The 112225-nt window shown below is 44.2% G+C and overlaps 2 protein-coding genes across 2 annotated transcripts; both read right to left on the bottom strand.

Moving 5' to 3' along the window:
• Window positions 1-14468: 14468 nt before the first annotated feature.
• LOC131291322 (G-protein coupled receptor moody) lies at window positions 14469-66604 on the bottom strand. Its single transcript, XM_058320519.1, has 7 exons — window positions 66218-66604; window positions 58901-59080; window positions 56651-56742; window positions 42765-42890; window positions 33209-33439; window positions 18179-18313; window positions 14469-16056 (listed from the first exon to the last, which is right to left on the bottom strand). Exons 1-7 carry the CDS (start codon window positions 66602-66604, stop codon window positions 14469-14471), a joined length of 2739 nt encoding a protein of 912 aa, XP_058176502.1.
• Window positions 66605-81707: 15103 nt separating this feature from the next.
• Window positions 81708-93025, bottom strand: LOC131291316 (Ca(2+)/calmodulin-responsive adenylate cyclase). The gene is made up of 13 exons (XM_058320513.1): window positions 92811-93025; window positions 91997-92350; window positions 91108-91920; window positions 90748-91041; window positions 87605-87871; window positions 87339-87536; window positions 86557-86807; window positions 86139-86493; window positions 84902-86029; window positions 83151-84826; window positions 82875-82923; window positions 82241-82835; window positions 81708-82174 (listed from the first exon to the last, which is right to left on the bottom strand). Exons 1-13 carry the CDS (start codon window positions 93009-93011, stop codon window positions 81933-81935), a joined length of 6423 nt encoding a protein of 2140 aa, XP_058176496.1. The 5' UTR covers window positions 93012-93025; the 3' UTR covers window positions 81708-81932.
• Between the last annotated feature and the right edge of the window lie 19200 nt (window positions 93026-112225).

Below are 112225 nucleotides of genomic sequence, written 5' to 3'. Positions count from 1 at the left end.
AAATTCAAACATGTAACAATGTTATTTTGCTTCAATACCAATGACTGCTTTGCGCAGAAGTACTTAGTAATTTGAAGTCTGTTGTCTTGTTGTTGATTCTTTTTGGAAACTTCCAATCACAAACAGTCTCGTAAAGGCAGTAGTAACCTAGTTCTTAAAGCAAGGTTAATTTATATCTTGTTCTCTACAGTACCTCAATATCCTTCCGTCGTCATACGATGTATTACTTTTGGCTGATTTGTAACACAAAATAGCCTCCGACTATACGCTCCACGAAATGTGGTTGTGCGGAGTGAGAGGATCTTATTAGTTTTCACCAAATGCCTGTTTGTGACAATTTGAAAACGCTAGCCACCAGGGGAAATAATAGGAGCTGTTGAAAATTAGTTCATTATTAAACAATCTCAATCAGCGGCTCGCACTCCCAAATCGAGGGTAGGCAAATGAAGTGCGTACGGTCTCTGCAAGTGCGCGCCGTTTCGGTCGAACGATTCTAGATTGCGCGAATTGTGCGAATCAGTAGGCCCGCAAAAGCTCAAGCACCCCGGCAAGCTCTCTGCAGCGCACTCCAAATGGTAAACATATCGACCGGCCTCCCGGGAGCGCCTGTAGCCCCGGTAATTGCATCTTAATTTGGAACCGGGTATTTGCCTGGTAGTGGGCGTTACCCCCGGGGGGGTGGAACATGTGAGTTGTTCTGGTTTGTGTATATGTATCTCCGAGGCGACGCGAAATCGAGCAATCTACATAGGCAACGCGGGTGCAGAACGTGTGCGTACGACGTGTGCGGAAGCAGCGGAGCAGGAATAAGCGTGCCTCGGCTGATCGGATATGATAACGGGTTTCCGGTGTGAGGGGTTTTCCGCAAAATGGCGTATCACGAACGGCTAGAAACGCGCGGGGGCGTGGGGAGAATTTGCATTAAATCCAATCCAGCGGCAGCGGTCGGTCGTGCAGGACGGGATGGTTAAACTTCGCATCCAATTAGTGTCCAGGGGCTGCGAGGCACGCCAGGTAGGCAGACGCACGTTGTAAGGAACAAACAGCATCCAGATTAAAAGAGGCAAGCGAGAACGAAAGGGTGAAGGGGTTTGGAGGGAGAGAGAGCGAGACCGAACAAGAGCATCGTTGAGCTGCACGGTAAGGACATTCCGGAATCGGTTGAGTGGTTTTGCAAGGCAATGTTAATACGATTTAGCCCGGGTAATGTCAACACCTATCAGTTTCTGCATCATTGACAGCGTGATCTTCGCCTGGAGTGATATCCGGGGGCCCGTTTGCTAATCTAACTTGCTAGGAACCTGCATGATCCGGGAGTGCGGTCAGAACTCATGCCTGTGTTTATACGGTGCAGGTGCATCTATTGATCCTGATGTGTTTTGAACCCGGACCGGACGCTGATTACAGAGGCACCTAGATCACACCCGGATTGTTTCGTGTTTCTCCACAAAACTATGCGTTTATCACCTGTTTATTCTCTATTTCACATTATTTGTTAAACATACTTTTAAGTATGATTATTTAGAAATGTGCACTTCTTGAAACATACGATTAAATTGAGTTATAGTTAATCGACCTCAGGTTCTATACGTCCAGAAGACAATGGAGAATCATGGCAAGACAACTCTACAGAAAAGTTTAGGAGCACTGATCTAGAATTACCTTTAAAGCGAAAGTAAGACAATATCTAGAACGTCTGGAGAAAGTAAACAAGGGTGTTGGCATTATGTTAGGTTGTGAAATTCCTCGCTGCTGAAGTTCTGGGACTCCGGGAATCAAACCAGTCCAGCATCGTTACTTCAGCTTTGCAGTGGTGTTAGCATTTTGTCTTTTCGTTGGCTCATGTTGTGCTGTCGATCCTTGGAAGTGTAATTGAAAAACGCAAATGACTCGCCGCTCGAGACCGGCCGTTTGCCCGCCGAAGGGTCTGGAGATAATCGGAATCAAATTAATCTGATGGCTTTGATGACCCCCCACTCCCAGACGAACCCCTCTCTTACGAACACACTCCTCCGTGGGGAATCCCTACAGCAAATGTTTCTCCACTCAGCGAAACACTCACCTTGCGCTGTGTTCCATTTCCCAACGGGACCGGAACCGTACCGTCCATTGCCCGCCCTAATGGGCGCCGTTATCAAAGGCGCATAATTATGGCAAATTGAATCAACGATACTCCGAGTGAATTTGGTGTGTGTGTGTGTGTGTGTGCGGGCAGGTGCGGTCCTTTGCACTAAGATGTTAATGAATTTTGTCACAACGCGCCATCGAAACGGTGTGCGATCGTACAAATGGAGTGTTTTATTAGTTAAAAGCGTCGAAGCGGCGCGCAGTACATCCACCGGGTCCATGTTTTAAGGTTTAAGGACAATCCCGGATACACTTCTCCGTGCTTCAGTCCCCTTCTCTTCTCTTGCCTGTGTGCACTTTTCTTTTTAATGATTCTTTAATTATCGCTGACAGCTTTCGGCGGATAATGGCAGAAGGTAAGTTAACCTTGAAGTGTTCTTCTCTTCTGCTTTACCTTTTAGGAACCGGAAATTCAACCTCGACCAGTAAGGCAGTAACAATTGTGATCCGTCTGCGGACGCTGCGTGTGAGTGTTGCGTGAAGAGTTACTCTTTTAATTACGTAGCATTCATCGATTTATGAGGACGAACTGGTAGCACTATCGGGCATCGGATCGTGACCCTTGGGATATCGCTTCGGACGTAATCGCTGCTCATTTGCAAAGCAATACTTTGGCTGCCATCAATTCGGTGGACTCCACGCTGGTGTGCGTGACGGAGCCGTCGCTCCTTTCGGGGTTCGATTATGTGTTCGACCGTATCAGGGTGCGTGAAAGTGAAAGCCGTCCCGGGGACGGAACACCGACCGAAGGGAAAGTGTATCGATGGACGACGGCCCGGCAGGTACACACCACTAGCGGCAATAGGGGAACAGACGACGTGTTTACGACGCATCGACGCGAGCGCCGTGTTGAATAATTGATTGCCGTGTGTGGAGGTGATTTTGTAACCCCTGGTAACCCCTTTTTTGGCCGAAACGCGTTTGAAATCGTTTGCATTGTGTTCACGCGAACGTTATTTGCGTACTGCTGTACGTTTTTTTTTTCTACTCCCGTCAGCTCTTCGTTGCAAACGAGATGCCAAACGGTCGCCATGATTGAAGTACGATCCGAAACCACTCAAAGCGATACTTCTGTTTAGAGTGGTTGACCGAAGTTGAAAATCCTCGTTTCGGAAGTGTTTTTCAACTAGAGCATACAGGAGTTTTAGTAATTTTGCAACCGTCCCCTGTTTGGATCTTCTTAGGAGTGTTTAGCTAATTTCGTTTAATAAGTACTTCGATCATGTTTTTTTAATAAGCTTTTTAATATGTTTTAATTTTTTGCGTCACCTGTCTGGTTCTTCAAACGAATGTTTAGCTAATTTCGTTTAATAAGTACTTCGATCATGTTTTTTAATGAGCTTTTTAATATGTTTTAATTGCATAACAATATGTTCTTAAAACAAGCAGGGTAAAGTTTGTTCTACCCTTTTTTATTTATTTTTTTGTATGGCATCAGATCATATTAAAATTACATTACTGAGCTGGTTTAAACGTATTACATGCTCTCGGTATTTTCCAATGTTTTGGAAGAATTTGTCTAACGTCGCATTAAAGAAACTGTGATGGCGGAAGCACGAGCAATCGAAAACTGTCGCAAGGAAGGAAGGATGAAGACAAACATTGGTTTTCACCAAGCACATCATCTGCTAACATTTCCTTCCCAAAACTAGCTGTAAACCTCTGACATGTGAGTCTACTTTACTCTAGGTTTCATCTCGCATGGATAGACTCGCCGTACTTCCGAAGTGTGTAAACGTAGCTTAATTGGAAATCGAAGCAAGCTGCGTTCGCACGAATTGCAAACCTGCAGCGGGTTGCGGCGAGGAGAGGGTCGATTTGTCACTTCCGGCAAAGCTGATGCCGGCGACAAAAGTACGTGAGAATCGAAACAAATCCCAAGTGCTGTGCGAACATGAAACCCCGGTCGGATTAGTGAAATCATAATGAATGCAAACTTTTCCCCGGCGCGGATCCGATTGGATTAAGTGCGCTCCAGGGGCGGGTGGGGGTTTGGAAGGGGGGGGGGGGGGGGGAGGGATGAGTTGAGCAAAGAGAAGTCACAGCGGTCTAAATTAAAACATCGGTCGAAGTGACTTTCTTCCCCCGGCATTCCCCCGGCAAGGGAAGCAGCGAACCAAACCAGCGGGAAAACATCGAGGAACGAGAAAGGAAAAGAAAAGAAAAAAAAAAACAATTGGAACTGGGAAAAAGTCCCAGTCCGCCCCAAAAGGTGTATAATGTCACGAGCACGCAAACAGTCACGGAACCCGAATGGAACCTGTCCGCTTTCCCATCGCTTCCGGCACCGGTTCTTCGCACATGCAGGAAGGGTAGGGGGGGGGGGGGGGGGGTGGAGAACCAGGAGGGGAGAAAGAAAGTAGATTGATTCTGAAAAGATTAAAACACCCGTGATCCGGATGCTTCCGACGGTCAATGGCCGACTTTTCCGTGCTTCGGTGGAGCAGAAGTAAGTTACCACGAAACTGTCGCAAAAAAAACATACACTCATACACACACACACACATGTATCGGCGGTGAGGGCATGCCCCGAAGGATCACGGTTACGCATCACCGATTGCAGAATGGAGAGTTTTCCCTTTCCCTTTCCTCGCTTACCCGGTGTCGAACCGAATCGATAGCCACGAACGCACGGTAGGATAACGTAGAAGAAACGAACGGACATTTTTTGCTTTCGGAAAATGTTTGTCAGTTTTTTATGCTTTTCCGTTCCGGAACTGATTGAAAATTGTCGAAAACTGGGTCTACAACTGATACATAATTCAATATTTGGTCTAAAACAAACTGCTTTCTGTTCAATCATGTTGGTTAATTTGGTACGTGGCCCAAATATTACATTTTATATGAATTGTTATCGTGTTTTTTTGTTCTTCGTTTTGTTTACCTTGATTTGAAGTGATTCTTTTTTAAACTTTATTTCTTTGCCACTTTCACGTTGTTCATGTGTTTTTTGCATTTAAAAGTTGAACTTTCTAGTTTCTGATGTACGATTAAAATAGATTATCATCTAGTTGTTTTTCACGTTTAATTTTGCAACAAATTTGACACCCAGTTCTGTCGCAACCAATTTGGCTTCCAATCCATAAATTATTCTCTCTAGCTTGAAAAACAGATAATAGTCAAGATATCGAAAATAAAGTGTTAAAATGAGTGTGTGGATTTTCGAATAAATAATTTCATTTTCATGTAGCGTACTTCTTTTTAACAAAAACAGTTATTTCAAGTATGAAATTCTTTTAACTTTCATGTGTCATTAATTTCAACCGAAAAGGATAATCACAAGACGACTTGTTTTATCATTTTTTTCGCATTGAAATTGCATCATTTTAGCTATGCATCGAAATGACCACCACCATCTTCCACCGTGCGGATGCTGCGCGTACCCCGCAATCAATGTCGCTGTCGCCGAAAAACAACCCGCAATAGTGAAATTTCGAGAAACCGTCCGCAAACTGACTCCGTTCGTTTTGCGTGGGCGGATTTTGCCATTATCGGACAGGCTTAAGTGGCGCTCGCGTGCTTTTAACCAGCCGTGCGTTTCCGGCAGATCACTCACAATGGAGTTCGAGGTATTTTTGCCAGCGAATGGAGCTTGTTTTGTGGACCTTCCTTTCGGCTGTACCACCGTTCGTCCGGAAGGAAACATCTTTGTCGGGTGTGTGTCTGTGTGTGTTTTGGCCAGGTCTACCATTTATTGGGAATTGGGGAAAAATTTGGAGTGACCGCAAAAAAACATCCACCGGTGCGATACACTCCCGGGTTTGCGGCCATACTAGTGTTTTTCAGCCGGACCCCTCCAGGAGCCAGATTTAGAACCCATTGGCAAGGAGATGAGAAAACATGTGCCATTAATTGCATTTTTATCTGGCGTACGTGCTCTGCCTTCTAAAAAGCGCTTCCAATGGCGGTTGGTTCAATCGGTTGGTGGCCTTTTTCATTGTTCTGTTATTGAAAAAAAAAGGTACGTACCGATTCAACAGTATCATGGTACAGCCTAAACAGGTAGGCCGGTGTCTCGTACCCGATTGTGTTGGCCATTAGTTTTATTCCTAAATCCTCCGGGAAGCGCCGGTGTTTGCTTGGAACGTACGAATAATTGTCTCACAGAAAAGATGCAACAGGTTTTGTTTTGCCGAATAAAACGTACCACACAGATGCTATATTGAATAAATGGAATACAAAAATAGCATCTGCCCGGAAACTGTTTGGGAGTAAGAACTATAACTACTTTCCAGTAAAGTAAAGTACAAAGTAAAGTTCAAAGTACATTGCACACTTACCTTCAATGTCCAATTATACCGCAGGAGAGTCATCAACAGTGTATTCCAAAACGAAAATCATAAAGAGTTACCTAAAATAAACGTAGGGAAGAAGTTGATAGTTTAAAATGATAAAAAATGACTCATAACTACGAGTAAGCTATAGAAACGTTTATAATTTGTGTAAAAATAATGAATAAAATGTGATAAAATTAAATCACAGACATTAAGACAACAGATTCCATTCGGAACAGAAAACACAATCCACTCAGTTTTATTTTATTCCATTCACATAGTTGCTTGTTGGTTGGATGTTTTTTTTTGTAGCATTTGTGTGTGTAATTCACTACATTTGTTCAATATTGGTTCTGTATACAGTAGCTGCTCGAATGTCATTCCAATATATAGTTTGTGCTTTCGCAGTTAGCTAGTGTATCAATGTGTATGTGTGTGTGTGTGTGTTTGTTATCGTCATTCGAGCGTAAAAGTGTAAATTTATGTGTCTCTTGTCTCCTTACCTTTAACTGTCCATACTTCACTTCACGTCGTTTTAGTCCTTCCATTCGCTTTGCTTTGTTACTTCCTAGTTTTTTCCTCCTGTACAGGACATTGACTACATGTGCGGTTGGGTTTTTATTTGTTTTATTGTTAGGTGTACGTATATTATATAACCCTAATCTTTATGTCCATCTGCTGGATCGCTTCCGTTTTCACTGCACAAATGTTTGTTTCTTTTGGCAAAAGTTTACGAACAGCCTCGGATTCAGCTGGTGGCGTTACAAAAACCAAATCGATAGAGTTCACAGGGATTCCGGAATCAGTTTTTTTTGTGCTGCACCGGTCCCACTTTTGCCCTTTTAACATTCCTAAACTTCCTCCTTTCCCAGAATCCACCACTTTAAGCGATTTGAAACACGCTGAAATCACATACTTACGCTGCTTGAAATATAGGTTTGAGCTGCTGGCTTTCGAAATTCGGTAACATGTTTCTAAGTAAGCCCCTTCCCCGAGGTCCTTCTTGTCCTCGCACGGGGGGTAACGTGTGTTTTGTATGTATGTGTGTGTGTGTGTGTGTGTGTGTGTGTGTGTGTGTGTGTGTGTGTGTGTGTGTGTGGCGATCAATCAAAGCGAAAGTTAATTACGTGCTTCGGTTGAAACAGTTATTGGTTGATAGCTTTGTCGAATTCCGTAACGTCAAACGGTTCACATCGTTCGCTACGTGGTGTCTTAAATATAAATCTATATATTTCTACTTAATCGTTTGTTCTAATGTTCTCTTGATCTTTTCTCTTCCTCTTTCTCTTTCTTGCTCACTTACTCTCGCTTACACTCTATTTCTCTCTTTCGTTAAACATTTGGTACACAATTTAACCGATTAAATTATTCATTTTTCGTCCGTCCGCTTGCCGTGTGTCTGAAGCAAACAGCTTTTGATTTCGTTTATCGAGCCCGCAAACTTGTAAAAACTTACGCCGAAGGAAACTCTCACAGTAGAGGATTAAACTATGACGCCACAATGCACACCGAGGCGCTGTACGGTGTATACTTTCAATTGCAGCAATTTGCGCCCTATCGCTTTCTACACTAGATTTGTATGTTTTGTTTTAGTTGTGAAATCATGTGTCTTTTCCGTTCAATTGTGGTTTAATATAATTTCCTAAGTATATCGCAAAAAGTCATTCAAGGTGACTTTTAAGTTTAGTTTTGATCACAATGTTGGTTCGTTTTGCTTTTGCGTGTGCGCTTGTCACGTTCGCTTCGTTTTATATTTATTCTCGCTAGCTTTTGAAACCCCGGCCACTCCCGCCCTTACCATCCATTGCCAGGAATCTATCGAAGAACGGTTGTTTTCTGTTTTAATTCATTATTGTTCACATACGAAGCACAGTACCTCGGAGACTGGTCCTTTGGATTGACGTTTTATAAAACCAATTTCATAAATCTGTCTTCTCAAGAAACTTAAGAAAGAAATACTACTTCTTAACAAATTTCAATTGAAAAGAGTGGAAGTATAAAACAACTTTGGCTCCGACGAAATGATCAGCATTATAAACGTAACCATATTCCATTGGTATTGGAAAATAAAGGAAAAACAAAGAGATACAATAAGGAAACAAAGTGCGCGAATCGTTATGGCCTTTTGATTTGTTTCGAAACCACTTATCTTCTTTAAATACAAATAGACGCTGTGTGACAAACCTTTATGAATCGACTGCCCTTCCGGCAGGGTTTTTCACACGATCCAGATGGTAGTTGTTAATCTTTGCTTATGCATTAAACCACTGTTGAAATATTATTTTATTCATTTTTTAACGAGCGAACCGGAGCAGCTTGTTTATGTTTTTGACAGACCAAATGGAGGCGCCTGGTGGGGGACCTTCGGATGGAGGCGCCTGGTGGCGGACCGTCGGATGGAGGCGCCTGGTGGCTCAAACTTTCCGCCAGACACCCAGAGTTAACAGCTAACACGCACACACACACACAACAGCTGTTCTGTGGTAATATTTTTCGTTATTGTTATACAAATTTGCTACTGCGGGATGTCATCACATCCACATGAAACCATCGATGCCGCGCTCCCCAAAAAGGCGACGAACTTTGTGGAAGTGGCGTTCGCCAGAGTTAAACGCCCTCCTAATGCCTTTCCCTGTTAGCATCGTGTATGGAATTGTGCCTTTTTTGTTTGCTAACAAGAATCCTTTTTTCATTATCCAATTTTCCGCTCTTCCAGCTCTTAAATCAATCTGTCGAAAGGGTGGGTGGGGGGGGGGGGGGGGGGGCGAGGTGGAGGGTGGGTAGCAACATTTACAATCCACCACATTTGGACGACACGACACAGTACGAACGTGATCGTTCTTCATTTTTCTTCATCACACTCTGTCAACCTTTTGTCACTCGACCTCGTGGATTGGGGGGAAGGTGGAAAACAGAACAACAACTGTCAAACACCAACAACAATCGTTTGGGCGAGGGGCACGTTGTAGCGATAGCGTTTAACGGTATGTTAAACTTCTGCAATGCGTTCGAACAATGACAATATTATTTCTACTACCTTCAGGTCCGGGGCGTAAGTGTAAGATTTATATTAATACGGACTATTATCTCTCCTTTCAGGCCCACTCGCACACACACACATACACACACACATTCTCTTCGGCCCGGTTGGTCTCAAAATGACAAGAGCTCACCCACCCGATTATTTAGTTTGGTTATAAAAAACATCCTACTGTTTAGCTACTTTATTATAGTGATGAAGTTTTTTCACGAAGACGGTCGAAATTTGGTTTGCCTTTTGGCGATAAATATGTTCTGCAGTGTATTCAACAGTGTTTATCTTCCCGGTTTTCTCCCCTTTTTATTAAATTGTGCTTAGAGCCATGTTCTAGAAACTACTTGCTACTAACTGGGGGTGTTCTATTAGGTTTTTTCTTTAAATTGTTATTTTTAATCTAGCTCGTATATTGTCTGCCTGTGTGAGATTTTATTTGTGTGTGTGTGTGAGTTTGTATTCTTGTTTTGTTCATGTTTGATATCAAGCAGCAAAACATCGTTAGTGCAACACTCGGGAAAGCCTCGGAAGGTTCGATTGAGGTCCTTCCAAACCCAAACTCCAAAGCCCCCGTGGCATGCATTGTGTACATCACCCCCTTACTAAATGTTGTGCAGCACTGCAGGAGCTTCACTGCACGCGCAGCATGCGGATGCACAATTTCTCGGTCGTTCACATTCATTCTTTAGCAAAACGAACAAAACAGATGGTAAAATAAAATATAACATAGATGTTCAAGGCGTACCCCCACAACCACAGTGTTAGCGTGTTGGTTTTTGTTGTGTTTCGCTACTGCTTTCTCCGCTCCGCCTACACAAAGCACACAAACATACAAACAGCACATTGATACACCGGTGAAGTATTCACACATTTTGATGGGGATTCTTTCGAGCCTCCGACTTTGTTTGACAGTGTGCTGTTTTCCGCATTGTCACTGGAAAATCCTGCTCCCCGCATTGTGTGCACTTTGTATGCAATCGTTTACACTGGAACGCTGTTTCCAAACATTTACATTGAGCTTGCCCTGCTGTTACATTGTCTCAGCAACCCAGGAAAAAAGTTTAAAACGGATTGGGTTTGCGAGTGCACTGAATACAGATTAGAACCTTCAAGGGAAGAAGTAAACAAACGCTCGGTGTGAACTTTTCCGTAAGAGAAGTTCGTGTTGATTTGCCGTGATTCATCCAATAAAATCTATTTTAAACTTAAAAAACTTCCCAACGGTGAGTATTTTGGGCAGTTCTCTTGGGTAGAGATAAGAAAACTGTTTACAAAATACATTTTCATAACGTATTGTACATAGAAAAGGGAGGAAAATAAATGCTCCTAATGTAAACACTCAATGTTTATGCATTTTCTATTTTATCGTTATCAGGTTTGCTGATTTTTCCTTGTTTTTTAACGGTCTGTGGTTCATTTGGCAATTCGCTTTCGCTTCCTGTGTTGGGTTATTTCGTTGGTTCGGTTCGTTTTAAAGGTTTGTATGTTTCTTTTATTTGTTTTGGCTTCTCAAACAGAGGTGTTGGTTGTGAAAATGGGACTGACTTAATTTCAATCGTTGCATTTATCGAAAAGCTACGGCTGCGGGTTCCGCTACCCCTTTTCTGTCCATTTTCCAGCCAAGGTTAAACGGTCAATAGTTCCGCTAGCTAGTTCTTTATGACCTTTTGGTTTTCCTCTTCTCGCCTCACCGCCCTGATTCGGAAGGGCAAAAGTTTATTCTCTCTGTAATAGTAACCACCTTCTCCCGTGGCTTCTTCCCCTACACTTCTCCAACCGGTTCGGTTTGTGGCACTTTTTCCAACCCCACCGTCTTTCCGGGACGCTCCGATTTCGAGTAATTAAGCAAACGATTAGTGCGTGCGGTGCATGCGGTGCCCGGTTTGCCGTCGGTGCCGCTTGGAAATGGCTGCAAAGCGACGTGCCGATGGAGCCGGAAAAACTTCCACCTCTCCCCGTCACTTCCCGGTTCGAGCGGACTCGAGCTGTCACCACAAACGGCTTATAATAATCGGTACCAGCAGCCGAGCTGAATGTGAATTTTGCGGGTAAGGGGAGGGCGGGCGAACGAATAATGATTGAGGTTACATTCCCCGGCCTCTTTTGCCCTTCTTGCATTCTCACCCAACTCACCCTCTTCTTGCGCATTTTTCACTCCAACGGACAGTGGTTTTGGGAACATTTGCTTTTTGGTTTGCATTCCTTGACATTTACGATTTACAACATTTCTGGTTTTAAAAAAGAATGTTGGCTTGGTCCGCCAGGCGCTGACATTGAACCCATAGTCTTGCAAAGTGTAGTAGTTCAAAAACAAGATGTAAAAACAACAACAAATCTCCAAAATTTGAGTCCATTGAAGACCAATTTAAACTATATTTTACATCTTTATACTTTTCAAGTATTCAGAAGAAAAATATAGTACCATCGTTTACAGTTTACTCACATCGTTTATGTAAAATCTGTTTAAAATACCAGCCAGAAGTGATTACCAATCATACATAAAATGATTTAGTTAGAAGCATAAAATGCAGCTCAAATTAATGAACTGTACGAGTGAACATTGTTTTTATGTTACCTAGTTTTTGTATCAGGGATAAATTGATTGGTAAGAACTGCTTCAAAGCGTTCTGTTACAAATGGCCCATTTGTTGTTTCACAAACTTGTTCAGTTTGCTTGTATTTTTTAATACATGCGTGTTGTTTTGGCATTGCAATGTGGAGTTCTAAAACTTATTTTAAGAAATAAATCGTTTTCACTTTTCACTGCAATTTTTCATTTTTCTCCAGTGAGTGACTCCCGTGCCGACTACTGTGCAGCCGGTAGGTATGATGATGCAATTATTATCGCCCAATCGAGTGCATGGAGTGCAGCACAAGGCAACTTGTACGTCCTGCTCCGGGGTTGACTTTTCCAGCCCGGCACGTGCCGTATCCACAATCAAACGTACCGCATATTAAGAGAGTTGATTTTGTTAATGTGTATTTGTGTGTGTGTTTTTGTATGTTTGCTTCAGGGCTTTCAAAGGTACCCGCACTGAATTCCGACGTTCTCGTTGTCATCTGTTTTGTTCCTGTTTGCTCCGTTTGTCGCCTCAATCGGGGAGTTGTTGTTTCCGGAGGGTATTGGATAATGGAAGGGGGGGCTTTTGCACGAGATAATGATATTGCCTCCTTCACTCAAGTCCCGCTCCAACCCCTCGACGTCCGCGGTTCGGTATATTGTGATCTGCATCGTATCGTCAAACATCGGCGACAAACTTTCCTTTATGGTATGCCTGTTGCAAGCGAATGGCATGGGTGTTGTGCCGGGAAAGCGGGCTGTTAATTTCCCGTGTGAACCACCCCTCCCCCAACAATGGGGTACACACACACATCCACACTCCCCTACACCCATTTATGATACGATCATCATTAAATGGCTTACCGATTGTGAGCGTATATAATGATGCATGTTAGTTGGCCCGCCCGCCCCCTGCAAGCTTCCTCCATCGCTTGTTCTTCCCTCTTCCTCCTCTTACCCTTCCCCTACACACCCTACGGATGGGAGGCTTGGGAATTAAAATGTCCAACGGGTCCATCACGCGACAGCCGGGCGCTGTTCGGTATTATTGTCTTGGTGCTGAAAGGTCCCCAGGATGTGTCGCTTCCGGTTTCCCATTGTCCTTCCGGAATGTCCCAACAGGGCTCCTCCGGGGGGAGGGGGAAGGGAGCGCTCGCTTTGTTTGGAAAGCAGCGGTAAAATTAAAACTAGGATCGCCCTTGGCACACCCATTTCGTCGCCGACAGGGTTGAGCAGTTGATAGTAGCGTTGGGAGCCTCAGATGTCCGACTATTAACTGTAACCTGCTCCACCTTAACGCCTACAACCCCACCAGCATTGAGCTAGACATTGGGGATCTTCGCAGAACTTGGTTTGAATGTGAAATTCCTTGGAAAAAGATGAAAATGGAACGTTTGAACGTCCTCATATGCCCTAAGAGGGTGTTATGACAGGACCGGTGCAGACTAAAGACTGTGGTTCTACACCTGAAACAACTGGCAGGATGAGAGTTGTGGCGGAACCATCTTAAATAGCAAATTGCCCAACCTGAACATAAATACAATAGACAAGAGGTCGCGGTCGACGTGCTACCGAGATAGGATTCAGGCTGGGAACCTCGACAAATCCCCGAGAAGAGTTAGCAAAAGCAAGTCAGCGCCTTTTTGTAGGTTTCCTCCTAGAATTAAAGCTAGCAATTTGTTGTACGCAGATACAGGTTGGCCATATGCCAACTTGAACATGTTGAATCAGAATTGCTAGGATGCTATCAGCAATTCTTTATCATTTGGCAAGGTCTCATGTCCAGAAAGTACGGTTACCAGAAGTTGGGTATTGGTATGGTTACTTCAGAGAAGTGGCGTGGCGTAAGGCATAAGTGACACAAAGGACTTTGAGTGTTGTGTGTGTTTGTGTTGGTGTGCGCCTGTATGTAGGATATGCTATCAACTGTAATCCTTAGTAAGTCAGGTTAAAAAAACAGGAAGGTTGTACTAAGGGTTTGTTTGAGTTCCCGCTTACTTGCACTTTACATCAGTTTGGACTACTATGGTGAAGTTACAGGGATTCACCTCGGGACGAACTGTATGGTCAATGGGGATTACCTACGAAGCATTTGGATTCAGTTCATACAGGGTTAGAATGATACCTCCTTATTCTTGGAAGTTCATAGCTTGGCTCTTGTTTTAGTCCTCAAATCCAATAGACCTAGCCTGATATGATCCTCCAAGCCCACAAGAGTTTGAAACCAGTGACTGGTGATTGGTATTAACCTACAGTTCAACAACCAAGCGATCTTCTGAAGTCACCACCACCTTACTCTTTTGATGTTGGGTATTGTGTGAAACCATCAAGCTTAGGTTAGTACCTGAGTGCTTGACTCACGGCAAGCTTAAACCAGCAAGTCTCGGGTCCGTCTCGGGTCGGCAGCTTCCTCGGAGATGGTCCGCGAGACACATTCGTGCCCGACGTGGCCTGCATCCCCGCCGGCTAACCCTCAGACCTGATCCTGGAACGTGATCCGGTCGCGGGATCTCGTCGAACCGCTTCGCGTGGAGCCGCTGGTCGAGTAGGTGCGATGGAAGCGCCGCTCCAGCTCGATTGAGCGGCGTGGTCCGAAGGCGGCCTGTTGCCGCTCACCAACGCCCATCTCACCCGCGTATCCTGCCGACGCCGGTGGACCACTCAGCTGGCTACTGCGCCGATGCATTGGTGAGCGGGCCCGCGAATGGGGCGATAGACTTCCACCTCGGGAAGCGGGTGTAGGAAGCTGCGCTACGGTGCCGGCGGCCTGCATAGGCTGCAGGGGTAGCTGCGCGCTCCCTCCCTGGTGCGAAGGTTGTGGCGAACCGTCACCTGCACCACCGGACGCCGCCGCCGCAGCTTCCCGAACCGCCGCCGACTCGAAGTACTCGTCGAAGTTGGTGGAGAACTTGAGCTTGGAGTTCTGGCGCACCAGGTACTGCTCGTAGGACTTTTCGCGCTGTATCATCTCCTGGATGTCCATGCTGCGCTCCCGCTCGAGCTGGTCGATGATCTCGAGGTCGCGCGACAGCGTGCTGAACGAGCCCTTGCGCGACGAGTACTCGCTCTCGCTGATGGACGCAATCGAGGGCGTCGCCTTGAGAATGCCGACCGGTTTGCGTGCCGACGGTTGCGAGACGGAGCTGAATATCTCCGACACGTCGTCGTCGGCCAGCAGCTCGTCGGTGGCCTCGCGATCCTCCGTCCCGGCGCTCCCACGTCGTCCCCTGCTGGCACTCGAGGCGCTCGTCGCGTGACTCTGCGCTGACAGGTGGGACGCCTGTGTTTGTGCGGAGCTGCGCCGCCGGTAGGTGGCGCTCGAGCCGCTGAGGTGTCGGTGGGCCGGTGCCACACTGAGCGGATCGTTGACGTAGTGAGCGGCCGACTCCGGCAGCACGCAGTACGTGCTCGACGTCACATCGGAGCTGTTGCCGACGAGCGAGCTGACGTCATCGCCGGCATCGTCGTCGGGCATCGAGGGTGGCTGCGGCTGCGAGCGGCTGTAGCGGCGGTAGAGGGGCGCGGTGCTGCTCACCCGGCTCGCCGTCGAGCGAATCGACGAGTTGTGGGCGGCGGCGTTGACCCCCGACGATGGCGTTCGACCCGACTGCACCGAAGGCGTCCGGTGGAAGTTGCTTTCCTCGATACGCAGCGGAGGGGGCAGCTGGCGGCGGGGCCGGCCAGCCATCGAAGACTGGCGCGAGATGGTCGTCTCGACGGTGCGCGCACTGTTGCTGGCCGGCGACTTGGAGTCATCGTGCATCATGGAGGTTGTGGCGGTCGTGTCCGCCTGAAGGTGCAAGCGGTCGGCGCTTAGGATGGGCCCCCGTCCGGAGCGACCAGAGGTCGAGCGGCGGTGCGATGAGCCGGTGGTGTCAGCGGTACTGATGGCGCCGGCAGCTGGTCCGATCGATGGCATCGGGGTCGCCAGCGGCAGTGCCTTCTTTGACGCTTGCCCGGGCGGAGTACTGCCTGGGTCGTCGAGGGACTGCTCCGAGCGGGTGCCGGTGTTGCGGCGCGACGACAGGCGCAAGTACCCTCTCAGTCGTTCCTTTGTAGGTCTGTGCAAAAGGGAGCGATAACAACCTCGGTCATCATTAGTAATTAGTTCATCGGATCGGAGTTGGATCGATCTGAACTGAGCGATTCAGAAAGTTCCTAACGCCAACTGTCATTTCGGGTTAGAAAAGGAGAAATAGGTGACATAAGATTTAGACGACATAGACCTATCCACCCCTAGGAGTTCATATGCGATCAGAGTAGGGTTAGAATCATCACCTGGTCCGAGTCCGAGTGGGTTCAACTGGATTCCGATCCGGACTTTAATCGGGCTCTGAATCAGTTCTGAATCAATCCAGAAAATTAGACCCCAACGGGTTCGACATTTGCCGGAGTCGGAGCGGATTGAACAATCACTTGCACCTCACCGATGCTAATGCCTTTGTGTTTGGCATGAAATAAAAATATGCTTAAATATTCAATTGAACGATCGTCAATGATGTGTCAGTACAAACAAATTTTCAAAAGTAAATTACACACAGATTCTCATACTTTTCCCTATGTGGAATTCAAAACTTCTCGTACTGCACTCAACACTATTCATGCGGATGAAATCGAATCGCCGTGTTTGTTGTTTGAATGCGATATTGCTTTCCGCGAAAATGAAGTTGAACCACCAGTTGACATGGCGACTGTTGCGAGGGCCGGCGTAGTGTTGTTTGTTTTCACATCAGATAAATATTGTTTGCGTGGAATTCCAAGCTTCCCAGGTGCATGTGGGGAATGGCATGAATAAAACATAAAACTCTTCCATGCCATAACCTGCAACGTCCCTGGTGAAGATATTTAAATTTGCTTTAAATGTATACATTCTCTCGCTGTTTGTTGCGTTTCGCATAGTTTGAAGCAATCTTCTGTTATAAAAATGTGCTGGTTCTCCCTCTGATAAATAAAATAAGTAGCTATGCTGCTTTATTTTGTGATCTGTTTGTATCTGCTGTTGGTACTTGTCTAAATAGGTATTAGAATAAGAATTTCATTCGTCGTACTGTATATTTTTCAAATAGTCCACAAAATATTTTTGATTTCTGAGTGATTTTTGATGAATTGAACATTACTGTGAACCAGCGCGAGTAAAATGTTAGCTTATTTATTACCAACTACTAGGCGCCTCCATCAAGAATTGAAAAGCCGATGGGACTGGTGAGATGGTGGTAGGGTGGGGTTTATTGTTCAGTAATTGGTTGGTATTGGTTAAAGAACAATTGAGTTTTATTTGGTCAGAACAGTTTTGCAAAATGAACTTGTTCTCGGAATAATTAAATTAACGAGGCCGAAAAAAATATCAAATGACAACCACAAAAGAATTACATTATGTTTTTTAAAATATCACCTTTCTCTTCCGTACCCTCGTGCCAATATTTGTATAATATGGTAACATTTAAAAAAACCTGACAATATTCTGAGTTAACGAATATTTGGAAAATTTAAACCTTTCAGAACTTAAGTTTGGCGTTCATTTTTGCCAAACGTAGACGCATTTAAAATGTATATATTTAACTTATTTAGTAGTACAATTTCTGCTCTTTAAGCTAATGTAGCTCTTAGTTCTGGTTGTCAAGTTTAGCTTACCTCAACTCCAAGCGTAATATGAAGCCTTTACAATGAAAGAGGGTCAGAGTTGGACGTCGAGTTTTATCTCGCGCTGTCCAGTGTGGAGTCAACGAGCACGTCCAACTAATAACAGGTGACCCCTCCGAAGGGGACGATATCAGAATTATCATTCATCATCATCATCAGCACCATCGACAGAGGTTCGTGGAAAGAGTGGTATGCCCTCGACTCCCGAGGAAATTGGTCGATGAAGATATTGGTTTTCAGGTTGTGTCAGCATCTTCTGGATGGGCATTGCTCTTCCCTCTGTAGTGCAGCTGAGACGTTATGCATAGCTGTAGGCATAGGAGAAAGGCGGACAGCACACACACACACACACACACACCACAGAAAAGAAACGAATCGTGCCGAACGTCCAGCCAGCCGTTGTTCGAACGACGGAATTGGGGATGACAATGACGTTCCGATCCAATTCACTCCGGCACTCCAATTTGCATCATTCAAGTTGTTTATGGTTTCATCACCTCCTCCCCCCCCCCCCTCCCCTTTGTGGACGAAAAGGATACTTACTTCGAGAGCACCCAGGAGGCGTAGATCCAGGGTACGATGATGGTCGGCAGGAAGGCGATCCAGACAAACATCAGGAAGGTGATGTCGTAGTGTGCCTGATTCTCGTACGTCTCCGCCACCGTCATCCGGGCCAGTCTGGAATGGAAAAAGAGCAGGAAAAAGGAGGAAGAAAGCATGAGCAAAATGTGTGTTGCTTTTCACTCGTTAACGGAAAACTTCCGAAGTGTGAGTCCGAAGTGGGCAATGCTGGGTTTGAAGATATCCTTGATCTTAACAGGCTTCCCGTCCTCATTGCAATCGCTTTAATGAGTCCGGCAGCGTCCGGCCGGCTCGTCGTGTAAAACAATTCCTAATCAACCGACCACCCGTTGTTAATATGCGCAACGCCTTTCATCGGCCTGGAACCATCGTTTCGATCTCTTCCGTAGGTTCTCTGGTTCGTGTACTACCATTTTTTTTGAGTCCTGGGCATGGTTTGCGACTAAAACCCTAAAGACCGCATGTGGACAAGGGCCCCAAACACGAAAGATGTATAGAACAGCAAAGAATGCGAGCGGGTAAGCTCACGTAATTGAATGAAAATACTCCAAACTCCGATGGTGCAGCATACCTGGTTGCTGCCGGGCTGGATGCGGTTATGGTGGTGTTCTAAATACTTCCAACATGGACTCGTGGCTTTCGAAAGCTGGTGGATGTACAAAACCAACATCCTATCGAGAATTTTACGGCGCAAACCCGTTCGCACGAGAAAGAAACGCACGATGATAGGTTTGATGGCGTGCAACAGTCGTGCAGTTCTAGTGCATGCTTCGCTCACCATGGGATTAAGGGTTGTACTATTGTCTATTCACAGAGAATCTTTTGTCAGTTATGAGTTTTCCTTTTGCAGTAGGTTGGATGATTTCCGGGAAAAAAACTCGACACTGAAGGATGAAATAAGAGCAGAGCACTTAGCAAGCAGGAAGCTCTTCGTTGTTTTGCTCCTGGATTAATGTGGTTAGGTGTAACAGTTGCCAATTTTAACCGGAATCCGAAGTAACTTGAGGCAAAACACACACTAGATTACCGGCTGTTAATGTGAGTTGCCCGAGTGGTGGAAGAGAATTCTACATGTTTTTATTTCCCCTTCCAAGAAGATCGAAAGTTTTGCAATTAGCAGCTCGTGTTTAAGCCTGTGTTCAACAGGAAGTTACGAATGGGTGTAAAGCTGTTCCCGGATTAGGTTTCAGTTGGAAATCATTATTATTTTCTGTTTTAAAATCTCTTCCCAGAGGGGTTTTAAAAACAATATCAACTAAAGGAATCAAGTACTTTAAAGCCTTTTGAAATGGGTAATTTTAATTTTACTTCAGCAAAGCCCGTTACATTTTTTGTTAGTTAAAGTTAAAAGTGAAAGAACTTACTGTTTTTAAAAAGCTTTCCGTAGCGTTAAGAAGAATAATATATCTAAAACTTGTTAACTGTATTTTTGCATTTAAAACAAGCTTTTACTGCTTCGAAAAGAAGAGATAATGTCTACTTAACAACTTCAGCATCTCCTTCCATAATGTTTTAACACACTAACAAGAAGCGTTTGCAACAAGTATATAAAACATTGACAAACAATTTTGCCTGGATGGCTGTTTTGTCAAAACTTCTATAAAAATGGCGTCCACACCAACACCGACAGAAATTTGTACGTATTTTCCTGTTTTTAGTGTTGTTGTTAATAGTTGTAAGGAAAATCAGCAAGAAATAATAATAAGTTTTTCTAAATGCTACAATGTTATTACTTACGGAATTCACATAACCGACTGTGGCATTATATTCTGTTCTATTTCTGTCCAGAAAGTACTGTTTTTGACAGCTCGCGCATGTTCTTGATTGACCTCATCTTTTTTTTTTCTTTTAAATTAGTAAACGAACCATCTTTAGAATGGCATTCGAACGAAGTGGAGTGTTCTTAGAACCACCTGCCAGCTCGAAAGGTTCGCGTTTGCATATTTCTGGAGCCATAATCAGTTTCAGTTGAAAGCGGAAAATTCGAGGAAAAATTCGTGCAAAGGGAAGGTCTTTGCAGTTTGGCCTTTTCGGCAAGATTCTTGTGAAATTGGCTGATTTACTCATTTTGACACCGAGGTTCGCACGTGCGCTAACGCCCCTGCACCCCCCTCCCCGCGACATAAGTCGGTTAGATTAGGTTTCGGCGAGTCATTTTTCACTTAAATGCACTTCACCTTCACCGTCGGTGTGTGCGAAACAGCATTAGCGCGGATTCGAGATTGAAATGGCAGAGTAATCGCTCGTATAGGCCCGCATCGGAAAGCGGGTGGGAGGGGTGGCTTGTCACGCGATCATTTGTCATGACATTGCGGGTGGCGGGGGGGGGGGAAGGGGGTTAGCGGGGAAAAATATTTATTCCGACAACTGCAGCTTTCCAAGGCCCGCAGATGTTACCACCGTAGGTTTTTCTTCGTAGGCCTCGAGAAAAGTCGCGCCCAAGTGTGTGTTTGTGTGCGTATATGTGTGTGTATATGTGCGGGGGCGTTTGTGTGACAAAGTAGGCAAACAACGTGCGGTTTCGGCAAAGTTCTAGCCGTATAATTTATGCACCATGTTCCGTGTTTCGCGCCGGGCCGCGTATGTACGCACGATTATTTGTGAGTTTTCCATAAATTAAACTTTCCATCTCGCGCGAATCTGGGGTGCCGATGTAGGTAGAGGGGAGGGGGGGGGGGGGGGGGGGGGGGGCGAGAGGGTGGATGGAAATCAGCTCCGTGGAAATGATTCAGAGATTAGGGTTTGTTCGCGAGCCTCGGCAAGCGCCAGTATTTACGTATGCGTCAATTTGCGTCAAAAGCACAAACTCCATGTCGCCCCCCTCACCTCCCCCCCCATGCCATAGGCAAGTAATGGAAATTTATGGACATTTCTTCGCGCTTGACACTGGCCCTGCTTTCCCGGTCCTCGGTGCCACCTGTCGATTGTCGGAAAAGTTCGCAGTTTCCTTTTTCCAGTCAATTGTTCTAAAAGCTCGCGCGCGGTTCGGCTCTATATTCAATCACTTTTCACTCTGTATTCACGTTACCCTTTCACTCGTTGGTTAGGTTGTTGTAGTATTTGTGGTCGTTTCGGATAAAATACGTCGGATGGAGAGGTGGTTTTCCCTCCAGTTGGCTCTTTTCACTTTACAGTTTAATCGCTGAACGTACTTAACACGTTAACTGACAAGCGATTTAGCATACTTTTTTAGTATAATATTTTTTGATCCATTCGTTTATAATGTATATTAAATCAACGTTTTTCAAAGACCTGGTGTCCCAAAAATGAGTTTTTGATAATTACTTTAAACTAATTACAGCTGGCTATCAAAAACAATTGCAGTCAATCTCAAGGTAGTTTAAATAGCTAAAAGATAGCTTAATATAGGAAAACCCACAACAGCATAGGCAACATTGAAAGCTATATTTATTTATCTGTTACTATACTTGGTGAAGAAAAATATGATCATTTTGCAAATTTAATATTCTATGTTAGTCATAAAGTCAATGTCTCGTTAGTCATTGTCTCGAAGTTGCAACTTTTTTTCCAGAACAACACAATATTTATCTATTCGCCCATTTTCAATTTTCTTTACGCTCTTTTGATGTTTTTTTAATTGTATTTCTCATTATTTTGTTCACTGCTGTTTAATCCTTTAAACGTAAAAAGAGATAAAATTGGCTTGAATGGTGATGATTTTTCGTTTTCTCTGTTGCCATTTCCCATCTGTATTTCATTATGTTCTCGGGCAGTTTTCAAAACCCAACGGAAAAACGCTTTTAGTTTTGATGACAAATTGTTCCTACTTCACACACACGATTTAAAAAAACCGAAACGAAATTGAAACCCGTCACCGAATTCAACCTTTTGGAATATCGGTGCGTGATGCGTCTCGGGATGGGACCCATTTTAAAGGGGTTTTGCTTCTTTTCACGGAGCCAATCAACGTAATGGTTGATGCTGGAAGGATGTTTTTCTACCAAACCGATGAATGGAAGTTTCCTGCTCCTTCGCTTGAGATAGTTACTTCTCGGAAGTATTTTTAATGGCCTTGGGGGACGCGGGGGCGCGATTGCCCCTCGATGGTTTGTGCACTTTGATGCCGCTTGATTCACTTGCCATGCGTGTCCCGAGCGAGGATGAAAATTGGCCTACGGCAGGAGAAAATAGACCCGCAAAAAAAAACAACGCAGATAAACGCTGGAAAATCGAAGGCAGGAAACGAATGCGAAATAGCTCAGGGCTTACTTACAGCATTGATGTGTATGTGTGTGTGTGTGTGGGTGTGTGTGTGTGTTTGGTATTGTGAAAAATATTTCGCCTCCGGCCAGCGAGGCACCCCACGCTTCCGAAACCCGTTTCGCTGGAAAAAGCGCCCTCAGAAAGTTCACGGAGAATGGAAAAACATACGCCGCAAACTTTTCACCAAAGACGAAAATATTGAAAAGTTATCTTACCGACGAGTTGAGAGTCCACCCACTCCACTGTGATGTCATGTTTTTCTTTCCCGTTAATGCAGTTTGCTTTCGGTTTGTTAACCGCAAGGCGACTGCACGCTTTGCAGCTGGAAAAACGGGTGTGTCCTTCGTGAGAGCATTGGATTGGAGCATTTTCCGAAGCCCTGTTCTTCGGTGGTTTCGGGATTTTCATTGGCATTTCGCCGGGTGAGCGTACGGGAGTCGTGTGGGATCAAATTTCAAGAGCGCCATTCCGTGCGGGAAAATCCCGGCGAATCGCAGCAACCGAAAATTTTCCCACCACCAGCGGTTTCCGGTGCGCGGAACCGGCTGAATCCGTTCGATGTAAAAATAAACGTCACCAAACGCGTCGCACGGCATCGGCAGAAGTACGGAAAAGAGATCAGTAATTGAGTCACGCTTTTCGTACCGTTTGTTCGTATTGATTTTTTGCTTTAAAGCCCGTACTCGTGCGTCGGAAGCAACAAGTTTTCCGAGCTTTATTTTTCTACCCACCAACGTTGTTGCTTGTTGCGGTCTGTAACAAATAGAAGATTTCATACGAGTTATGGAAACGTCTAATATTTCTTTGTTCATTATTTCACACTTTGTGCTAAATGAAATTATTTTTAATGGTTTATTTAAACCTTTGAGCGTGAGTTGAAAAATAATATTCTCTTGTCGTTCAACAAAGAGTGAATAGAATGTAATGAATGAGAATTTAGAACACGTAAGATTTAGACATAAACAAAGATTTGACATAAGTAAGACATTAGAACATGAAGTACGATAATTGCGAATAAACTACTAAACATAAAATCATAAATGTACCAGCGAGTAAAAATAACTGTAAGGAAGAAAGTTCAACGAACTGAAAGTTGATATTTACGATGCGAAAGACCAAAATATGTAGGAAGTTAATCTATGGATCATTTTTCTTGGAAAATTTATTTGATTGAAGAGCTCGTCAGTAGTTAAAGATATTTTAAAACTAAATAAAATGTAACCCAAATTAAAACACAACAGCACTCAACAGTTTTTTCCACCTGCGTTTGTCAGTTGAGTATTATCCATAATAGAACAACAAACTAACAATTGGAAAAGACAGCGAAGTAACCAATTTGTGTCATTTGTCTTTCGCAACGATTTGATTCAATTGAACGAGATGATTACAGCAGTATAAATAAAACTCAAATCCGACGAGTGAACATAACGAAACCGATTTTAATGAGACCTTTCTTTGAAAATTCGTGCGTGTGTTTGTTTGTTAAAAAGTTTTGTCGACGCTGTTACGACTCACCCATCTTCGCATGCGATTGTTTAATGTTGCTTTACGTGCGCCGAAACATTCCGAACAGTGTTGCTCCAAAACATGGGTACGGAAATGGGCAGAGAGATGGAATTGTTTTCTGTCCACGTTTGGACACGACTGCAAATGCTGGAAATGGGTGGTTTTTATTGGGTGTGAAATTCAAGACAAATAAATTTCCCCCGGACGCTCGAAGCGTGTACAGTGTTTTTCCCTTCCGGCCGGTTTGTGGTTTACAATTGGATCAAATCCAAACAAAACCCACGACACGCCCGCGTGAAGCGCCCAGGTTAAACCCGACGTGGGAGAAATGCAAGCATTGCCGGCCCGGAAAGGACGCAGGGGGGCAAAAAATAAAGGCACGGCATATTTTCCAAGGGTTAGCAACCGTTGCCCAGGCTTAGCCCAAACCACTTTTCCTATATTTTGTTTCTTTTTCAACCGCATTTCGTATCGGATTTGTATTCCATTCCCCGGCAAACCCTCGCGGGCACACTTTGGGAAGGTTCGGAAGGGATGCACAGTGAGGAAGCATTTGGAAGAAAAGATGTGCTTCAAAGATGGAATGGTAATTAGCTTTGATCCTAAAGTTGACTGAAAAAAGGGGATAGTTCTTGATTTCATCCGCCAAGTTATGCGATTTGATCCACTGTGTTGCACGAGGTGAGAATATTAGAATTAAAAATAATTTAGGAAAACATTATATCCTTCAGCTTTTCCAAATGTGCGTATAACAACTAACACTAAGCCATTGTATATTCCGAACGAAAAGATAAAAAAGATTTTTTAAATAATAGAAAAAAAATGGTTAAGTACTGATAATTCGAGTACATTAAATACATTAAGTGGTAAACTTGTTTTACACGATTACTATTTTCATGGTTTAAAATGATATCTAAAGGAAACACAAAAAATCTGGGGCAAATCAGCTAAAAACAAACACACACACACACAAACTAAAATAGCCTCTCGTTTGCTTCACGCTACACCACTGTGCGATGGAGACAAACAATGCCGAATACGCAATGCCGTTGCTTTAGCCCGTGAAAAGTGAGTTTTCGGTTTCTTGGAAAACTAATAAAAAGAGATACCGCACACCTCCCCCACTCCTCCTCTCGCCCCCACCCATTAGTGAAAGTTCAAAACCAAAGCAATTGTGGAGTGGGTGTGCCTTCGGTGATTGCCGAGCCCTCCATGGGAAAATATCCTCCGTCGGCCAGGTTTTTCCAACGGGAGTTGAGAAGCATCTTTCTTACGCGCCTCGATATTCCGATCGTAACATTGTGTTTATTTTGATGCCCCCCCCCCCCCCACCACGTCACCCCCCGCTGTTGAAGAGCGAGCGGGAAAGTTTTCCAATTTATCGTCCCGACAGGATCGCGGAAAAACCTGCCCGCCGAACGCGATCGGGAACTCGCTAACTCATCACTTACCGTTCAAGCGGAGTCAATCAAAGCGAAGACAAAGCAATTCGGGTTGGCAATTGTTGGCCGGGCATTGAACGTACCGAGGCACGGACAACGGAAATGATAATTGCCTATTGGCAGCCCTCGCGAGGGAAACAGGGTTCGGTTTAATGGCAGTACGAGCTGCTCATGACGTGCGCCCATCATAATTCTTCGAATCTAGCTGACAACGCAATTTTCGGCGAGCATTACGGAGGAGGGTGTGGGAGGACGATAATTAACAGGTCAACGACAACGGCGTGCGTGTGTGTGTGAGCGCATAAGGAAGCTGTTTGTCTTTTTTTCCGACATTTTACAAAATGTATTTGTTCACCAACAAATAAATATACCACTTGCTGCCTTGCTGAATGTCACTTTGACACAACGTTTTGTAGATAAGGCATTCTTCATTAAATTTCTCTCAGTTTTTCACAATATTTAGCACTTCAGGATTTGCTACCGCGTGGAAATAGTTCACTGGTCCACTTCATGTGTTTTGCTCAATATTTTAGAGAACTTTAGAGAGAGGATACCTTTTTTTCCCACAACTTTATATTGTTTGTAGACTGTGTAGCTGCTTTTCTGGAAACAATCGTGATGCTGTTGTTATTATATAGTTTCATTTCCGTTATGTGTATCATTCTCCCGAATTTGACAAATTGATATGTAAGCTATACAAAGCTAAGCATCCTTATCATAGTGTTAGAAGATCTTTATAAAACAGCATGGTTCCCGTTTTGATGTCGTAAAACCGATTCTTTTCTTTAAAGAAATTTTAAAACGAACAGCGCAAGAGAAAACCAATCGTTGTATTCGATGAATAATAAGCCAATACTTCTCGAACTGAGATGAAACGGTATAAAAAAGTTGGAAAAACAAATTTTCAAGTATCATTTAACACTATAATAAAACTACCAGTTCCCATTTCATTTAATTTTTTTTCTATTATACTACCTAAGAAAAAATCAATAACATTATTCACAAAACATACCAACTTGTTAGAAACGATTCTGCAGAATAGCATTCCAAGGTGCGGTTTGCAAGAACCGGATAGGAAATGCCATCATACTTGACCGAATTGTTATTTTATGCGGCTAGAAATGAAGTATTGTGCAAGTATAGATTGAATTCCTTAAGGTAAAGAATGTGAAAAGTGGGTCTTAAACTATCAACAGCATCTTGGGAATGGATGATTCGAAGAAGAACGAACTGCTAGTGAAAAGTGTATGCCACAGTGGGAGTTGGAGAAACATGGTATGGATTTTTCTGACTCTCAGCTTTTCCTTATATGATATGTTGCTATTACTCAAATGTGCCCTTGCTGCTTTTCGGCTAATCCGAATTGCTTTCGAATTCATGGAAAATCTGGTCCAGATGGGGGAAAAAAACATGTACACAGTACATGAAAGGCTGGTAAACATGAATCAGGAAAGGAATGAGATTTCATCTCCTGAAACCGCGTGGTTATCATCGCCCCGGGGGGGTTTCTTGGCATCTTCTGCCGTATGAGCGTCACGCTGGGTTGTTTTTTTCCCAACGACGTAATGAGTTTCTTTTGACTCTCCACATGCGACGGCGTCTCAAGTAGAGTTGTTCCTGCTTGGACGACTCACATGACAGTGTGGTTTGAACGAAACGCCACTCTCGACTTGGTGTTCTGGCGAGGAGTTCATCCGAAGGCCGGAAATCCTTACGTCGACGCATGTGGGAACACTCTTTAAAGAACGAATTCGAGTATCCTCTCCCCGCTTCGCTTGGAGATAATTCAAACTGCCCCCAGGTAGAAGAGGCGACCGAAAATATATATCTCTTCCAGCGCGGGGTACGTATATATTAACTCCACCTTCGCTAAGAGCCGAAACCGCAGAAAACGCTCATAAAAGTATCTTTCTGCCAGGCAACCGACCCAACCAACCAGGGATTTGCAAGAAAAAGGCATACGCCACATAAAAAAGTATGACGACTGCTTCTAAGCCCGAATTCCAAGCGGTGGTCTTTCATTTCCCGACGTCGGCACACAGGGAACGCCGAGGAGGGGGAAATTTTTCGTGGATAAATGGATTACGGTTTTTTCGTCGGTCGCTCCGGAGGTTTGGCCGGAGGGATCGCTTTCAAGACTCCCTGCAGCCGCACAGCTAATCAGAAGCGTACTGATTAGCAGCGATAAGGAATGAACCATGGCGAAGGGAAGAAAAAAACAACACAGACACATCCGACAGCCATGTTGTCTTTTTTTTTTGGTTCTCGACTCCAAACAGACGAAGGAGCGCGCTGGAGTTAGAAAGTCCGCAACCTGGCGTTAGTCCCTTTTGCACCGCTGAGTTTCCCATTAACTTTTTCCAACACACACACCCAATCCAGTGACCCGAAACTAACTCGCACGGAGACCATTAATTACACCCGCGAGATTGCTGAGTGTTGCGGTTCCGATAACCCCGGAACGTTTCGGGATTTCGGGGCCAAAACGCAACATTCGGCGCGGGTCGTCTAAATGTTCGCGCCTTCGGTGGAAGGATTATGGTTTTTGGGTGGTAGGTAGGTAGCACGGTGGAGTTGGAGCATCAACACGATAAACATGGTTTCATGGTGGCATGAAACAAACTGATAAGGGAGACTGAGGTAGGTTAGTGAGACGCTAAAACGCTGTTGCGAAAAAAGGGTTAAAATAGTGGAAAAATTGGGATAGGTCAGGTAAAAAGGCAAGCTTCTGTATGGTTAGCAACCATCTATCGCAAGAGAAGATTTACCCGAGGGTTGGAAGAGAAATGTAACAACCAACACGGTTTTCTTCACAATCGCAAATGAAGCACAAAACAGAAAAAACAAACAATCGAAAGAATAGGAAATGTTTGCCAGATTACAAACGAATAAATAAACGAAAAAAACCATTTAAATAAACACGCCACAACGGAATATGGAAGCTGGAAGGGACGAAAAATATACTTGACGGCACTGTTTGCTAAACATAAAAACTTGGGATGCAGAAAATAAACAAACGAAAGATGTAGAATCGTTTACAATCAATGTTTAAAAACGAATTTAATATTAAGCAGCTGCTTGGGGCCTCTAGAACGCTTAATCCGGCTTTGATATTAAGTTAAAAAATAAATAACGAACTAGAAAAAAGAAATAGAGAACACTAAAAGATAAAATATAAGAAAAGAAACCAGCATCGAATGGTTTGATTCGAAAAGAAGACTCGAACGAACAAACCTATAAAGACGGTAAATCTGAATAAACTAGAAGCAATTCCACCATTGAAAACAATATGTTGAAGCTACGTATCATTAATTACTGTACAGCTAGCATTCAGATGGAACATGACAATCTTTCAATGCACTTTCTTAGAAGTAGCTGCTTCGATTTCTGATGAGATGTTCCTGATATGAGAGCCATGCATTGTGAATATGAAAACACCTGAGGCAGTGTATTAATAAACTACGTTACACTTCAATAAATCGCTTTAGTAATTCATTTCAATTACTATTTATAGAGACATTGTTTTAATCGATAGGAAAAATGGATGGCGTTGGGGTGTACACTAGCCAATCGATTGTTTAGTTGTTGTGCAATGAAGCTATATGCCCGCCGGGCATGGTTTCATTAATGCCAATCAAGCCATACAAAGGTTCAATCAACATTCCAACGTCAGTTAGCCTCTCGATCAAACGTGCAACGTGAAAGTGCAATGTGCATGCACCGGACAATTATCCGATTCCTCGGATCGCCGTAACAAATCAGGTGCTTCTCGACAGCACGAAGCAAACCCGGTCTCAATTGCAGTTACAGCAGTTCAGCAGCAAAACAAAGAAACGAAAGAGGTACTAGCATGGTGCGGAATAAGTATAAGAGCTCAACGAGGGCAAAGCGCATTCGACATCGTCGAAGAAAGCATCGCATTCGATGCTTATTGCCCGGCATCGTCTTGGAAGGTGCTCAAACGCCCACGCCACCTTCGAACGAGCGTCTTGGAGAACGGTACCTTAGGCAGGGTGCACCATCGTCTTTATTATACGTGTCCATTCTGCCTTCTCGCTGCTGTTACGGTGCTAATGAGTGCTGCGAATCTGATATCTTCAGCGCCGACAGATGTTGGCAGTTAGGTGTAGTGATGTTGTTAGCGAAGCGGTATCCTTTCCCTTCATACGCCCACCTGTATCATCGCCATTGTTCGACTCTTATTTAGTGGTGGGCGAGCGAACGGGGGCGGGGATTCTTTCTTCCAACTTTTCTTTTCTGGGAGGGTGAGAGGTAACAAAACGAGGATTACATTTATCAACAGTTTATAAAGCTTGAAACCTGCGGCAAACGAGCGCAAATTATTCAAACAAGCACGACGGATGCAAACAAACTCCGAACGGTAATTATTTGCAGTCCATCTGAAACAAATTACTTCGCTGGAAGCAAACTGTTGCGAATGCAGCTTGTTTTTGATATGTGTTATTTATATTCGCTCTGTTAAAGCGAATATAGTTTAAAGCTTCATAACGATAGAGTGAAACATTGTAACAAATTCGCACAAAGACAAACAAAACTGTAAAAGAAATAACGATAGTTTATGCAACACAAAGTAGTAGATAAAATTCGCATGTTTTTCAAACTGATTGAATAAAGGATAGATATTCAAAACCTACCCAAAACAGTTGGCTAATTATTTCTATGTTGTTCGAAATGTTTCAGTAACAGAAGAGAATCTACCTATGAAATTTTGTAATGTTTTATACGTTTTTTTATATTTCTTTTTTTCAATTCACTTTTCTATTTCTAATGGTTTGAGGAACCCACAGTTCTTTTATCTTGTTCTCTTCACTGTGCTCATGTGGTGTTACACTGTGCTGTAAACTAGTTTTGTATTGGTAGTCTCTCATGCGTTTGTACTTCTAGCTAAGCTTACTCGGTTTTTATTATAACTTTTACAACAAACGGTTTTTTATCTACATTTTTGAGTAAATTTGAATATTTATATATTGAATTTGAAATATAAAACGATTTTTCACATCCTTTTTTTAACTTTTTATTTCATTCTCCTATGGAAGGTGTCAGTGCTTGAACAACAATCACACATCCTTCCCGATGCAAATCACCGGGGATTCATAACCACACACACACACACACACACACACACACATACGCGAACCTTAAGAGACACCTTCGTAGAGCTATTTACATCCAAATCCAAACAAATCCTGCCTGGAGGGATACGAGTTCTTTTTTTACCTTTTTTACCTATTCGAAAGTGGGAAATGGAGAGAAAAATGCCAACGCAGAACAACCCGCAGCTGAGCTCGAAATCAAATATTTGGAAACAAATCAAAAATGGAAATTGAATCCAACCGAAACAGGACAACCCTCGGCCCGACAAGGCTTAATGGGGGGAAAAATAGGAAAAGGAAAACAAAAACAACAACAACAAAACCGATGGGACAAACCGATGGGACTGGCAGAGTGGATGATGATGTTGTCTTTTTGGACATCCTTTTTTTTTTTGGGTCCACCCCGAAAAGGATCCCACGGACTTCGAAAAACCGGCGAGGTTCCTTTGTTTGTATCGTTGCGATAAACGCACCTGGCGGGTGGAAAACCCACGGAAAAAGTGGGCACAGATTGCTGCTCCGTGAGCGTGACAGTGTTCGGAAAAGATTAGCGATAGGAAGATAAACGTACCGGTCACGGTTCGAAGATACAAATATTTCAATATACAGATTATTCCTTCCATCGGAGCAACAGCAGGAGGGAACAAAGGATTGGCGCCTTTGATTGATCCGATTGCTTCACCGGTTCGGGGCTCAAAAGCATGATATCGGCATGCGGTTGCCCTTGGAAGGTATCGGTACGGGTTCCCAGGAATGCTACACCGGGCTTTCCACGTCTCACAACTCCATCTACGTCTTTGAATGTTCGGTCGAAGCGCGGGCTTCAACTAGAATTCCTGCGAAACACATTAGTCCGCAGAGGTAAGCCGTTGATTGACAGCGCATGACATTTGCTCGCTTAACATTACAGCTGCATGTGTACCTGTCACACTGTGGTAAGTGTTTTAACATATTAACATCTCTCATTGGATTATTTACAACATAACGGACGCAGTGTTGTGTGAGTAAACCGATCAAGAGTTGATTCCTTAACGATTCCTTCTTTATGATGTGCTCAGATTTTCACGATTTGTCAAAATGACGCTAATTCCAAGAGTTCACACGAATATTTTTCAGACAATTTTGTATTATTTAGCAATTTCCATTAGCGAGACAATTGTCAACAATTTGCCTCAATTATTTACTGTTGCTTGGAGATGTATGATTTAAAAAAGTTCCTTCGAACGACAACTTAATGTCACGGGAAAGAATATTCAAGAAGAAGAAAATAAACATGCAAAACATCCAAATAGTGCTTGCTCATATTTCCAATCGTTAAATAATTTAATTTTATTTCGTAATTTTATCCGATTCCACAAACTTTAAAAGCGTACAAGATGAAATGAAAAGAACTAAGTACTCGATTCAAAATGAAATTCAAAAAGGATTTAAAACAATACATACTAGTTTAAAATAGACTTGAAAGGTTTGTTTAAAAAATCGGAACTGTAAGCTTTGCATCTCATCTCGCCATTTTTATGATTTGGTGTTAGTTTTTAAGTGTTTCTTGTGCTTGAAATCTCCTTATTGCCTGTTCAGTTCTGTTTCCATTTCGAAGGAACAGATTTAACTCTCAATAATCGCCAACCTAACCTTGCCAAGCAAGTGGCGAGGGGTTCGTCGGAACTAATCGGACTCCTGCTCGCTTTTAACGAGCAGTAAATTGCTCCGAGTCGGCTCGAGCGCCCTCCCTGCGTGGGGGACCATTTATCAATAGTTGCTTAGCCAACTCAAGGGTTAATCAGTGGCGTTCACCCCTAAACTAATTACGGTAGCAGTGCTCCTCCCGCCCTCGCCCTCGTCAGACAGTCGAACGCGCAACCGGACCCAGTCCCAGTTCCGCTAATTGGAGCTCGCTCGCGCTCGGCGAAATGATGGATGAACGATCCGGGAGCGACCCATCAGGTTGTAGGACGGTTTGGTGGAGGGGTGGGGAGGGGGGGGGGGGTGGAGGGGGGTTTGGAAAAAGAGAAGATAAAATTGGCAAGCACGTTGCAAAGCGTGCGAGAGCGTGAAGCGTTTCCGAACCCACCTCCACACACTCGCCCGGGAAGTATACAATTGAATTGTGCCCAACTTCGGCGTCGGCCATCTTCCGAAGCGCTCGGTGAAAGAAACCATCCAGCCTCCCGACTCCTCCCCCCGATGCTGTGACGGGCACTTTTTTTTGTATTTTCTTTCCATCCACCATCCGACGCCGGTCGTTGTTTACTTATGAGAATCGTCTCCGGAACACGCAGAAGTGAACAATGACCTGAGAGTGAGAGGTGGTGGAGGCACACCCGCAGGGCGTTAGCGTTGAGATCGGGCGGGTGATTCATAATGAATATTTTACATCCCACAAGATCCATCCCCCCCTCGTCGCTCACACCACCGGAGTGCAGCCAACTTCCGGTCTCTTACTTCGCAGGAGGACGATTTCAATTTCGGCGCCATTCCTTGCCATCGCTCGTCGCAAGCGGAATGAGGCTCGGCTGGCTCATTGGTCATTTTTAATGGATGCTCATGGAGGCTGCCCACCTCCCCCCCCCCATGCTATCTTGTCATTCGATTGTTGCGCCAGGCCGTGGTTGTCCCCATTCCGATTGTTCTTTTTCTTCCCCATTCCGATTGTACCTGCAAGGGTGAGTCTCGGGGGCAATGGGAGGCAGGGAGGAGACACCTACCTGAGAATCATTAGCGGGCAGACGCACAGCACCTGCGACGATGCCATCGCCCCCAGATGGCGCTGCGTTCGCTTTTCGCGGTTCACGTCCGCCTCGGCGTCGTACAGGTCGTAGGTGCGGGAGCTGCCGCCGAGCGTGGCGGAGGCGGCGGCGGACGTTGTTGAGGCGGGGTTGGTGGAGCCACCGATGGAACTGGCCCCGCCACCCGCCTGACATCCGGTGGACAGCCGTCTGCAATACAAAGGGAACAAAAAACAAGATGAAAAATGTGTAGGAATAAGTAATAAAATACCGAAAGCAGTAATTCTCAAACAGTACGCTTGTCAACGCCCATCGTTAGCCGGTATTGTGAAAAGAACCAATGAACCAATGACAAGCTTATGTAAGCATTAGTTTTATCCACCTGTTTTTTTTTTAACTTAAACTCATTAACCAAACGCTTGAAGTAGGTTTATGGGACTGTGAATATCTTCTTGCTTTATTTTAAGTATAAAAGTACTCGCATATCAGTCCCATCCTGTAGCATACTCTGTTTACCGTGCACGTCGAAACATTGATATTCGGGTTTTCATTCCATACAGATGTTTCCAATTTAACAAGGTCTACTTCGTTAAAAAAGGCCAGAATTACAACAATTTGTTGTTTATTTTGATTACTTTATATTACAAAATTGTTGAAGTTTCAATAACTATGACTTATCTTTAATTTGCAGCAAAGACATCATATATAGGACTGTTATGCGGGTACTTTCAATATGGAACGCAGTCAATTTGGTATTTTTTCATATTTGTATGCAGTAAATGGCCACTTTGAGATATTTTTTTCGGAAAATATATTGCAAATGAACGAGTGACCGGGACCGGGCTTTGGGAATCGCTGGAAGCTAGACGAAAACGCGACCGGGGACATTTCGCTGTCACTAATCGGGAGCTAATGGTGGGGCAATGGGGGAGATTTGGTGCGCCCGGTCTGACACTCCCAAGCATAAAGCATCGCTGGATGCTCGTACGCTCGGTACATTTGTCATAATTTGTGCGAGAATGGAACGGTGGTTGATAATTTCTTCCCAAGAAACACCAGTGGGATCCGAATTTCGGAAGAACGGGACATGGAATGTCTTTTCCTTCACTCCTATTTGATCTTTGCCTTTTTTGCTATATTGTTTTCCTCGCCTCTTCCAGTCTTCGCACACACTGGGCTACTTGCTGGCTGTGTCACACGTGCGTATCACCATTGTTTACGACCACGAGGCCACCAGCCCTCCCAGTGGTCACCCGAAGGCACTCTCCCTCACGCCGGAGGCACGTGGCAACTGCTCAAACTCCTCGAGGGAGCCTCAAGGTCCTTCGTGTGCTTGCGGTTGCTAGCAATAAACTTCAAAATTGCTTGCCAAACCGAAGCTCACTGTCACTTCGTGGAAGTCAGCTCTTGGTGGAGTGTCAACCAGAGGCGTTCTCGGTACAGCTCCAGACAAAGATTTATATTTGCCAGTGAACATTGCACAAGACAGAACGATGCAATAGAATGAGCAAAAGAAATAATTAATTCTATAAAACATAAATAAAATCAACAGCAAGATGCTCATAGCCGTTTTCTGGATAAAAAGCTTTTATATGTTCCGGAAATGAGATGACAAGTGGGCAAAAGTCTAGCTAACAAATGTTTTGTTCTTACTTTCCACCTTCTTTCGTTCCTTACTTTCCACCTTTGTTTTGTTCTTGCATTTTTACTTTTTTCTTTGTTTTGTTCTTACTTTACACCTTTTTTCGTTTGTACGAAAAGAGATGGAACAATACCAATGATTGTAAAAAAGTTTTGATTAAACATGAAATTGAAAGTTTCACGATGGAGCCGCCTAGTACTTGATATAAATGTTTATTTAATTTCATTGACTTATAGCCATAGATGGTTCAATAGTTCCTCAAAATGATGGAAGTAAAAATGAAAGATGTTTTACTAAATTTCATTGTAATAAGCGAGGAACAAAATCACAGTTTTATTCGAAGAAAAATAAAAGAGATCCGCACAGCTTGGAGTACTGATTTACCCATCACAAACGGGGATAGATAGAGTCGGTAAAAGAGGTGCGAAAGGTCGAAAACAAAATGTCCAATCATTGTTTATGGTGTCCCAAATTCCTGCTCCGTTGCTTCCCGGCTCGCCTTTACGAGGAGCTGCATTTTTTCCACGCCGATAAGCATCTGTAACAGCTCCGGCGATGCAACCGGCGAGCCAATTCCGTTGAAATCTGCTTCGTAACCATCCGATGCCAGAGCTAGTCGTGGTGGGATAGAAGCAAAAAGCCAAACTCTACGCTGAGCTTGTTCGGTTCCTAGCGCGTCGCTATGCCGCGGAAAGATCTGCCGGTAGTAACGCAAGATGCCGGCTAGAACCTCACCTGGCTGTCAGCGCTGATAACCTCCGGGAGGTAATCTTGCAAAATGTAAGCGGTTTATTTTTTCGACAACGGTGGGCTTTTAGCCACCGTTACCAAAAGAGAGACAACATAAACTGGTTGGCGGCGGAATAAAATAGTTTCCCATCGACAGCTGGCCATCTAGATGGCAAACACCCGATTAACGGCAGATGGCGCCGGCGTCCGGTGGCCGGGTGCGCGCGGCGGAAGGGGATGGGAATGCCATCTGGTCGAAGAAGATTGCCTCCGGCAGTTCCAGCAGGGATGAATTCCCTTTTCTTGGCGTAGTAGATCTGCAACTGTTATTAAACGATAACGTCGACCCGTAAAGAGGAATAATAAAAGATTGAGGCTGCCAGTGGCAACCGGCTGAGGGCGTGGGACGGTCCGGTTCTTCCTCGTTCCGGAAAAAAAACATCTCCAGCGGGCGGGATCCTTTTCGGTTTGATTGATTGACCGGGTGTGTCGGTTACGTACGTAGGTTAAAGTTCGATGGTCCAGGAAAAAGCAAACTATCTAGGCAATCGGTGCAAACCGCACACAACCGGGTAATTCCCAAGTCCCAAGTAGCAGTTACTCAAGTAAAAAAGCGACGTTGGACTTTTCGTTCCATTTGCCAACTATCGTAATTTGTCGACATTATGAATCAAGAAGATGTAGCCCAGGTGATTTGGGGGTTTTCCCTCCATATATGTGAGCTGCAGAATAAACTATCCGGTTCGGTATGAAGCGAACCAGCAAAGCAACGTTGTAAGCAACCGAAGAACAGTTTGTAGACAAAGTTAGAACGCCACAAAGCTATAACCCTTAACTGTTGACAACGTTCTAAAAACAATTCACAATTGTATTTTCATGTTCATGATATAAGATTCGAATTCTAACCAATGAAAAATAGCTTTGATGTGGATAAAACTGGGTTGAAGAGTTCGATAAGACTTTCAAAATTTTACTCAAATGTTCTTCTCGAAATACAAATGGAATATGTGGATAGAGTTTAATAAAACATCTCAAATGTCATGAATTATTCGTTCAACAATCTTATAAGCATTCTATGAGGTGAAATTACTCTATAAATAACCAATAACGAAACGATTATATTCGCCAAAAAAATGCCATAACTGTTTTCAGTCTTTACATAAATGGAAAATGGAGTGAAACTATTTTTTTGCTACCGATTTTATCTCAACGGTTTAATCACAATTTTTACTTCAAATACAGAGAAAAGAAATCCTTTGAGTTTGACTTTCTTTATAATTTCATATCTGCTTTTGGTTTGGCTGCAAATTAGATAATTTTGTACTTTGCAGTTTACATCTAAACACATAAGTTTACATCAAATTGTGCATTTGTTTTTCTCTTTTTACTTTTTCGTAGCTTCATAGCTACCTTATAAGTTTGTCTTTAAATAAGGCAAAATTGCATGTGACACATCTTTTTTCATATTCATATAACACAGTAGGTGTGTTTATTTTTTGGAATAACTTTTAATTCCATTGCGTAGATCACTTCGTTCGGGTGATCTGTTTTCTTCAAATGATATTGCGCACTCAAGGGTGAAAACACCAACATTTGAGGCGGACAGTGCCTTGTCCAATGTTTTACGATACTTTCCCGGCGCAACTGCAAGCACTGGCACTTTCCCACATCCGATTCCGGCATCGTTTCGATTTAACCGCGCGCGCGAGACTGCACTAAAAAACACGCATAAAAGTGGCAAGCGTCCTGCGTTCGGTCGCCGCCAAGGAATCACCGAGCACTTAAAGTTTTCACTGTCAACACACAAGGCGCTCAAGGACAGCATTCGAGCGGATGAGCTGGCGGGATGGGTGTGTGTGTGCGTGGCCCTTCCGGGAGTCGAGGATTAAGTCGATTTACCGAGAAAAGTACACTATGTTCTATTCTCGGTCTATCGTTGGTGTGTGTGTGTGTGTGTGTGTGTGGATGTGCTTGTGCGTCTGGTTTCTCTTCCGCCGGTAGTTTATTCGCGAACTTCTCGCTCCCCACCCTTCCCGCCATCGTTCATCACCGCGTGTCACGGGAACGGGAAAGCGATGACCCGGAAAACACTGTGTTTCACTGCCATCCGGCAAACGCTGCACTGGCACGATTCGGGATAAAGTTGGCCCCGCACCCACCCGCAACCCTTCGTCGTTCACCGTTTGCACGATTAAGTGTTAATAAAGTAGACAAACGAATGCAAAACATTTGCAACCCAACCAACTCAAAGACTGTGACTCCTCGGAAAAGTCACATTCGCCTGGGGGGCTCGGAAAAGTCACGAATGAGTGGGGGGGCAGGACAGTATGTTCATTTAATTTCGCAATGCTTATCCGCAAACCCCCGGGGAGCACCCCGCACAAAAGATTGTACCATAAATAACTGGAAAACACGTAAATTTGAACATTACTTTCGAGTGACAGCGGAAAAGTGAATAGTGCAGGGGTAGGTGGGGCATTGTTGCATTCTGAGAGTAAATTGAAATAGGGTTTTCTCAGCAGTTTCTATAACAACTTCAACAATAGAGAATATTGTAGACAAAACAATCGAATATAATTTTTACGCAGTTAAATGTTGAGAAATGTATTAAAATTTAATTTTCAAATATGTTATTCATGTTAAAAGAATAAACGTGGCTGTCGAAAGACATTTTCGAAAAGAGAAAATATACTTAATAAAACATTGTCTAACGGAGATCTTAAAAAATCAACTGAAAATAAAAGAAAAAGGGAAATCACAGTAGTTTTCCAAATCAGTGCTGACGGTAATCGTTGCACCAAATCCTGAAATTGGTTAATAACATAGGATAACTGGATAAATAAGATAAAATAAAATAATAAGTTAATAAGATGGAATAAAAGGAGAACTGAAATTAATTTTAGAATGTCTTAGGTATAAATCTTTTCGTTAAAACTTATTCAACAAATCAATGGGTTGTGGAACTGTATGACGGTGCAAAAGCCTGAAGCGGTTCAGTTTAACATATTGAACCATATTGCCCCACATTCCCTTAAGGGGCGTAATCGTTTGGAATTGGGAACTCCTTTGGATGCTTAGATGAAGCCATGATACTTCTGGGAAAATTTTAATGGATACAATCAGACATCGGGCTGCAAAATTCAACCATAGTTTTCCACCAGACATCCCCCCTCTCCCCCTCCCTTCTCCCGTCAAACAGGCTTATGTGTGAATAACCAAGGAAGCGGTTTTCTTGTGCTCGGAGCTTTAATCTCTGTTGTGGGGCATTTTTCTGTGGGACTCCATAACCACCTCCGGGGTATGATGCCGCATTTCCACCCGGTTTTCCGGCAGTGGAGGGTGGTTTCTTGCAAAGCGCTCGCCGTCTTGTTTTTGATATGATTAATCTTCCGGCGAAGGCTAGCTGCCGCAACAATTGGGTTTTTGTTTCGGAGCCGGCACACAAACGCGACCGTGAAAGCAAAGCGGGCGGGAAAACAATGCCACAAACACACGCCCCGTGTTGTGTAAGGAGAGTATAAGGAGTGGAAGAAAAATAACAATAACAGGGACCGTCCGGTTTTTCCTCCCAAGCCCGAAAGGGGGCCCAAACTTCGCTTTTGTCGCTCGGTATGAATGTTTTCCTGCAGCTTTCCTCGCCCGGACGCTGGCTGCGGGAAAGCGTTCAGCGCGTAGCATGTTTTCTGTGGCCATCGTGCTGGAAATATTACGGGGGAAAGGGTACGTTTCGTATTTCCGTGGCACTAGTTGGCATCCAAACGGGGCCTTCCAGTTCCGCCAAACCTGAAACAACGGGAGAACGGGGTGGTGAACGGACGAGTTTTCCCTCCCCCCGAATACCCACTGGTTGGCTACAACTTTCACGGGCCTAATTTAGGGCCGATTGTGTTTGCCGAAGTGAAGTCGACCCGGCTCCGCAAGAAACCACACTCACTCGCAAAAACGGAGGGCAAAACCCTTTTGGCAGAGGCTTTTCTTTCATTTTCTTTAAACGCCAGAGTTTGCCATTGGGGGATGATATTAAGGTTTAAGCGATGGGTTTCAGGTTCCGGGAACCATTGCGTTCCCCATTTGGCAGTCGCACGTTGTCTAGGGTTATCCAGGGAAAGACTCGGTACACCTCGCGTGACGAGGTTAGGTCCACTTAGACAATCATTTGTTTTTGCTCACTCAGGAAACGAAAAAGATAGGTTAGGAAGAACGGAAGTCTTATTTTTAAACGAAACAATACAGACAAAGTTATGAAGTAAGGGTAGTCAGTATCTGTAGAACATTTAAGCACTACGAGAGCAATATTTCATCTACTGTCAATCGTTTATTTACTTTTAAACACTTTGCTTTAACGATTAGTAACGAATTTAAATGTTTTTGCAATTCTTTTGTGGCAATATGCTGCAAAATAATTTAATTTGATTATAGTCCATAGTTTAAAAAATTATAAAACAAATGATGTTATTATGTTTGCAAGATTATAAATTGTTAAACAATTTGTTTTTAGCAGCTTTATTGTTGCCATTTTTTACTTTTAATACTTGATAGTATTTTGTTCCGTTCCATTTTGTTCATTTTGAAACTTACAAAAGTGGTATGTTCATTTTGAATAGTTAATTGTATGTGAAGCTGTTGTTTGACATCCCATTGTCAAAAAAACACGCAAAATTTAAGTGATCAAACAATTATAAAAAAAAAAACAAATAGATGGTAATGCTTAAACGTTACACACGGAGGGTAAATATATACACATCGGTTCGGGTTGCTGAGAAATGTGAGATTTTTTTTTCCGATCCGTGCGTGTTAGCCTTGCTAGCTGATTGTTTGCCCTTTTGTTCACTTGTTTGACATTTCACGTAACCCCGCACAAAGCCGTCATGGCGCCTCGTTCACTTCTCGCAATCGGTCCTCGTTGAGGAACGGATGAGACCGAACCCGCTTAACCGCGCTGCTAGAGCTGTCGAAACTAGCTGTCGAAAGTAATCCCAAGACCGAAGGGCGAAAAGGGTCCCGAGCTGAGAATGCGGTCTAATGAGGCAGAGGCGGGTTTTGGGGCAGACGGAAGGCCGTAACGCCGTACCGGAAGAACCACGGTTCTCGGCGGTCGATGTTCAATGTCCCTTGCGAGGACCATCTCGCTGGTTCCATACACGCTTTTCATCCAGCATTTCGGAGCGTCTCCCCTTGTGTATCTTTCCAACGCGGATGCCAATGTGCTGGCCTCTTCAGTGGTAACAAATAATGCAAAGTGAACACGCCGTGACCGTTGAACACATTGTGCTGAAACGGGGCTCGAACGAATGACCTTTTGACCGGTTGCGGCAAAACGTTCTCGGGTTCTCGGTCGGCAGGGATTTCTTGTCCGAAGGCCGAAAAGTCGCGCACAGCGAAGCAGTGCTCGTGGTTGTAACACGGATTTCCATTCTCGTCGAAGCCCAGCCTTTGTACGCCTTTTAGAGGAAAAGCGTGGAAATGTTTCTGCCCTACGAAAGTGGTTTATACTTTTCGAGGCAAAAGCGTGAAAAATACTTGCCCGCACGGAATGAAACGAACGGGTAACGGAAACGGGACGGAACGGAAACCGACGGAACCGAAAACCAGGGCAATGGGCCATAAAAGAACCACGCCAGACCGACATATGATAGTAACTCATTGTTTCGGTGATAATTTTTCCACCCTTCGACCACCTACGGAGGGTGTGGTGCGATGTTAACGATCACGAATCGATTTTTGGAACCACCCCTACCCCAAAACCCTCCGGGGCCGCGTTCTAACCTTATCGCCGTCATAAAGCCACTATCTCGAAGATGACTGTTTGACACCCGTTTCACTCGGTTGCATCGGGCGAGACGGGGGGATTGGGTTGGGAAGGCGATGATAAGGGAAACCGGACGTCGAAGCAGGATGGCCGAGCGAGCACAATCGTTGCCGCCGGGTTGTTTTCAGTTGAACGGATTTTAATTTAATTTGTATTTCATAATGGCCGCCAGCTTAGGAACAAGTCTTTATCGCACGTTTATCCACCGGTGACAGTTTAAGAGTTTCAACAAGCAAGCCAAACTCATTCATTATACGGTTAGAAGAATTGTAGATTACAAAACTAGTTTAATACCTCAGCGTTAAGGGCAGGGCTCCAACCTGTTGATAGTGTACCGGGCTGTACCTTGTTTTGCAACAGTTGTTTAACGAATCAGAGTAATTCTGATACTATTGCAATTGCAAAGTAGTATTTTTCCTTCGTTATTATTTCAGATGGAAGACTGGGCGCCTCCATCGATAAGGGGAGTAACTTACTAGGCGCCTCCATCGCTAAGAGGAGTAACCTACCAGGTGCCTCCATCGTTAAGCGGAGTAACTTACCAGGCGCCTCCATCGAGAAGCAATCCTGCTTCGCTGTATGGCAATAACATCAATCTCGTCATTTCTTATAATTTTAAACAAATCTTGGGGACTTGTTTAGTAATAATAATTATCTACAATATTAATTTAGAAGCACTAGTACATTATAGAAATATTGGAAAACAGAAACGTCCAACTTATTTCGACAAAAACGGTAATCTTTTAATGTTTAATATATTTAAAGTAATGTAATGTACTTGAAATGTACTGAAAGCTGAACAACCAAACTAATAGTTTTATACGCTTAGAAAGTATTTGAGGATTGTCAAAAAACGACTAAACGAGATATAAAAAAACATCTTGAGTATTAGAATAGAATTTGTATTCGTGAAACGGTTGAGGAAAGTATAACGAGGAATTAAGTGTAAACTGATTAAATTTTCCAAGGCAATGATAAAGAAAATACATTTCATTTTCTCTTTTGGGCAACCAAACATTTGGCCAGTGTTCAGCACGTTTTGCAACGTTGAAATTTGTGTTGCGAAATCTAATGGTGCCCTAATCGAACAAGAGAGTGAATAGCACACGCAAAACGTGTGCGTGTGTGTGTGTGTTGGAGCAAAGGCGGCTCGAGTGCGCGGTCGTCGATAATCGATAAATTATTCCAAACGACCAAAGACGCCTTGTGACAAACGACACTCCCGGGAGCTCATTCATCCGGTTCCGGCGGGAGGAGTAGATAAGCAGGGCAGTGGCGGTCAGAGGGGGTGGTCAAGTGTGTGCGTGAGTGGGGGCTGGGAGTAGGGGAGAGGGGGGCCCTTTCGGGGTACTTACATTTGTCGGCTGCGTGCCTCCGCCCGTGCTTCGAACATCATTATCGAGAGGGGCCCGTCCGGTGGGCGCAGCTCGCGCGACGTGCGGATGTAGAGATAGCCCAACAGGGACATCGGGGCGCAGTACCTGTGGGAAAAGCGTGCCCGAAAATAAGGCACAACGGAGGAAATGGGAAAAAAGAGAGAAAGAGAGAGAAAATAGAGTGAGAAAAGCAAACAAAACAGCAGGTATTAGCGAGAAAGCGCTGGAAACCGGTCCGTAAAGGCAGCGTAGGTGTGCGAAGGTGCCGAAGGTCACGCAGTGGTGGTGAAGCACTCGGTAAACCACAATTTCCGCCCGAACAAAATGCAACGTGCCTGCATCCGTAGCAAACGGGGCGGAAAATAAAAAAAAAAACCAAACGATGATTACGCACGCTATCGGTTGCACAAGCAAAACAAAAAAACAACCAACGAACGAAACGAACGGTGTAAAAACCATACCGGCGATACGCGGACCATCGGAGAGGTGGGAGTTGACTGCTGTTTGAACTTTGCTCATTAAAATTAAAATCGAAGTGCTTGAAAGGTTTCGCTGCCGCAAACATCGGCGCCCTTTTTTCCCGATGGGAGAACGCACGGAGAACGTGTTGAAACGGGGCAAAATCAGCCATATTCCGTACTCCACTGGCATCGTTAAAGCACTCGCTCGGCAACCAACCGGAACTCCCGGTAGGGGAAACTGCTCCATGAATATGTAGAACGAATTGTGTTTAATTGGGTGTTTTCTAAGTTTTATCTAATCACTTTCTCTTAAACGGATAAATACTGTCTTAATTTAAGCAAGCACCTGCTTGTTTTTAGTTTTATCACATTCTATGATACTCCTTTATTATTTCACTTTGATTTGCTATGTTTCAAACATTTAAAACCATTTCCTTTGTGTTTAATAAAATTAGTTTGAAGTTGGAAAATTTTACCTTGAAATTCCCATCTAAATTATAAATGTTCCCTGTAGTAGAACATTAAAAGAGTTTCTCAAACACGTTTCACATTCTAGATTGTCTTTCAAATTAATGCTACCATATTAATGTTGTTAATATTGTTTTCTCATACCTTTGTCGAGAGAGATATGGATATGTTGCCTTACTTTCATTGTTTGATTTAATTATTTGTGCAATTAAGTATGGTATATTGATATTTTTTTTCATTTATACATTTTCTTATCAAAACGTGCGAAATAAAAAGAATGTCCTTGTTTGAGTGTTAAGAACACTTTGTTGAGTTCATTTTGTAGCGCTTCGGGAGACGAAAAACTGTGCTTTTTAACAAAATATTCGTGTTTCTAGAGGTCCATACAAGACCACTCTCCCATACGCTCTAGTTTTCCCAGCAGCGGCACCGACTCTAGACCTCCGAACGTGCTGAATGTTTCACTTTTCAAGCTCCAATCGTGGAGATGAACTAAAAAGCGCACATTATGCTGCGTCGAACGCAGCACGTGTCGGGCGCACTCAGGACAAACACGGGGTGATGAAAGAAACACACGGAGGATGGCGTTTTTTGAAAAGCGCTCCAAGGACAATACTTCAAACAGCTTTCAGGATCGCTCACTCGAGAGTGGTTACCGCGAGCAGCCAGCTTAATGTCTGAGCTTTTGCATTCCGTTGTCGCTCATTAGGTTTAAACAGTTCAGTGAAATTAAACATCGAGTAAGGAGTATGAAAGTATTGTCAGTATCGCGTTACATGACGATACAAGTAAATCCCGAAATCCAACCCAATCAACCTAGATTAATTTCCTCAGCTATGGAGAAGGAGCAAATGAATTGTTAATCCTGGAGTATGGCACGTTAGTTGAAGGCGAGTAATTCCCTCGTTTCAACATCCTTTGATGCTCAACGGTGCTATAAAGATAGTTTTACATTTTCTTGTCGAAACCAAGTATAAGATTATCGAATTACCGCGTGCATAAAACCACCCTTTTTGAGCCACAACTATTAATCAGTCCACTCCATTAGTCATCCACATATTATATACGGGAATAAGTTAGAAGTTAGTTAGTTGGTTTAGTAAGTACATTTAAAATTTTCAACTTTGTACAGCACTAACAAAGCAGAATAAATTAATCTTTCATTGTTCACAAAAGGTAGTAACAGGGAAAAATAAAAGCTAGTTTTCAATTCAAAACAGAGTAAATAAATTCAAAATCAAGTAAATTATAACTTTACTCCAATGATAGCGACGCGGAGCATTACAAAGCAAAAGCAAACACTCTGCAAGTAGCAACGTTTACATCATTTCTTTTAAATCGACATAATTTTAACAATATGAATTAACATCTTGTATGGATGAACTTTAAAAACAAGTATTGAATCAAAATCCTGCTTTCAAACAAATAGAGGTAATAAATACTAAAGGTTGCTCCATAAAGATGATCTTATACGCACAAAACGACGGTATCCAAAACGAATTTGCTAAAGTTTTTGAAGAGATGTTTTAGTGTTTTACTTTATCTTGAATGAAAAATAGCCCTGTTAATTTGATATAAATGTTTTACAACCCATATATTATATTAAACGAGAATAATAAAGTTTTCATAATTTATCCTGCATTTCACTTTGAGCTTAACTTTGGTGGTCTATTGCTAAAAGCATTTGATTTGGCTCAAAATTTCTGTGAGAATTCTGCGACTTATAAACAAAAACAACTTTTCTTGAATGAAAAAATCAAACTTGTTTCATTGGCAACCAATTCTGGTGTTTTTCCTCATAAATATCAAATACTCAACTGTGAATTAGGCTTCGCATGTTCATGTAGCACACACACACACACACATAGATAGACATGCAGACGATTATCCGATTATTCCTTAGTTTGAAAACACTTTCTGCTGGAAATTTCCCGAAAGCACCTTCTATCGTGGAATGGTTGCTCGGGGCAAGTGTTTTCCCGTCCCCCCTCCACCCCCACACCCCCGTATCCCACGGCAACCACACGAGACCAGACCACACGGTAATAAAATGTATCAAATTGCACCAGTTCCAGTTCGGGAGGCGAAGACAGCGCTCTCCGATGCTTGAGAGTGCCATCGCAAAACGGTCCGAAGTTAAGACGCCGGCATTGAAAACCGTCTAACGTTGAGTTTTTCGGGGCGGTAAAAAGTGTCGTTCCGAGCGAAACTGGTCGAAACCCGGTTGGACGACGGATGCCGGTTGCTAATTAAATCTCGTGTCCCTTTCTCCGGGCCACTTTAAGGGCTAGCACGTTGTACGTGCTCGTAGTGAGATTCGTAGTGAGATTCGAGCTCGACCTTTGGCAAAGCGTTACAGGACATTACACAATTCTTCGCCACCGTATCAGCCGGTTTCCAGGAGAACGCCTTGGACGAGGAGGGACGAGTTACGAGGCAGCATAAGGAAAAGGGTGGTTTGCTTCCTTGCCAACTGCGTCTCGGCTGTTTGGAGATCTCGTTCCGCCATCGCAGGTATATATTCAGTCTTTATTCCTCGCTTTTCGAACTGCACTCTACGTTTGCTGCTTTCGCTTAATCTCGTTCTTACATTTTTTCTAACTCAGCAAACAATTAGCACGGGCAGCGTTTCAATTAGTGTGAATTGCACCGGTGCCATCTCCGGAGTGTAGAATGCAAGCTACAAACACCCCCACCAGCACTACGGAGAGGAGTTACTATCTGTTTTCTGCCTCTTTTCCCTATGTGCACCAGGCAAAACCATTTGCTTTACACTGATTCGTTGTACACGGACATTCGGGGAGGGCACGAAGCGCCCTTAAGCTCAAACGACTAGCAGACACACCCACACATACAGACATGACGGCTGCGTGCTTAGTTTGAAGTGGTTTTCAACTCTAGATGGCCCACTCCGGAGGACACAGACGAAGAACTAAATGCAAGCCGTGTTCCACGAACGAGCTGGTTTCCGTGGAAGCCACGCGCGGTGGACATGAAGGAGGGGGGGTGCTGAGAGGCAGGGATGAGGAATGATGAAGATGGAATGTAAAAATTTGGCCCAAATTAGAATGTGCCATCCCAACAACGAGCTTACACACGCGAGCGACTGATTGCTCTCCCGAGCGCAAAACGGCGCGTCGCTTGACGGTGGAGTGGACCAGCAAAACACACAACCTCGCCCGCACAGTGGGCACTTGAGCGGAGCGAAATGCGTACAAAGTCTACTTTTGTTCACGCCATGGAATCGAATTTAAATTTCAACCGGTTCACTTTTTTAAAGTTCACCCCCGGTTGTTAAAGGGGGTTTTAAACGATTACCACTTTCACTTGACAGCATCTGTCAAACACTCATTTCACTAATGTGAAACAAAACTTCACCTGCCTAAACACGAAATAAATAAGCAATTTTAGTGACGCAACTAAGATTTCACTCAACGTAGCCAGGCTAGAAATTTATTTTACAACAAAGAAATTTATTTGACAACTTGCTCCACTGACAGCTTTAGAAGAAGTCAACAGTATAAAGCCATTTAAAATGATCGATGAAAGCAATAAACAGCGTATTATAGATCATTTACAGTACAGTTGTGAGTAGTGTAAGCGTGAGATGAGTTTGGAAAATTTCAGTCAACTGAAAATCTTTTTGACGTTTAGTGAAAAGTCTGCATTTTGTGCTTGTTTCATGTGTATTTATTCTTAGGTGGTTGAAACGTACTTGAAGCGTCAAAAAATCAGTTTGGCTACCTTTGCACAGCAAAAAGAACATCGACCAATGCTGGAGAGGTGATGTTCTTCTTCTAAAAAGCTGACCGTGGTTGTGATACCAATTAAATGTTAAATATTAAATGTTAAAGAGACTTTAGAATGGAAACGAACATAAAAACTGTAGAAAAGAAGGTCAACAATATTAAATAAGGCTTTGCAAGTTTGGTCAGACAACTCCATAACATGGGAAATCATTGACGTCTCGCCCTATTTGCAATTATTAGCAGAACAATGATTTGCTTGCAAAAAGGGAGTCGGGAATTACATCTTTGGCTAGTCCTGCAACCTTTGATACTCGTACGAGTAAAATACGATCTTTATTACAGATTCAACAGGTACATTACCTCAATGAATTGTCATTTTTAACAAATAGTTTACAAAAATAATCTTTAGTTATCAAATAGAACTTAATTTATCCAAATATGTGATGCCCAAAGTACCACTGTGCGCTCGGGGAGAAGAATTCGAGTGATGTACATTTGCATAGTGGAGATCGGTGTGTCCCGCCACTCAGCTAGTACATGTACACTCACCAAAAACCACCGCAACATTCCATACCTGCAGGTGCAGACAGCACCTCTCGTGCGATCATCGATTAAAGGGTCGTGCGAACACAACAGTGACTCCCTAAACAACGAGCCACAATGCCACGAGCGCCCGCAGTTGTGTGGAGTGTTGTGGTGTTTTTTGGTTGTTATCAACGAATTTCCAAAACCCCTCGTATGTCAGAGTACCATATTGTGTGTCCCGCGTTGGACCTTTGTAGATGGTAGATTAAATTAATACCCTCGTGGCCAGCGGGAGGTTCCGACTGGAGCGACTGAAACGACGTTCCGAACTCGTGGGCCGAAGCTGCCGGACGGGGTTTGTTGATTTATGGACACTTGACAACACACAGACACACACACCGGGCACTCCGGAGGCTCGGATAGGGCCGATTACGCAGCGGGGAGTGCAGTCGACCGAGCTGACAGCCGACCGTGTCGATGGGTGGGAGTCAAATCAGATGCAATTAGCATTCGCCAGCAATGAACCATTTCGAGTCCTGCTTTCGGACTCGCCACCGCCCGGGAAATCATCGAGAATAGGTAAGGGGGTGCGGGACAATCAGAAGTTCGGCGGTCTTCTGACTCTACGAACGGTCGCTTTCCTGCCAGCCGTGGAGGTTCTGTACGAGTGCCACCGTACCTGTAAGTGTGCTTCACCATAAATCCAATATGGTACCCTCTGCGGTTGATGTAGCCCTCGCCTCTACCACCGTCTCTGGTGGAGTCCATTGTAGATAGCCGCGCGTTCCTTCGAGTGAGCCTGTCCGCACATCGACGAGAAGTAAACCCCAAAATCTACCACCAGAGACTTCTCAGCATGGTGGCATTCTTCATCCCCAACCTGCTGCAGAATGGCCAGGACCAACAGGTTTCCCGGGATTGGATGTCATCCATTAAGTGTCTTCCGGCTGACACCGACATTGAGAGCGCGACGACAGTTGGCCGTTCTTACTCGTGCACCAAAGATGGTTGTGCAACATGGACATTACAGCGGCTCGGTTGCACTTCAATCGAGCCAGCACCTCACTCCCGCCTCAGTTCTTGATGAGATTGAGGTCCTGCCCCCCCCCCCCCCCCCCCATCGGAAGGCAGCGACCTTGCGATTCACCAAACGAATAAAATGGCGATAAATAAATCATGCAAATTACCCGTGCAGTTGGCGTCCCCTGGCGTTCAGAAGCAGACAACCCGAGTGGAGTGCGGCGATTGGTGGACATATGTCCCACCCGGGAGAGATTTATCGTTTTCCAGTCAAGTGAATGTCGGCTCTTCGCCTGCCGTCGACACTCTTCGGTCAAGCACTGCTTGTAAGATCTCCCGATTGGATGCACTTTTCTTCGTTTGTTTGCCTACTCTCCGTACATCGATCGCTGGCACGGATGCGATAAGTACTCGGGTTTTTTTTGTTAGGTTAGGAAATCGATATCGCGATCCATCATACTTTCGGGCACTCGTCGTCCAACACGTATCGCATCGTGCGACAGGGAGGACGTCTCCTCCCAGCTTGATAAGCGCACGTGTACGACTTTGGGAGGGAACCATCGTATATAGATAAAAGTAAAATGCTTGTAAGGCATACAAAGTCTCTCCCCGGGAAGGAAGAGGATTATGGCTTTGGGTTTCTTGATTCTCCAACTTTTCTGCAGCAGCGAGAAAGCCAGATTCCTAACGACGTCTCGTAAAAATAGGTACGCCTGGTGGGGTTGCCCTCCTTTACTCCGGCGTATCCTCTGTTGGCATGAGGATCTAATTTATTGGGACGACGAGTTCCGTTTCGGAGCCATCCAGGTAGACAGTAACGAGTTACTGACACACATACATACACCACGGTGTGTGCTCTTTAAGCCACCGGGCACTCCTAACGAGTTGAGAGTTCATTGTCACAGGTAGGTGGCCGTAGTCCTATGATAGTATGCGTATGAGGAGCGGAGCGAGGACGAACTGATGCCGCCGTGTTTCTTTTGCAAAACCTGCAAGCCAGCTGTCGATAGCGTCGCTGGCTACACTTGGTCGAGTTTTTGTTCGCTCCGCCTTCGGTTCCCCGGATGACGACCATGTAAGCCCAGGGTTCCTTCACCACCGTCGGATGGCAATTGTTCCCACGGGACGCCCTTCGAACCTGCTCTCGACAGACGGATTGGTCGGTAATTCGTTCGTTGGCATATGGCAAGTGTGTATCGACTTCCTCGGCTGCGTGCCAGGGTGCTTCGCCACCAAGCGATTTGGAGTTTGAGGTTCACCTAGATCAGAGCCAGGTTCGTGCGAGAGGAGGTCAAGTTTACGGCTCGTCGTTGCAAGTGGCATAGATTAACGTTCCACCCACACAGACGCGCGTGCACCTTCCTTCTCCCCTATCCGACGTCCCGTCAGCGGCTCGATGGCAGAAGATAAGGCACAACCGAGCAATACCCTCTTTTTGCGTGTGCGTGAAAAAAGGACGCAAGCTGTACCACCACTCGGAAAACCCGACCCAACGATGGACGATGGGGGTGTGCATTGAATAATTGAACAGCATTAAGCCTCGTACCCGTAAGGACCCCCGGCCCAAGGCTATCTCCGCGTTTCCTTCACCTTGAGTTTTTGCGCAGGGCGTCTTCGCTTGGTGCTCGGCCTACGCGAACAACGTACGCGGACGGTCGTCCGCCAGCACATTGTTGTCGTGCGCGTGTGTTCGTTAAACGTTCGTCTTTAGCCGTGCATTTTATTTGCCGAGCCGTAAACACGGAGCCCAATTTTGCAGTTTCAATTGTGGAAATCTGCGATAAGGGCGAGCGTACCGTCATCATCCGCCATGGAGCTGGCGGCTGGCATTCCATCACATGGCTTTTTTTCCTGCCCGCTTCGTTTGCATGCTCGTTCTAGAGTCCTGATAGGGACTTTGGTTCGTTTTTTAACGATCTTCCAAACGATTTAACGAACTGAAATACTTCGACAAGGGAACCCTCTACTACTTGTGCGCTGAGTCTGCTCAATCTGAGCAATTGTTTCCAGGAAAAAGAAGGAAATCGATTCCCTTGTCTTTCTTTCGGGAGTTCTTTTAATGCCACATGAGAGTATACTTGGCAGAAGTAACTCTTACTAGGTATCATAAGGTGTCTTAATCTTAAAAGTTCCACACATGGTCTACCTCTAAAAAACCCAATCATATAGCAGCGGAGATACAACTTAAGAGATTCGTAATACTTTTATTTAATTCTATTTGCTAACTAAACAACACTAATTAACAAAAAGGTTGAGATAGTTGTAATACTCGTATAACGGGGGTAAACCATCCACTCCGGGCGATCTCCTTGCGGTCACTGTGTATATCACTCTATTTTGGATCTATCCTAGCCTTTGAATGTACCCAAAATGTTTCGTTTATACGTGGCTATCTATCCAAAGTAGATAGTACCAAGATAATCTATCCAATCTCTTCCAAATTATATATTTAAAAGCCTTGACTTGGAGATACTGACGAACTTTTGAGGCCTTCTACGGCCGGCTTTATTTATATCTAGAATCAGGGTGCGGTATCGGTGTTTTGGAATTTGTAAAATGAGTGTTTTCGACATCCAAACAAGGGACAGAATAAGTAATTCACCGGCATTGCATTTCTCCGGCCGAAAGTATTAGACACGCAAGACGCAAGATCCGATTAAGGTGACCGCATCTGTTCAAGTTCGCCGCCAGGACCTGGTCGGAGATTGATTAGAAGCGGAAGATTGCTGCTTCAGATACTCCCTGCCCAGCAAGTTTGTTGATGTGACGTTTCGTCTACCTGTCGCTGGAAGGCGGGTACACGACATATTGGGACAAGTTGGGTGATGTCGAGAAGAAGAACTACACACACGGGACGAGAGGGACGAGAAACCGGACCACGAGGGACAATGTGGGATGGTCAAAACGAGCTCACTAAAACCTGCAGGGCGAATGGTTGTCAACGACGGGTTTCAATTCGATTGCTTACACGCTGCTGCTCGCGCCATTGAGCGCTCCTTCTCTTGAGCCCCATCACTCCCTCAACCCCTTTCCCTACTCCACCACCTCTTCCGCACATTCCGGACCGGCTAGAACGGTTGAGTTGTCGTGTGATAAGAGCATGGAGTTGGTTCCCAGCCTTTAGCCCGCCTCCTTCCGAATGAAGGAGAACCGGCTTTTGGTAAAGTTCAAGAAAGGAGGCAAACGAAAAAGGACGCGTAAGAAGGGAAGCGTATCGCACACACACACACACACACACACACCTACATCGGACGAACGAGACGGATAGGTTGATTGTCCTCGAGGCAGTGGTGCGTAAAACATTCCTCTTCAGCACGCGTTCTGCGAAGAGTAATGCGAAGCGTGGGATCCACCCAGCGTGCTCTAACCATTACTCAATCGTGGCACTGTTGAGCGAATAATGGTTCGTCCTGTCAGGGCGAGTTCTTGGGCGAGCTTCCGCTGTCGAAACGCTACCTTTAAGCAGAGAGCTGCGTCGCACAACCGAGGCTGCGTGCGAAAGATGGCGACCGGTGATCAATTGTCGTCGCCATCGAACCGCGATCGAAGTGTGTGAGCTCTGTTCACACAAAAAACTCCGGTCGCCCAAAGCAATCGGTGTGAAAGCTTCTCCAGCAGAGGCTGGACTGGCTCATTTTTGTCCCCGTTCGAGGATCACCGATCCGGGGACTCGTAAGTCTGGCGCACGGTACATCACAATGCCAGCGAACCGTCAAATGTGCCCGTGTCACCTGTCAGCTGGGTTTTCCTTGCCCTCGCTCCGCCAGCCAGCCCGTCTGCAAGCGTGGCGTACTTACTAACCAGAAAAGTAACATGTCGACGTCTTCGGTGCGCTCCGGTGCTGGGGACTCGCTGGAGCGCAACGAACTAGTGGTGTGCGTACTGAATACGATTGAGTGAGTTAGTAGAATCTTATTGTTGAATCGATTGATTTGAATCCTCATGTAGAGTTTTTGACGTCACAGTGATTCGAATCCCTAGGAAGGATTAGGGATTTTATTCCCAAAAGTGAGTAGAAGAGCTACTAGTCACCAGAGAGATTCGATCCGTACTAGGAATCGAATCCCAATAGGGGATATCCCAATAGTTGATTTGATTCTAAATTAGGGATTGGAATTGCAAACAGAAGCTCGAATGCCATAAGCGTACTTTAATGTTTAAATAAACTATAGAGGAAGTGTGTTTGGGATTCCAGATCCTGTTTAGGATTAGTTCCCTTGTTTCGGATTTAAATCTCTGAGGCGACTAACAACTCTGTTGGTGTACTCCAAGGTTCCGATGTGAACGGAACTTCTTGATGCAGTTTGACGAACTATCGGTAGTTTCCGTTACCGTTGGGAGTTTCTCTTTTCACTTCGAAGTCCCGATACCCAATAATGGTTATGGCCTTATCCACGTAGATCAGCTATTGGAAGTTTAGGATGAATATCCAAACAAGCTAAACGAGTCGTTCCTGAGGGAGTACGCAGTATATTTTAAAGCCAATAATCAACACTCTGTATTCACCTCTATACGCTGTAGCTGCTCTAAAGATTACCAAATTCGTAACGCTTCTAAAATCGGGCTCCAACGTATCTACAGAGACTAGAGTTCCCAGGAAGGGAATGCTGTTGGAGCAATGTACACAACTTCATCATGGCTTATGATGTGAGCAATGCGTTACGCTTCCAGTTGCTCGATAAAAGTCAATAGTTTTGCGTCCGCCATCTACCATAGAATACGTGCCCGGGCAGAACATTCTTCGTTATGCTGAAGGAGGGTGAACATTGAGTTCGGAGAGTTCGCCGGTGTGTTTGAGTTCGTTCGTTCGCTTTTCGCCATCATTTTTCTTACAATGGACGCTACACAGAGGCATCCATTTCATTCCCATTCGCCAGACGTTCGCCATATTACTATAGTGCTATTAAATTAGGACTCAGCACAATGGCGGCAGGTGGAGTATCCATAACAGGACGTCAACACCGCTCCACTCAAACGGAGCAGAAATTGTTTTCGAACAGCGGAGCATCATGTGTGCACGGTCGGGTTTACCTAGCCAATAAATTCCAATACTTCCGGGCGACCGACCACCACCACAACCACCACTTCTGCCCCGTCGGAGATGCTTATAAAAACCCCGCCAACCAACTCCCCGACAGTTGGTACTGTTTCCTTTACGTCGCCCTGGTGACATGGTTTTTTTTGTCGTGCCAATCGGGATTCGTTTGTGCCGGCAGCCAATTTTCCATCCGCAAGCGAACGTGAAACCGTCCCGTGCTGCCAAGTAGCGTTTCCCACTCTATTCAGTTCTCGCCGTCTCCTCTGATCACAAACCGATAGACTCCACCTCCTCGGGTATTGAGGCTACGGATTCTAAAGACAGCTCGTAATTCGACGTTTCCTCCCAGGTGCTTGGAGGAGGGCGAACGAAATTGCTGCTAAAAGCAGGGTTGGGTTTAGTTGTCGTGACGCTTAAGCGAACCTGTTGGAAAATGTATGCAACAAGCGATGTGCTTCTGCGAACATTTCGTTCGATACGACAAAGATGTGACCTTGCTACCATTTTTTCTTCTCGCTTCGAGCATTCACGTGATCCGCAGTTGATGGCAGGCAATCAAACAGCGCCTTTAATTGATACAGGTGTGTAGGGAATTAACATATTTGCAAGTTAAAAATAAACTCAATTCGATAGGAAGTTTCGAACTGTTCAATTGTTATTATTAGGTCTGTAGTACTAACATAAATTTAGTATTTTTTAAATACAATCTATATCTATAAAAACTCGTTTCAACTGGTTATATTCGTTCCACACACTTGTTTGACTACTTCACTAGTTCAATGCAAATGTAACTCGTCCTTATTACAAAAACTGAAACAAATTTTGTAAAACTCCTTCAACTTCAATCCTTGAACTCTTATATCTTTACGTATAACGAAAAGCGATACGTTCTTTTTCAAGAACAGTGAACACATTGGTTTTTATACGAAAAGATGTCAAAAAGGTATGTGCTTACTTAGTCAATGAACATAAGTAATAGAATGGATTCTTAGCAATGAGTTAGTAAATTCATGAACAAAGCTTCGAATCTCAATCGAGTAGAAAAGTAAACAAGTTTAGAAGTTGCCACAAAAATTTCACTTTGATTTTTCACTCGATTACTTATCTATGCAGCTGTTTATGTATTACATATTTCACTTACTGCACTCTTCTTAATATTAACGATCTTTATTTGGGACTAATAACTTATTGTATTTAAAAAATGAGTGTTTTAAGCGACGAGTTACTGAAGAAATAAAATGGTCATGAGGATTATTCAGTTCGAGGCAAATCCTGCTAGAGAGATATCATTCCCTTCTCTAGTGAGATGATTTAATGCTAGGCTAATAACTGAATTTATTACCTTCCGCGTCCAATCTCGTTCGAAATCTGGTTATAAAATGTATTATAATTCAAACATTCAAGTTTTGCTACGTGGTACGCAGCTCAAAAAACGTGATAACGTTACGTTTCCCTGACCGTCCGCTTGCTTGGGGTATTTTTCATCCAAAGCTCTGCTGCTTTCCCCTCTGTCCCGTTTTCTTTTTCCCTTTTGTAAGCCCACGCAAAGCCCACCGTGGTCCCTTTTCCATTGCCTGGAGACGCCAACGGTCTCGAGGCTATTTGCACATGATTGATATGAGTATCCTTCCTCATCCGTACCCGTACGTAGCCAACGGTAGCATGTTCATCATCATCATCATCTTCGCCACCGCCACTGTCATCAGCGTAAGCGTCTTAGCCATCATCACCCGACACCACACAAACGATCAGACACGCAACACACACATACGTACATGTGGAAAAAAAGGGTAAACCACAGCAAAACCCGAGGCATTGAATTTCTGTTTATCATTTCACTCAGCGACGTATTTTGTTGTGCTGTTTTTTCTGTGTGTATGCTTTTTTTTTTCTTCTGTATATGTATATTTATTTTTTGTTTGCTCTAGTGCCGCTTGCTCGCAATTTTACGCAACCCCAAAAGGAAGGTGAGACAGTGGGTGAGTTCCGTTCCGATGTTTGGCTAGTTTGTGTTTCGGGGGGAAAAAAAATATTATCACCTCCGAACCGGTTCAACATTCGTTTTTCAAACACATACCAAACTAGGAAGCAGCTTTCCTCCCGTGCGGAAGACAAAATGCGATGTGTTTGATTTTTGAAATTGGATCCTGGGGACGTGACAAGGAACGACCCGGGGAAGGAAGCGGACAGACAACCTCGAAAGAAAGAAAGAAAGAAGGAAAGAACGAAAGAACGAACGAGGGAATGGCGGAAAGCTGGCTCCTGGCCGAGTGGCTTCGTTCGCCGAGCGCGTCGTCAGGGTGGCGTTGCCACGGAAAAAAAACATCCATTCCGGACGATGCACCCGCGTGCCAGGACGTGCCGAGGAGGGGGGGGAGTGTACCATTTCATCAATCTGATCGATATAGAATCCGCCAATCTAACGAACGACCGCCTCAACGCAAACTTGCACATCATGCACGCGCTCTACATGACAACATGTCCTGTGTTGTGTGTGTCAAATCCATCCGCCACTTGGTTGCTCGCATTGTTTGGCGCGCGGAGGTCTGAAGCGCCTGTCAACAGTGAGTTGGCGAACGCGCGAACCACCTAAGTAATACTTACATGATGACGAAAAGCCCCCGCATGTACTCCTGCATGTCGTCGACCAAGTTCACCGCACAAATGCCGACGCCCGCAAATCCCGGCAGGTAAGGCTGGGGAGGGGGGGAGAGAAAAAACAGTGTTTAGTGAGAAAGGATGAGACGTTAGTAAAAACGCTGTTTCATTACAAACTGCTATTTGTTTTTAGTTCCCGGCAGCTTATTAGCCCGCATCAAAAGCTACTGAGTTTTTTAGTCTTTGTGCTCTGCTCCTACAAATAATACGTTAATTATTGATTATACTAGTTTAGTTTTTGATTTACTTTCTCCTTTTAACGCTTGTTTTGCTTTGCTAACAATACCGCACGTATTTGGCTTTCATGTCATCCATTTTTCGAGGATCAGAAGCGCTTTTTCTCGCTATGAAGAAGGTTCGTGTGCTTATATTCGTCCCAATTGCAACGGATTGCCATTTGTGTTTTGTGTATTTTTCCAACTTACAAAATCACCCACGCATTTGATTTGATTAAACACTTTCATTTCTATGTTCAACTCGCATAACAAGTGAACTTTGTTTTCGAGGAAATCGTTAATAAACTACGAATGAAAGAGTGGAAAAACGACACAAACCGATCTAACTAATGTTCCAACCGTTTATAAAATCCCGCTCAAAGTAACAAACAAACGTAAAAAAGTAACAAACAATCGTACTGTTACTTCAAGTTGACTACAAGAGACTACATTTCAAGAGGAAAGCTTGATTTTGGGTATTTAACTTTCGGTTTTATATTCGCTTTTGAAGGGCACAAGAAATGTATGTGAAAGAAAACTTCTCAAAAACATTTTATGAAAATTAAAACTATACGTCTCACATTGAAAATTTTAAAAATCTAAGTCCTTATGGAGCTTTTCCACATTGAAAAATTGTTTCATTTTTATTGAAATTCATGTTAACCACAATAACAATACAATAAAAACAATAAAAAACATATTTTTAACTGTTTTAATGCTTTCTCTATGGTTCCAACAGTGCCAGTGTTCGTTAGAACTGCAACTTCATTTCATTAGCTTGCAGCTACGAGCTTTATTCAGTCTTGGCCAGCCAATCAGACTCTGATCAGATTGATCAGAGGACAAAACGGATCGGATTTGTCCGAAACTAACATAAGCCTGACGGATAGAACGTAAGACGAGCCGATGGTAATGTGATAAGGCTTATCGGTTCGAAGCAAATGAATTAGTTCACTCGAGAAGCCTTCACACATCGTACCGATTCTGCCGGTTCGACGTCGGGCAAATTAGTGCGGAGTAATCACTGGACACACTTTAGCACTTGAAGAAAACGAACTCTAGTGGCTTGAAGTGAGCTCTTCAGAGCCATATATGGTTCACGGAAAAGAAAAAAAAACAGATGTAGTACTCGGGTGAAGGTATCATCTCATCTTCCCATTAGCCGGACGGATCCAATTCTATTAGCCGGAGCCGAACTCCAGTGTCTGCGATGGAAGAAAAATCACAAGTGATGATGTTTTGGAGGCTGGTATCACATGCGGTACTGGCCGGGACAATCGCTCAAAAGGCAGGCATAGTTTTTCACTCCCTTTTTCCAGGGAGGATTTCCAGGAAGCGACGACATCTCACCCCGGGGCGAGTTCCAAGGAGTCTCTGATCGATGAACGGTAATAAGTCTTGCAGTTAGGAACCGATGTTACAACCCAAAACAAATAGCGTAGGATGAAACATTGCTCGAACACAAATGGCGCACCACGCCCAGGCCTTGCCGCAACAACAAATCGCACAAATCGACCTCGTAATGATGGAGGAAGGGCCCAATTCTGTTCCAGAAATCGCCCAAAATCGCGTACCTTACTTGGTATGAAAACTTGAGGCGAACAATTTCGGAACAATCGTATCGATGCCTCGATCAAACACATTCCTGGCAACCACAGAACGTGCCGGTTTACTCTCCACGTTCCACGCTTTCCAATCGTCCTCGTTGGGTACAGCTGTCACAGACATTGCCTGCAAAACTTCTACGATCCAGCTGCGGCGCAATGTTTGAAACCTTTTAAATCTTTTAGACCCACTATAATGTACCCATATACACTCAATAGAACTTCGTAAACTCGATTGGCGTGACTTTTTCGAGGTTGATAAATGGATTTTTAGGACCAGGAACAGCAACAGTCTATAGTGGGTTACGGCGCGAAATTACTTTAAAGCTAGCTTCTCAGAAATTCATTGCTAAAAAGCCCACGTTTTTGGCCCTCACCTCCAGATCCAGGAAGGTGGTGTAGATCGGGTACGGCAGAGCGATGACCAAGCCGGCCAACCACGAGGCGCAGCTGCAAACGAACGCTGGAAGGCGCACCTTCAGCGGATCAGTCAACCACCGTTTCCGGTCCCAGGCGATCAGTAGGTGTGACAGCATGGCCACGTGCAGGGGAATGTCCTGAAAATATCACAATAAAAGATCGAAAATTAGTAACATAGCAAACAAGAGCTAGAGGACAAGAATGATAAATGAACCAAGGACATTGGTAAACAAACAAACAAACAAACAACAATAGTAATTATGTCCGAAGCGAATGTAACAAATACATCGATGGTTTATAGTTCACGAATAACATAGTGTGTTATGGGAAATTCCCGATATTTTATCAACTTAAAATCAACTTAAGTAAGATATTATTTTAGTTTATCTATTCGAATACCTTTGTAGTGCGTTTCATTAAATTGTTGAATGAATTAAATTTGAGCACATTTCACATCTGCAAATCCTTAATTTTCCTCAAAACCAAGATTATGATATTCGATAGCAAACTTCAGATAACTGTGAAAACAAAACCTAAGAACTGCGAACACATTAGAGAAAACATTATTTCAATCTTCTAGTTAATTAAGCAAAGACATGAAAATGAAAATGTAAGTGGAAATACATGAAATGGTTATATTTTATTTGCTGGTTGGAAAGGAGCGTCTTCGGAACTTTTAAAACATAAAAAAAAATCTGGTGAAAGGATAGCCAAGCTTTCCTGATAAAATTTACTATTTAGGTAAAGGTAAAACCAAATCAAATCACTCCACCAACCGAATTGTGAATATGAAAACCATTTAAACCCATCGTGTGCAGACAATCAATAAACAAGATAACGTATTTAATATGTCTTTCCCCATTTAACCCTTTAATTTTTTTCCTCCTTCGTCAGAATGTTTTTAATCTAAGTAAATCTGTTTTGAATAATGACAATATTTCTTCTCGTTCTCCGGTTGAAAATCGGACGCGTCACTACCGGGAGGGAAAAACCTTCGTTTCGGGACCATGACGGCACAGATTTCCCGAGGTCCAATCAGGCCGCATTTGTTTGCCGGCCATCGTCGGATGTGTGTATGTTTTGAAAACGTTCTCATTATGAATTTTGCGATGCAGATGATGACGGTTCACATTTGAACGTTGCAGTGGAAAGTGGGAAAAAAACGGTTTCCCGATCTTCCGGTACGCTTTCGTGACTGGCATAATCAACGATTAGTGGAGATCCTTAACGATGTTTGAAGAAGTGGAACGGTCGGTTAGTATTCACCGTTGTAACGCTCCTCCGAGGCCATCCTTCATCCGGAAACTTTCATTTTCTTCATCGTACGTTCTTCATCGAAAAACTTTCTTTTCCAAAATCGCCCCCTCCCTGTTCGCTCGTGGTTCGTGTGCGTTTTTCCGGGAAAAGAAATCAAAACAAACTGTTTAATATTCGTGCTCCTACACCCCTTTGCTGGTGTTTTTCCCATTCGTCCACTTCTTTGTCACTTAATTTAAGGCTAAAGGCATCGGTTTTTAAAGCATTCGCCAGCCGTTTTTCTTTCCGGGGCCCCGTATTGGTCTCCAATTTTCCCGGCGGGCAGCACGCCACCGCAACGAGCGGGAAGGACCGGCGGCGATGGTCACAAATTGGCCGGTGGAGGTCAGGGAGGTTTCATCATTTCCGGACGGCGGCGGCGGCGGCGGCGGTGACGCCGGATGCTGCGGGAAAACTTTCCACTTTGATGTTGCCGAGTAATAATTTAATTACGATTCTGTTTTAAGGCTGCTCACTCCCGCCTGCCGAGAGTTAGGGCTGGGACGTTCGGGTGTTTCATTTTCCTTTTTTTTATTTTTCCATTGCCGGTGTTTGGCTTATTTTAATTTTAATAACGAACAACGGCATGTCCAAAAGGAAGCCTGTGCGAGTAAAACTAAAGTAAGAGTTTGGCGAATTTTGAGAGCCTCTAAACGGATCTTTAATTTCTATATCGTTTCGATGTTGTTTTTTTTCCTCCCTCTCTCTCATCCATCCACACCAGGGGTCGTCAAACCTAATCGACCCTTTCCGAACAATTTCCAAAACAAAAATACAAAAATTTCAAATCTTTAACAAAAATCCATAAAGGAGAAAAAAGACATGGTCATTTATGTTGCTGTCCAGCTTATTTTATGACAAAATCTAATGAAATATAAACGAGGAAACGGTTACCTAAACTGGTAAATTCCTCGGAAAACCTATCTTGGAAAACAAGAAACAGTTTCAAGATTTACATATAAATTTGCAATCAAATTACAGCTTCAGTACAAAGTATAATACGACGCGAACGTTTGCCGACTGCTGGTCGATTCGAAACGCTTGCCTTGCCATTACGAACAGCTACAAACCAAAACCAACAAAATTGCATAACCTTCTTCAGTTGGGTGTGGGCGGTGTGTGGAAAAATTGCAAAAAGTAAAGAGAAGCTTGTGCGGAAAAGTCTAAAATGCGAGGAGAAGTGTCCCTTCCGGTTGGGTGCCGGGAAAAGTTTAGCGATGATTCGCGTACTCGCGATCCGCACCGTGGGAATCCGAGCGTTGGCATTTCGCTTCCCGGTTCGGTCGGCGGAAAACGGCGAAAATTCACCAATCGCCAGCGCGCGCCAAAGGCAGCGCAACTTTGTGGAACTATTTTAAAAATGATTTCACTTGCTGCTTGGCCTCTCATTAGTACTGATTTGAATACAAAAATTGATAAATAAAATATGAAGTCGTGGTTACCTGATTCAGCTTTGCTTTAGGATTAGTAAAGCGAACGAGGAAAACAGATTAATCTTCCTAGCAATTATAAATCTCTTGTAGCATGAATTACATCGTATAAGATAGTAATATTATAATACTTTTAAAACTAATTTACACTTATTAATATTTATAAAATAAACCCCGTGCTTACTAGCCTTCGGATTTGAATTTTGATATTCTTTTTTAGTAAAAATTTTTATGGTTAACATAAAATAAAAGTCAGTTGACTACTTGTAAAATATTTAACACAAATTCATTTTCCTTTTCACTCGAGAAGTTGTATTTGCAATACTTCTTTCTCAAACTTGATGAATCGATTGTCAACTTCATCTAATATCTTCTTCTAGCCTCTTTATTACTTATCATGTCTGTTGTGATTGATTTGCAACATATAACATCATGTCTTTCTATAACATAGCGTATTAATTTTGCTGTTTTTCTTCAGTTGATGTGTTTTGTATGTTTTTAAACTATTTTAAAATAAAGCTTCTATCGAATTGTGATAATTAGGGGGTTTTGTTTGTAATGAAGCAGTAGTACAGACAATATATTTGTCAGTATTAGGTTTTATCTTTCTTAAAACCTCTACCTTCCCGTATAGATACAAGCCCTTGCGATTTAAACAGACACCTACACCTGAAGACCTAGCGATTTAAACAAAGCTCTCCCTCTCTCCCCTTCGGGTTGATCACTTTGAGCTGCATTTTAATCGTGCTTCGTTTCCGGTGACTTGCTGATGTGCATCAACTTTGCGCCCCGGCATCTAGAATTTTGGAAGCAGCGCAGCAGTTTTTGGGAAAAACTTTTCGACACCCGATAACGCAAAATCGGGGAAAAGTTTCTCTTACCTTCGCGCTATCCAGGACCTGCGAGGAAAGAGCCATCCATTTCACCTTTAGAACAACCGTTTTGCGAAGCTCAATGTAGGTATTGAATAGTTGGAATATATTAATGAGCAAACCCTCACGAAAGAACTCTTTTCCAGTCATCCTGATCGAAGTCGAAAAGTGAGTCATAAAAGTTCAATCATCAGATTAAACATTACTTTGATTGAAAAATCTTACTTGTTCCATGTCGCATCATTTTTCAGACTTTAAGATTTTTTTATTATAAACCCTTGGTGGACAACATATTCCAAGTCAATTTCCCAACGCTCTCGTAAAGAGCCCTAGCATACGGTAAACAACATTTTCATTCCAGCAGAATTATCGATTGGGAAACCCGACCGAGTTAAAACATTTCCCTACGCCGCTCGCTCCATAATATGCCGGTGAGTGTGTGTGCCTTGTGATGGTATGTAAATGTAAATTGGCACATTTGAATAATGCATGTTTACCAAAACCTTCGATCAATCCAATCCATGTTTTCGTAAATTTTCACCAACTTGCCTTGACCGCAAGGTTGATTGATGTTTTATTAATTTCGCTTTGGTCTTTAGGCGACTTATCAAATCAAACTACTGTAACAAATATTACAGTTGTGCAATTTTAAACATTAGTGCACTGACATGAAACTATGATTTTTAATTACTTTCATTCGAGGCTTTACAACATCAACAACCTTGGGTAGACACTCTTTAGTGCTTCTTCTATGGGTTGTGGTTCATCATCGTATATTGGACTTCTGTATATTACTATATTTCTGATAATCGAATTATAATAAAATACTGTACTGATCTAAATTTTATATACTATTGCTTTTACATGTATATTTTCACAAAACATGATCATCTTTGGAGTGTTAATGGATTCCTTAAAAGCCCAAATCAAATGCAAACTCATACTACAAAAAAAAATGACAAACTCTAGAAATATGCCTGAAAAGTAGTAAAAACGAGACTCTCGTTTAAAAAAATAACGATTATAATTGGCTGAGCAAACAAAACAAACGATAACGAGCGATAAACAAGAGGAAACAAAAAACAAACAACAAGCTCGTATTCCAGTATGAATTTTAAGTCAGTTCCGCTTTTCCGCTTTCACATTTGTTTTCACGCCTTCGACGATAAGAACTCCCTATGCGCGAATACCTTCACCGGTCAGTCGGTGTTTTAACCGCAGCGAGCGACGAACGAGAAAATTGTCCGTGGACAATACAACACGGACCGTCAGACAAAAACAGCAGCTACTGCTGGTCGAAAAGAAAATAAAAACGGAAAACTCACTCCCGCACTCGGCTTCACATAGTGAAAGCTCCCGCCCGTCCGCCTCTACTCGCGATGACTAATGTGTTAGTTCCCCCCCCCCCCCCACCATCCTACCTTTTCCTTTCCACGTGCTGGGTACGTTATCGGTACGGGTTTTCCCACGAATTTTCCACCCCATTCTCCGACACAGATATTAACACATTTCCCCATCCGGTCTCAACTTCCCGCTGCCGCTTGCGGCGATACGGAACGAAAGCGTAAGGCGAAATTTAGTGACTTTGGCAAAATGAGCTGGTGTGCGTGTATGTGTGTTTGTGTGTGTATATGTAGACCACACGTTCCACGTTTTACTTTTCGGTTTCATGGTCGCGAAAAGGAACTTTTCCAAAACCGTGCAATTTCACCAACTCCCACCACGATTTGCGACGTGGTTTGTATCGTTTTATTTTACATCTTTTCTTTCCATCTCTCTCTCTCTCTCTCTTTTTGCTTTCTCTCTTCTTGTTCATCGATAAATGTACATGTAAAGTATTAACCTTCCACACTCCTTAACGTTTCAGTTGTTTTTTTCTCGTTTTTTGTCCCATTTTCGCTAAAAATATACACCCTGAACCACTCAAGGTATTACTTTTCCTCTTTAAATACCACAAACAATAGGGCAAATCGTGTTTTTCTTCTCATAAATCGTTCAGTCTTACTTTTATCCAAATTAGATCCTTTTATGTATGTTGTTTAGTGTGCTTTTGAACCCAAAGAGACCAATGACTGTCTTGTTATAAATTAAAATTCGTTAATGTTGTTCCTACGCAGCTGGTTCGGAGAGATTTGAACTTAACCGATCGATCTGTTATCGTGTTTTCCAATTGTATCATTTTCATGTTTTGTTTATGAAACACTCACTTATAAATTTTACAGTTCTGACCTTTTTGTTAAGGGGTTTTATACTAGACTCAAGAAGCAGGACACACGTTCGTACTTTGTTTCAGTCTACTGTTCTTTTGTACCACATTCGATCGATTTTCCCGCTCCAAGCACGGGCTAATAAACGGAAGCTCTTGACAATCGATCAGCCCTTCGATACGCTTCCTCCCTCCCCGATTTCCGCCGGGAAAACCGCCTCCTTCAAGTGGGCCCCCCCGCGGTGTTCGAACTCCCAGCGAAATAAAAGTGGCGAGTCGCGAGCGGCCCGAAGCGGTATTCGCATTCGTTTAATCGACTTGCAAAGCGGCAAACGGAGCGGAGTCAGGGACCAGATGGAGGCACGATGGTGGCGTTTTTATTGGGCCCCTCAGTTTCTTTTTTCGCAGCAAAACACCCAGCATTCGGTGGTGTTGAATGCCAGGGCGCGATGTGTTAATGGACCCATCATGCGGCCCATTGTCGCGATTTATAAGGCGGCAAACCGGGAAGCGGCACACATCTCATCGCAAGAGTTTTATTTCACCAATCGACATTATTGCATTGCATTACAGTAAAACGATTCGCAGGGAACCCTTTGCGGTGGTGCATAAGAGCAGGGGCTTCGTACAACCGGAAACGGTTCCATAACTTTCTCGAAGTGGGTCAGTATATATTTATGAAGCTATATATTATTTGAACAATTATATAGAGTATTTCCTTATTATGAGAATTTTTACATGTTTCGTCTATAGCACTAAAAAATATACAAATGTGTTTAAAAGTAACAGATACTTTCAAACGTATAACTGAAAATTTTAATCCTACATTTCTCATGTTAAAGAACTTCTTCAAATCTTATTATCGTGAATAGATAAGCAGAGTACTAGAATGTTCAAGTAGCTTTTTTCCTTATGTCAAAAAAAGATTTATTTTAATCAAAAATTTTTGAATCTTTGAATTCAAAACTTAGTTGGAAGACTGTTTTATTTGGACTGTTTTCTAGTAACGAGAAAATAGGAAGCCATACACGAGTTTTCTGTTACTTATTTAAGTTCATTTGTATGCTCTTGCTTCAAGTGCACGTCTCTTTTGAGAATCTGTATACATTTTAAACAAAGATTTTATTTTGACAATGCAACCAGCTCACTTTCTGATGAATTTTATGTTTTCTGCAATCTTTTCTATTTGTAAATTGAAGTAAAAACTTTACTTTACTTTTGTCAAAACTGACGGTGAAATCACGACCCCATGGATACATAAAATATAATCAAATCTTTCCAAGCGGAGGTAACCGAGATTGAATCTACATTTGAATGGAGTGCAGAAACATGGCAGTATGTCCTGTTCAATGACACTTCTTTCTGAATATTAGTAGAGTAGTCGATCGGGGTCGTCCGGTGCAGCCGGTTTTGAGATAAATCACGACATCCACGTTCAACGAATGGCTAGCAAGTGCTAGAGCGACTTACCTGCAGAAGCGGCAGAAAGAAGCAGAGAAACTGGCCGAACACCCAGTTGTGTATCAGCATCACCATGAGCGTGATCGGCAGCACGAACGCGCACTGAACGCAGTGGCAGACGGCGAGGTTGACGATGAACGCGTGCGTCACGTCGCGGAACAGCTTGTACTTGCTGATGTACACGATGATCATGACGTTGAGCGTCAGCCCGAGGGCGGTCGGTATCGCGTACAGCAGGATGAACAGCGGGTAGATGCGGGCCACCACCGGCTTCAGGTACGGCGCACTGTAGTCCTCGGTGGCGCTGTAGTTTTTCAGCCCGAGCAGCACCTGCATCACCGCTTCGGCAAACTCCTCCGGGATGCCTTTCGCGTCCTCAAGCTGCGGCGAGCGCATGGCTGGCGGTTTGTGCGCTACGGGCACCGTCGATGCCGACTGCTAACCTGCAAGGCTGCAGTTCCCCGCAACATTCCCGCGCGGGTCGTGATTTATGAAACGAAACAAGAACAGAACGCCATGCTTAGTACGTGTGCAATCGTGGCCGCCAGTTCCTGGCATTGCCTTTATTCAATTGCAAGGAAAAGGAATGATTTAAGAGGTATTTCGATGGGATACTACCATTTATCTACCAACGCCCGTCAAAGTTAGTAGTTAGTTTCCACCTTTTGCACCGGAAAGCAGATAAGGGAAGTAACCGTTCGACAGCAGTCATTTAACAAAACGACAACTTTCCTTACATTCTAGCAAATGATAACAATGAAAATAGTCCAAAGTACTCAAACAAAACAAAACAACTAAACATAAAAAGGGCAAAACGAACAGAAGCATTTATTTTCATGGAGAAACATAAATGGAATCGATTTGATTTCTAGGACTTCCAGTGAATTATAAATTATACGTGAACATGCCAATAGAAGTACATAATAGCAGATCACTATGATTGTGAAGCAGGCGATTAAATAGAAGTACAAATGAAAAGAAAAACAATGGTACTATTTTGGAAACTAACAGTAAAAGAGTTCAAAATTAAGATGAAAATCAAATTAAGTATGATACTCTAACCCGGAACAAGAAAGGAAAATTAAAACAAAAGTACAACATGCTCGACCCCCCTTATTGTGAAGCATGCGAACGATTGCATAAGAAGTACAAAGTAATATAATAAATTCAAATTCAAATAAAAGTACAACATGTCCGTTCAACCTTGCTGTAAAAGATTCAAACGATTGGATACAAATAAAATAAAGTGAAAAACAAGAAAACTGTTTTGGATAAATAATTAAACAAAACTTGAAACAACAAAACATTGCAAAAACTGATAGGATTAAAACTGTAGGTGGTATTTTACAACTACATTCGTTGCGTGGTTGTCATATTGTTTAAAGAATATGTTACAGATTTGTTCATGTTTCTGAAATAAAACTTTCAAGTGATTATCTTTTTTTTCAGTTGAGTTCTCGAGTTGTTTGTTTTAGTTTGTGTAAAAGTATTGTTGTCCTATGTAATGAATGCGAACATAACCTTGTTCTTTGCGCTGCGATAATATTGTCAATTCCTAACGGCGAATGGCGCCTTGTCAAGCCCGAACGGTTGATCGTGTGGGCTTAGCATCGCGAATAAGCTCGCGTTCGTGCGAACACCGGGCGGAAAGCACCAGGTGTCCATCACGATCGATCCGTTTTTGGGGGGGGGCGAACACTCGAGCGTCCGCGCGCAAATATTTGAACAACTCTCGACCTCGTGCCGGATTAGTAACGGCTTTGCTTGCTTCCTTTCGTGCGCCACTTTCATTTTTCGGCAAACGAAGCACAAAAACGAGATACCGGAGGCTTTCCCGGGTAGTCGGTACCGGTTGGGAGTAATTACACACCTTACCGGTGGCTTTTCCGTTCGCTTGCCACAACAGTGTCCGGTGATCCGGTGGCTGGCAGCACTTTAATGAAATTTATTGCACATTCCCAAACCGAGGTGGAGCGAAACTTCTCCCCGGTGTTCAGCAATTGGTCAAGTTTTGTCCGACCTTCACACCCGGTGCTGGGGTGAGCTTTGCCCTTTCGGTGTATTCATTAACTTCCGGCCGCCGCAAAACCGACTGTTAAGCGATGAACTAAACCAAATGATTCTATAAATACTCACATACGCGCGGTGGGAAATCCTGATCCTCCTCCCTCGCTGCTTATTGGCAAACTTTTAGTTAGGCTTTCCACGCCCGGGGCGTGGGAAAAGTTCCAACTTTTTTTTGTCTGACCCCGAGACAGTATTGTTTTCCCTCCGAACGGAAGAAAGTTCGCTTGCGATGGGGGAAAAGAAGTAATACACTTATCGCAGCAGGACATGCGCGCAACGAAACAAAAGCGGCACTCGAGAAAATTTCACGCCCGAAACGACGTCCGATGCCCAGGTGGCTTACCGTTTATCCCCTTGGCCTAACTGATATTTCAAACTCTCCTTCCGCTCGAACCGGCAAATATCCGATTCTGGAGGCGCTTACCGGACGATGCTACAATTCTACCGACCAAACCAACGTTATTTCCTTGAACAGCATCAGACCGGCTTGACAAGTGTAACGAGCACCACTTTAGACAATTTAACATATTATTTATTCCAGTTATTTTTCAGTAAGCAGCTGGAGTTTATTTTTTAAGGAGTCAAACATAAAACAAACTCGTTACGAAACATACTTATAACTAGATACTGATATAATAGAAAAAACATTTTAAATAATAAAAAACTGTAAGTGAAACAAGATTAACACAAGAAATGATACATCAGATGTATATAATTCACTAGCAAGAAGAAAAAATCTACCCTGAATGGAAATATTTTTTATCAAAAGGTATTTAACAAACGGAACGAATTCACTTCAATGAAAATCACTCATTCACGTTTTTACTGCTCACTTGATATAAATAAATACTAAATGAATAAGAAAACAACTTTTAGAAACATATAAATAAATACTAAATGAATAAGAAAACAACTTTTAGCAACACTACTGTAGAGAAAACGATGAACCCAGATAATAATAATGGGTAAAGGGTGTCTATTTCAATAATGAAATAATTAATCATTTCAGAACACTAAGTTATGCGCTTCATGGAAGCATTTAAAAATAATCCTCATCGGGAAACTGAAGTGGATAAGTGATGGTACATAAAACGTTTAATGCGCTCACTTGCACGCATAACGTAACCTCAAATTATGAAGTAATTACGCAGTGTGAAAGAATAATCATTATCCTCGATCGATGGAGTCGAGTCCGCAATCTCTTTAGCTTCATTAAGATCGCATCAGGCGGGCAGATTTTAAGGTGATAATGTTTTTTGTTGCGTTTCATCGGATTCATCGGACAAATCGAGGGAACGGACAATGTGTAAAGTTTTGTTTTTTCCCCATTTCGCATCTATTTTTTATTATTTCATCCACTTTGTATGGTATCGGAATATGTTGTTAGTTTTTCTAGGAAACTGCCCGCCCAGGCTCGTTGACGTTGACGTCCATTTGTAAAATGAGTTGTGTTGCTTCCTTTTTCTCTGTTTCCTTTTTCTGTCGACACGGGTTTGCCACGTAACCGTTGGTTACTTTCAAACAGTGTTTTAATTAGTCACTCCGTCAATTGATATGCGATGGAAAAACTCGTCCGGAGGCGGACAATCGCATTGTCGGCTGGCATCGACTGGGTGGCTTCATTTTGCTTCAAAAAAAAAAAACCACTCGAGAAAAACTCAGTGTAGTAATTTGATGATGGATTAATACAGCGTTCGCGACGAGCATGAAGGATGCATTTGTGTGAAAGTGCTTCGAGTGTTCTATGTTTCTTTTGTTCCGTGCGCGAGGGAGATAAAATCATAGAAACACCACCAAGCGATGGAATAAAATGAAGCACGACAAATGCTACCACTGGCATACATTCTTCCGCCTATTATGTGTCTCGAAAGGGGGGAAAAGATAAATCCACCACCCCGCAACTGTGGTGGAAGCTGTGGCGTACGAATCATGAAAACTCGTGAGCCGTGTGTGGAGAGAAAGCAAAACAAAAACACCCTAACAACATATGACGAGCATCGGAAAAGGGGATTTTACAGCAGGCACTGAGTGACAACAGCGCTAGACTTGCTTTAACACTTTATTTCTTTTGCATTTTGCTTTGAAACTGGCATTGCTTGCGATCAAAAGCTGCTCGCAATGAGGTACTTGCCTTCTGTCTTCACACTTTTCCGACTGCACCGTACTTTATTTTCCGAGCTTCCATGCTTCCCTTTTTGCCTTTCCTCCCTCCCCCACCGAATTTTCACCACATTTCTTTTGTCCCATCGCTAAACAGGCTGCACAAAAGGCGCCCACGTTGAAGCTCCCTCAAGCTTTACCCAAGGTAATCCCGTGGAAAATAGGATCAAGCAAAAGTTTGTGTGTGTGTGTTTTTTGTTTTGGAATAAAAAAAAAAGTCAGCGAGCCTTTTAATTCACGGCTCGTTAAATTTACTGCAAAATGCCACGGTTTTAACTTTTCCCTACCTTCCCCACGCTGGTGGAATTAGATCGTCCTTTCCGGGCCCGGGAGTGATTCGGCTGAAAAATAGTTAAACGCCACAGGTAAGTTGCTCCGGATTCGAATGAATTATTCATCAATGCCTATTTGCAAAAACCCCTGCCGTTGCCGGGTTTTTGGGAAAAGCGAAACAGCCTCGGTAAGCTCGTGGGAGTATGAATTCACCCACCGCTGTAAAGCGCCCGTGAGGTGCCTTTCGTGGGGGGGGGGGGGGGGGAGAAAAAAAATGCGTCAATTTAAATAATTGCCACACGGTTCGGCGAAATTTGGGCCGGAGAGGACAACAAATGTTTGGAAAACGAAAAAAAACTCAAAAAAAAAACAACACAAACCAACCGAAACAAAACAAGCCATTTTTGGAAAAATAAGTCGATGCACGCGTGGAAAGAGATTATCCGATTGTGGAGGTGAGCCTGTTTTGCTGAAAACAAACCCTCAAAAAGGGTAAACACTGGGGGTGGGGGCGGTGGCGATCGATTCCGGTCGTGAAAGTTTCCACCCCACCCTCGTTCCAGGGAAAATGTCGTTACGATAACAAAAGCGAACGCCCGCAGGCAGTCGCATAACACACAGTTGAAGCTGAAGAGGACAAGCCACTTGCAATTGATACGCCCGGACACCATTGCATCTCAGGGCAGCTCGGGGCTATCCGACCCAGAGAAAGGGTGTTGGGGGAAAAACGCACACAGTTGCGTTGTTTATTGTTTGCCGGAGCTGAATACGACGGGGAGCCATCGTGTATCGGAAATTACGGCACGTGTGAGTCGCCCTCGGCCGACCACATCCAGCACCGGTCGAATAATGTACCTTCTTTATGCAGATAAAACCAAAGAGCGTCCCCAAGGGAGCGCGGGGAAGCAAAAGGCGTTCGGTGAACCGAGGTGAATGGACGCTATTCATGCAACCTCGGCGGGCATTTAAAAAAAATCATCGTGCTTTTTATTTGTTGCGCTGCCTGTTTGGCCGCTTTAGCCAACATTTTCCCACTATAATTTAAATCAAATTCCAATTCCAAAATAATACCGATGGTGGATAAAATGTACTGTTTGTATTTGCAATTCCAAAAATCGTGCTTCATTTGCAGAACCATGCGAAAGGTTATGGAGACGCCTGGTGGATTTTCTGTGGCATCTCGTGTAGGATTTTTTTTTACTGCTATCAATATCGCTGTATAAAACTTTAACTTTAAAAGAATACTAACTTTAAAACTGTTTCTAGTAACGCAGAGTCAATATGAAATTTTCTTGAATTATTTCAAGTGATTTTCACGAGCAATTGAAAGCCATTTGGAAAAGCATAGAAACCCTTGATGGAACGGTGGAAAAATACCAACCGGAAAAGACAAACTAAATTATATTTCTCAACTTAATGTGAAACAGTACAATTCAGCATTGGTGCTTTATTTTCCCGACCCCCCTGTTATTTGTTTTAAATGATGGAGACGCCTGGTGGTTTTATGTGGCATCATCCGTAGTGTTTTAATGTTCACGTCATCAATATGGTAAACACAACAGAAAACCAAACTGAGACTATTTTACTTAGCAATAACACAGAAGAAAAGATTTTCTTGAGCTGTTCGACACGATTTCCACCAGCGTTTAAAAGTGATTTCCAACAGCATGGAGACTTACCTGGTGGAAGGATTTGTGGACAGATACCAAACGAAAAACTCGTATGAAAACTGCCCCAATCTCCATAGATGGTGGAGACGCCTGGTGGTTTGTGTGACTTCTCGGAAAGGTTTTGATTTTTGATTGTCATCAAAATGTCCAGTCAAAACGATGGTCGAAACAAAGCATGTTCCAGTAAAACATAACTGCGGCAAAGGCTCTGGCAAAGGTGGAAAAACGGGAAAAACCTGTCAAAGGAAGGGAAAAAAATGTGTTTCCTCCTTCGAAAAATCCTACAAAATAGGCTTTTTCAAACGTGCCTCATTTTTGCGATCACATGGGCGAGGGAGACGTCTGGTGGTTTGTGTTTGTTGTATCTGAACAAAATGTAATGGCTAATATCATCATTTCTTCGCCAATACATTACCACTTATTTGGTTTGGAACTCACGTTTTTTTAAATGTAGTCAAATTTAAAAAAGAACCAAATACATTATGATTAAAATCTCGCTAGTTATATGTTTAGTGTTAAAAAAAGATACCGAAGAACACCAGCAACCAAAGGCGCAGTTTTCACAACATTCAAATGAAGCAGTGTTGATGAATGAAGAAAATGTGAAAAAGGTAACAAGCGGATATAATGAGCAGTGTTAAAAGGGCAAGCTGATTACTACCGGAAACGCACGAGGGTGTCGGCGAAACGTACCTCAGCTAGACAATTTCATGCTGGACTAGCAATCCGCTTCATTCCACCCCCCCCCCCTCCCCTCCCTCTTCTCTGGGTGGTTTTCTTCTTCCGCGGATTTACCTTATGGCCGGTTTTCCTTTTCTTTTCTCGTCCGCCTCGCAGCACCACCGGAAGGACCGACCGGAAGCCAACGGATTAGATTTGATTGAAGCTTTTCGTTTCTGGCGCACACCGTGGACGAAATTCCATGCCTCCGGTCGCGGTGTAATGATTGATTGATGAAAAACCGCCCAAAAGTCGGGCGACCGGAACCTTTGCAGTCACCACCTACACACACACACACACACTCACGCACACACGCACGGGTACTCACACGAGGCTGAGCCAACGATGCAGCCGGACGGCCACCGTGGGCTTTATCTTCTAGCTTCTTTTTTCTCGCAGATTTCAGGTAGCTTTGAACTTACATCCACACACACACACACATCGCTGCCGGTTGCCGGAAAATGGTGCATTCCGAGCGAGGGAAACATATTATTCGGGAGAGTGAAAAACATTTGAAAACGAGCTAAGTTATCAAACTCTATAACAAGATTCTTTTCGCAAGCATTATTTCCCAAGGCAACATAAGTTTTCCACGGCTCGCGAGTTTGCACTGAGGCGAGCATCACTTATCCGATTGGAAGTTATTGAACACACTCCCATTCAGAGGTTGATAGAAGCAGACGGAAGAAGCGGCAGCTGACTGACAATTGCACTAGAAAAACAAAGGGATATAAGAGTGAAAAACATTCGAACGAAATTGTCCCTGTTTTTAGTTCATATTGAGCGAAAAGAGAGAGAAAAAAACGATATGTGAGACGATCGCAACAATCTAAAAATGTGAAATTTAGGTAATTTTAAGCACTTAATATGAAAACTCTATAACATTTAGAAAATTTGAAAAAGATTTAAAAAATTCGAGTAAATTTCAAATGCGTGGTCTAACGGCAAAAGATAATGAAAATATAAATGTAAATCAAAGCAGATTAAAAATGAAATGTTTACCTAATTTAAAAAATATACACACTTAAGTTGAGTGGAAAAAAGAAATAATGAAAAAAATTATAACAAGAAATGGTTATGATATATTTTACAATATATTCAACTGAAACATCAAAAGATATTACAATAAATACAGTAGACAAATGCTAGGGACAGTTGTTTAAAGCCTTTTGAAGCATATACCCAACATGTATAAACACAAAAATAATCATTTTTATAGTGTTCAAATAGAAAACATGTCAACAAAAGAAGAATGCACTCATTACGGAGTGACCAGCTCTTTTTCCTTGACAAAAAAAAACCAAAAACGGTGTCAATAATAGTTGATTGAAAGCCGTAAGCTCATATATCATAGGTGTTTTAATTAAAGTTAGTTCAAAGAGCCACAAGAAACGTGCTAAATGCAGGTAATGCTGGGGTCAGCACCAAAGCCTGAGACTTTGCAAAAAAAATTGATGATTCGATTGCAACTCGCATCCTTCTGCACAGGATGCGGAGGGAACTCCAAGGTTCTAATCAATCACGCAACGGCTTCAGACTTTGATGTGGTTACGTTGCGATCGTTAGTAGCAGTAGAGCCCACTTCCCCCCCTCCTCCGGAGCTTCACGCACTATAAACATAAAAAGTAACGAAGTCCCTTCCACCGGCGGAAAGGAAAACCACACCGAAACGCACACGTACAGCTGGGAAAAAGCTTATCCGGCTTGGAAGGTGAATAAGAAAACACAACCAAACCGAGCTCGATCAAATGAGATGAAATTCATTCGAAAATCGGATCGGAACCGGTTCGGATCTAATTTCGGGTCCCTCCTGGGGGACGCCGACCCGATCCGCACGCTGTCGGTTCGATTTATTTTCGATGATATTTTCAAACGGGGCCCGCACGGGCGAAGAAGCTAAGAAGGCTGGAAGACTTTCTCATGACCCTCTCCCCTTCTTTCCCAGCTTCTCAATTTTCCCGAATAGCCTCGGCTTTTAGCTTTCGGAAAAAAACGGATTAGAGATAGCCTAAACTTGGCTCTAAGGAAAAAAGGCGACCGCTGCGGAAAACCTACATCCTGTTGAGGGAGGAAAAAACACAGCATCGGAACGTGCTCCAGCCAGCCGGCTCTAATAGGTTCTAATCAACGGGAAATGGCGCAAACAATACCATAAAAATAAATAAATCCTTTCATCCCGCCACTTCTCGGACGCTTTGGGGCAATTTTGTTTTGAGCAATTTGGCAATTTATTATAAAACGGCTACTGTTGCACGTCGCCCAAGCTGCTAGCATACGGAACAAAACAACCCTGAGGAAATTAACGTACAACGGCAGGAAACCCAGTCACAACCCGGTCGCAATCAGGACCCTAAAGGCGACGCATTGCCGAGGTTTATTAATGCAGTACTACTAAGGTAAGACTTTGTGCGAGCAAGAGACGATTGTTTTTTACTAGCGTGTGTCATTTGCTTCCTGTCCTTCTTATTCTTTATGGTCGAATTCATTTTAAATGCCACATGATTGCTAGTGTTGTTTTGTGCAACTTTTTGTCTTGTTTCTGAATATTTCTCTATTTTTCATTCATCTTTATCCATCACTAGGATGTCTTTTGATTCAACTTTTCTTAGTTCATTTTCATTTCATTCAGGATCTTACTAAATTAACAGTCTTTCTTTTTTCATTGCTTAAAAATGAGTTTTGTTTTTTTACAATTTGCTGCCCTGTTAACTAATTTTCCAAAATAGTTCAATCTTCAACAATGATTGAAAAGTATCCATTCATAAATCGAGTTTTTTACCCATTGTTTATTCTACTTGGTTCAACCGGGAGAGTTTTGCGATGCGGACATATTTCATCAGAAAAAAGTCTCCACAATAAATCGATTTTGAGCAAAAGAAAAATAAACCGATAAGTTTTCATTCCACATGCCATCCGCCTTTTCCCACGCCTCATGTCAATCAGGCAGAGATGCCCGAGTCGTTGCTTGACTAATTTAACATTGACATGTGGTACTTTCACCCACAGCAAAACTGCAGATCGCTCGGATTTCAGCCCGAACGAGCAATCCGCAAGGATACCAAATAAACGCGGTATTGATCACTTGTCAATAGTGAGGGTGTGTAACATTTATTGTAAAAGTTTTAGAAATTACAATAGCGTGTTGTATTGCACAAGATTTAAATTCAAGCGATATTGAAAAAGCTTTGAGGAATGATTCGCTCAACATTTGCTCAACATTTGAATATTATTACTTCTTGGAAAACCGCTTACTTCCTGTTAGAACGCAATCTAATAAATCAAACTAAGTTAAAACAGAAACATCAGAAAACAGAATCGTAGAGCAAAAGGTCTTGTGTGCTAGGTTTTTTATCCTTTTTGAAGAAAAACCCTCGTCGAGTGCAAACACAAGTGTTTACTTTAATTATCAGTTATTTATTTTTACAGACGAACACCCTTCGCACTGTGTTCGGGTGGTCAAAATTGGATCCAGTTTCCAACAACAGAGTCATTTACATTGAAATGAAATCTCGGTCGTCACGAAAGCTGGCAACCCATCTAGAATTGGTAAACACGTGTCTTTCCGGGAAGGCGTACCCACATCCGATGCGATTAAAAGAGCTGAATCGGAACGAGCCAATTTCGACAATTTCGCATTACGAAGCGCTATGTGAGTCGATAATGGATTCGACGTTGGTCGCTCTAATTTATCTGATATTGCAATTGTGCAGATTGTGCAATCGTTTTCATTAGCGTTTGTTTAGCTAGCACCCGTTAACGGCCACAAAGTATCGAGGATTTGAGGAAATATTGAAACCTATCGCAATGTGGCGACAGTAATGAACCACGGGATAATAAACGTAAATTGGCGACTTGATTTTGCACCTGCCAACACAAAACGCGATAAATTCAACGAGCAAATATTCCAGATCAAGATAACCGTGACTCTTGTTTATAAAGCTGCTCACGAAACAAGTAAACAAAAATCAAAAACGAACACCTCAGCAAACGGTTAAACAAACATTGCAATGTTCGGCGCGTCCTATCAAACGTAAGTTTCGCGATTTTACAATTAACCCGTTTGGTTTTGCATGCCTTTTTGGATGCAACCATCATAAATCAACAAGCAATATGTGTGTGGATCGTGCCTCCAGCGGAAGTAAGATGAGTACCAACTCTTCGTTGCCATCGATCTCTTGTTGTTTGGCAATAATTCTTTCCTTTTTAATCCAGCATTTTTTTCATTTCATTCAAACTTGATTGTATTAGTTGCCTTCGGGTAAACATTGCAAGCTATTTACGATGAATAGAAATATGATTTCAAACGTTCCTCTCACAACAACTCATATTATCAAAACATCAAATTATCAAAAGAAATTACTAAAATTAGACATGGATTTAACAGTTTCACAATAAAACTAATTAAATAAAACAAACCGAATAAAGCGATAAATACTCACCTCGCAGAAAGAAACGGCTGCCACTTCTTGGTAGTTCAGAAGTTTACTTTACTTGCTAAGGTCGCCCATAGAGTGTATTTGGGCGGTTATCCAAACAAAGTGTTAGTTTGCTTGATGAGAGAGGTGCTTATGACCCTTTTGCTTGCTTGGTGATACGGTTTGCGATTTTTAGTTTTATATTCACATCCACTAGCACTTCCACTGTGATACGCTTTTGTTTTCGTTTTCGGTACAGATCACTAACAGCACCAAGCACGTAGCCAACAATGCAAACACCTGGCGATCGCTTGTCCTATCCACTCCGATTCGATCCCTTTCAAAGCGCGGTTTTGATTAAAAGGTTATTCTACTCCTGCGTCATCCTTAAAACACAGAACACAGAATGATCGCCGGGCCACAAAGCCGCCACACGGCCAACGACGTGTGCCGGTCGATGGTGCCTACACCCACGAACACACGCGCGCTAGACGGCTCCGAGAGAACCGCTCGAACCGATCGACCGAAACGCACTGACGGTCACGCTGTCCGGAACTGCGCTTCGAGAGCAGCTGCTGAGGATGCTTTCCATCTAGCTCGACGCGTCTGGCACACGTTCCGAGCTACGTTCACGCTCTTCTCGCCCGACACGAATAGGGCCCGACAAGCATCGCGGTGCGTGAATGGCCGTTTCGGGTACGGTAAGGGCACTATGGGCCCTTGGCAGCCATCCCGTCGACCATCGTACCTACTCTCTTTTCAACAACGAAATCAGGCAACGTTATCAAAACTTGTAACGGTTGTCACCGTGTAACTCGTAACGGTTGTCATCGTCCTTAGTTAACAGTCCTAATACGTCAATTTTTAATATTAACTTTAACTTTTAACGAAATATATTTTTATATTGGATTCTACTTTTGTCTAAACTGTGGTGGACGAAAAGGTGTCTTATACGTGTGAAACGGTAGCCATTACAAAGGGAATCTGAGGAAAGTGTGAACATTCGTTATTTAATGTGCAAGGATGAAACATAAAGGAAATTAAAAAGGGCATCTATAAGGCTCCACTAGACAATCAGATCGAATGCCTTTGGGAGTTGTACAATAGAGCCAAGATATTTATTTTGTGAAAATCGACGCTGAAAGTTAACTAGATATGATTTTTCTACCCCGTTGCATGTCCCATTGTGCAATCGAACGCACATGGTCTTTGGTTTACATTGGGGACGATAACACGAGCAAATGGTAAAGCTGGAGAGAAACATAACCACTAGAACGCCAAGACCGTAAGGAAAACAAGCTCTCTTATCCCATATCTCTCGCTCTCTCCTTTCGCCCGACGAATCTTATCGGTTCGGTGAACCAAAACATGCTAAAACATAATCGCGCGCAAGCTTTCTTATCAGTGATACCAGACAAAACCAAGCGAACGCACACATCCGACCGGAAGGCTCGGGGGCGAAACGGACAAAACGATCGATCCCACCTCCGAGGGCTCGTCATTCGAACTCGAAAGCCGACAGTCGGTTTCACGAAGAGTGTATTTTTCAATTTAAATTATTAATTCCAGTGACCAACGGGAGTAGATAGTTCGGCAGCAGGTGAAACCTAACAAGAGACAGTACGCATGACTAGAAACCTAAAACTTATCTAACGACGACGTGTCCAACGGTGGTCGTTCCGCATTTACTTTCGCCACCGGCTTTTATATTCCCCGTCGATAATGATTTAATGACACATTCCGATCTTTTCCCCGCCACGGCGGAAAGCCAACAGGAATTTCATAATTTGCGGTCGACGATAAACCATGTTTGTGTCACTGCCGTAGATAAATCACCTTCTTAAACTATTCAGTGAACGCTGCAGAAATGTTTACCTGCAAAATAATAGCAAATTTTTGTGATAATTGCAAGTTTTGATTTAAAATGTTTTCGAACACAACTCAACTTAAAAAAACTTGAATCTGAAACAAACAGATAACACAGAAATGGTTAAAATTTTACATCAGAGTACATAATCTTACGCTTAAAGTTACATGGAAGTTTTAACCTTTCAGGTTCCGCTTGAATAATGAAAATTAAAATCGAATCATAATCGAAGTGCAAAACGACTTACAGGGCGTTTGAAAGTTAGTAGTTTAATGTTTCTTTTATTTTCTTTATTTTACATATAATATATTATGAATGTATTAATTGTATTTTACATATTTTTGTGTCTCATTTACCTTGAAATGTGATCACACTGAGAAACAACGAGCGTAAAGCTGACATTTCGGACACCAGTCCAGTCAAGAAACACTCTTCGAGGGTTGGTTTTTATTTTTCCTTTCAGTAAAATAAGAATACCGTTTTAATTTGCATCGTTATGATGGTTAAACATAAATGTACATAGGATACAGCTGGTACAAATGCCTAACGTAGCCAGGATGAAATGGTTAATCCAGCGAACGCTGCCTAGATTCAGTTCTTGCACGGAGCGCATTAGCAACGCATTCCTATAAACAGTACTTTTCCTATGGTTCGCACGAAGAAACAAACAATTTCCGTCCGGAACGGAGCGTGCGACCGGGTGGGAGGGGGAGAAACAGTTTTAATGTTGACCCACAATCCGGGATATTTAAACTACCAGAAGTACCTAATTCAAACAAAAAAACCCGCACAGTGAAACTGTCAGGGATGAACTGAAGCATTCTGTGGTACACAAACATGCACGGGTTCAATTACAAATAGGTTCGAGATTGTATGCTTATCCTGGATAACTACTTGCCTAGCCCTGGCTAGTGTTTCTCTCCTTCTCTCGCTCTAGGATGTGACCGTACATTTTTTTTACATCATATCAATATTCTGAAAAATATACATTTTCATGCAATGCGTTTTTCATTCACTAGCCGATTTTCCGCATGCGTTAATTTAACGAACGGAAACAACAGATCTGCAATATTTTATTGAGTACTACCTTACTAAAGATTCAATACATGTTGTCGCCCGGACAGACACACACGTGTGAAGAGGATCGAGCCGCGCGTCCGGAGGACGATGCCGTCCAGTTCTACACCCAATGTACGCAAGGCCATAAAGTATGTTACGGAGATAATGGTATGATCCTTTTGGTGAAAAGTTTCACAAGCTTTGGGAGGAGATTTGTTTCCGACGGTGAGATACATTAAACCGATCGTGAGTGTTGATCGGAGCGCACTAGCGATTTTGCAGAGGCGATTGGTCCGCGAGGCGAGCGGTGTCGTTAGAAAGTCGACATTTCGCGGATCGCGGAACGCCATTCGGCTCCATTTTTTTTCTTCAATGTTTTAATTTTTACTCCTTTTGTATATTGTTTAAGTTTTCCCTTTGAGTAAGTTTTAAAAAATAAGTGCATACGTTAGCCCAGACAGTCTAGCTCCAGCACCAATGTGTAAGCTGCCAAACGTCGGCATCTATTGTCGAATCAGATTTGCGAGCAACTCTGTTCAACAGTTCCGACATACAGCCTCCTTTTTGTTTGTTCTGTCGCCAAAGGAAACCTGTTTGGGCAGGCAATCACCAAGTCGAGCACAGTTAGATAGATGTAAGGCACAACCAAACCTATTTAATGTATCCTTGCCAAGCAGAATAAGGTATACAACAGTTGCGGCGAACTTAAACCAAAACGAAGCAATAAGAACGTAGCCCGCGTAAGGAGTTGAACATGAAGGTTTATTTTTATATTGTTACTCAAATCCGGATGCGCCGGGTTCAACGTTGCTGTAGTTCATCGTATATTCATATAAACGTTAGTAGTGCGCTTAAGGCATAGAGAATAAAGTAGTCTTGAATTGTAGCGTGTATGAACAACTCTTTGGCTAGACGTTTAACCACCGTTGGGGGGGAAGTACCGAAACGGCAGAGATGTTTACACTGTTTGCGTCATGCGACGGAGGCCCATCGTCATTTATACCAAACAGCGTTCCCGAAGCTGTGTTGAGAAGGGAGAAAAGTAACGGGTTTGTCTTGGAAAAAATGGAACAAAACACCATTAACGGTATCCACCAGGGTGTGTATCCTGTGTAGAGAGATTCAATTCAAATTCAAACATGCGAGTCAATTTGAGCGGTTGCAGGTTTGCTAACAATCCCCATCACGGCCTTAGATTGAGCGCTTTACGGACGCATCGTTATAGAAACGGCACCGGAAGCAAAGAATAATGTCCGAATCGTTCGGCGGAGGTTTCTACGAGCAACCTAGATCTTCTTCCGGGTTCTTCTTGTCTGAGTGACACCGGCAATCCCGTTTTTGTTTCTTGTTGCCGAGTGACTCTACTTCGAGGTATAATGTAAATAAATATAATATTCATAGCTTAAAGCCCCTTTGGGTTGCGGAGCGGTAGCAGAGGCGAAGTAACGGAGGGTATGCTGTAAGGTGCTGGTACATCATCTATCGTTGTGGGTTTACTTATGCGCCGTACCGCCGATCGCAATGTCACAGTCGTACAGTCCGCTGAGCGAATCCAGACTCAGCAGCCGGCTGCTGGCACGGGATGATATGGAGGTGTCGTCAACATCCGGCGCGTTGTAGAGCGAGTTCACGTCGGACAGCGCGCCCTCGGCGTCCGTCAAGCCGGCCTCGTTCAGCAGCGAGATGTTCTCCAGCCCCGGTTCGTCCGTGATGTAACCGGTGCTCTCGGCGCCACCTACAAATGAACACAGTTTCGATTAAACAAACCAAAACGAACCCGATATTCAACACCACAGGTTACCAGTGGCTTCTTCGCGACAATCGTCATCGCTCCACTCCGACTGACTCTCGACCGGGTTCGAGTCGAGCGATTGGTGGTTGTGGTGCGAATTGTGACCGCTGTTCGGCTGGCTGGCGTTCTCGCGCTCTGCCGGTCCCGCGTGCCCCGCGCCGTACTTCAGCTCGTCCGTGATGTAATTGCGGGCAGCCGCGGACACTTCCGAGCTGTTGCGTCGCTGCTCCCGACGTCCCGGCGGACGCTGCACCGGACGCCGCGCGTTATCCTCATCGTCCTCGTCTTCGTGCTCTCCCTCGTACTCGTCCTCCACCTCATCCTCGTCTCCCATGTCGTCCTCCTCATCCTCCTCCTCCTCTTCCTCCTCCTCGTCGTCCTCTTCGTCGGCGGCCTTGCTGCAGTAACGATGGCCACTGGAGAGCCGCATCTCTTCGGCCCCCTCAATGTTGTACGAAGTATCATACTTCGACGGGTTGTACTTGTGATGGCGATGGCGTTGCTGCTGTTGCTGCTGCTGTTGCTCTGGTTGCATTTGGTTGTGCTGAGAGTGTTGCTGCTGAAGCTGCATGTATGATTGCTGCAGCTGCTGCTGCTGCTGTTGCTGCCGTATTTGTAGTTCATTAAAGCGATCGGCGCCAGCCATTCGATAATCATGAATTATCTCACACGACTCGGTGTCCGAAGTTTGCCTACAACGAGCACAAAATAAGTGGATTGTTAGTTCACGAACTGGATCTTCTCCAAACATTTTGAACTAAGGTAGATAACAGCAGATGGATGAGAAAAACAAGTAATACAGTGCAGCACTGGTTTCACTTTGACGTCTGGTCCTCTTATTATGGACAAATCATCAAAACAGACTCTAAAAGTTTGAAAAGCATACATTCTTTAGTTATACATGTCCACAGGTACTCACATATGGCTTGATTCCGATGGGTTTTTATTGCGCGTCGCCTCCTTGATGGCCTCCAGTGTGCCCGGATGCTTCGCGCTCAAGATGCTGCTGACGTTCTTTGTGGTCCGGTCTGAAGTAGAATCCTGCCGCTCGAAGACGTCACCTGCCCCACCGACCTGGAGCTGTTGCTGTTCCAGATGGCGAGTGTGCGCATTGGGATAGGAGTCGCGCGAAGGCACCTCGCCACTGGACGAGTGCGTGACGGCACGTTCCCCGCCATCGGCAGCGCCCCCGCCACTGGCCCCTCCCGATTGCGCCAGCACCGGCCGGGACTGGGACTCGTTCATACGGCGTTGCAGCTCGCGCTCGAAGGGCGACTTGGGAAATACGGCTGCCACCGCCGCCGACGGTGGTGCGTCCTTCTCGTGGTACTCGAAGCTGTTGCACGATTCGCCCTTGTTGTGCGCCGACGACGACTTCGTTTCGGCCGTCGTGCTCGTCTCTTCGAAGTCACGCATGTTGCTGAAATCGATCGGGCTGAGCTTGGGCGAGGCGGTCGGATCGACCTGGATGTCGCACGGGTACAAATACTGCAGCGGATTGTTGACGTTGTTGACGTTGGCGAACACAGCACCGACCGGCAGCGGTGAGTGCCCATCGAAGTCTTCACCCTCCGTCGTCTTCGAGTAGCTCTCGTCCGACGAGCTGACCGAGGGCGAGTGGGGCCTCGAGCTCAGATCGTCGGTTGAGGACAGCTCGCGACACTCGTCGAACTCGGGCGGCAGCTTGGGCAGCGGTTTGATGTACTGCTTCAGCAGACCAGCCTGTTGACGCTGCGATGAGTGATGATTATGGTGATACTGCTGTTGATGCTGGTGCTGATGTTCTGCTTGCTGCTGCAACTGCTGGTGGTGGTGACGTACGGCCGGCTGAGGCGACTGTTGCTGGGGTGCGTTGTGCGACATGAGGTAGCCGCCGTAGCTCTGGGCGCTGCCACCGCCATCAACGCCACCACCAACGCCCGCCAGCGGAAACATCGACGAACCGGTGGCGTAGCGCGGCGGCTCGTACTTCGGTATCTGCTGAATTTGCTGGATCGGCTTGATCACCGCATTGCCTATCACACCTCCACCAGCGGTCGCACCGAGCAGGGGTTCGTTTTCCGACGCCGTGTAGTAGTAGGCACCGCGGCTGTTCGAAACGTGACTAGTGGAACCGTGCTGGTGATGTTGATGGTGCAGCTCAGGCTGATGATGCTGCTGCTGATGGTGATGATGATGGTTCCTTATCTTATGCCCGTTGTTCAGATGGTCCCGGACCATCTGCATCTGCTGGGCGTTGTTGAAGTTGTTCTCGTCCAGATCGGTAACGTTGGGGTTTTCGATTATGTTAAAGTTCTCTCGGATGTTGTAACTCGGCGCTTGTGGTCGTTGCTGCTGCTGCTGCTGCCGCTGCTGGTACTCTGGATTGCGTTTGGCGTAGTTGTCGACGCCTTGCATGCCACTGCTTAGAATATGATTATTGTTGATGCTATTGTGCTGCTTGTAGGCGCCTTTCAATTGATTCTGCTGTTGTTTCTGCTGCTGCTGCTGTTGCTGTTGATTGTGCGCCGACGGACCATGAAAAGATGGCATTGAGGGCTTTGCCACTTGTGCACCCTGCACCTGCTGCAAGTGCTTCATTTGAAGCTGCTGCTGGTGGTGGTTCTGTTGCTGTTGCAACTGCTGCTGCTGCTGATGCTGCTGTTGCTGTTGCTGCTGCTGTTGTTGCTGCTGCTGCTGCTGTTGCTGCTGCTGCTGCAACTGCTGCTGTTGCTGGTGAAGTAGGTTAGGGCTTTCGAGGAAATCGTAGCTCTCCTTTTTGCTGCTGTAGCTACCACTGCAGCTGTCATGCTGCCATCTGCCGTTCTTGCCAACGCTACCGGTACGATCGAGATCCGCCCCGTTGCCGCGCTGTTTTGCGTGCAAACTTTGTGCCTGAGCCATCATACCCGGAGGGCCTTGCTGGCCACCATGGTGGTGATGGTGCAGCACGATGTGGTGGGCATTTTCGCCGTAGTTGTGCTGCAGCGAGCCGGTTCCAGTGCCCGAACCGGAGGTGACGGAGGCGGCTGCGACACTCCCCGCTCCCGCACCAACGAGCGACACCATCGTCGTCTGTCCGCCACCGGTTTGCAGTGCCGGTTGTGGTTGTGGCGTCACACCTATACTGTGCATACCACCGCCGTTCGTCCCGAGACCGGAGAATTGTGCGCCCGCTCCGTTGAAGAGACTTTCGTTTTGCTCGCAAAGGAAGTACGTCACCATGTCGCCCTTGCCCTTCACCTTGATCTGCCCCCGGCAGCGGAACTCAAAGTGCGAACCCTGCAGGCTTTCGACCACCTCCTGCGTTACCTGCGTGTAGCCGGGGATGCCGGTCGAGTCCATGCGCGACGCCACGTTCACCGTGTTGCCCCAGATGTCGTACTGCGGCTTCCGGGCGCCAATGACGCCGGCCACCACCGGTCCGATGTTGACGCCGACGCGCAGCATGAAGTTGTTGTACGAGTTCTCGTTGATGTTCTTCAGCGTAACGCGCATCGCCTTCACGAAGTCGATCAGTGCCGTCATCAGGCGGCGGGTCGAGCCGGGCTCGCTCGGCAGCATCTTGTACTCCGGTATCAGTCCGACCGCCGCCATGTACGTGCTGCCGACCGTTTTGATCTTGTCGATCGCATGAAATCGCTCCTCGCACAGCAGCTCGTCAAAGTCAGCTATGATCTCATTCAGCAGGCGCAAACATTCCACACCCTGGTTCGAGCCGTCCAGCTCGGTGTAGAACTCGTGGAAGTTCGGCACGCTGCAGAAGATCACCCCGACCTTGCTGTAGCTCTGGTGGTACAGATCCTGTCGCATGGTCGCCTGTGGAAATGAAAGCGCGAACCGTTCTTAAGAGGATTAACAACACGCCGCGTGCGACGGCACAAAAAAGGGGTCAGCGGCGACGACGTCCGCACGGCCGCGATCTTACCATGTTGCTGCGTGTGAACTGATTATCGAGAAAGTGGGCCGCCACGTGCGACGGCAGCAGGTTGTACAGGATGCGCCGGTTCGACTGCTGCAGCACGGACATTTCCTTTTTCTCCTGCGATGCCTGCAGCTGCCAGAGGAAGTCGAGCCGGGCCGTCCACTCCACCTGCCGCCCGTGGGCGAGAATTGCGATCATGAAGATGAGGATGCGTGCCACCGAGATCGTGTGCAGTGGAATGGCCGACTCGACGCGCTGATCGTAGCAGTCGAAGATGTTCGCATGCGACAGCTCGATGAACAGGCAGTACACCAAGCCCATCAGCGTCACCAGCACCGTCTTGATCAGGATCGGCAGTCTGCGGAGGGATCAAACCGTTAAAAAAAGCTTCCCCCTTAAGGCTTTCGCACGTCGCACTTACCGCAGAAAAATTGACACGGACAAGAACGAGTACGCCGCCGACAGGGCGATGTACTGCGGCAGGGCACATTTACGGTGGCTGTAGTTGTTTAGCGGTTGCCCAGACCAGACCGTCTGCTCGCCGGTCAGCGTTCCCTTGTACAGCTCACCTCCAATCAGGACGTCACCGGCGAGTGGCGCGGACGGCTCGGCACTGTGCACGCTCTTGGTCGTAAAGTTGGTCGTACAGGGGTGATCCGACAAGCACGTGAACTGAGTTGAAGAGATATATTTTCGTTATTTATTTTCTAAATCCATCACTGTTGTGTAACAGTTCCCTCCCATTCCCATTTCCGAATTTGTAGTGTTTTGAAAACTAACAAAATACTACTTTCACCGTAGGCTACGACTTCTATTAATACATATATCCAACTATTATTACATATATCCGGACATGCTATACATCTTGTATGGCAATCTTTGGACTTCTGTTCTGTTCTATCTCGACCAATCCAAATAGGTTATCTTTCATCGAAGAGTAATCGTTTTAGCCATTTGCCTTTTGAGTACCGGAATTCAATTTAATCACACATCCCGTACACCTATTAGGAGTAAGTGTACAAAGATTTATACAATGTTTTTCATGTAGTCACTTGTTAGTAATATGTTTCATAATTAATACTGGGTAGATGTTGGAAGGCGGTTAGGAAGTAGGCAACCAAGAATGATCTAGAATGTTCTTGCTCTCATAACGAAACAATAAAACACATTTAAGACATACATAACGGAATCCAAAATACTTACCACGTTCACCTGACCGACCGAGTAGAGAAGTACGATCGTGAAAATGGTAATGGCCAGACGGAGGGAAAAGCTCTGCGACAAATCCCAGAAGATCCACTTCAGCCGCACCGCCAGCAGGAGCATCAGGATCGCGCTGATCCAAACAAACGCCGTCAAAAACAGCAACAGCAGGATAAGTGTGCGCGGGAGTACAGAAATCTACGGCAAAAACAAGAACTTGAGTTAGGAATAGCCAAGGGTTTACCGAGCGACTGGTGTGAACTTACCTGCAGACCGGCACTCAGTATCAGCAGCAGCAAACTGCACCCCATCGCCGTCGTGAAGCCCAGATCAAAGTCCTGATGGTACTGGCGTTCCTTCTCCTTCTCGCGAAACTGCAGCGAGATGCGCTTCACGTGCACCGACTTCTCCCGGTCGACGCTGCGCGCCTCGATCGCCTGCGACAGGAACTTGTTGACGCGATTCGTCGGCTGATGGTAGACGCTTGAGTGGCGCTTCTTGAACGGTCGCTTGAACTTATCCGTCACCTTGTTCTGGAAGAGCAGCGCCCCCACCGAGGGCACGCACGCACAGGAAGGAAAATAAAAATCAGAAAACATTTTACTACAATCAAACAGTGTAAGGCATACGATGACGTCAGGCACTAGGTCCCCATCGCAATGACGCAGAGGCAAAGTTCAACAGATGGGCACGTGCAGCATCAAATGTTGCGCCTAGCGCGAGTATATGCTACCGAGATGCGCCAATTTGGTCTCACGCACAAGACCACGGACTCCAATCGCTAATGAACTCTACCCGGACACTCCGAGACGTTCGGGGTTTCTCGCAAAGCAAGCCCACACGCAGCGCTTCGGAAAGTCTCGCAGTGTCCGCAGACTAAGGATGCATGGACGGAACTACACGCGCAAAATGGGTTGGGAACCAGGTTCCGGTTCCCCGAACGCCATCTCCCTAACGGTGGCATGACGCGCCGGGGTTTTCCCGGACGAACTCAAAGCGCAACACAGCAACTCTACGGAAAAAAGGAACGAGAAGAAACTACGACCACACACACACACACACGCTGCAGCCATGCTTGCATTCGTTCGCGTTCGTGCACCGATGGCCACCAACAACAACAAACAGCAGCGGGGTGGCCCTACCCTAAAGTACTCTACACAGCTAGCTCCTGCCTACGCTTGCAGCTGGAAGACGCGAGTGCCTCTCGTCCTGCAAAAACCGATGAAAGATGGACGACGCGTGCTCGATGAGACGGGTTACTACCACCAGAAGATTGCACACACACACGCTATACGCAAAACACACTACGTGGTGGTGGTACGCCGTGGAAGGAAGCCGAAGGCGATGTGATCACAATGAAAGGATGGCAGAACGCATGGAAAAGTCCGATCGAACCGATTCCTTGTTTACTTTGTGTTTCTATTTTATCGAAAGCGAACACTTGTCTCCCATGGGAAAAGAAACCAGGTGGCGGCGAAGTGACTTGTTTGTTGGTGAGTCTGTGTCAATGTAGAGAGTGGAGTGGAAACGTGGGTGACAATGGCATAAAAGGTGGAGCGTCTTAAGAAGCTTTATAAAAACAGATTAAAAAAGGTAAAACAAAATATAGAACAATCCAACGTGGAAATAAAAAAGGAAAGGAAAGTTAAAACTAGTTCGATTTTTTTTTTTTGTTTGGTTTGCTTTCGGGTTTGCGTTAACTATGGATGAGCGAGGAAGAGAGAAAAAAAAACGAGTAGTGAAAGTGGTCCTCACTTTTGATGCGCTCAACTCCGAATCGTAGACGGAGGCCCGAGATCCGACGGTGCGGGTATTGCTGGCGCTATTGCTAGCGTGATCTCCGCCCGGCTTGGCAAGGGCGACCGGGTAGGGGCTAGCGTGTAGAATGCGTTGCAAATGCAGCACCTGAGAGCGATACGCGAAGAGGTTGAAGGGAAGAAGATACTGGGCTAACCACCCGGGAGGGAGGGTGGTAAGGGGCTATGAACGCACCAAGTACAATTAACACAAACAATACTAAACCCTTGTTTTTCCACCCGGCGATCACTCTTTGTGACAACGTTTTGACGTTTTGTCGAGATAAAGATAGATATATTTGTAATAACCACCAGTTTTGGAAAAAACAAAACCCAGGCATTTTATTAACGCTACCATTTACGGAAACACAAAAACCAAAACGCAGGATCGAAGGTACTAGCCAGTACAAAATGAAAAAAACCCTAGACGTTTACCTAACACAAAGATTCTTCATCTTATTGCTGATCAAAAATATTATTGATGATTCAATGGTGTTAAATATCAAATAACAAACAAAATACCTTTGTGTACTTGAAATAGCATAGCGAAATGTTAATCTGTTTTGAATCATTGATTTGTTTAGATGGAAGGTTATTTCTTTTTCATCCAATTTAATAAGTTGTTGATCGAACACAAAGTAATTGATTGGTGGGACAATTAATCGAATCATCCAATATAGAATTAGGTCATTTTATGTACATCTAAACGGTAACAGTTGCACAAAACTAGCCTGGGATAAAACAAAAAGGAAAACTCACTACCAAAAACGATGGACACGCTATCAACCAATGGTAAAACATATGCACCCCACGATCGACACCAAAAACTGCTTAAACTGCAACCAAACAAATCCATACACACACGCACCACACACACACACACACATTCTCTTCGGGCAAGTGGGAACCCAAAAACAGGCAAACTCACTACGCACAGTACTACGAAGGAAATACTTTTCACGTAGGGGTAAGTTTGTGTGTTGTGTGGCATAAATGTAATTATTTTGTTTCATTTTGGGGGGATTTTCGGCTAGCAATTACATAGCCGTAACATACCGGATCCTAAAATTAAAGAAAAGAGAAAGAAAATGCAATAAAACGGAATACAGAGTATGTACAGCAAAACGAACAGAATGCGTGGTGTAGAGGGACTGTACAGGGAGCGTGACAAATTTGTGTCGTAAGTTTAAACAACTCTTTTCTCGGCTTCGATCTTCGTAAAAACCAATACAAACTGTTCATGTCTATATTCTTTACGCTTCAGTAGCCGGTGTGCGTCTAATAATCCCTAGTGATTTTGTGTTGATACCTAACACATTAAATTTTCCATTGCTGAAAATTGTGATGATGCAAAGATGAGAAACGATTTGTTCAAATTTACTGCAATATCCGTCACGCACCCTGTAAAGGTGCTGGGGGAAAGCAGGTGGGACACTATAACACCCCTGTAACAGTACACAACTGGGAGCCAAGGGGGTGGTAGTGGGAGGGAAATGGTCTAAATTTGGTCTTCTCTCTTCGCTAACATTCCGCATTGACTAACACAATCGAATTGCCGGTAATGGGGGGATCCATGGTGAGACGGTGATGTCTACGACGGTGCCGCTGCTTACCTTGCGCGCATTTTTGTCCAGGAACAGACCACCGCCGCCGGCTCCCCCACCGCTGCCTCCACCGGCGGCATTCCCACTGGAACCGGGCCCGCCGCTAGAGCTGCAGCCTCCGCTGGTGCTGGGGTACGGGGAGCCGCCTCCACCGGTCGCCATGTGGGAGAACGGTACCGGCACGGAGTACTTGATGGTGTGCAGCAGCTGCACGACCACGTTCGACACGTTGCGGAACGACAACTTGCGTCGGTTGGCCGCCCCGAGCGCGGACCGCACACCGAGGGTGTTGAGCATGAGGGGCTAAAACAAAACCAAACAAGGTGTTAGCAATGGTTGGCGGTATCTTCATCATCTCGCTTGTCTTACTTTGCGACGATGCGCGGGGGGTACGATGAAGTAGGTGTCGATCTGGTTGTCGCGCAAATAGGAATCGCGTGTCTCGCCGTGGCCCGCCTCGACCTCGTACTCGCCGCCTAGTGCGTCCAGGGTGGCGCGGGTGACGTGCACGCGGCCCGGTTCGCCGCCACTCTCCATGTGGTTCGCCAGCGTGACGTCGTTGGACCACACGTCGAACTGCCACTTGCGCAGTCCGAGCACCCCGCACAGCACCCGGCCCGAGTGGATGCCGACGCGCATGTTCAGTATCACGTCCGTCTGCTCGACCACCGAAGCGATCGCGTCGATCATGTCCAGCCCCATCTCGACGGCGCACCGAGCGTGGTCCGCCCGCGGGTCCGGTATACCCGACACGCAGTAGTAACAGTCGCCCAGGATCTTGATGCGCAGGCAGTGGTTGTCGTGCGCCAGCTGATCGAAGCGCCCAAACAGCTCGTTCAGCAGCCGGACCAACTCCTGCGCGCTACACTGCGAGGCCAGCACGGTGAAGCCGACGATGTCCGCGAACAGGATACTGACGTTCTCGTGCTTCTGGATGTAGATCTTGTGGAACTGGCCCTCGACCGGCGAGAGGATGTCGTTCTTCATCTCCATTGCGACGTGCTGGGGCAGCACCGACAGCAGCAGCCGCTCGAGTTTCTCGTTTTCGTCCTCCATCTCCAACCGGGCGGCAATGCAGTTGCGCGTGTCGAGGAAGGCTCGCCGCTGGGCGCGCTCCATCATCACGTTCACCACGAACCCGGCCACGTTCACGCCGAAAAATATGACGATGTTGGCGGCAAGCTGAAAAGAAATCACAAAACATTAGTCACGGCACGGCTGGAAAGGAGGTGGGACTGACACCTCTGCAACAACTCACCTGCTGGAAGGCAAGATATTGAAAGTTTCCCGTGTACATGTTGTAGCTGGTCAGCCCGACGTGGATCGACGGCAGAATCAGCCCGAACAGCGACGCCTCCCAGATCTGCAGCGGCATCATCGCGTACGCGAGAAAGATGACGAACACTATCTGCCAGACGCCCTCGGCCATCACCTCGCGCGTGTCCACCGGAAACACGATGCCCACCGTCGGCATCGAGATGAAGCAAAAGGCGGCGGTAAAGAACAGAATGCCGTAGCACAGGTAGGGCAGGTGCGAGTCGCGGATCAGCCGGAACTGCAGTGACCCGAGCAGCACGGCGAACAACGCGCACAGGAACGAGTTAAATACATTCTGAAAATGAGGATAAAGATAGTATTAGTATGGTTCCCTTCTGGTCCTTACGACTGACTGGCTTTGAGTTGTGCTTCTTAGAGAACTGAATCACAAAATCTGTGAAGACTCATTACGCTTCGTAAATCTCTAAAGTCTCATGAACCTAGAAAAGATTCTTAAATCTCAAATCAGTCATATGATTTTCTAGAATCATTGATTTTTGAATCAGCTTCATGAACCTCTAGCGAATCTTTTGACAAATCCCAAAATGACCAGACATTTAAGATTTGCGAAACTACGAATGAAGCGATGCTGGAGGACCAAGAGATACGTTTGTGATGAGATAGACTTCATGACTCTTTAGTGGATTCATGGATCATCGATTTCTTGAATCACTCCAAATCCATTCCGCTCGGAATGATTCCTCCACAAAAGATTCACAAGAATGAACATTCGTCGAAACAGGCCAAATACTTACGTGCAGAGTTGGAGCCTGATTGAAGCCCAGACTGAGGCCGCCCATCACGCCGCACAGTATCACCACCAGCGCCACGACTCCGGTCACCGAGAACCGCTGCAGCTTGAGCGTGTAGCGCTGGTAGAGGCTCTCCAGCTCGTTGTTCTCGAAGCGCAGCTTGTTCCACGGCCGGCCGCGGGCCGCATGCACCGCGTGGTCCATGTTCGCTGGTCGGTTGGTTGATCGATTCGGTCGGCGCTGGTTCAGTCCGTCAACCGCATCCGCGCACCGCCCGGAGTCATCCAATGTCGCCGGGTGCGACGACGGCGGGTGGACCGGGGAGCTAGAGGGGACGCTTCCGCCGGGCGCTCTCGACCACCAGTTCGAGCTGCTCTTTCTATTTCTTACCGCTATTTTGAATACAATATTCGTTGAATGCTCTCCCGCTAGACACCTAGTTCTCGGCCAACTTCAGAGTTTCGCCTTGCTTGTTGTTTCACGCTGCCAGTCTGCATTGCCTGGAAAAAAACAAACGTGAAAATGAAAACACATGCATAATGTAAAACAAGTAGGACGTGGCTTTATGGCACTCGCCACCGTCAGTCCCAACGAACTGCACACGAATGAGTACTAGCTAGCTTTCGAAGGACATCCGTCAATAAACCGTCAACACACTTCAGAGGCCTACGACGCAATATGCAAATATTTTGGCACAAGCAAATTCCCCGAATTGATGGGTCGATCCATCACCGAATAATTCAATTCTTGGTATTTTCCAAACAAAAGGCAGTGAAATTATGCCATTCAACAGTATACAACTCCAGACAAGCGCTTACATGAGAAAACCTAGAGCTCTTTTGAGATATAGTGAAAAACAAAGTCCCAGAAGAAACGAAATAACTAGAGTACTCCAAACTCGTGCAGAGCAAGAATTTACAATCAGATGACGCAAGTTTCAGCATCGACAATTCTACTTAGTGACCATCGAGGAGATCTAACGCAGTATCGCTAGCTTATTGATTATATTCTGGAAAAACAACGCCCACACCCCACGCGTCAATTGAATGGAAATCAATTATTCCAGATCCTCGACCGATGCACACCAAACTCCCTCTTCTGGGGCGTGTTCCCGCGCCGATGACCGACATCGCAAGGATCAATTAAATATATTACACCATACATTTTGCAGCAAAACGTCGAAACGCTTGCGTCCGACTCCTGGTTCGTATTCTCGATGTTTTGCATGGAGCACCGAATGGACTTGCCAACTCTCTCGATGAGGAAGGTTGTTTGATCTAACAGAAGATTGCTTAGTGAGTTCTCATTCATCTTAGCACCAGAACACGAAACATTTTGAAAACAACTCCTGAACTCCTGAAGAGTACATGAATCAAAAGCTAAATCACCGCACCGATCACAAACGTTTCGCACAAACTGCATCAACGGAATGACGGGGAAGCGGCGCCCACACACGGGCACACATGTCCTGCGGTTCCACTGTAGAGGTAAATGTTTTCCTCTTCAGCAAACACACTCCACCGCGTAGAGCGAGGACTTTCGCGAGCTCGCAAGTTCTTTTAACTCACCGTTCCGCGAGCCGGCAGTTGCTACGTAGCAACCTTGATTGTTTTAAACAAACCCAACAAACCGCCACCTTCGCGTTTGTTTGCCCGTGTCTCGAACGAACGTCAATTGCGGCCGGAGTACTTTGATTTGATTGAACCACCCCAAGCGAGGGGTGGTGATTTATCTTGGAAACAACGCACCCTGCACACCTGGGACCGCTTTTGACTGCAACAAGTTAACGGGGTGATTATTCAAATCTTTTACTAACGCGTTCATGCGAGTTCAAAACACACAAAACAAGTTTCCGGTTCTCGGCAGAGGTTTGAATACCAAACAAGGATTCGAATTTCATAAGAGTTACCAAGCAATTAAAAGAGTAACTTCGTCGTCAAGGAGATACAAATCCTACACCGGGATTCGACTCTCCCAAGAGTAATTAAACGAGGAAGGAAAACATTTACCCACTTACCAGTAAGAGTCTATGCCACTGTACTATTCATCATTTTTATCTCCCATATTCTACATATTCCGGTATCATCTGTAGCAAAAACTGTCAACTAGAAGGGATCGAACTCGGACGTTAACACCAAATTTAACATCAAATAATATAGTAATAATAATCTTTAGGCTTTTCTAAGAGTACGTCTCTACCGAGAGCCGAATGTAGAGATTAAGCAACTTTACGCAGCGTAAAGTAAGGTTAGTTTCAATGTTTCGCCATGGAAGGAAGGACCAAGGTGACGTAACCAGTAACCATAAGAGTACTATCGACAAATATATAATTATAATGAAATTCTGAACCAAAACAAACTGCTACTTCTACTACACACTTACTTAGAAGTGACATCATTAGTTACTCGTTCATTCTTTAAGTCGTGTTTGGGGCAAAATAAACCAAATTTGAGTGTTTTGAGTCACAAAAGAGTTCGTGAAAGTATTCGTGGTGATCTAAAACCAATATTTCGGAGGAAGGATTTTCATGCACTCATATTTGCTTACATTGGCAGGATAATTGAAATGTCAAACCCATCGGGAATTGAACAGCGGTGTCGACGGCGACCAACAGCCGGACAAACGCTTGCATGTAAAAAGATCATGCCGGCGCAATGATTCAGCGTAACGCGATCGCTTACAACAACTCCCGCGCCATCACCACAACAGCTGAAAACTGGTTTCCCAAGACGACAGCGACGGAGCAGATGAGCCGCCGAGATTCATTAAACAGACCTTCCCGCTGCCGTTGCCCTCCCCCCCACACCACTCGCCGGTTGCGTGTTTGAAGGGTTACGCGATAAAGGGAACTAAAAGAAAGAAAGAAAAAATGTTGTAAAAGACAACAACAAACGGAAACGCAAGCATTGTTCAAACGTGTTGCCGTTTATTTTTGAGTGTGCCCCTTGCGTCACTGTTTGCTGTCCGAGCGCGTCCGAGCCAGTGTTGGGTGCTCGGGCAGCAGAACTAGAAGCGGACGGCTCCGCGACCCGGTAGGTAATTTATCGCCCCTGTCAAGAGTCGTCAAGAGTCGCACGTCACACATCGCGCTGAAGGGACCCCGCTTCAAAACGGTTCGACAAACTGAAAGACCTGGATGAAGGTGCCCTTAGCCTTCTTCGAAACCTTTTGCCTATTCCGATCTGGGAAGACTGAGACTGATCTTTTCGCCATCGACGCAATTACGCTATTTGGGAGTTCAGTAGACATGTCATAACCAGTAGACATGTCCGACATCAAAATATGAACAGAAATAATCAATTAAATAAGAGTATTTTAAGTGCATGACAATATTATCAACTGCTCGAAAAGTTCGTAATCGATGTCGACTCCTGGTAATTGTCAATCAAATGAACCAAAAATGAACACCTTACAATCGATATCGCGTATCGATCGGACAGAACTCAAATGCCAAAGTCTCCATAGCTGCTCGCAGAACGGCGTGTCGTCGAAAGTTCAGCATCAATTACACCAGCTTCATCTACACAGACACATTCGGATTCCTGAAGCGCGCTTCTCCAGCAGCGAGCCGGTTTAACAAACCGAAACCAAAGCAGGCCCTGTTCCTGTCTAGCCCCGCAATACCCCTTTCGCCTCGCGAGGTCTTGGGTGGTGTCGTGCCACTGTCAGCCAGCAAAGAGCGAGCGCTCCATCATCGCTGCGTAATTCTTGAGGGGAACAAACAACCGATCGGCGGCGACGGACAGGAATTTCTATCGGTTGACCTCCGAACCACGGTTGCACTGATGATAGGTTTACAGGCGGGCTCTGCCGGGACAAAGGTGATGGCCTGAGGCCCTACGGGGAGCAAACGATGCGGGTATCTGATTGTAGGCAAATACTACAACCACACGTACACATTTGTGGTGTGTCTTACCCCGTTCTGTCAAAAAACGAGAAAAGGTCTATCTGAAATCTGATTGTTTCGATCCAGAATTCAACTTCGTGGTAGAAGATCTCACCAAATCCCACTTCCTCCAAAAGAATCTCCGGCTGACAACCCGGACGAAATGCTCCAATTTGACGTAACACCCTATAGGCGCTATATCTGGTGGTAGTCACCCGCTCGCCCACTTCGCCCTACCTCCCCTGAAGCGAACGGTATCGGTTTCGTTTCGTCAATGAGTCAGTTGGTCATTGTCAGTGAAGCGCGTGAGCCGGCAGCGCATCAATTCGCGCGATAGTGAAAGCAATTGACCTCGAGTTGAGTCAGAGCGCGCCGAGCGACTTGGCGAACTGCGAGGTCTGGCGATTGACGTCGGGGTGGAGGGAGGGGTGGGGGGGGGGGGGGTCTGGACCGGAACGGAAAATGGAACAAACAACGTGGCGAGGCGTGAAAAGTCAGCGTGAGCGGTCAAAGGAAGAGGAAGAGAGCGCCTATGGGGTCTATCAAGCGTGGTATATAGATCTTCAAGTAAGCCGTTCTGTTTTGTCGTCTAACCCATCACCTAAAGGTCAAAGATTACACTCATGGACAGGGTTGGGGAGCCTCGTTTCGAGGTTGTTGCGTTTTCAAACAAGCACGGAAGAGACTTACTACAGCGATCACCTATGAGGACCTATGTCTGGGAGGATGTATATACCCGTTACCCGGTACCCGAAACCGAAGCGGACTACCATCAGCCATCAGTCACGGTGTGTTTAGTCCGTACCTTTACCAGAGTCACTTCCACTGCGTTTCTAATTAACACTTGTTTGAATCACGGTCACGTCCGCGCTCGTCCTACGCCCGATATCTGCGCCCTAAGCGGAGGTGATAATTGCCCAGGGAATCATGGTCCGCTCCGATGGGCGTCAGAAAACAAACCGTTCCAGCTAGCCTTCCCTGCCCGAGAGGCATATTGCAGCCCAGCGCTAATTGTGCACTTTCTAAATCGAAAAATGTCGATCAGACAAAGCTCTAGGAGGGTCTGTCACTGTTATGGCCACGTCCTTGCGATGCCCTCACGCGTGCGAATAACACGTTCGTTTGGCAGTTTTGCTCATCAGCGCAGTGTCAACAAGTTTTCCCGATCATCCGGTTGAACTGACAAGCAACAAAAAGAGGGCGCGAGCCTAGAAAACATTCAACAGACTCTGAAGACTCTGTAACGAGAGCCGAAAGATCCAAGTAACGCGTGTTCCAACACATATTGAACAGTTTAGAAAGACACTGTTGAGTAATTAGGAATTCATAAAGCATTGAGTTTCTCAAATATGTTTGAAATAGCAAATACCAAAAGACAACAAACAAATCAAAACACACAAACAACCGAAAACTGCGATCAGATGAATATGATGACTCATTTACAAGAACTACGACGACGTCGTTGCCTAGCAGATAACCTATCGCTAAAGGAAAGCTTTTCAAACAAAAAATCTTAGTCTCTTCAAACAAAATGTTTTTGGCACGAACTCCAAAACGGCTTGTCCTCCGATGTTGTTGATGATTTGATTGGTCGGGGGAAAAACAAGTACAAGATGTGATTTCTAAGCAGAATCGCCTTTGAAATAAGTCCGTGCAAACGTTATCTTCGTTACAACAAAGGCACCGTGTTTTTGTTGCTAGAAACCCAGTGTGTTTTTTCATGAAGTACCCGTAAATCTTTGGCCGACTTTTTGCAAGTGCGGCGAATAAATAATCCACCCTTTTTCCCCCGATGAAGCAACAAGAAGACAGCGTCAAAGCAAGACAACAGCGTGGCGAACCCATTTTTGTCTGCTCTGGTCCGAATTACGCACATGCGGTGCTCAGCTGCGTAGCATTAGTTTTTCCATGTGCCAGGGTTTTCCACACCGCACCTTCGAGGCGCAAATCGGTCGGAAAATTGCATCCGGAGCGGGGTCGCAAATTGCAACGGATGTTACCTCGGGTGCGTCTATATTTATCCTCACTCACACATCAACCAGACACGGACCATGTGGAATAGGGGTGGGTGGGAGGAGGGGGGAGTGTTTTTTTTTGGAGCAGTCAGTCTGAAGGGACAACACCCATTGATGTGCATAGCATAACATCTTGCCATTTCGTCTGCGCCACCATTTCGGGCGGAAGTCGTATTTGCCGGCAGACAATCACATCAAAACGTATCATCATCCCCATTTTTACGCCCGGCTTATTGGTAGAAGAAAACAAAAGCCAAGGGAGGGGGGGGGGGGGGGGGTGGGGGCAGTAAGAGGAGACACTTTTACGAAAAAACCGCCACGCAAAGGGCATAACATAAACCTGCCAAAGCCAAGGCAGCTGGAACCGGTAAGGGAAACTCCAAAACCAAACCGAACGAGGCAAACAAAACAACAAAACAGGGGCGACTAAAGCACAGTGGTCGTTTCGTGTACAATTTGTGGAGTGCGGTCAATAAATGAGATAAGATTAAAATGGTTTTATCCCTACTTTGAGGTAATGGTAACACAGTTTCGATTGGTCCATCCAAAGCTAGCAACTTTTAGTTTTCCAAACGTCATTTGAAGCAGCCTTGGAAACCTTTGTACTCTTTCAAATGGATTGTCAGATAAAACCTAAAAATATCGTTTTTAAAAAGAAATATTTATCCGTCAAATTAAAGGGCAGGAAGGGTTTAATCTCAAAATTGAACACATCTGCCATGCAGAGGCGGATCATAGGGAAAAGCAACCTAAGCAGCTGCTTGGAGCCCTGAGCTGTTTGGCCCATTTTATTATTTGGATTATTTTGAAACAAAGCCATTTATTTTATGAAGTTACGAATTTACTTTGAAAAATACAAAAATGTCATAATATTTCAACTTATTTGAATGGTGTTTGCATTCAGAACTGGTTTTTTTTCATCATCCAATGTTTGCTTTCAAACAGCACTGAAAAGCAACAGTACAATAAGAAAATTTTCGGATGACTCTCCTTGTGAAATATCTTGGTTGAATTTTTGATTCATTAAAGAAAATTTAAAAAAAACACATGTGGATGAAATTGTCCCCGATTCCGGTGTCCGACCTCCGAGCCGATTTCGTCGTGTTTTGATTCGATCTTTTGGTGAAGCTTGTATGTGCCAACATTTGACATTTCGGGTTTCATCCCGCCCCGGTCGCACTGTGCCGCGGGGCAGATAAATATATTTTTCTCGGTGAACTGCTGGACAAGCGATGGCAATTTTGAAACACGAATATTGGGAATGCTCGGCGCGTCCCGCTGTGGAGCACAGATTGAGAGAGGGTGAGAGAGAGAGAGAGAGAGAGAGAGAAGTACCGAAAATGAAAGAGAGGGATAAAAGTAAAAAATGCGATCATTAGTATGCGGAACGCCGGGCGAGCACACAGTTTTGCCCAGATGACCGTCAACCGAACTCCTCCCTTCCCAAAACACCCACACACCCTACTCCCTAACTGGCCACCCCAAGCACCCATCTGCTCCCCCCCCCCCCCCGCCCACCCAGCACAGGTGCCATTAAGACCTTCAGAGCACTGTCAGGCCTCGTGTCTAATATTTCGGTCTTTCACACACACGACACGGGAGGTAGGTATTTTTAATGCAATCGTCTTGCTGCACTTTTCCAGGTGCAACACCCTTCCCCCTACCCTCTTACGTCACCGTTGACAAATATTTATTCCACCTCGGACACGGTCGCGAGTAAATCGCGAAATTGCGAAATCGCAACTAGTAAATGTTCCAAATTTTGGGGCACCGAACAACATTCTTCCTTCTCCTTCTGCCACCTTTACACACATGTCAAAGTGTAACACACCGGAGGTACACCCTCCTTTACGCTGCATAATATGTAGATTAAATCGGCAAACTGCGAAAAAATGGAACGAAATGGAAAAGTCAAGCAAAGTCAAGTAAAAGGTCCGGAAAAAAGGAGAAACAGCATTACATGCCCTCGGTAAACAGAAGTAGGCTTCGAAGTTGGAGCTCGGAGTAAGTGTAACGTAGGTCGGTTGGAACGAAGGGGTTTTTTTTTATTTATTTTAAATTTGTTTAAGTTTATTCCAATTTATTTTCCTTTGGTTGCTCCGTTTCGTCGCTGGAAGAAGTAAATGAATTTCATCGAAACGCCCGAACGACGCGTACGAGGTCAAGGTTCACGGGACCTACCGGTACTCCAACCACACCCCCCCGTCTCCCCCGACCCGGTTTAAAATGCCGGTGGACCCCAAAAAGGGTAGCATCTTTCCATTTTAGCTGTTTGTTTTTGTTTTCCTTGCGGTTTCGGTACTCGACTCTGCGGCTCAATTGAACGTACTGTTTCCATTGGTTCACCACCACCAGCAACAGCGAACTCGTTGTCGTTTCTTCGCTTGTTCCACCTATTTTTTAAAAAACGTTCGTTTGTTTCTTTTTTTGCAAACAATCAAACCTACTGTCACAACGCTTGGACGTACCGGTGGGGTAGGGGGTATGAGGTTGGGGGATTCAAGTGGTGGGTGGTATATGTTGGTTTTTGCCACCCCCTTCCCTACCCCCCTCCAAAAGCGGGCGGGATTCTTTTCCTCATTGCGACAGTTTTACTTCATCCCTCAAACAAAAAAAGTCTTGAGACAACAAAGGGGGAAGGGGTGTAAGAACGTCGTCTCGACGGCGACGCCGCTTGCGTCAGTGCGGCAACAAACGGCAATGCAGCCGAAAGAAAATGCCCCTCGCGAAGCTGGCTGCGCATCCATCCATTTCTGCGTTTTTGCGCTTTTCTTTTTTGCGCTTCCGGTCGGCCCAGGGAATGAATGTGGCCGATTCTGTGACCCGATCCTGGCGAACCGGATATGCTGGAGTGATCCAACGGGTGGGTTAAAAATAGGACCGTTTTCATCAAGTGCTAAAAACCCCTTCCATGACAATTATGCGTCCAAGAATACGTCACGCGTGCCACGATTCTCAACTAACTGTGACGGGAGTAGTTTGAAGCGCAAGAAAGAGGAGGAAATGATGTAAAATATGCCACAAAAGAGAAAATCTTAAAGGAAAAGACGAAGCCGAATACTTTTACTGCGCAATAAAGGTTATTTATAAATGAAACATAGATCTTAAGTTGCTAGTAGAGGGGATGCAATATTACAATGAAATGAAATAAGATTTGATACTGACAGCCGAAAGTGACAGTGACAAAGTAATTTACATGTTTAGTTAAAACGCATACTTTTTGTTGTTTTAAATACATATTACTTTCATATATATTACTTTCTTACATATTACTTTTATAAGTTTTTCTTTCTCATTCATCATTTCTTTTCTCAAATTTAAAACCTTCTTAATATTACAAACCCACGATATTTGATTTCACCTATCCTTATCGAGCTTGGAGACTTTTCTTCGTTTCAGGTGGTATGTTTCTCCTAACCCTTGCATCCTGTTCCGTACCTTTATATGGCTATTGAATGTTTTTGTTTTTAATGACATCAATCTACTAAATCTAGAACTTTTCAAAACATTCCTTTTGAAGACATGTTGTTGATTTTTTAAATTAAAAAATAATTTAAATAAATAACTGTACATGTAAATTAAAATAGAGTAAATTACAAAATACATAAGTAAATTAAATAAATAACTGTACATGATTGAACATTAGGGAGAAGTAGGTTCGCTGTTCATCTGTCAAAACCAAACACAAAGCTGCATTTCGATGCAAACTTTAAACTATAGTAAATGCTTTTTTTTAAAGCGTCCCATTAAACCAAGGGATTGAGAATCTCTGGCATGACCTATTCAAACAGACCGCAGCACTATACCAACACATTATCTTATTGAAGCAGTGTTTGTTAAGTGCTCTAAAGTGGGGTAAATCACCTTAGATCGTCATTGTTGCTTTGTTCTTAAGGAATTTCTCCTTATTTTTAATTATTAACTTCACTTATCCACCGGTCTTGATGGATGCCAGTAGACGAAAACGTTTCTTACGCTGAGCTTCATACGTTTGTATATTTGTTGACCCTCTTCGATGTCCATCGGACAGCTGGTGAGTTGGTTTTGTGCCACAGGTATGCACAACAGACAGCTGTTAGCTATTGAGGTTCGACTTTTACCAACCTGAAGTGAGTCGGAAAAATGTCCGAACCGTCACGTAACGCCTCATCGTCCGTTACTTGCAAAGCAATTTTCTCGCGCCACAGATGACAGTCCGTCTGAAGTATGTATATTTTGCGTGTGGTTTTTCCATTGCGTTCACGCTGACGTGAGCGAGTAGTTTTTAAAAGCCGAATATTAATTCCAACCGTGAACCACCGAAAGAAGAGCCACGTCACGTCGTTACCAAAAAAATCACGTCACGGCCACCACCAAAAAAACATTCACTCACGATACTTACGGAATGTTAAAACTAAACACTCAATCGTTGCGATCATGTTCGGGGTTCGGGATGAAATCATCGCAACATAAGCGAATTTGATTGCGAATAAACATTCCCATACGGCTTTTGCTCAATTTTCCTTGAGAGTGGGGGGGGGGGGGGGGGGGGGGGGGGTTGAGGACAGGAAAGAAACGAGGAAAGATTTAAGCCATTTCTAAAATAGACTCAATTATCATTCATTTTTCAAACCGAGCAGCCTCCTCCGAAATCCGAAATCCACCCCGAAGAGCATAACGACCTTGAGGTCGGATGGATTTGTTATTTCTCCAATATTTTCCCCGCGCAACTCCACGCCATCGTTTTCCGCCCTTTCGTTTCTATTTTTTTCACTTCCCTTTGCTTTCATTCTCCTTGGCACGATATTTCCATCCAGCGAAACCCGGCCCCATTGGGATCGTATTTATATTCCCTTCCAATAGATTTGACTTTTAATTTACTGTGTCGTTCGTATGTTTTTCCCTTTTACCAAAATTACACATTTACACCTGCTCCTGATCGGTATTCGCGGATGGAAATGGTCCGACGGATGAGTGACTGCACGGAGCGAAAAACCCTTAAAAACGGTGGAAAAACCACTGCAGGGGACAGGGGACCAGGGGGAGAAAAGGGTAAAGGGAGCAGCGGCACCTTTTTTTGAAGACCACTTTCCCGACCGGAGAAACGGGAGAGGGGAGAAAACCCGACTCCTCCTTCAGCTTTTCACCTGCCTTTGGATGCGTTTCCGTTCCGTACGTATATGTGTGTTGTTTATTTCTTCCTTTGATTTTTTCTGCTTTTTCGGGAGGCACCTTAAAAGAATTTTGATGCGGTTATGTCTTTCGTCTTTCGCTACCGTTTTTCCAACCATATTTTTCTAAAAATATCCAACCCCCCCTCCTGCGTAACCGCACCCCAATGCACCCCACGTCGGGCCTTTCGGGTACGCTTCAATATATATATCGGCTTTTTGAGGATAGGACAACTCCTCACGTTGACGCCATTAGCAATAGGGAAAGGCCGGGCGCCGCGGACGACTCCATTAATCCTAACGCGAGGAAACGATAATAACGATTATTCAATCAAAATCGGCAATCCCCTCGCATGGTGATGGATGGCAAATGGCAACTAAAGTTTCAAAAGAAACGAGAAAAAACTAAAACTTTTCAAATACCATACAAACGAAAGACAGAAATAAAAATACAAACCAAAGCCAAACACAAAATGATCCGTTTTGCATGAAGTTTATAAAAGCCAGACCAATTTTCCCAAAAGCAAGAAATAAAATGTATCCTATTGGTATTATGAGGAAGAGATAAACACGTAACAGAGAGGAAAGAAAGGATAGTAAAAAAAGGAAAACACTCAAGATGATGATCAGTGTCGAAACATTCTAATAAAAATACACAAAAGGAGAAAAAAGTAACACAAACAATAAACAAGCGAAGTGTAAACATTACTTAAAAAAAACAAGAAAAACAAAATGTGAAGCGAACCGAACAACTGGATGAAGTATGCCGATAAAACACAAATAAAACAAAATTGTAAACGATCCTGTTCGATCGAAAACGGCCCGATTTTAATCTTAAAAAAACAAAAATGAATACCCAAACGAAAGCAAAAAAAAAACAAGCAGGACAATTTTGCTTGCTCTAGAACTTTAAAACAAACCATACTTGAACCAATGAAAAGATGACATCAATTCTTTACATCTATGATTTGTTGAAATTGTAGGATTTTTCCAATTCAAAATAATTCTTAAAGCAGAATGTATTTCCTCCTTCCTTGGGAGCTGCCATAAATCACACAATCCATTTATCCAATGTTGTGCGCTTATAAGCTCGGCACACTCCACTTCACCGCTGCGTGTGGTTTTGATGCTGGCAGATTAAAATGTGCTCTGAAGAGCTACCGCGGCACGTTCCGGAATGGCACCGCATTCCGCTGACGGATGGCAAAATAAACATTATCATCCATTCCTTCCATTGACTTTGTCACGTCGCTCGAATCGGGATTGTTGTCTTCCCGTGGTGGTGGTGGTGGTGATGATGGAAAAACAATGAAATAAAACACTCCACACTTTGGTGTGTGGGTGGCGGGGTGGGCTTGGAGACGGAAAGGAAGCAGCGGTGCATCAGGGAAACCCGATGCGCTTCGCAGTGGATGGCGCTCGGAAAGCATTAAACCTTGCAGCCTAGAGCCGGATGCAAGCGCCCGGAAGAATTACCAACACACGTAGGCGGTCTTCGGCGCTTGATCGACGGAAAGGAGGGAGGCGGCAACCTTGGGACGAGCAGAAAAGATGGCACAAAATATACCATCGTGAGATTCTTTCGTTATGCAACGGTCTGGCTGCATCTAAAAATACAACAGTTATAACTGAGTTTTCCTCAATTTTCATGACAACTTAACCATCGTTTTTGAGGATATATTTTACGACAAATTAAGAATTTTTTTCATAAACTAGCCGGTTCTAAGAATTATCCAGTTATAATTTTCACTTCTAAGATACAATAAATTACTATTTAAAAGAGTAAATCAACTATACACGTTATTATACAACATGTTATTACTTATTAACATCGCAGGCCTGAACGAAGCTATCCAAAAGCATTTGAGAAACTTTAAACTGTTTTTAAACTTTTAAATTTCACAAGTTTTAATGCATTTACAACCATCGCTTGTTGTCAACAACAAGTTGGAGATCTTATTTTATTGTTTACCATGAGTGCAGGAAATAAAAATTTGGGTGGTAAAATTCATACCAAACACGCATCTAACATCGGCGTGTGAGAAAAAGATAAAACGAGTTCTCTTTCGCGTCAAAAGAAAATAGAAAGCAAGCATTAAACATGACCGAGAAAGGAATAAGGCGAGAGGGGTGACTGTATGGAGGCGTGGTGAGGCAAGTAGTAGGTGAGAAAAACTGTTCGACAGCAATCTAGAAGTGGTACACATCGAAGCAGAGAGCAATAAGTGGATAGTTCGCATATAATAAAAACAAACCTATACAAAATTCTAGATCCCGTGAGTTGAAAACAAAATCAAAAGTTCCCTTAGCATCGTGGCTTAATTTAAAGTAAGAAAAGATACTGTTAGATACAAAGTGAAAAACTAAATTGGTCACTGCGGCTCTAACTCCATCAACAAAGAAGGAAATACAAACTATCACGATCGGTCTCTTACTTAAATCACTTACTTGATATAGTGGAAATAAAAATCTTTACAGCACCCGGAAGTACCTGTACACTATGCACCTCCGGTTCCATTACGCGATTGAAGCGCGCCGGAGTTTATCGCCATTAGCGCGACACAACATAAAAAAGTCGCCAACCCATTTCGTCATGCATTTTATTCGATTTTATATGACAAGCAAATGATAAATAAAAAGACACACTAATCAGCGAAGAGGGTGCCCAAGGTCGGTTGTAAATGGAAGGAAAAGCTGGCCATAGAGAGAAACCTCAACAGGTAAACAAGTTTGCGAAGTTGTAAACTAGACATGGGCATAGCTCATCATTTCCACCGGGGGATTATACATTTCAAAAACATTTCTTTATTAGTTCCGATACTTGCTGTAAACTTCTTTTTCTCCCGGTTGTCATTTTTATTACGTCACACACACACACACACACACAAACGTCTTATTGCTCAAAGTTATCTTTTGCCAGCGCAATTAATCGCGAAAAGACCTTCTCTACCCTGGAGTGCCATTTCTCAAGGTATTCTTACGCCTAAGCGTCCCGATGTTAATAAAAATCTCAACCACGAAGCCATCTCAATTCTGCAAATTGGATTTGCAAAATGGTACAATGCACCCCCAATACAATGTTTACTATCCTCTGGTGTTGTAGCACTTCCGCAAATGGATGCCAAATTGCAAATTATTCTGATGAGATAATGAGTAATGTACTTGTATTGTCCTCACTATAAATTCTAAAAAGAAACTAGGCTCCGCCAAATGCCAAACGAAAAGTACAGAGGAAAATCTTTCAATCAGCACTCAAACCAAAACAAAGATAGTTTATACAGCATAGCATAATTAGAGTACAGAACTTACTATCCAACAAGCGAAAATCTCTTTGCACGTAGTAGGACAAAATAACTGTGCAACTTGTGTTTCAAAGAAACCAAAAAACATGTCATCGCAAGCGGATACAGCGTTAGAATAGCGATACGTCGAACATTCTCCCAGCGATCAAACTGGTGTCAAACTTGGTGCAATTAAAACCCATGATCCGACTGTCGGGCTTCCGGCTGGCTGCCCGGACACACTTCTCAGGAACTCGTTAGTATCGGTCGGTGCTGTCCACGGCCATAATGAAGACCCTCCGTGTCTGTTCTGTTCCTGTTCCCCAACCAGCTTTCTTTCTCCCCGAAGCATCAGGGACAGCATCCAGCAGGCATCCGCCGTAACAAACGCAACAAGTATCGCTCACAGTTGATAACAATTAATTAGGTGGCAAAAACGCAACACTACACTGGCACTGACCGGCAGCCATCATTAAACCCGCCGTTCGCTGAGCAGCAGCAGTCGGTAGTCGCTTGTTAAAAAGTAAAAATAAATCCACATATACGAGCTCCGAGTGGATTATCAAAATAAAAAACCGGCGGGCAAAACTTTGATAACACGGCGTTGTGGAATAATAAGTGGCGTTAGTTTACGCCACACGAGTCGAAACAGGTACACAGCCCTAATGAGCGATTGCACGGTGCAGATTATATATAGCTCCAACTATGCTGGGCTAGATTCTAACCAATTATCGTAAGGATGTGGTGCATAAGCATAATGCACTTCTTCAAAATCATTATAAGGACACATAAAAGCCATGCAATAACATCAAATACAAAAAAATGTCTGAAAACGAAATGTTTTGTCCAGCTCGAAAATGTATGTGTATCAAGTAATGAGTAGAAAGTACCAGTATGTACTTAACTAAAACAATTTTCAAGGTGAACAAATATTCCAAAGAAACATGGCTTATTGCACTTACAAAAGCGTAAAACTATAAAGATCATTTGAAATTAAAATGGTAAACTGAAGTTAAGATACAAGTTCAATAACAGTACTAATAATAAATAAAAACCAACCATGTTGGAGGAAGATGACGTAAAATAAAACTAACGAAAAACTAAAACTGATCCCCTCATGTCAAACGTTGTTATGATGTACTGTATCGTTTGCTCCTCAACAATGGATCAAAGGAGTAGGACACAGGACATCAACAACATCAACGGCGGTTAAGAACCCTCACCAGAAGGCAGGCAGAGCTCGTTACCTACTTCGGTTGGATCTTTTTCCCTTATCGAAAACATCTGTTTACCTCGAGCGGAAAGGAATAATTGCACGATTGCTTCGCGTAAGACGCCGCACGGATGCGAAATATGTTTACTCGTTTGCTCAAGATGAAAGGCGCGTCGGCCTGGAAACTATTTTTACCACTCGCCCCCCTTTAGCCAATATTACTTTTCCGTTCCAACGAAAGCCACGGTTTCGTTCGAATTTCCGCAGAATGCTGAACTGATTGGATAACGGGGCAACTGACGTTTCGATTGACTGCACATGCATTATTAATTTATATTAGTTAATGGAAGTCCTTAACAGCAACAAAACATTTAATGGTGGTATTCTCTGAGGTACCCATGTTTTCGTTGTAGTTATTTATTGTTAATGTCTGGCCGAAGCCAACAGAATAAGCAGTGTGATTGCAGTTATTCTACATATTAAATACACGTTTATAATTTAAGCTTTGGAGCGAAGTTAGGTATAATTTCACTTGTTTTCATATCTTCCAAACGTCACTTGAGTCGTTTGTTGATACTCTATATATTTGTCAACAATTGGATGCTTGCAGGTAAGAGACAGAAAGTCGTACCTTACCTCGCATGTTTTCACAACTCAAAATGAGTATTATTATTAATTTCATGAAATGAAATTATACAGCTCATTTACAATACTGCATAGTTTGTTTATCGGCCCATCATTGCCGGTTGACAGTTGACGTTAATTTGTTGTGAGTCGTATAAACGAGTGATGAGTTCGGACACATTTTTTCTCAACTGAAATGAAGACGAACGAAATATTCCGATGAATGAAAGTTGCTGTCATCTATCTGCACCTTTAAGGTGACAGTTAATCCTTGACGTTAAACATAGATGGCTACGTGAAAACAGGATGCGTTAAAGGTGAAAAGATTTACCAAAAATGGTGCGCTTTTTCTAAAAAAATATTCGATTTTGATGGCAACAGGCTGCAAAAACAATTCATTTTGCATTCCAACGTACAACTTCTAATTGATAGCTGCATCATCTGGAAGGGATTATCTGCTGCGTGGTTTACGTGAGCCTACAAAGCCCGTGTTTAATCCGGACCAGTGTGCCTGCCGTCTAGTTGGGGCCATTTTTCCGCCTAGTTTCCGCCGCCAGTCGACGTTGGAAAGGTGGGAAAAAAGAAACAACCCACCTCCATCGCAGGGGCCGTAACATCCATGCCCCTCCCCCGCCAGGCCGTCGTGTGACAAATCTAATTACGGATTTTACACCCATCGCGCCCGGTCATGGAGTGAGATAAAGGTCAGCTATTTGCAAATGGAGGAAAAAATGAAACACAAACAAACGCAACAAACGCAAGGATAAACCACTAACGGGCACTTGCTTGCATCCGCAAGCAGCGTCCGGGCCAGAAGGTCGATATTCACAGGAATAACTCGAATAATCGTTTCAATGTCGCTAGTTTTGCGTCAAGTAACTGGCTCCTAAAGTGTCTGTAAACGAGGCGCAGTTTGCAGTAAGGCACGGGTCGAATTCAGACTTATTACATCCGCACACAATACAGGTCGCTCCTTTGCGTGTTCGCTCATCGCGGAGTTGGAGAACGTCGCGTCCCGGGAACTCATCATCGTAACCTGGCGCCATTGCGAACGCGGTTGATGGGTTCTATTTTAGCACCGGCTGCTAGGTGTGTGTGTCTGTGTGTGTCTGCGGACGAAGGCTCCAGGTGACGGGGGTTTGGGAGCGGACCCATCCATCAACCCACATCCAATATTATGTATCCCAGAGTTTGACCCACGTTCACATCATCAGCATTCGTTGGGGCATCGCCAGCCCGGCGACGTTGCCATTAGACCCGAGGCGAATCCCGTGGGTGCCCAACGCACAGTCCGGTCCTGGCCGTCTCCCTCGGGTCGATGCGTTTTCGCTGGCCAAGGTTCGAGCTTCAGAGCGAACAGAAACACTCGCACGCCGATCCGAAAGGTGCGTTGAGCTGTCAGAAGTTCACTCCCATCTGTATCTCGAATGTCAAAATAAGAAAATATCTCAACACAAAGTGTACAAAACCATTTGTTAATCTAAATCCTTTCTCCAAAACAGTAAAACTATCTTATGATTAAAAATAGAAGAGAAAGAAACAAAACAAAGCAAATAGATAAAAACACTGCAATCCGAAACAGTTCGATAGTCAAAAATAACAAAAAATACTTGTGCAAGGTGTACTGTACATGTTATTAGTGTAAGTTATAAATTTCGAAAAAAAAACTCGCATAAGAACAGTAGCAATACCTCCAAGAGTATGGAAAAAGAAACTAAAAGACCAAACAATTAATCAATAAAATCGCGGAATGTTTGCTGCGTATCAAAGAAAGATAAAAATGCTGGACGGCATCTCCTTTATCTTTCGAATTCACTTGAGTTATTAATTAGGCCACTGAACATGTATCATGATTATATCCCAGCGAAAAGCGAAAATATGTAAAGCAATTAAAAAATGAGTATGGAAGGCTATGTAGAATAAAGTAAAGAAGATTATAGTACGAAGGAAACCAAACTTCGTTCACGATCAATCAATTATTCAATACATTTTTGTTGATAAGAACTTCTCCGAGCATCTAAGGGTTAGCGACACGCAAGGATAGAATTTTTCACAACACCACAATGGACACAACTCGATTAAAACTGTGTTCCCACATCGGCAACGGCGTGAAGGCTATAAAAGTATAGCATGTCACCATATTGTTTTCTCCGGACGGTCGTTTTTCTTGGGTCGTTTTCCATTTTTTTAATTACTGGTGGTTTTTTGTTTTGTTTTCACATCGATCGAGATCGGCACCTTTTTCATTTAGCTGGGTGCCCGTTATCCGAACGGGACCGTCCTTATAATCATCATCAAGTTCACGCAACAGGTTGAATCAAAATAGCGGACTGTTTGATCTCCGAAAAACCCCCAAACTCTGCCGAACGAGAGGAGATGATGGATAAGTTTTACTAAAACAAATCCATTTGAAAATTTTGCCTAAGCACGCACGGTGCGGAAACAATGTTGATGAAATGTCACTGAAGCTGGCAAAACCAAAGTGCTTGCTTCACAACATTATAACATCGCAGCTTTTAAATTCAAACAATTTAAAAAACAAAAACAAAGTAAAACAGATCAATTTCGTGGTTTGAATTCGCGGCATACCCTAAGGCCGAAACCGATACCGAACGCTTTGTTTTCCCGATATTTTCATTTTTCTTTAAAAAAAATTAAAAAAATACAGTTGAAGATAGCTGTTAAAATAAAAACATATTTTCTTACAAAGCTATGGATTTCCACCACAGGACATCATTCAAACAGCTCTTCTCAAAACTGTTTTAATATTCCAAAACAATGGCACAACTTTATTTTGCCCAAATAATTTCACACAAGAAAGTGTGATGCAAAAGATAGATAAAGTCAACCAGTTAAAAAGTAACGAAGAAACCTTTGGAATGTTAAAATGGTTAAAAAATAACAACAGTTGACAACGGATCGGAAAAGGCTAAAAAATTAACAAAAAGGTTGTACTAAAGTAGTGTGCCAAAAACGTTTGCCAGTCAACGTGTCAAATCACAACTTACATGAGAAGAAAGAATAACATACATAGAGCCCATGGTATGTAAACAATCAATCGCTTTGCGTTTCCCGTCGCTTGGTTGAGTCGATGTTTGGGTTATATGGTATCTTTCCTTCTGTTTTCGTTTCGCTGCTACATTCCAGGAAACATTCATCTCAGTAGATAAATTTGTCCAGAAAAATGCAGATATAAGGATGAAAATAAGTGCACTTCTGTTTCTTTGTGACAGTTTCATTCCCCTATGC

The sequence above is a fragment of the Anopheles ziemanni genome, chromosome X (genome assembly GCF_943734765.1).
Source record: "Anopheles ziemanni chromosome X, idAnoZiCoDA_A2_x.2, whole genome shotgun sequence".
In the NCBI taxonomy this organism is placed as follows: domain Eukaryota; kingdom Metazoa; phylum Arthropoda; class Insecta; order Diptera; family Culicidae; genus Anopheles; species Anopheles ziemanni.
Note: the sequence above shows the minus strand (reverse complement) of the source record. Positions and strands in the feature narration are given on the sequence as shown.

Coding starts and splice junctions, on each gene's coding strand:
- LOC131291322 (XM_058320519.1), bottom strand. CDS start 66,604: ATGCGCTCGCCGCAGCTTGAGGACGCGAAAGGCATCCCGGAGGAGTTT. Junction 56,743..58,900: donor CCACCTTCCTGGATCTGGAG/GTGAGGGCCAAA, acceptor CCCCCTCCCCAG/CCTTACCTGCCGGGATTTGC. Junction 42,891..56,650: donor CGGGGGCTTTTCGTCATCAT/GTAAGTATTACT, acceptor CTTTTCCCACAG/GTACTGCGCCCCGATGTCCC.
- LOC131291316 (XM_058320513.1), bottom strand. CDS start 93,011: ATGGACCACGCGGTGCATGCGGCCCGCGGCCGGCCGTGGAACAAGCTG. Junction 87,872..90,747: donor TGGACAAAAATGCGCGCAAG/GTAAGCAGCGGC, acceptor CTGCTCTTCCAG/AACAAGGTGACGGATAAGTT. Junction 82,836..82,874: donor TAATTCATGATTATCGAATG/GCTGGCGCCGAT, acceptor CAAATACGGCAG/CAACAGCAGCAGCAGCAGCT.